Raw genomic sequence first — 143,081 nt, 5'->3', positions numbered from 1 at the left:
GAAGAAACTAAACAAAAAAATTAGACTTAAACCTGACCCTAGAACAAATGGACTTTGCAGACCTCTACAGAACATTTCACCCTAATAAAACTGAACATATATTCTTTTCATTAGCTCATGGGTCATCCTCCAAAATAGATCATAACCTAGGACACAAGTATAACCTCAGCAAATTGAAAAGTGTAGAAATTATTCCTTGTATCTTCTCGGACCACCATGGAATAAAAGTTGAACTCAGCAGCAACAGGAATCTTCATACTCAAGCAAAGTCATGGAAACTAAATAATCTTAGGCTGAATGATAGCTGGGTCAAAGATGAGATTAAGAAGGAAATCACCGGGTGGCGCCTGTGGCCCAAGGAGTAGGGCGCCAGTCCCACATGCTGGAGGTGGTGGGTTCAAACCCAGCCCCGGCAAAAAAAAAAGAAGGAAATCACCAAATTGTTGGAATAAAATGATAATGACCACACAAATTATCAAAACCTGTGGGATACTGCAAAGGCAAACTTATAGCATTTGGAGAAATTTATAGCATTGGAAGCCTTCATCAAGAAAACAGAAAGAGAGGAAGCCAACAACTTAATGGATCATCTCAACTGGAAAAGGAAGAACATTCCAACCCCAAACCCTGCATAAGAAAAGAAATAACCAAAATTAGGGCAGAATTAAATGAAATTGAAAACAAAAGAATCATTCAGAAGATCAATGAAACAAAAAGTTAGTTTTTCGAAAAGGTTTGACCAACCTAACCAGAAATAGAAAAGTAAAATTTCTAATATCATCTATCAGAAATGATAAAGGAGCCCGGCGCTGGGGCCAGGAAGTGGAGCCCGCGCCGCAGAGGCTGTGCGGACACCATGGCTAAGTACCTGGCCCAGATCATTGTGATGGGGGTGCAGGTGGTAGGCAGGGCCTTCGCCCGGGCCTTGTGGCAGGAATTTGCAGCAGGCCGGGCAGCAGCTGATGCCCAGGGACATGCTAGACACCAGTCTGCAGCTGCATCCAACCTCTCTGGCCTCAGCCTCCAGGAGGCACAGCAGATTCTCAACATCTCCAAGCTGAGCCCTGAGGAGATACAGAAGAACTATGAACACTTGTTTAAGGTGAATGACAAATCTGTGGGTGGCTCCTTCTCGGACCACCATGGAAGGAGCATGGTGGTCCGCGCAAAGGAGCGCCTGGATGAGGAGCTCAGAATCCAGGCCCAGGAAGATAGAGAGAAAGGGCAGACACCCAAAACGTGACTGCTCGGCTCCCCCCACCCCACCCTGCCACCTCTAATTTATAGCTTGGTAATAAACGTCTGTTCTGCAAAAAAAAAAAAAAGAAAGAAAAAAAAAAGAAATGATAAAGGAGAAATAACAACAGACACTTCAGAAATTCAAAAACTCCTCAATGATTACTATAAAAATCTCTATTCCCAGAAATATGAAAATCCAAAGGAAATGGACCAATACCTGGAAGCACACCACCTTCCTAGACTCAACCAGAAAGAATTAGAAATCTTGAACAGACCTATATCAATCATTGAAATAGCATCAATAATACGAAATCTCCCACAAAAGAAAAGTCTGGGACCAGATGGCTTCACATCTGAATTCTATCAAACCTTTTAAAAGGAAATAGTACCTATATTATGCAACCTTTTCCAAAGCATAGAAAAAGAAGTACTTCCCAACACATTCTATGAAGCAAATAACACCCTGAACCCCAAACCAGGAAAGGATCCAACAAAGAAGGAAAATAATAGACAAATATCATTAATGAATATTGATGCAAAAATATTCAATAAGACCTTAGCAAACAGAATTCAACAACACATCGAAAAAATTATATGCCATGATCAACTTGGTTTTACTCTGGGTTACAGGGTTGGTTCAACATACACAAATCTATAAATATAATATATCACATCAATAAAATAATAAACAAAGACCATATGATTCTCTCAATTAACACAGAAAAAGCCTTTGATAATATCCAGCATCCTTTCATGATCAGAACACTTAAGAAAACAGGCATAGAAGGGACATTTCTGAAACTGATAGAGGCCATCTGCAGCAAACCACAGCCAATATCATATTGAATGGAGTAAAATTGAAGACATTTCCACTCAGATCAGAATCAAGGCAAGGATACCCACTGTCTCCACTGCTATTCAACATAGTAATGGAAGTCTTAGCCATTGCAATCAGGCAAGAGAAGGCGATTAAGGGTATCCAAATAGGATCAGAGGAGATCAAACTCTCACTCTTCACTGATGATATGATCCTATACCTGGAAAATCACAGGGACTCAACTTCAAAACTCTTAGATGTGATCAAGGAATACAGCAGTGTCTCAAGATACAAAATCAATACTCACAAGTCAGTAGCTTTTATATATGCCAACAATAGTCAAGCTGAAAATATAGTCAAGGATGCTATTCCTTTTACAATAGTGCCTAAGAAGATGAAGTTACTGGGAATTTACCTAACAAAGGATGTGAAAGATCTCTGTAAAAAGAACTATGAAACTCTGAGAAAAGAAATAGTTGAAGATGTTAACAAATGGAAAAGCCTACCAGCTCATGGCTGGGAAGAATTAACATTGTTAAAAATGTCCATACTACCCAAAGCAATCTACAGATTTAATCCCTATTAAAGCACCATTGTCATACTTTAAAGAACTTGAAAAAATGGGCTCAGCGCCTGTAGCTCAAGTGGCTTAGGTGCCAACCACATACACCAGAGCTGGCAGGTTTGACTCCAGCCCAGGCCTGCCAAACAATGATGGCAACAACAACCAAAAAATAGCTGGGTGTTGTGGCGGGCACCTATAGTCCCAGCTACTTGGGAGGCTGAGACAAGAGAACTGCTTAAGTCGAGGAGTTGGAGGTTGCTGTGAGCTGTGATGCTATGGCACTCCACCCAAGGCGACAGCTTGAGGCTCTGTCTCTCAAAAAAAAAAAAAAACTTGAAAAAATAGTACTTTGTTTTATACGGAATCAGAAAAAAAACCTCGAATAGCAAATACATTACTGAGAAATAAGAACAAATCAGGTGTCACATTACCAGACTTCAGGCTATACTATAAATCTACAGTGATCAAAACAGCATGGTACTGGCACAAAAACAGAGTGGTAGATTTATCGAACAGAATAGAGAACTAAGAGATGAACCCAGCTACTTATTGTCATTTGATCTTCGGCAAGCCTATCAAAAATATTCAGTGGGGGAAAGACTCCCTAACAAATGGTGCTGGGTGAACTAGCTGGCCACCTGTAGAAGACTGAAATTGGACCCCCACCTTTCACCATTAACAAAAATTGACCCTCACTGGATAAAGGAGTTAAACGTAAGCCATGAAACTATAAAAATACTAGAAGAGAGTGCAGGGAAAACACTTGAAGAAATTGGCCCAGGAGAATATTTTATGAGGAGAACTCCCCCGGCAATTGAAGCAACACCAAAAATACATTACTGGGATCTGATCAAACTAAAAAGTTTTTGCACAGCCAAAGAGCACAGTAAGTAAAGCAAACAACCCTCAGAATGGGAGAAGATTTTTGCAGGTTATGCTTCCAACAAAGGTCTGATAACTAGAATCTATAGAGAACTCAACCTAATCACTAAGCCATGTGTAAATTTCTATGTGGGCAAGAGACTTGAACAGAAACTTCTCTGATAAAGACAGAGCATGGCCTACAAACACATGAAAAAATGCTCATCATCCTTAATCATCAGAGAAATGCAAATCAAAACCACTTTGAGATATCATCTAACTCCAGTAAGATTAGCCCACATCACAAAATCCCAAAACTACAGATGTTGGCGTGGATGTGGAGAGAAGGGAATGCTTCTACACTGCTGGTGGGAATGCAAGCTCATACAACCTTTTTGGAAAGAAGTTTGGAGAACACTCAAGGAACTAAAAGTAGAGCTACCATTCAATCCTGCAATTCCTCTACTAGGTATATACCCAGATGATCAAAAATGATTTTACAACAAAGACATTTGCACTAGAATGTTTATTGCAGCCCAATTCATAATAGCCAAGACATGGAAACAGCCCAAGTGCCCACCAACCCATGAATGGATTAACAAATTGTGGTATATGTACATTATGGAATACTATGCAGCCATAAAAAAGATGGAGACTTCACATCTTTTATGTTTACCTGGATGGAGCTGGAAGATATTCTTCTTAGTAAAGTATCTCAAGAATGAAAAAAAAAGTATCCAATGTACTCAATACTACTATGAAATCAATATATAATCACCTACACACTCATAGGAATAGCAAAACATAACTATAGTCCAGAAAGTAGAAGGGGAGGGTGGTGCCTGTGGCTCAGTGAGTAGGTTGCCGGCCCCATATATTGAGGGTGGTGGGTTCAAACCCAGCCCCGGCTAAACTGCAACAAAAAATAGCCGGGCGTTGTGGTGGGTGCCTGTAATCCCAGCTACTCGGGAGGCTGAGGCAAGAGAATCGCCTAAGCCGAAAAGCTGGAGGTTGTTGTGAGCTGTGACGCCACGGCACTCTACCGAGGGTGACAAAGTAAGACTCTGTCTCTAAAAAAAAAAAAAAAGTAGAAGGGGAGAGACAGGGGAGGGAGGGGGGCTATGGGAGGAGGGAGAGTATTTGGGGGGACCTCACCTAATGTGCATGATGCAATGGTACATTTCAAAACTATTAAGAAATGAGTATCATTGTGATGGATGTGTTACTTAGTTCAATGTAAGCATTTCGCATTGTATATTGAAGCAGTACCCTGAACCCTATAAATGCATCAATGTACAAAGTTATGATTTAATAAAAAATAATAATTAAAAATATATATAAACATTTGTGTTCCCTAGGACTCCATATTTTTTTCTGTTCTCTCTCTGCATGATCTTTCTGGGCACACATCTAATTGGTTTTAATCACCACCTGTATACTGATGGTTCCAATCTCTATCTTCAGTCCATATGCACCAGCCCTCAAATCCAGCTTGTATGAAACTGAACTCATCACCTTCCTCTTTCCCACAAATATGATTATTCTCTTGTGTTCATTTTTTCAGTGGCACCATTTTGTTGTTGTTGTTTTATTTTTGAGGAAGGTGATGACCCCTGTCTCTAAAAAGAGTTCTCATTCTGTTGCCCTGAGTAGAGTGCAATGGCATTATCACAGCTCATAGCAACTTCAGTCTCTTGGGCTCAAGAGATCCTCCTGCCTCAGCCTCCTGAGCAGCTAGGACTACAGGTGCCTGCCACCGTGCCCAGTTATCTTTTTTGTTTTTAGTAGAGATGGGGTCTTGCTCTTTCTCAGACTGGTCTCAAACATGCGAGCTCAAGCAATCCACCCACCTAAGTCTCCGAGATGCTAGGATTACAGGCATCAGCCATTGCACCTGGCCCATTTGGCAAACTCTCATTCATTTTTCATGAATCTAACCCCAAATTTACCACCACAGTCAAGTCTTTGCTAATTTCTCACAGCAAAAGTTGTTTCCCTTTTTAAGTTCCTCACAGTATTCTGTAATGTCATGTTCAACAGCAAGTATAATGAAGTAACACAGGTATGGATTCAAATTCCAGCTTTGTCATTTAGAAACTGTGTGCGGCTGGGTGTGGTGGCTCACACCTGTAATTCTAGCACTCTGGGAGGCTAAGGCAGGTGGATTGCCTGAGCTCGCAGGTTTGAGACCAGCCTGAGCCAGAGTGAGACCTCGTCTCTAAAAATAGCCAGGTGTTGTGGCTGGCGCCTGTGGTCTCAGCTACTCAGGAGGTCGAGGCAGGAGGATCTCTTGAACCCAAGAGTTTGAGGTTGCTGTGAGCTATGACACCATAGCACTCTACCAAAGGTGACAAAGTGAGACTCTGTCTCAAAAAATAAAAATAAAATAAAAGTAGAAACTGTGTGTTATTTCACCTCACCTCTTTGGAGCTGTCTCCTCATAATTAAATTGGGGATACTACTATCAACCTCAAAGGACTGTTGGTGAACGTAAAGATGTCAATATAAGGTGGCCGACACATGCTAGTCACCCAGATGGTGTTGATATCGCTGTCTCCTTCCCTACCCCATGCAAAATTACGATTTCTTTGAATAAGTAAATTCTTACTCTTCTGTGTTCCCAGCACCTAGACAGAGCTTGGCAGGTATCCAATTCAGAATAAATGTTTCATAACTGATAAATATGGAGAAAATATTGTGCTGATGGAAAAACAATTATCTCCTTTTTTTTTTTTTTGAGACAGGGTCTCACTGGTCCAACTCTTAAGCTGATCCTCCTGCCTCAGTCTCCCAAGTAGCTGGGTACCTTCTAGCAAAATTAGTTGTATGTAGGACTTTCTCCTCTGTTAAAAATCAATTCCCTGAGGAATTGTCCCTGCTGTGACTTAGCAAAAGGGCTGTGCTGCTGAGAATTTTTATTTATTTATTTATTTTTGCAGTTTTGGCCAAGGCCAGTCTTGAACCCACCACCTCTGGCGTATGGGGCCGACGCCCTACTCCTTTGAGCCACAGGTGCCACCCATGATGAGAATTTTTAAAAGGCTGAGACTGGATAACCCAGGTTGGAGAAATTTGGGCAGCTTCTCCTCTGGAGAAGTTAAGTCTTCTAAAGTATGTGGCACACTGCCCTCTGGAGACTGCAGGTTTTTCTCAAGACATTACTTAAATAGATCTTCCCATAAGACCTGTACCCAGACCCTGAAGAACCTTATGAAAGTTTTCATGTGTGAAATGTTGCTGAGAAGCTCTTCTAAAATTCCCAGATAGCAATTTCGTTTTTAAAAGTCTTATTTTAATTTAATTTTATTTTTTTGCAGTTTTTGGCCAGGGCTGGGTTTGAACCTGCCACCTCCTGCGTATGGGGCCGGTGCCCTACTCCTTTGAGCCACAGGCACCGCCCTTATTTTAATTTTAGTTGACACATGATAATATACCAAATAGCAGTTTTTTAAAATAGGGAAACCCAGGAGTTAAAAACACAAAGTTTTCCCACTGTTGTTTTTTGTCAAATTTCTCAAATTGAGGAAATTGTTTTTAAAAAGTAACCATGCATGTTGCCATTGCAGTGTACTCTATTTATTAGGCAATTGACAAGAAAAACAACTTTTGGCACAAGAATGCCAATTTATTCCATTTTTGGACACATGAACACAAAATATCCCTGCAGGCCAAAAAAAAAAAAAATTACAAAATTTAAACGACCATCATCTTACCTTAACATGGGGATATAACCCCTCCCTTAATAGTTTAGAAAGTACCTCGTATTGCTAGACATACATCCCATCCAAATTTAATAAAATACATTTTAAAATATTACAAGTCTAATAATATAGAAACAAAATCACACCATTAGTAGAATGAACAAATGCAAACATTTTCAGCCACTAGACATAGAAAGAGCATGAATATGTCAATAGCAAGGCATAAGAAAATGGTTAATCAATAACAAGACCTTTCCTTTAATTTTACAAGGAAAAATTCTTGGAGTTGAAGCAGTATTGATACAATGCCCTCAGCCTCCACTTTCTTAAAATGAAAGCAGAGCTACCACCTTGCTATTGAGCAAGACAATCTTAACAGCACATCCACAAAAGGTCGCTAGGACAGGGTGGAGAGGGTGAGCCGTGTTAAACAGTGGATTACATTTTCCCACATGAAGGGTGGGTGGCTGAGCCAGGTAGGTAAGCTCTGATATAGGCTGGGCACCAGATCCTAAAATACAGACCATATAGAACATGTCTGTTTAAAAATCATCACCTTTGGAAGCAGCAAATAGAATTTACAGTAAGAATGAGTATGTTCTGCCTGCCCAGAATGCTGGTTGCATTAAACCAGCTAGTTTACTTTATAAACCATTCAGAATTCAACAGCTAACAATAACAACAACAAAACATAATTGGTTCAACATTTGAGTCTCCACCACTCCCATAATGTCCCCTCTCCTTCTCCTCAAATTGTTACTCTTTAGCATTGCTACATTTAAATCTTCCACACCACATGACAGTGCCTAAAAAGGCTGTATTAAAATAAAACAAAACCAAAACACAAAACCAAACAAAAACCAGTCTAAAACTACTTCTAGAGAATGCACACCTCCCATTGATTGACACATGCATAACGATTCAGTCAGTCCCGAGGGGGTTACCTATTCAAATTGTCAAACCAAATTAAAGTAAAACTAAGCATTCAGACTTGCTTGCAATAGTATTGCTGCAACTCTGATTCTGCAATGATTCCCTCTTAAAGATTCACCCCTCAGCAAGTTTTTTGCCAATAATCCTAGTTCCCCCATATTTCTTTCATTTCTTTCATTCAAAATGACAGCATTGCACCTTTAACGGTACTGTTTTCCTATAAAAATAGGCCTCCCGGCTTTTCATCCACCACCATACTGATTTGCCCCAGTGTTCTGGGACCAACTGAGGTCTTACAAATGGTATAGTTCAAGGTCGAGCATAGAGCCCAACTGCAGGCAAGTGAATCAGGGCTTCCAGCACTCCGCCTTGCTCCTGCTTCGTACAGGCCAGGAGATGGTGAGAAGTGACGCTTCTTCTGTGCGTTAATAACAAGCAAGCCCGAGGCACTCAAATGCAGGTGTGGGGCCCGCTGGCCAGCCAGCCAGCCAGCCACCAAGAGTTCTTCATGTCTTGGACTCCAGCAAGTCCTCCTCCTAAAAAAGCTTCCATTTTTCCTCCTCTTGGGTCCAGAGTGGCCATGCTGAAGGGTATTAGAATTCTGTGCTCTCCCTGAACAAGTGTGAATAAAAGCAGCAAGCCAGCCCCTCACCAACATGTCCTGATTTGTATTATCCAAGTGAGGTATTTGAAAAAAAAAGGAAAATTTTAAGAAATTAACATCTGCCATCTCTTCACTCCTGCCTAGGTTGTGCTTCAGTCACAGAACTTGCTTTCATCCCACTATCTGCAGAGATTAAGGACATCTGCACTCATCTGGATGAGATATAGGACTCGACAGACATTACAAAACTTTCTCGGAGACCAGTCTCAGCAAACACTGGTGGCGCAAACACAGGTGGCGCCGCTGATCAACAGCACGTGGAAATGTAAACTTCAATTGTATTTACAAGTTTGTTTAAACGACTGAAGAAAAACAGTGCTTTATATTGCTGGGATTTTGAGAAGGCTAGTTTATGAGATTTGGACCGGCTAATGAGTTCAAGCAAACACCTTTCACCATCAGATCCAGTGTTTCCCCACTAACAGTTTCCAGACAGAGGCAGCAAAATTGTTTGTACGCATATTGTGCCTGTCTCTTTCCCCAGTACCTTCCTCAGCCACATGGAGCATGGCTCTAGGCCTTTTATCCCCTTTTCCATCTCTCTCATTCCTGAAGTGCAGGAAAGAGAATAGAGTCAGTGAAATTTGGGCTGGGAAACACTGGCTGGAACTATCAAGACTATATGTAACTGTTGTCCATTCACAAAGTATTATCTACACTACGTACAGAATACATTTTCTCCTACATTTTCACTGATGCTTGCTTTAGATCGACTCCTTTTGTTTGGAGAAGAAAGGAATCCCATCTCCCTGTGAGTGGAATCCAGAATCTACTAAGAAAAAATCAACCTTTCCAACAAGTTTCAGTTTAATAAAAGGAAGGAAAACCCACCAAGTACATTTTAGATTGAAAGAGAAGCGAAAATTTGCGCTGTAAGTAATTGTGTGAGTAACCTTGATTCCCAGGGAAAAAATATTTTGAATGCTGGTTAAGTTTTTGCAAGTTGCAGCATCACTCAATGAACCTTAAGGACTGGCAAAGCCTTTCCAATAAGGAAGCATCCAGGTTCTAGCTTATTTTAAAACAAAGTGACAGGACATCAATTGTGACTATAAAATAGGTAAAAACAATTCTTTAAAAAGGCATGGAAATATATGTCTTTTCTGACCAGTTTCAGAAATTGCCAGGTTATGATATATAAGAAATAGCTGATAAAATCATACCGAAATTTCATCTAGAAAACTACATTGTTGGGGAAGGAAGAGGAGGGACCTTAAAAAATGTTTATTGCCAAAGTTAACTTTCTATGAGAAAAGTTTAAAAATCATTTAGATCTAACAAACCACACAGCAGCATAAAATGGGCACTTTTTGAAAAGTTGGAAAAATACTAAAAGCTAATTTTTTTTTTCCAAATAGGGGAAAACATGAGTACTTTTGCCATGGCAGTGTTATCTGTCACTGTGACATGCATTACATTTGTTTATGTCACACATTCACAAAAGTCAACCAAATAAGAGAACTGCCTATTTGTATCTGCAGCCAAATATAGTGCAATTGCCTGGCAGCCTGTACTTGCACCAGCACCAGCACAAGTCTGCAGAGATCAATAAGATAAAGTAGTAAAACTAATAAAACTCTGTAAAACTTTAAAAAAATTAATGCTCGTTAAAGGCATTTACAGTGGCAAAGTCAGAAATCTTCATTAAAAAGTCTATGGACCCACACAATTAAATAGCTACACTGAACTGAAGTAGATTGTTTGGTTTTTCTCTCCCAGTTATGCATACACCCCACTCAATGAACACAGAAAAAAGGAATAACCCTCTCTTATAAGACTAGAGGGATGCGGTGAACACCACAGCTAGCAAAATATTCCGTAGAAACCTTTCTTGTAAAGTTTTTAGAAAGTTCAGGCTGATCAGCCTTTGCGCGTTGAGGTAAAAATTCAGTCCAGTGCATCAGAAAAGATAATTCATGAGTATCTATTACTTTAAAAAAATGGCTCAATTTTGTTGATGCATCAGACAGTGCTGCAAAGTATAGATTCAGTGCAACTATTCCGAGCTGCTGGTAGAAGACCACCTGAAGTCAACTTGGCTCTATCTAGAGGCGGTAGGCATTTGAAACATTTTGAGGCTGCATGGGGTACCAAAGTGGTTGAGTTCTTTTTCTGAGACTCTCAGGCAAAATACATCGTGTGCTGGGTATCATGGTGGATCTGCACAGCCTTAGCCAAGGCCTGAGGATCCCGGCCGTTGCTCTGTCCTGACACATGACTGCCTTCCGCACTGTAAAGAAAATAAAGGAAAAAAACAGGTATGTCACAAGATCACTTCAAACTTCATGTGTTTCAAATAGCACAAACAGTACTGGATTCAAGAAGATATTAGGCTCAAGCTTTAGCTCCTTATTTATCATGTCTTTAATCATCAGTTTGCTTAAATGAAAAATGTAATATGATTTATTTACCGGGCTGTTGCAAGAATTAAATAAAATAATGCCCACAGGCTCAGGGGTGCTAGCTAATACACCAGAGCTGGCAGGTTCAAATGCAGCCCAGGCCTGCCAAACAGCAATGACAACTATAACCAAAAAATAGCTGGGCATTGTGGCAGGTGCCTATAGTCCCAGCTACTTGGGAGGCTGAGGCAAGAGAATCGTTTAAGCCCAGGGAGTTTGATGTTGCTGTGAGCTGTGATGCCACAGCACTCTACTGAGGGCAACATAGTGAGACTCTGTCTCGAAATAAATAAATAAATAAATAAGTAAGTAAATAATGCCTGCAAAGACCCAAATCTGTAACAGCTATGGGTCTTCCACTGCCCATTACGTCTTGCTAATTTGTACTTTCTACTTTTCCATTAGACTTTAATCAAATATCATTTTTCCCATAGGCATCTTCCAAAGTTTAGGTCAGAGCCATGCTTTCATAGACGCCTATATTTTTCCTTCATAGTACTAAATACAACTGAAATTAAATTATTAACTGGGTAATTATTGATTTCTCCACTCGGATATAAACTCCACAGAAACAGCAATTTTGCCCATCTTACTTAGCACTGTATCCTTAGTGATTAGCACATAAAAGTCTCAATAATCATTTATTGAATAAAGGATCTATATCCCTGGCACGGTGTTGGAACATAGTAGATACCCAGAAAATGTTACTGTGCCACCGGTCTCTTCTCGCTTTCCCTCACTAACTACTTAACCTTTGACAAATAACAACTCCTCTGAACTTTAATCTTTTGGGAGTAACAACAACTTCTAAACACACCTCTTAAAGATACCATGTGATATAAAGAGTTTGGCAAATTATGAATCACCACCCCTCTACAGCTTCTCTCTTAGATGATTATTATTCTTGTAACCTAGACTCCATATCTTAGCCATCTTTTACTTCATTCTCTCCTCTGCCCTTTACACCCAATTAACTATTGAGTCCTGTCTATTCTACTGCAGGGATAGCTTTTTATATTTAACAAGGAGAATTTTGTTCTAACATACTTGTCCAGCCTCCTGCCTGCTGCTCCCCTTTAATATGCTCCAGCCAAAGAACACTTGCTATTGTACAAACATGCCACTTGCTTTCTTTTCTTTCTTCATTTTGGCCATTGTTTTCTCTGCCTAGAAAATTCTTTTCTCTTCTTTGTAGAGTGAAATTCTACCCATCCAACTATGAAATCTCGTCTAACAGCCTTTCCCCTGATGTCCCATTGCACTTTAATCCACACTGATGTGGGCTAGTTGTCAGTTGTGTATTTGCCTATATTGTCTCCTATACCAAAACATGAAAATCCCAATGGACAGGAAACAGGTCCTGCTTATCTTCTAGCACAGTCTTGGGCACACAGTCAATACCCAATAAATATGTTGAATGTACATTACAGAGTGGAATGTACAAAACCACAGCTGGGCACTTTCCATAATTGTGTATTTTCAACCCTTACAGAAATAGACTTGTAGTGGAATGTCTACTATTTAGCAGCTGAATTCAGACTTGGGCAAGAGCCCAGAAACTGTTACACTTCACAGATGGTCATTTGGAAAAGAAAATTAATGCAGAGAGCTTGTTTAGCTATTTAATAGTAGCTCACTAACAGGTCAAAATGTCTGATTCTCTGATCTAGAGATTCCTATTGGGGGTGAGAATGGTCTGCACCCCCCCCACACACACACACAAATCCAGGTTCACAGTGGTGTATTTTCCAGATTGTACTGAAAGCAAAGTGAACTAATCAGGACTTCCCCTTGCATGAAGTGGAATCCACAGGCTTGTGATTGCATTGACTGGAGCCAGGGAGCTGTACCGGCTACCTTCTGGGGCTGTTCGGGACCTGAGCAGAACTGAAATGCATTTGGCTCTATGGGAAAACCACACACAGCTCCAAATTAGACTCCTTTAGAGGCTCAACACAAGTATGAACAAGCCCAAGCACTTCTTGGACAAAAAGTCATATTATAAGCTCACAAAGGCACATGCAATTTTATTTGTGCCTTGCAATTTAAACCCTAAAATGAATTTCAAATCCTTACAAAAGTTTTCTCTAGTAGCTCTTTTTTTTTTTTTAACATGCTGATAAAACAGAGGGAGACTTCACCATGCTTGAGAAACTTGCCTGTCATGGTCTTTATCCACCAGATGATACCGTGCCCTAAATGCCACGAGCCGGGCATAATATGCAGGGGCTGGAATAGAGACAGAGCGTGTGCACCTCACATAGGTATGACACAGCTGGTAAGTCAGTAGCTGGAGTTCATCTGCAGTGAAGCAGTTGTCATCCCACAAGACCTGGTAATGTGAAGGACGGCTGGTTCCCTGCAGAGAAGGAGTTTTATGATTAATGCATTTCCAAAATAGACTGACTACCTGAGAGGAGAGAAGAATTGAAACCTCCTCCTTAAACACAGAAGTATTTCTGCCTAGCACACTTACAAGCAGGTACCTAGACCAAAAGATAATAATTCTAGGATACAAACATTAACAAAGTTGAGTATAGTGTTTAATAACAAGTCCACTCAAGCTAGTTGCTGAATTTGCAAATATCTTCCTATCAAATCAAAGATCTGGACCAGCTTCCAAATTACCTGAATTCCTGCATGACTACAGAGGTAAAAGTCAAACTCAGAGGGATGTGTGATGGTACTATCCACTGTAGTGCCTGCTGGTACATTGCCACTTTTCCCCACCTACCAAAAAAAAAATGTTATTAGTCATCAACATGCCAAACTGTGCTCAGGTTTTTTTTTCTTTTTTCCTTTGAGGGTTAATTGGTATCAAGTTGGTAAACAGCTCCTAAGTGAAGTCTTGAAAACCACTTTCATTCAGAATGTTGAATTCCCTGTAACTTTTCCTTAGCCCAACCACTTCAACCCAAAGTATTTTCTCAGCCAAAAATACTCCAGGGGTCTCTCCAGGGGAATCCAGACAAGAATTATTTCATGTGTGACTTTGTGCTGCAATATTATCCACTTACATATGACCCAATGGTATGTTTACAGAGGAGGAAAAATTAACATTTAAGTTTTACTCCTTACATGAAGTAAAAAAGAAATATCTACAACTGTCAGTAAAAGTTAAGAGAAAGGACTCTTTGAACTGGCTCACCAGGTTCAACATAACTAATACTTTATTAGTAAAAGAAGTTACTGCCAAGTGGTCATCAGGAAGAGGGCACTGAAGTGGGAATTAAGAAACCAGCTTCAGATCTAGGCCTGGGCTTGCAACTATATACCTTGAACAAAGCACAATACCTTTGCACTTCAATCTAATCATCTATACAATCAGGTGATGACCTCTTAACACTGTTAAAATTCTAAGCCAGAACTCTACAGCCAAACTTGTAGGAAAGCAGAAAGGGGGGACCTCAGAAATGCATTTATAAGGAAAGGAATTAAATTTTGCTATTGAGTTACCCTCTTCTGCTGTACAGCAAGGTTCAATAGGAACAACTTTATTTAGCGTATAGATACAAATTTGATGGAAGTTCATTTGACCCCGTTCTAACTATTACTACCTTCAGCTAAAGATCATACACCAATGCATACAATAACTCTAGGATTAAAGAAAAATCCCCTTTCCTCAAATTCATACACAAACTTGAGTTCCTAGCAGGACCTGAGGAAATGTAATTGAGTTACAATGGTTCTAGCATTTTTTCCCAAAGTATGTCCTTTAGGAATATTTGTTTTGCAGGATATATTTAGCCATCTTATTGTTGAACAAATTTGATAAACACTAGGTTAAACCCAGGGTAAAAAGTCTTTTCTACTATATGACTTCTCAGAACCTTTATTTAGTCATGTATAATTTTTTAGAGACAGAGTCACATTTTGTCGCCTTCTGTAGAGTGCTGTGGTATCATAGTTCATAGCAACCTCCAGCTCTTGGGCTTAGATGATTCTCTTGCCTCAGCCTCCTGAGTAGCTGGGACTACAGGCGCCTGCCACAACGCCTGGCAATTTGTTGCAGTGTGGCTGGGGCTGGGTTTGAACCCGCCACCCTCGGTATATGGGGCCGGTGCCCTACTCACTGAGCCACAGACACCACCATAGTCATGTATAATTTTTAAGAGATAGAGAATACAGCATTTCCCAAATTTATTTGACCCTTAAGAAAAAACAGCTCTCCAGTTCTAGAGATGAAAGCCTAAAACAATGATACCTTAGGGAAAAAGGAATTCAGGCATGCTCAATTCAACAATTATTACTTGAACACCCATGTATGTGCAGATGCTGAGGATGAGAGCCAGAGGCACAGAGAAAACTAACACATTTTTTTGCCTGCTTTCATGAAAACCGTATACAGTGAACTGTAATTTGATGTGATAAGGGCATATGGAAAGCATTGGGAAAAACTGGTGGGGAGGAAATAGTTGAGCCATGTCTTACAGGAGTTAGAAAGAGCAAATCAGTACACTGAACTCCATAAATGCATCAATGTACACAGTTATGCTTTAATAAAAACAACAACAACAACAAAAAGAGAAAGAGGAGGATAACAACTGGTAACACTCCAAATATCCCTAAACTCAGGAATGGATAAGCAAACTGTGGCTCATCCGTATCACGAAATACTACTCAGCAATACGAAGAAACAAATTACTGATACAGTAAATTGGATGAATCTCAAATGCATTATGCAAATTAATGTAAACCAGATTCAAAGCCTATATGATTCTATTTATATGATACTCTAGAAAAGGAAAAACTATAAGGACAGAATGCATATCAGCAAATTCCAGGGGCTAAGGGTGAGGGAAAGATTGACTATAAAAGCCCTTTTGTGAGAATTTCTTGGTGTGATAGAATCATTATACAGTCAGCCCTCAGGACCTGTGGGTTTCACATCCAGGGATTCAAAAAAATGCAGGTATTTGAAAAAGAGGGGATGATATAGTAATTACCCTGTTTTGGTCACTAGACATTATATTTTTCATCACTCACTATTATCCCATAAATACATACAATTATGTGTCAATTAAAAAATAATAATTTTTTAATTAGAAAAAAGATCTGACACAAATCTAGGAAATTGTTAACATGCTTAACTATTTAATTTTAACCTGGAAAAAAGAAAGAAAGTATCTAGAGAAAATTAAAAAAAAAAATACAAATTAAAAATATACCCTAGACAAAGAGCCCCAGAGACAGATTTCCGACTTGGGTCTTCCCCTTGGCCAGAGGCTCTGGTGCCTTTCTGACTGCTTCTGTATTCCTTTCTGTCTAATAAAAATCCTGTCTTACTATTGAAAAAATAAATAAAAATACAGTATATCAACTATTTACATAGCATTGACATTATATTAGGTGTTGTAAATAATCTAGAGATGCCTTCAAGTATATGGGAAGATAGGCATAAGTTACGTGCAAATACTACACTGTGTTATTTATTTTTTAAAGACAGAGTCTTGCTCTATAGCCCAGGCTGGAGGGCAATGACACAATCATAGCTTACTATAGCCTGGAACTGTTAGGCTCACTTGGGCCTTCCACCTCAGCCTCCCAACTAGCTGGGATTATAGGTGAAAACAACCACACCTGGCCTATGGCATTTAATATCAGGGCCCTCAGCACCTTGGAAGATGTATGAGGTCACAGTGAAAGATAAAACAAAAATGCTGTTTTGGTCACCTTGGGAAAACACTGATTACCACAGGAAAGCATTTGTAAGCAATGGGGAATACTTGAAGATTTTTGAGCAGTGGCGAGGCACAATAAGGCCCGTGTTTTCGCAGCAGGGTGGAGGATGTGCTTGTGAAGGAGGAATGGAGATAGGGAGACTGCTAGGAGCCTCCTGCAATGCAGCAGGGACACGCAGAGGGTGAACTGAGACGAGAGAGATTTCAGGGAAGAACACAGAGGACTATCTGACCAACTGGATATGGAGGGGAGAGGCAGGGAGGAAAAGAATTTAAAGAACTCTGTAGGCTCGGTGCCTGTGGCTCAACTGGCTAAGGCGCCAGCCACATACCTGAGCTGGCGGGTTCGAATCCAGCCCGGGCCCACCAAACAGCAATGACGGCTGCAACCAAAAAAAAAAAAAAAAAAAGTAGCCAGGCATTGTGGCGGGTGCCTGGGGTCCCAGCTACTTGGGAAGCAGAGACAGGAGACTTGCTTGAGCCCAGGAGTTGGAGGTTGCTGTGAGCTGTGATGCTATGGCTCTCTACCCAGGGTGACAGCTTAAGGCTCTGTCTCAAAAAAAAAAAAAAAAAAGAACTCTGAAGTTTCTAGCTTGACTAACTTAATATAGAGCGATGCCAAGTAATAAAGCAAAAGGAAAACTGGGGGAGGAATAGGTTTTGGACGGATATAAAACACTAATTAGAAGGTTTAGACATGTTTTGCTTGAAACGCCTGTGGTAGACTGTAACACAGGTGCCAAATATTCCCATGCCCCTCCCGAGGGAAAGATTATGTATCCCCACCCAATTATCCCAGGAGTGGCCACATGACTTGCTTTGGCTGATAAAACAAGGCCTGAAATGTGTTACTTCTGGGCAGAAGCTTTAAGAGCCAGCAGATAGCTTGTCTTGTATTTTTTCCCCTCTGCCACAGTAACTGGCAATGTTCCAGATAGATGCTTCTAGGGAGGATAGTAGGGTCACAGCTGTAGCAAAGCCACAATGAATGCATAATGTGAGCAAGAAATAAGTCTTTGTAAATCACTAAGATTTGGGGGGGGGTTTGTTTGTTTGTTATTATTGTTACCATAGCCTAGCCTATTTTGACTGATACAATACCTACACAGCATCAAAGTAAATTTGTATTTCTGGTGAATAATTGGAAGTTCAGATAAAGAGTTGCATAGAGTGCCCTGGGGCTGGAAATATGAATTTAGGAATCAATTAACAAATAAATGAGCCCAGAAAGTGCATGACGCTAAAAAGAGAGATGAAATTGAGATGAGAAGAGAGAGAAGTATGAAATGCCAGGAAACCTGGAAACCTGGAAAGTCATGTTACTCAGGTCAAAGAAGGCATTGATTGTCTTTATTTATTTATTTTTTATTTTTTTGAGACAGAGTCTCACTCTGTCACCCTGTGTAGAATGCTGTGGTGTCATAGCTCCCAGCAACCTCAATCTCTTAGGCTTGATCAATTCTCTTGCCTTAGCCTCCTAAGTAGCTGGACTATAGGTGTGCACCACAAGGCTGGCTAGTTTTTCTATTTTTAGTAGAGACAGGGGTCTTGCTCTTTTTTTTTTTTTTTTTTGTAGAGACAGAGTCTCACTTTATGGCCCTTGTTAAAGTGCCCTGGCATCACAGCTCACAGCAACCTCCAACTCCTGGGCTTAAGCGATTCTCTTGCCTCAGTCTCCCGAGTAGCTGGGACTACAGGCACCCACCACAATGCCCGGCCATTTTTTGGTTCTAGCCGTCATTGTTGTTTGGTGGGCCCAGGCTGGATTCGAAACCGCCAGCTCAGGTGTATGTGGCTGGCGCCTTAGCCACTTGAGCCACAGGCGCCGAGCCAGAGAAATTATTCTTTTTTTTTTTTTTTGTAGAGACAGAGTCTCACTTTATGGCCCTTGGTAGAGTGCCGTGGCCTCACACAACTCACAGCAACCTCCAACTCCTGGGCTTAAGCAATTCTCTTGCCTCAGCCTCTCGAGTAGCTGGGACTACAGGCACCTGCCACATGCCCGGCTATGTTTTGGTTGCAGTTTGGCCGGGGCCGGGTTTGAACCCGCCACCCTCGGTATATGGGGCTGGCGCCTTACCGACTGAGCCATAGGCGCAGCCCAAGAAATTATTCTTTATACCTTAGAACTGTGGCTCAGAGACTGGCAGCAAAAGGCAACAAACAGCAATCATGGGTGGCGCCTGTGGCTCAAGGAGTAGGGTGCCGGTCCCACATGCCAGAGGTGGCAGGTTCAAACCCAGCCCTGGCCAAAAACCACAAAAAAAAAAAAAAAAAAAAAACAGCAATCATGTTCAAATAGATGTGCCAAGCATGTTTCTAACCCCCCTCAAAAAAGAAAAAAAAAAATAACTCTAGAAACAAGCATTTTTTTTTTTTGAAACAAGCATTTTTGACACAAGAGAAATATTCAGTTGTGCAACTTGTATCATTGAGCATTGGTCATCTTAACTGCAGTTAGTGTATTTATTAAACTATTATGAGGGACATCTGCTTTTGGAAAAAAAGTTATATAAAAATTTTATGTTGGCAGCACCCATAGCTCAGTGGGTAGGGCGCTGGCCATGTACATCGAGCTGGTGGGTTCGAACCCAGCCTGAGCCAGCTACACAACAGTGACAACTGCAACAAAAAAATAGCTGGGCGTTGTGGGCGCCTGTAGTTCCAGCTACTTGGGAGGCTGAGGCAAGAGAATCGCTTAAGTCCAAGAGTTTAAGGTTGCTGTGAGCTATGACACCACGGCATTCTACCCAGGACAACAGTTTGACGCTCTTGTCTGCCGGGCGTTGTGGCAGGCGCCTGTAGTCCCAGCTGCTCGGGAGGCTGAGGCAGAAGAATCGCGAAAGCCCAAGAACTGGAGGTTGCTGTGAGTCCTGTGACATCATGGCACTCTACCGAGGGTGGTAAAGTGAGACTCTGTCTCTACAAAAAAAAAAATTTTTTTAAATAAAAAAAAAAAAAAAAAGAGGGCAGTGCCTGTGGCTCAAAGGAGTAGGGTGCTGGCCCCATATACTGGAGGTGGCGAGTTCAAACCCAACCCCAGCCAAGAAAAAAAAAAAATTATGTACATGTTTCTATATCACTTGCCACAGCCATAGGTAAGGAAGCTTATTCATTTTTTGAGGCTAAGTCTTGCTCTCTTATCTCAGCTAGAATGCAGTGGGATATCATAGCTCCCTGAAACTTCAAACTCCTGAGCTCAAGGAATCCCCCTGCCTCAGCCTCCCAAGTAGCTGGGACTACAGGCAGAGACAGAGTCTCCCTCTTGCTCAGGCTGGTCCTGAGCTGAAGTGATCCTCCCTCCTTGTCCCCCCAAAGTGCTAGGATTACAGGTGTGAGCCATTGTGCCTGGCCAACAAAGCTTATTCTATATTTTCTTACCCTTTCTGTTTTATCTGCACAGAAGAGTCTCGTGTGATGTCTTTTTTGCACCACAATGTATGTTATTCCTGGCCGGTAATCTTCCTCCAAGCTAATACATGCCTTTCGAATTGCTATTAGTTCTGGCCAAGCTACCTGGAGACAGAAATGGAATTGTGTTTAATTGAGAACTTGCTAGTATCTCTCCAATCTACCCAGAGTGGCAGATGGGAGGAATCTCTGTCAGATTCCTAGAAGCCCCAGAAGGCAACAATGGGATAATGAGAGTACCTGTTTCATTTGTCCCTCAGATACCCCTCCACGGTAATAGATGATCCGAGTGGGTTTGAAGCGGGTGGATTTGTAGAACTGGATCAGTAGTTCCCGAACCATGTTAGTAAGGTCCTGGATGACCTCCTGACTATACAGAAGCTCCTGGGAGATCTCCTGCCGGGAAGTCTGCACCCGAACTGTGGCACAATACCTGCTGGGGTGGCCATCCATACTGCCAACCACAGCAGCAATGGAGGGCTTCTTCCCATCCCCTGCTGGGGGGTGTGTGACATCCGCTCCCAGGAAGATGACAGGCTGCTGGAACACCGAGGGCCTGCTCAGATTTAAGGAGATGTTGCCACTCAGACATACAAGTGAAAATGTTTGGGTTTAGCAAGATTTTATCCCCAGAGATAATCACAGATATAAGAGAGAGCGCTAGGGCCCACTGAGTATTGGTGTCACCCAGTACAATGAATCTGAATTGACTAAAGTAGTAAATGTGCTTTGTCTACAATAGTAGGAAGAGAAGATTAAAATAAAGAGAACCTCACTCAAATTTAACAAAGCCTATATGTGTAAAGTAAAAACTTGCCCAGAACAGGCTCTCTTGGAATCCTGAAGTTTCTACAATGAATGTAGAATTGCAGAATGTACGTAGAACTGGGACCAAAACTCCAATTCTCTTTAAGATAAGACATGTAGAGATCAGAATCAAGTCTGTCTTCTTCCTAGTTTTGCTTTTCTCCATATAAAATACAGAGAAAAGATGCCACAGCACTCTACCGAGGGCGACATAATGAGACTCTATCTAAAAAAACAAACAACAACAAAAAAAAACAGAGAAAAATATTTTGCCTATTTATTTTATTTATTGTCTGCACTCAAACAAAATGTGAGCTCTACAAGGGCAAGAATTTTGTTTTGTTTTGTCTTGGTCACCACTATATCCCTAGTGCCTAAAACACTGCCCAGCCCACAGCTGGCACTCAATAAATATTTGTTTAAAAAAAGAATTAATTTATTAGGCACTAATTTCCCCACCTAAGGCATATACAAAGGCTCTGTTGTTTAGGAGGGAACTTGGACAGAAAAAAAAGAAAAGAATCAAGGAGAAAAATATCATGTGTATGTCTCTGGTAAAAGGTAGGCAAAAAGGACGGCGCCTGTGGCTCAAAGGAGTAGGGTGCCTGCCTCATACACTGGAGGTGTTCGGTTCAAACCTGGCCCTGGCCAAAAACTGCAAAAAAAAAAAAAAAAAAAGCTAGGCAAAAAGAAGAAAAAAGAGAGAGAGAGAGATAAAATATGATATGATATGAAGTTTAAATTGATAAAGGTAGAATTTGGGACTGTGAGTGTTAATCCTTAAAGTATAATTTAGGAGGCATCTCAAATTTGACAATTTCATGTAACAGGAATTAAAGATGAGGCTCAACGTGGGTTGTCACATTTCTCTCTATATCATCACAAAGCACGGGCCTGACCCAGAGCAGTTAACAACAGTGAAGACAGATACACATATATACACAGGGTATAACATAACAGCAGCTTACATATACTACGTACTAACCACTATGTTAAGCATTTCACATGTATTATTCTATGAGGGTGGTACAATTATTATTTCAATTTTCAAGATTTAAAAAATGAAACCAGACGCAGTGGCATATGCCTGTAATCCCTGCACCATGGGAGGTGGAGGAAAGATGATGGTTTGGGGCTAGGAGTTTGAGACAAGTCTGAGAAACACAGACTCTGTCTCTACAAAAAAATTTTTTTAAAGCTGGGCATGGTGGCATGTGCCTGTACTCCCAGCTACCCAGGAGGCTGAGGCAGAAGGATCACTTGAGCCCAGGAGTTTGAGTTTGCAGTGAGCTATGATCACACCACTGCACTCTAGCCAGGACAACAGAGTAAGACCCTGTTTCAAAAAATAAAATTAAAGTCTGGGAGCTCAAGCCTGTAATCCTAGCATTCTATGAGGCCGAGGAGAGAGGACTGTTTAAAACCAGGATTTTGAGACCAGCCTGAGCAAGAGCAAAAGACCTTGCTCATTAAAAATAAAAAAATTAGGCTTGGCGGTCATAGCACAGTGGTTATGGCGCCAGCCACATACACTGAGACTGGCAGGTTTGAACCCAGCCCAAGCCAGCTAAACAACAATGACAACTGCAACAACAAAAAATAGCTGGGTGTTGTGGCGGGCACCTGTAGTCCCAGCTACTTGGGAGGCTGGGGCAAGAGAATCGCTTAAGCCCAAGAGTTGGAGGCTGCTGTGAGCTATGTGATGCCACGGCACTCTACCCAGGGCGACATAGTAAGACTCTGTCTTACCAAAAAAAAAAAAGAAAGAAAGAAAGAAAAAGAAAAAAAAAATTAGCCTGGTGTTGTGGTGGGCACCTGTAGTTCCAGCTACTCAGGAGGCTAAGGCAGGAAGATCACTTGATCCCAGGAGTTTGAGGTTGCTGTGAGCTAGGCTGATGCCACGGCACTCTAGCTTGGGTGTTAGAGGGAGACCCTGTCTAAAGAAAGAAAAGAAAGCAAAAGAGGGAAGGAGAGAAGGAGGGCGGGAGAGAGAGAGAGAGAGAGGCATAGGAGAATAAAGAATGTGACTAAGATCACACAGCTAGTAAGTAGCAAGGGAAGCATGGCACCAAAGTATACACTCTAAGCCACTGTGCTATGTTGTCTCTGTATTTATTGGGGTAAAAATAAATGACTCCAGACTTTAGTTTAACTTTCCCTGTGGTCTGTACAACCAATGTTTCAGAGAGAATTTATTTACCTAGAAGTTTCATTCAAGGACAAAAATGAGAATTGTGATATAATTATACAAAAGCAAATCACTCTGTTTTTCCTTCTTTTTATGTATGGCAATGACTAAATACCACAACCATAAATTTAACTTTTTTTTTTCTTTTTGTTGTTGAGACAGAGTCTCACTTTGCCACCCTGGGTAGAGTGCTGTGGCATCACAGCTCACAACAATCTCAAAATTCTGGACTGAAGTGATTCTCTTGCCTCAGCCTCCCAAGCAGCTGGCACTACAGGTGCCCACCACAATGCCTGGCTATTTTTAGAGACAGGGGTCTCACTCTTGCTCAGGTCGGTCTCAAACTCGTGAGCTCAAGCAATCGACTCACCTCGGCCTCTCAGAATGTTAGGAAATTAACTTTTCGAATCGCTTTCATATATAAGGTATCAACATGAAAACATGTTAAAATCAACAAGGCAGATGTTATCTTGATACATGAGCAACTGAGACCTAGAGATATTAAAAATTTTATATAGGGACACAGTACTCAAATCTCTCCACTCCCAGCCAGCACTTTATCTATAATATCCCTGCCTTGCCTTGGTGTTTGTTTACTCTAGAGTCAATCCGACAGTTTCAAATTTAAACAAAAAGCCTATGGGGGTAAGTGGACAGAGTTTCTAAATGGGACATAAAAAAATTGATCAAATTTGGGCGGCGCCTGTGGCTCAGTTGGTAAGGCGCCGGCCCCATATACCAAGGGTGGCGGGTTCAAACGCGGCCCCAGCTGAACTGCAACCAAAAAATAGCCGGGCATTGTGGCGGGCGCCTGTAGTCCCAGCTACTCGGGAGGCTGAGGCAAGAGAATCGCTTAAGCCCAGGAGTTGGAGGTTGCTGTGAGCTGTGTGAGGCCACGGCACTCTACCAAGAGCCATAAAGTGAGACTGTCTCTACAAAAAAAAAAAACAAAACAAACAAAACAAAAAATTGATCAAATTCAATCCTATTAAGAACTTCTGTTCTTTTTGGGGGGAGAGGGACAGAGTCTCACTATGTCGCCCTTGGTAGAGTGCCATGGCATCACAGCTCACAGCAACCTCAAACTCTTGGGCTCAAGCAATTCTCTTGCCTCAGCCTCCCACGTAGCTGGGACTATAGGGGCCCGCAACAATGCCTGGCTATTTTTAGAGCCAAGGTCTCGCTTTGGCTCAGGCTGTTCTAAAACATGTGAGCTCAGGCAATCCACCTGCTTTGGCCTCCCAGTGTGCTAGAATTACAGGTGTGAGCCACCGCCCCGCCAAGAACTTCTGTTCACCAAAAACTACTATTTAAGAGAGTAAAAAAGCAAAAGACAGAGTGGGAAAAGACATTTGCAATACCTATATCCCATCAAGGATTTATATTAAGAAACCACAAAGAACTACTACAAAATAATAAAAAGACTCACAAAAAGTCTTTTTTTTTTTAATTCCTAAAATAGAAAATGAGCAAAGGACTGAATAGGCCAACCACAGAAAAATGTCCAAATGACTAATGAGTGTATGAAAATGTGCTTAACATAATTAGTTATTAGGGAATGCAAATTAAAACTATAATGAGATACTATCACCCCCAAACAAAATGGCTAGAGATCGGGTCTCATTCTTGCACAAGCTGGTCTTGAACTCCTGAGCTCAGGCTATCTACTCGCCCTGGCCTCTCCGAATGCTAGAATTATAGGCAGGAGCCACCCTGCCTGGCCCAAATGGCTAAAACTAATAGGACTGATACTACTAAGTGTTAGTAAGAATATAAGCAACTAGAAGTCTGTGGAAATGTAAACTGGAAAACTATTTGACTGTATCTATTAATGCTAAATATATAAATTCTCTATAACTCTATTCTTAAAACTCAGTAATTCCACTCCTAGAATTCCACAAGAATTCCACATTTTTATATTCGCCAAAAATGCAGAATTGTATGATGAATATATAAGAATATCTATCAGCGGTAGAATAGATTAAAATTGTATAATTTATTTATATAATGAAATGATACTAAAATACTATTAAATGCAACAACATAAATGAATCTCATAGACACAAAGTTGAACAGAAGAAGACAGACACAAAATAGTGAATACTGCATACTTTTTATAAAATTCAGAGACAGGCAAAACTAATGTATGGTGTTAAGAGGTCAGAATGGTGGTCGCCTTTGGGGGTCATCTACTTGGAGCAGCCACAGGAAGCTTGATAGGCTGCTAGAAATGCTTTATCAATATCTTAACCTGGGTGGTGGATACATGGGTATATACATATATGAGAAAAGGTAATTGAGAAACATATTTGAGGTGTCTGTGCTTTGTTACGAATTATATAAGTAATAAAAGTAGGAAAAAACAGAATTCAGAATCTTACCTTTGATGAGGTACGAGCACGTTGTTAATTCCTCCAAGCTTTGCGTTGATCTTTAGGCAAAGGTTGGAAAGGGTTTGAGGTGAGGTTTTCACTACATTTTTTACCTGGACACATTGTGTGGCCATACCTAAAAGGGTATCTCCAACACGTTTCACCTCCGCTACAAAAATAAGTTAATTAATTAATTTCAAAAGGTTTTTCTTTTTTCTTTTTTTTTTTTTTTTTAAATTCCAAAAGGTTTTAAAGGCAGGGCACAGTAGCTCATGCCTGTAATCCTAGCACTCTGGGAGGCTGAGGTGGGTGGACAGCTTGAGCTCAAGAATTCGAGAACAGCCTGAGTAAAAGCAAGATCCCCGTCTCTACTAAAATAGAAAAACTGAGGCAAGAGGATCCCATGAGCCCAAGAGTTGGAGGTTGCTGTGTGTTATGAAGCCATGGCACCCTACTCCAGGCAACAGCTTGAGACTGTCTCAAAAAAAAAAAAAAAAAGGTTGTAAATAGCCTTCTAATTACTAAGAGTAAAGGGGGAGAAATGCACATTAACTTTACAGAGTAGCTACTATACACTGTTCACTGCACTAGATGCTTCTCCCGTCCTTTTATCTGTTAAACCCTCAGGGCAGTTTTTTCTGCCAGTTTGGATAGGCCTGCCCCCTCCCGCTTTTTTCTCTTCCTGCAGGCCATGAAGCCAAGCTTGCTTCCTTTATTCTCTGGTGCTGCTGCCCCTGCTCACTCAGTCCCTTGCGGTTCCTCTCCCCACCCAACTGGCCAGGCAAAGGAATCAGTCTCCCTAGGTCCTCCCTCTCAGTACACACACCAGCCTTCTGAATTTTAACCCCCCCTCCCCACCCATACATATTTTTTTTTCTTTCTCTAAACACTGGGGTAACTGCATAGAGAGGGTTAATGACATTTTATAAAGTTTAAACAGCTGGTTTGTATCTCCTGTAGCCTTTACTCAGATGATAGCCAAAAGAACTTTGTATCATTCTTCTTATAATAGATACAAATGAAGCAAATCCTCTTGTGGAAGTGGCAGCCTCCCCTACTCTTCCCTTCTCTGACATTCCTAAAAGCTTTTTTTTTGTAGAGACAGAGTCTCACTTTATGGCCCTCGGTAGAGTGCCGTGGCCTCACACAGCTCACAGCAACCTCCAACTCCTGGGCTTAAGCGATTCTCTTGCCTCAGCCTCCCGCGTAGCTGGGACTACAGGCACCCACCACAATGCCCGGCTATTTCTGATTGCAGTTTGGCCGGGCCGGGTTTGAACCCGCCACCCTCGGTATATGGGGCCGGCGCCTTACCAACTGAGCCACAGGCGCCGCCCTCCTAAAAGCTTTTTACTACGAAACTTTCCAGTTCTCACAGTTTCCGGGACTATGGCAGGAGTATCCTGCACCTCCTGCTCCCATCTCCACCCTCCCTACACAGACTGGGAAAGGTCATATAGCTGGTTGTGGGCATGGAGTTGCAAAGAGAAAAGATATGGGGCCATCAACATTCTACATAGTGTCTGCTCTGCCAGGCTGTGTCCCCAAGAGTGGATGACATGATGACACAGAACAGAGGCTGCCGTCTCCCCTCAATGGACAGCACATAGCAGCAGCAAGAAATAAATCTCTGTTATTTTGAACCAAAGAGTTGGGTGGTGTTTGTGGCTGCAGCATAACCGAGCTTATCCTGACTCTTATATCTACTACGAAGTCAAGCGTCCATACCATATACAGGTGTCTTTCCAGGCAAGATAACCACTATTAGCTGTAGGCCCACATATGTCATTTTCAGATGCTTAAACATGGGCTCCACACTATCTGCACCTTGTGCATACTTGCAGAAACATGGCTGACCCTGGATGGGCATTCCTGCATCCTTAGAGATTTTACGTAGCTGGTCAGTGAAACTCCTGTTAAAATAGAAACAGTGGCACAATGTTTTTATTTCAGAGTACATTCTTAGCATTAATTTCTCTCTAATATACTTATTTCAGTTTTATAAATTCTTAGTCAAAATTAGAAACAAACAAATAAACAACAGAAACCCTTTAACTGGTTCCCCCCAGATAAACTGATAATTGTATCTCTGTAATTATAACAGAGAAAATCTGTATTATTAAACTATCAGATTGCTCTGAATTTCTAAGTAAGTCATTCTAAACAAGTTCCTGCATCCAAGAAACTAGGATAGCATGCCTCTTTAAAGAGTTTTTTTAAGCGTTAAAATCATTAATTCTAGACTGAAGAAAAAAAGCAGGGTCAAAATTTCAGGTAACATGCATTTGGGTAAATCTGGTATAGGAATAGTTGGATAAACTTGTGCTCAACTGAGAACACAGAAACACGCTGTCACAAAATCAGTATATTTAGGATGACAAACTTGCGACAGATTTGGTTTGATAACAACGTCAAAAGAAATCATCACTTCAAAAAGGAAAAATTCATTTTGAAGTTTTAAATTTTAGATTTAAGTTGTTATTTCAATCTATGTATAAAGCTTTCAGATTAATTCCTTTTGTGCACTTGCCAATATTTTGTAGGATTACTTTCTTTCATCCTAGTTCTCTTTTCTTGATTTTCCTCCACCTTTCTCACTAACTTCCATTATACAGACACAGCTGTAAAATGTAAAACCATACTCTCACCAGCGACCATGCAATAAAACAAGCTCACTCATCAATTATGACAAAAATAAGTTAGTTTCTATCTTAGCTGGAAAGATACACTTAATACCAAAGGAAGCTTCACTAAGAACTCAAGAATTCACCAATCAGCATTGCTACAGCCTTGTTAGTCAGAAATTTCTGCTCCAAATGTAAAGAAGCTGAGTCAGATTCTTAATGTAATTCCAAGTTTGCAATTTACTACACTGCAAGGTCTTTTCCATATAGCCAGATGGTGTCACTATAGGAGTCAAGGATTTAGTGCCAATGTACATGGTGCATTCACATAAAGATGGTTTTTTCATATCTGGAAGGGATATTACTAAGCTGAAAACATTAAGATACTTACTTTAGTAAATCTTCTCTACATTGTTTCTGAGGTGCAAAACAAGCAACTGCCCAAACTTTAATTTCAATGCCAGCATAAAACTGCTTTCCTCGCATGTCCCAGACACCCTGGTTGGGTGTGGCCACTGTTTTATTCTTAAAAAAAAAGAAGAAGAAGAAGAAATAAAAGAAAAGAGAAAAATATTACAATCTAAGGCCATTTTAATGTTGATGAAGGAATAAACAAAATTGTATCTGGTATGAGCCAAAAGACAAAAGGCAATAATGAGCAAAACTATGGGTAAATTTAGTGTGGTGCAGCAGAAAAGCCCTGTGTTATTCTCTTTTTGAGTGATGGTGGGAGAAGCTTGCTGAATAATACAAAACACTTACCCGGCCTCCATACTGCAGCATTGGTGCTGGAAGTACTCTGCCTGTGAGTTCCGTCATTTCATTGTGCACGACAATACCAAATTCTTTCAGGTATGGATCAGGTCCACCCACCATGCTGTTGCTCTTCACCTAAAGAACAGGAAAGCCTGCATATATAAAAACCAAAGGGTAACTGTGTCCCATCAGGAGTTTTCTTTCTTTCTTTTTTAATCTTAAAGCTAGCTAATCTTGAAGACCATGCTTTACTGACCAGTCTACTGATTTCTTCCTGTCTGTCAGGAGCAGATCTTGCTGTGGCTTTGATCATCGTGGAAGTCTGATTGTCTGTGAGCTTCTTTATACATCGCTGTCCTGCCACAATATTGCAGACCTGCCAAGAGGCAAAGAAAAATTAGGTTGTCTAATGGGCTTCTATACCTTAAGCCTTTGCCAAACTGTATGTTACATCCTCCATTTCCAGAAAAATAAAAATTCTGTTACAGTGAAATTAGCTGCCTAAAATATTTTAGGAATTAATACTAGAATCTACCACTAGTTAGAAGTCTACTCGCCTCCCACCCATCCCCATACACAAAACCATTAAAAAGACTGACAAAAGAAAATTTAGTTTAGCTCACCTCAAGTGGCAAGTAGGTATGCTTTTGTTCTTGTCCCACTTGGAGACATGGAAGATGGGGGTATTTCAACTGCAGACTATATTTTTGCTTAAAATATTGAGCAACTGTACATTCCATAGCTTGACCATTTTCTAGCTGCAAAGGAAAACTATAGCAGAAAATGGCTTTTTAGATATTTCTTCAAGTTCCCGCCTTTCCTAAATAAGTAAATAAAGCCTACTAACATTTTCTACCTTCATCAGTTTTTTTTTCTTTTTTTTTTTTTTTAGAGACAAAGTCTCACTTTATGGCCTTCGGTAGAGTACCAGGGCGTAACAGTTTACAGCAACCTCCAATTCCTGGGCTTAGGCAATTCTCCTGCCTCTGCCTCCCAAGTAGCTGGGACCATAGGCACCTGTCACAATGCCTGACTATTTTTTGTTGCAATTTGGCTGGGCCCGCCTAGGTTTGAACCGGCCACCCTCAGTATATGGGGCTGGCGCCCTACCCACTGAGCCACAGGCACCACCCCCTTCATCAGTTATTTTAAAAATAAATATCAATCTTTATTTGAGCATTTTCACATGATAGTATTTTACCAGAACAATGATTTCATTGAAATCTTCCATGTTTGTTAACTCTAGGATGAGAAAAAAATTTAATTACAAATTTAAAAGAATTTTTTAACCAGGCATGGTGGTGCACACCTGTAATCCTAGCACTCTGGGAGGCCGAAATGGGTGGAATGCTTGAGCTCAGGAGTTTGAGACCAGCCCAAGCAAAAGCCAGATTCCATCTCTAAAAATAATTGGGTATTATGGCAGGCACTTGTAATCTCAGCTACTTAGGAGGCTGAGGCAAGAGGATCGCTTGTGCCCAAGAGTTTGAAGTTGCTGTGAGCTATGACTCCACAATACTCTACCAAGGGTGAGAAAGTAAGACTCTGTCTCAAAAAGAAAAAAAATAATAGAAAAAATAGCTGGGTGTGGTAGTGCATGCCTGTAATCCCAGCTACTTGGGAGGCTGAGGCAAGAGGATTGCTCAAGCCCAAGAGTTTGAGGTTGCTGCGAGCTACGGTTGCTGTGATGCTGTGGCACTCTGTCTCCAAAAAAGAAGTGAATCTAAAACATAGTCAGACTAGAATATAAGCAGGGGAAAAAAAGTCTCTGAGTAACCAAAATGAAAAACGTTTATATTGTATATTTAACAACCCTTTACTTAGAAAAACCAATATGTTTATGTCAGACTTGAGTTTAGTGATTTTGATTACAAGAATAAAACTTACATGTATGGTAATTTTTAAAGCACTCTATATATTATCTGGTTTAGGGCTATTTCTCAGTGGAGTAGTAGCTGTGTGATTGGAAAAATGAGATTGGGGAAGTGGCAAGGAGTGCAAAGGAAAACTATAGCAGAAAATGGCTTTTTAGATATTTCTTCAAGTTCTCTCCTTTCCTAAATAAGTAAATAAATATGCTGCTGGAAGCCTGCCATACCACTGACAGCTGGAGAAGAAACACCAGCTACACAAAACCACAAAGTAAGATATATGTCTTCCCATGACAGCCTTATATGACCTCCAGGCCTTAACAGATCCTCTGGGCCATGTGTTTACAATTACAACAGTACATGATGTTTATAACGATGACTTTGCATCTTTAAATAAAATTTGATCTATGTTTAGGATACTGTGTTTAAGAAGTGAATTGAGGGTGGCACCTGTGGCTCAGTGAGTAAGACGCCGGCCCCATATACCGAGGGTGGCGGGTTCAAACCCGGCCCCGGCCGAACTGCAACAAAAAAATAGCCGGGCGTTATGGTGGGCGCCTGTAGTCCCAGCTGCTCGGGAGGCTCAGGCAAGAGAATCACTTAAACCCAAGAGTTGGAGGTTGCTGTGAGCTGTGTGATGCCATGGCACTCTACGTAGGGCCATAAAGTGAAACTCTGTCTCTGCCAAAAAAGAAGTGAATTGAATTAAAGGTAGGAAGAATATGTTTTATAAATACCTCTGTCAAAAATATTTAAAACAGATTTGGCACCCATAGCACACAGGTTATGGCACCAGCCACATGGGTTCAAGACCGGCCCAGACCAGCTAAGCAACAATGACAACTACAACAACAAAAAAAAATAGCCAGGTGCTGTGGCAGGCACCTGTAATCCCAGCTACTTGGGAGGCTGAGGCAAGAGAATCACTTAAGCCCAAGAGTTAGAGGTTGCTGTGAGCTGTGATGCCAAGCACTCTACCAAGGGTGACATAGTGAGACTCTGTCTCAAAAAAAAAACAATAATAATAATAATATATACATACATATTTAAAACATAGTATAAATATAGTGTAAAGATTTGCTGTTAAAAGTGAAAATTCTGAGGATTTTGAAAATTGTAGTATGAGATGCCAATTTCTCTGATGGTTACAGCAGCATCCTCTGTGACTACAAATGTAATCTCGTTATTTTATATGTGGTTAACATACGTTTGATGACTGGCTGGTCGTCTAGTCACATTACAAACTCGGTATTTTCGTTTCATCTGTCCACAGTGGGTCACCTCAACTTTCAGAGCTGAAGTTAAAATAAAAATAGACAAAACATGAGTATTAATTAAAACCATAGTGACAAAAACAGATTCAAAAGTTGTCTTCAATGAGGTATGCTACCAGAACAATGAAACCCAAATATAATCTAGTAGGGGGGAAGGGAGAAGTGAAGGGAGGAAAAGGGGTGGGAGTGGGGGGGAGAATGATTGGCAGAAGGAGGCAGGGCATGTGGCAGGATCTCACCTAAGGTGCACAAGGTGAGGGTGTATAACATGCCCCCTGCGGGAGCGGCTCTTTTACAACTGGAACTTTACCCTGGAAATGAAAACTATGTAATCTGAAAATTCGTACCCTCATATTAATTTGAAATTAAAAAAAATTTTTTAAACAAAAATAAGTCCTCTATAAAAAAGAAAAAAGGGCATGATACAAGTATGAGAGACAGTGAGACCCCGGCTTAGCACAGTGGCTCGTGCCTACAATCCTAACACTGTGGAAGGCTGAGGTGGATGGATCGCCTGAGCTGAGGAATTTGACACCAGCCTGAGCAAGAGCAATACTTGGTCTCTACCAAAAAAAAAAAAAAAGATGCTGGGAGTGGTGGCTCATGCCTGTAATCCTAGCACTCTGGGAGGCCGAAATGGGTGGATCGCCTGAAGTCATGAGTTCAAGACCAGCCTGAGCAACAGCGAGACCCGAGACCCTGTCTCTAAAAATAGCTAGGTGTTGTGGCAGGTGCCTGTCGTCCCAGCTACTTGGGAGGCTGAGGCAAGATTATCACTTGAGCTCAAGAGTTTGAGGTTGCTGTGAGCTATGACACTGCCATGGCACTCTACTGAAGGCAACAAAGTGAGACTTGTCACAAAAAAAAAAAAAGAAAGGCTCGGTGCTTGTAGCTCAAGCAGCCAAGGTGCCAACCACATACACCAGAGACGGTGGGTTCAAATCCAGCCCAGGCCTGTCAAACAATGACAACTACAACCAAAAACTAGCTAGCTGTTGTGGTGGGCACAGGTAGTCCCAGCTAATTGGGAGGTTGAGGCAAGAGAATTAAGCCCAGGAGTTGGAGTTTGTTGTGAGTTGTGACACCACGGTACTCTACCCAAGATGACAGCTTGAGGCTCTGTCTCCAAAAAAAAAAAAAAATGAGCCAGGAGTTAAGGCAAGTGCCTGTAGTCCCAACAACTCCAGAGGTCAAGGTAAAAGGATTGCTCAAGCCCAAGAGTTTGACATTGCTATGAGCTCAGATGATGCCACAGCACTCTACCAAGGGCAAGAGAGTGAGATTCCACCTCAGAAAAACCCAAACAAACAAAAAGGCATGATGTTGTACAGAATAAAAGTTGCAATAGTATGGGCATGATTTCATCATGTATAAGCAAGAAGCCTAAACTATGCAGAATAAACTAGAACACAGATGATGTAAGATGCTCAATCTACTTTGTTAATTATACATTCTAGTGGGAGAAGATTGTTAATAACAAGTAAAGAAGAAAAGAAACTCCAAAAGTATAATAAATGAACTTGATTATTTTATTAAAATGAAAGTTCTTAAGTGGGTAAGGGTAGCTTTTAATGAGTGGCTGATATGCGGCAGGTACTATGCTAGAAAGCTTTATAATCCCAGCTGAGTTTAATCCTTGCAACCACTCTACAAGATATATATTCTTATCTTTACCTTAGAAATGAATAAACTAAGGCTCGCAATAGTTAAGGAACTTGCCCAAGGTCCCACTGATAGAACTGGCTTGGCTGAGACAAAAGCCCAGGTTGGTACGACACCAAACACCAGGTTCTTTGTAGCATACTGAGTTGCCTCTCCAAGGCTAATTAAAGTAACTACCTACCTCTGATTTCTTTGGTAAACTTGACACGTTGGGAGTCTGTTAGAGGTTTGGTCTGCTCATTGATGTTCTGAATGTCTAAAACCTCACACATGAACTCAATGATAGGCTGAGCCCGGTAGAAAGCAGTTGCAGATACTAACAAACAGAGAAGAAGGATATTTACCTTCAAGGAAAAAAGAAGAGCCAGAAACAGAACAAAACAAACAAAATACACACAGCCATAAGACTTAATGGATAAAGACAGTTCCGTCCTACCATCAATATTGAGCATCATATTCCACATAGCAGGTCTCACAGACTGATGAAAGCCAAACCAAACCTCCCTGCCCCCTCCCAGAGGGTGGTAGTAACCTTCGGGGGGTGAGAAAAAGGAACGGCCCACTGGGGTGTACCTGCAGAAATAAGAATTTGCATGTTTTATAATTAAAACTTGAAGGGTCTTTCACTTCATTTTCAACTCTGAACTGAAATCAAATGTGAACTATATAACTAATGCAGAAAACCTTTCAATGGCTCCAATGCAACTTACAAAAAAAGTCAGACATTTGTGAGAAAGAACCCAAACCAAGGTACTAACCTCATAGAGGGAAGGTGTCTTGTAATAACATCAAGTGCTTGCACTGAGTCATCTGGGACTTCATTCAAGTGCCCAGCCAAAGCTTCTAAAAGTAACTGAAGGCTTACAACCGACACCCACTGAACAGACACTTTAAAGGTTTGGTCTTTACCCTCACCTGGAAGGGTCACCTCCATATCAACCTAAGGAAAAAATGGATAAATACAAATATATATGTTTATAAAGGCTGTGGAGAGGATCCCAAGAATATTCAATATGGTATATTCATAAGGATATTCATTTTAACTTGTTTTGTAATTGTGTAACATTGGAAACAACTTAAGGGTCTATCAACAAGGGAATAAATTAATACAGAATATACTGATAGAATATCGTACAACGGTTAAAAAATAAGATAGGTCCACAACACGGAAAACACGATGCTAAGTAAAATAAGCCAGACACAAGAGGACAAATGCTGTATGATTCTACCTGAATGAGGTACCTAGAATAGTCAAATTCATTCATTCTGTTTGAGATGTTCAATTCAGTAGCCTAAGTACACTCACATTGTTGTACAATCATCACATCCATTCATCTTCAGAACTTTCTCATCATTTCAGTCAGAAACCATGTCCCATTAATCAATAACTCCCTACACCCTATAGCCCCCAGTCTCTGGTAACCACGATTCTACTTTCTGTCTCTATGAATTTCACTCCTCATCAGAAGACACCTTTACCTATTTCTTATTTATGTATATATGTATATTTATGTATTTTGGGCATATCATTCTCTGATTGGCTTTTTCATTGAATAATATGTCTGGGAGATATTTCCATTTGTGCACATTTAGATCTACCTTATTGGTTTTTATTCAAATTCAATTTTTTTATCGTGACAAAATATATACAACATAAAATTTACTATTTTAATCATGTTTAAATGTATGGTTCAGGAACTAAGTGTGGTGGCTCACATTTGCAACCCCAATGCTTTGGAAGGCTGTGATGATAGGATCACTTAAGGGCAGAAATTTGAGACCAGTTGGGGCAACACAGCAAGACCCTGTCTCTACAAAATAATTTTTTCAATTAGCTAGGCATAGTGGCACATGCCGGTAGTCCCAGCTGCTCAGGAGGCTGAGGCAAGCGTATTACTTGAGCCCCAGAGTTGGAAGCTGCAGTGAGCTCAGATTGTGTCACTGCACTCAAGCCTGGGTGACAGAGCAAGTCCTTGTTTAAAAAAGAAAAAATTGTGGCTCGGTGCCAGTAGCTCAAGCGGCTAAGGTGCCAGCCACATATACCAGAGCTGGCAGGTTCAAATCCAGCCTGGGCCTGCCAAACAATGACAACTACAGTCAAAAACTAGTTGTGGCAGGCACCTGTAGTCCCAGCTACTTGGGAGGCTGAGGCAAGAGAATCACTTAAGCCCAGGAGTTGGAGGTTGCTGTGAGCTTTGATGCCACAGCACTCTACCCAGGGCAATAGCTTGAGGTTCTGTCTCCAAAAAGAAAAAAAAAGAAAAAATTGTATAGTTCAATGGCTTTAAGTACATTCACACTGTTGTGCATTCATCCTCACTATCCATCTCCAAAATTTTATATTTTTCTGAAATGCCATACACAAACCCATAAGTATATGTAACTAATGCTAACACACAAAAAGTATTTCACAAGATACATGCCAAACTATTATAGTAGTTTCTCTTGAAAAGGAAAATGGAATTGAGGGGTGCAAATAGGTGGGGGAGGCAAGAAATTACAGTATTTCTACATTTTCTGAATAAGTTAATAATGAGCATATATTACTTTCCTAATTTTTAAAAATAAATGTTTAAAAAAGTATTGTGGTGGCCAGGTGCAGTGGCTCACGTCTGTAATCCTAGCTCTCTGGGAGGCTGAGACAAGTAGATTGCTTGAGCTCAGAGTTTGAGACCAGCCTGAGCAAAAGTGAGACCCTGTTTCCACTAAAAATAGAAAAACAAGAGGATTGCTTGAGCCCAACAGTTGGAGGTTGCTATGAGCTATGACAACACATCACTCTACTGAGGGCAACAAAATAAGACTTTGCCTCAAAAAATAAATAAACAAACAAACTCTATTGTTCACATTTAGGTAGTTCTTTGTTAAAGTACATTGTTAACATGAGAAATTTGAAATATATATACAGATACAACCAGATATCTGAAATATATGTAAAGATATAATTTACCTAAATTCTTTTTTTCTTTTTTAATTTACCTAAATTCTAATGCTCATCTTCAATTATCAATTAACTAAAAGACAAGAGAATACTATCATCACTATAAAAACAACTCTAAGAATTGAAGCGTTATTAAAAAAAAGGAAACATTGGGCGGCGCCTGTGGCTCAAGGAGTAGGGCGCCGGTCCCATATGCGGGAGGTGGCAGGTTCAAACCCAGCCCTGGCCAAAAAAAAAAAAAAAAGGAAACATTTTTAGAATTTTTTCTTGATATATCATTGTTACATGTGTTCTGGGGATACATGTGATATTTCAATATCTGCATACAATGTGTAATCATTAAATTAGGGGAACGGAAATATCCACCACCTCAGACATTTATGTTTTCCTTGTGTTGGGACTAAAGGGAAACATTTTTATCATATATAATTTTTACCAAGTAACCTAAATATTTTTGCTGTTAACACTTACCCTGTCCCGTCCAATTGGCAGTGGGTGTGCTGTGTACATGTTTCTTTTGCCATCATAGCCGGGCTGCCGGTCACCAAATATCTGCATCTTGAAGTGCCGCACCATTGTGTCCACTACCTCCCTTCACAGTAATGGAGATAATGGCAGTTAGCTTTCAGAAATGGGGGGCAATAAGGAAAGCATCACCGTATCTTAATCATTTAAATTGGGTCCCACTGGAAAAAGTAGGGGTTAAGGTTACAACTGGTTCAAGAAATTAAAAAATAGTTGACTACAGAAAGGTAGCAACAAGCGTACAAAAGCAGGTAAAAGACGATAACAAGGGCGGCACCCGTGGCTCAAAGGGGTAGGGCGCCAGCCCCATATGCCGGAGGTGGTGGGTTCAAACCCGTCCCCAGCCAAAAACTGCAAAAAAAAAAAAAAAAAAAAAAGATGATAACAAGAGGAAAGAGTATAATGCATCACGAATGTATTTGGGGCATCTTCTCATACTACTCTTTCCAAAATCATCTCCTGCAGCTGGGCACGGTGGCTCATGCCTGTAATCCTAGCACTCTTGGAGGATAGCTTGAGTTCACAAGTTCAAGACCAGCCTGAGACGGCTGGGCGCCTGTAGCTCAGTGGTTAGGGTGCCGGCCACATGCTCTGGGGCTAGTGGGTTGGAACCTGGCCCAGGACTGCTAAACAACAACAACAACAACAAAAGTCCAGCATTATGGCGGGTGCCTATAGTCCCAGCTACTGGGGAGGCTGAGCAAGTGAATCACTTGAGCCCAGGAGTTTGAGCTTGCTATGAGCTATGACACAACGGCACTTTACTGGGGATTACAAAGTAACCCTTTGTCTCAAAAAATAAATAAACAACATTTTCATACTAGAAAAGGTTATTCTCTCATCTTACATTCTTTTTTTTTTTTTTTTAAAGACAGAGTCACATTGTTGCCCTCAGTAGAGTGCTGTGGCATCATAACACACAGCAACCTCCAGCTCTTGGGCTTAGGCAATTCTCTTGCCTCAGCCTTCCAAGTAGCTGGGACTACAGGCACTCGCCACAATGCCCGGCTATTTTTTTTTGTTGATTTGTTTGCAGTTTGGCAGGGGCCGGGTTCAAACCTGCCACCCTTGGTATATGGGGCTGGCACCCAACTCACTGAGCCACAGGTGCTGCCCTCATTTTACATTCTTAAATAAATTTTATAGTGAAGAGGTATTTTCATGTCTATTCTCATTTAATCTTCAAAACAACCTTGTGAGACAAGTAGGGCAATGATGATGGTCCTTATATTAAAGAAAAGGGAAAAAAAAAGAAAAATTCAGAATGGGTAAGTGACCTGTCCCTGGTCACACAATGATTAAGTGGCAGACGTCCATGACCTTGGATAAGTCACTTAATCTTTCACAGTCTATTGCTTCATTTGTAAAGTTATGACAATAATGGTGCATCCTTCAAAAGGTGGTTATTGGGTTCTGTGCCTGTAGCTCAGTGAGTAGGGTGCCGGCCACATACACCAAAGCTGGCAGGTTCAAGACTGGCCCAGGCCTGCTAAACAACAATGACAACTGCAACCAAAAAATAGCCAGGTGGGCAGTGCCTGTGGCTCAGTGTGTAGGGTGCGGGCCCCATATACCGAGGGTGGTGGGTTCGAACCCAGCCCCAGCCAAACTGCAACAAAAAATAGCCGGGTGTTGTGGTGGGCACCTGTAGTCCCAGCTATTCGGGAGGTTGAGGCAGGAGGATCGCCTAAGCCCAGAGGTTGCTGTGAGCTGTGACACCTCGACACTCTACTGAAGGGGACAAAGTGAGACTCTGTCTAAAAAAAAAAAAAAGTAGCTGGGTGTTGTGGTGGGCGCCGGTAGTCCCAGCTACTTGGGAGGCTGAGGCAAGAGAATCACTTAAACCCAAGTGTTTGAGGTTGCTGTGAGCTGTAATGCCATGGCACTCTAACGAGGGTGACATAGACTGTCTCAAGGGGGAAAAAAGGTGGTATTGTAAGCAAATAAACGTATAAAGTATTCATGTGCATTTATTGTCCCACAATAAGCCTTCTTACTCTGATCTGCTCACAGATATCATTCCTAGAATTTTCCTCTATCTTGAATCATCAATTTTTTTCCTCTTTACTGTATTTTTCCCTCAGCATACAAATATGGTATAATTTCTCTGACTTTTTTTTTTTGAGACAGAGTCTCACTTCGTCGCCCACAGTAGAGTGCTGTGGCATCATAGCTCACAACAACCTCAAACTCTTGGGCTCAAGCGATTCTCCTGCCTCAGCCTCCTGAGCAGCTGGGACTACAGGTACCTGCCACAATGCCCAGTTATTTTTATTATTTATTTTTTTAAAATATTTTTTATTTACATTTATTTATTTAGACACAGAGCCTCAAGCTGTTGCCCTGGGTAGAGTGTTGTGGCATCACAGCTCACAGCAACCTCCAACTCCTGGGCTCAAGCGAGTCTCCTGCCTCAGCCTCCCAAGTAGCTGGGACTACAGGCACCCGCACCACAACGCCTGACTATTTTTTGGTTGCAGCCATCATTGTTGTTTGGTGGGCCCAGGCTGGATTCAAAACCTCCAGCTCAGGTGTACATGGCTGGCGCCTTAGCCACTTGAGCCACAGGCGCTGAGCCTTGTTCATTATTATTATTATCATTATTATTATTATTATTATTTTTTGGCCGGGGATAGGTTTGAACCCGCCCCCTCCAGCATATGGGACCGGCGCCCTACTCCTTAAGCCACAGGTGCCGCCCTGTTCATTATTTTTTATTATTAATTTTTTTTTGAGACAGAGTCTTAAGCTATTGCCCTGGATAGAGTGCTGTTGCATCATAGCTCACAGCAACATTCAACTCTTGGGCTCAAGCGATTCTATTGCCTCAATTTTCCTTTTAGTAGAGACAGGTCTCGCTTTTGCTCAGGCTGGTCTTGAACTCAGGAGTTTAAGTAATCCACCTGCCTCGGCCTCCCAGAGTGCTAGGATTACAGGTGTGAGCCACGACGCCCAGCCTTGCCCAGCTATTTTTAGAGACAGGGTCTTGCTCTTGCTCAGGCTGGTCTCAAAACTGTGAGCTAAGGCAATCCACCGACCTTGGCGTCCCAGAGTGCTAGGATTACCAGCGTGAGCCAGCCACCAGGCAATTTCTCCAATCTTAAAGAAAATTAAACTTTCTTGACTTTACTTTCTCCTTGTCTGAACATCCTGTTTCTTTCTGCTCCGTTTTGTAACAAAATCCCTTGAAGGAATTTTCTGTAATTGTTTTCTCCTTTCTCTCTTGAACCTTTTCTTTTCTTTTTTTTTTAGACAGTCTCAAGCTGTCACCCTGAGTAGAGTGCTATTGTGTCACAGCACACAGCAACCTCAAACTCTTAGGCTTAAGCCATTCTCTTGCCTCAGCCTCCCAAGTAGCTGGGACTATATGTGCCTGCCACAATGCCTGGCTATTTTTGTTGTTCTTGTTGCAGCTGTGGTTGTTTTAGCTGGCTCACGCCGGGTTTGAACCCATCAGCCTAGGTGTATGTGGCTGGCACTCTAACCGCTGAGCTATGAGCGCCACCTCTTGAACCGTTTCAAGTAAGGCTTTTCCTCCACCAAAACTACTCTCATCAAGGTCCCCAATAAGCTCCACATTGCTAAATTCAATGCTCCTTGAACATTAGATGATACATTCTTCTAATGTAAAACATCTATGGCCAGGCACAGTGGCTCATGCCTATAATTCTTACACTTTGGGAGGCGAGGCAGGAGGAATGCTTGAGGCCAGAAGCTCAAGACCAGCCTGGGCAACAGTAAGACCCTGGCTCTATAAAACTAAAAGAACAAAATAGCCAGGAGTTATGGCAGGTGACTATAGTCCCAGCTACTTGGGAGGCTGAGGCAACAGAATTGCTTAAACCCGAGAGTTTGAGGTTGCTGTGAGCTGTAATGCCACAGCACTCTACTGAGGGCAACACAGTGAGACTCTGTTTCAAAAATAAACAAAGAAAAAAAACTAAAAGAACAGTCCAGTATGATGATGTGTGCCTATAGTCCCAGCTACTTGGCAGGCTAAGGCAGGAGGATCACTTGAGCCCAGGAGTTAGAGGTTGCTGTGATGAGGCCATGGCACTCTTACCCAGGCCACAGAGTAAGATCCTATCTCAAAACAAAAACAAAAACAACCCTTGCCTCTCAGACACCATTCTCCCTCTGGTTTTCTGCTATCCAAGTGGCCTCTCCATGCCAGTTTCCCTGCTGGCAGTCTTACTTTTTCTAATCACATGCACTGCTAGCATAATCTCATCCAATCCCATGGCTTTACCATCAATATGCTTATGATTCTCAAACCTGGATCACTCCTCTGAATCCAACCTCATATACTGTATTCACTAGCAATTCTTTTTCTTTTTTGAGACAGGGTCTCATTTTGTCACCATTGGTAGAGTGCCATAGTCGTTCTATTCTATTCTATTCTATTTAAGACAGAGCCTTAAGCTATTGCCCTGGATAGAGTGTTACGGAGTCACAGCTCACAGCAACCTCTAGTTCCTGGGCTTAAGTGATTCTCTTGCTTCAGCCTCCCAAATAGCTGGGACTACAGGTGCCTGCCACAATGCCCGGCTATTTTTTGGTTGTAGTTGTCATTGTTGTTTGGCAGGCCCAGGCTGGATTCGAACCCACCAGCTCTGGTGTATGTGGCTGGCTCCTTAGCTGCTTAAGCTACAGGTGCCACCAGCAGGCCATTTTTTAGAGACAGAGTCTAGCTCTTGCTTAGGCTGGTCTGGAACTCCTGAATTCAAGCAATCCACCTGCCTCAGCCTCCCAGAGTGCTAGGATTATAGGTGTGAGCCACTGCGCCCCACTTTCACTAGCATTCTAATAGACACATCCAAAATTCCTGGGTCTCCCCACCTGCCAGCCCCTGCTTCTGCTTCTCTCATAGTTTTCCGTATCTGATAAATGGCCAACTTTTTTTCCCCACTTGCTGAACACAAAAGCCTTGGAATTAATTGTGACTCATTTCTTTCTTTTATAACTCACGTTCCATCCATCGGCAAATCTTATTGACACTACCATCAAATTGTTGAATATGACCACTTCTCAAGTTTATCACTTATGCTACTCAAGTTTAAAGCATCATCACTTTTCACCTGAATCATTACAAGCGCCTCCTAATTGACTTCTCTGCTTTTTACTCTTACCCACTATGGTCCATTTTCAACACAACAGCCAGAGAGCCAGAGCGAGCCATTAAAAATCTAAGTTAGTCATATCACAAGTCCATTCACAACTTACCTAGCCAGAGTAAATGCTAAAGTGCTATTATAGCCTACAAGCGTGCAGGAGACGCACCTTCTGAGGTTTCTCCAACCTCATCTCCTATCACTCTCCCCCGACTCACTTGCAGTAGCAGTACAGAACTCTCCACTGTTCCTGGAATACACCAAGCTACTGTCTCTGCCTGGGATACTCTTCATCCAGATATCCCTTACCTCCTCTAGGTCAAATGTCACATTTCAGCATCGGCGAGATCTTTCCATATATCAGTACCCCATCCCCATTCCCTGTCTTCCATCTCTATTTTTGTTGGCTTTTTGAGACACAGTCTCAAGCTGTCACCCTGGGTAGACTGCCATGGCCTCACAGCTCACAGCAACCTCAAACTCTTGGGCTCAAGCGATCCTCTTGCCTCAGTTTTTCATTTTTAGTAGAGACGGGGTCACACTCTTCTCAGGCTGGTCTTGAACTTGTGAGATCAAGAAATCCACCCACCTCAGCCTCCCAGAGTGCTAGGATTACAGGCATGAGTCATCGTGTCCAGCCTGTCTCTACTTTTATTTTTCCTCATCACACTTACTTTTAGTCTTCACCATTATAATATAAGCTCCTCAAAGGTATAAACTCCTGCCTTTTCTTTGTTTACATTAAATTCCCACAGCAGAGAACAATACCTGGCACATAGTAAACACTCAATAAAATATTTGTTGAATGGATCAATTTTAGCCATTACTACTATTGATCTCACTTCTACAATAACCAAACAAGTATGTGTTTTATATGAGATTAAACTATACAAGAAAGCCAAATTACTGATCTATAATGAGAAAAAAAAAATCAAACAGCACAAAATATTTCACTTGATAGAAAGAACATTCTTAGAAAAGCAAGAATCTTAATATCAAAGACTGTCTGGGTATCACTTCGTGGAAACAGAGGAATGGAAAGTGGATGTATATTCAGCACACTGTAAAAATATTTGCTATGGGGCTCAGCGCCCATAACTCAGTGGTTAGGGCGCCAGCCATATGCACCAGGGCTGATGGGTTCAAACCCAGCCAGCGCCTGCTAAACAACAATAACAACAACAACAAAATATCCAGGCATTGTGGTGGGCACCTGTAGTCCAGCTACTGGGAGGTTAAGACACGAGAATCACTTAAATCCAAGAGTTTGAGGTTGCTGTGAGCTGTGATGCCACAGCACTCTACTGAGGGTGACATAGTAAGACTCTGCCTCAAAAAATTGCTACAGGGATGTTTTCATATCAGGTAAATTCACTTTATACAGACCAAAATATTTCTATCATCTCATCAAGACCCCTCTTGAGTAATGCTGGAAACAACCAGAGTTTTTCTGTGTGCTTGCTTTTTTCAATACGCTAAGATGACTCTTCTGTCTTTAGACCTGATATATTTTTCAACTTCCAAACCAACACTCAATAATAAAATTTAATTCATGACCAGTCTGAGCATCTCAAATAAATAAAAATAAAACGTGACTAGACAGTTCCATCTTCCACAGAAATAAAACTTATAAATTTATAAAGAATTTAGAAATTTCTGTTGTACTTGATAAATGAGAGTGACCTTTCTTTTTCATTAAATAATTATTTACTGATTAACCAATGATGTATCCAGCACTCTGCTAGAACCTACAGAGGATAACCAATAAGAGACAGTAAATTTACTGTTATGAAACCCACCATCTTAGAGAAAAACAAAGCCTATATGTTGTATGAATTTAGAGAACAATATGACACATTACAAGTAAATTTTACGCACTTAAATATACAGAAACCTACTCTTTCTAATCCTTACCTGTTAACTCTCCGGGGCCGTTTTTCTGGTTTAATATCCACATCATAGTGATACACATCTATTTTAGGAATCTGAACCTGAAAATGATTGGCTAACAGTCGAATCGGTTTTCCAACAGTGCCAAGGCCGGGACGACGAGGTGGCTGAAACAGGCTGGTTGGAGGTCCTAAAGAGATTGAAAGACGTTTGCTCTGCTGTTTGCTCATGATATTGACACTAAGTGCAATTATTAAGATCTTAACGTCACTGAATGCACTCTCATATAGAGGTTGAGTAACTTTTGACTTAAGTTTCTCTAGATTTCTAAATATTTTGCCATGTTGCTGAGATTTTGAATATAGGGACACCAAAATTAGCATGATCAATTCCTCTCAGACATAGGTTACTATATAGAATGAGCATATAGCTAGATCTGCAAAATTATATGCATTAAAAAGAAAATCTCTAGCTAAGCATGGTGGCTCGGGCCTGAAATCCTAGCACTCTCTGGGAGGCTGAGGTGGGTGGACTGCTTGATCTCAGGCGTTCAAGACCAGCCTGAGCAAAAGCGACACCCCGTCTCCAAAAATAGCAGCGCATTGTGGCAGGAGCCTATAGTCTCAGCTACTCAGGAGGCTGAGGCAAGGGGATCACTTGAGACCAAGAGTTTGAGGTTGCTATGAGCTATCATGCCACAGCACTCTACCCAGGAAGACAGAGTGAAATTCCATCTCAAAAATGAATAAATAAATTAATAACGAATTTTAAAAAAATCTCTAAGCTCAGGGGCCATCATCCCCAGAGTTGGAGATGATCCTTAATCTCCCACAAATTAGCCTGCATTATTATAGGTTGGGCAGACAGAGGATTAAACACAGCTCTACTTACCAATTTATTTGGTAATTCTGATAGCGAAACAATACCAATAGTGCTGGACCTTCTTGTCTATAATGTGATATTTTTAGAATCTGAACAATCTGAAATCTCCTGATCATAAGGTCTAGTTTATTCAACAGACATTTACTCATTTATTTAACTATTACATGGCTAATCTATGTTATGGAATCAGGGAAAAGTCAGAGCCTGTACTCTGAAGGAACCTACCATCTAGTCCAGTGGTTCTCAACCTCGGAGAGATTTTGTTCCCTAGGAAATATTTGACAAATGTCTGGAGACATTTTTGGTTGTCACGACTTGAGGAGTGCTACTGGCATCCAGTGGGTAGGAGCCAGGGACAGCTAAGCATTCTACAATGCACAGGATCCACCCCCACAACACTCTCAGAAGCGGAAAGGCTGAGAAACCCTGGTCTAGACAGAGTAGTCTTTCTAAACTATTTCATTGATGGCTCACAAGACATTCCCCAAAAGAAAGAATTCTATAAATTAAGGAAACCTTGCATATTCTCTACCCTCTTAATATTTAAGTGTATATTATCGTTTTAAATTCTTAAAAAGTAATGTAATAAATAAACCTGATTAACTGTAACTCATCAGCTTATTTTTCCACAGAATTTCTTCTCTCTCTCTCTCAACTGAACATCTATTAAATAGAAAAGGGTTTTGTGGAAAACAGTCCGAGAGATAACATGTCTACAATAAAATCTTACTCCTGCTAGGCACACTGGCTCACACCTCTAATCCCAGTACTCTGGGAGGCCGAGGCAGGTGGACTGCCTGAGCTCAGGAGTTTGAGCCCAGCCTGAGCCAGAGACAGAGCCAGACCAGTCTCTAAAAATAGCCAGGCATTGTGGTGGGTGCCTGTAGTTCCACCTACTTGGGAGGCTAAGGCAAGAGAATCACTTGAGCCCATGAGTTTGAGGTCGCTGTAAGCTATGACACCATGGCATCCTACCAAAGGCAACAAAGTGAGACTCTGTCTCAAAAAACAAACAACATAAAATAAAATAAAATCTTACTCCCTTTTGATGTTGATTTCAAGTGGACACTGGCCTAAAAAATGAGGACTTTTTCTGCTATGAATAGGTGTTGAGGGCTTGGTGCCCTTAGCTCAGTGGATAGAGTGCCCACCACATGCACTGGGGCTGGTAGTTTTGAACCCAGCCTGGGCCTGCTAAACAATAACAACAACAACAACAAAAATAACTGGGCATTGTGTTGGGCACCTGTAGTCCCAGCTACTTGGAAGGCTGAGGCAAAAAATCCCTTGAGCCCAAGAGTTTGAGGTTGAGCTGTGATGTCACAGTACTCTACCGAGGATAGAGACTCTGTCTCAATAAATAAATAAATAAATAAATAAAATAAGTAGGTGTGGAGCAAAATGGGCTGTGGTTACAATGGAAAGTTACAAGAAGTTGTCTTACTGCAATGGCATTTCGTTGAGAAAAAACACTTCAATAAGAAGAGAAAACTTTGAAGCTGTTCTAGTCCAACATCACTTAGGGAAATAAAAAAAAATACTTTAATAAAACCTGTGTTGTCAGATCACCACGTACTTATTCACACTTAAAAGTATTGAAAAATAAGGTGTGACCTCCTTGGAAAGGCTTTCCTGATTATTTTAGCCTGGAGAATCCAACCTCTGTGTTCCCAAGACTCTCAGTATAGAAGAGCACTTAGCACAAACATGAAAAACTTCTCAACTTACTCTATCTCTTCCACTAAACTGTAAACCTTAGAAGAAATGGATCTCCACTGAATGATCTTCTCAATACTTAAGTCAAAAACCATGTTGTAAGAATTCAATATATGTTGAACTCAACAGTATCAACAATCCCAGATAGAAACTAAAGAGAAAGCTACTTGTCCCTAATACACAAAAGTTGACAATTATTTTTCAATAAAGTAAAAGCACATCATTTATAATAAAAATATTAGTACTGCTTAGAGTTGAGTTCTATTTTGACTATAGAAGGGGAGCCATTCTGTGTGTGATAAGACAAGGTAAGAAGTAAATAGTAAATAATGTCGGAGGTGACAGGCATACTGAATTAACCCAATTAAAATCATATGTAGAGGGGCGGCGCCTGTGGCTCAGTCCGTAAGGCGCCGACCCCATATACTGAGGGTGGCAGGTTCAAACCCGGCCCTGGGGCCAAACTGCAACCAAAAAATAGCCGGGCATTGTGGCGGGCGCCTGTTGTCCCAGCTACTCAGGAGGCTGAGGCAAGAGAATCGCTTAAACCCAGGAGTTGGAGGTTGCTGTGAGCTGTGTGAGACCATGGCACTCTACCAAGGGCCATAAAGTGAGACTCTGTCTCTACAAAAAAAAAAAATCATATGTAGATAAGTAAGCCCTGCATATTCCTTTTTTTTTTTTTTTGCAGTTTTTGGCGGGGGCGAAGTTTGAACCCACCACCTCCAGCATATGGGACCAGCGCCCTATCCCTTTGAGCCACAGGCACCACCCAGCCTTGCATATTCCAAGGTACACTTAAACAATCGCTATATCATACAGTTGGAAGAAATGTTAACCAGTTTGATGAAAATATTTCAAATTGTATACAAAACCAGCACATTGTACTGCCATGATTGCATTAATGTACACAGCTATGATTTAATAAAAAGAAAAAAGAAAAAAGGAAATACAGCTCTATGATAGAAATTTGGAAAGAGAAACTTGGATCAAATGACTTGCCTAGGAACATGTGACTTTGAGTTTAAATAGTAACTAGAATCCAAGTCTCCTATCACCCAATCCAGTGATATTTTCTTCCCCAATATACTTCATAATCCTGCAGTATCTATACTTCTCTGAAATACTTGATGCCCAAGGAGCAGAGGCAGAGGTATTGAAAGAAAAGGGATTGGCAGCACCTGTGGCTCAGTGGGTAGGGTGCCAGCCCCATATACCGAGGATAGCGGGTTTGAACCTGACCAAACTGCAACAACAACAAAAATAGCCGGGCGTTGTGGCTGGCGCCTGTAGTCCCAGCTACTTGGGAAGCTGAGGCAAGAGAATCGCCTAAGCCCAAGAGCTGGAAATTGCTGTGAGCTGTGACATCACTGCACTCTACTAAGGGTGACAAAGTGAGATTCTGTCTTAAAAAAAAAAAAATGAATTAAAAAAAAAGAAAAGAAAAGGGATGAAGAAGTGGCAAACAGTAAATATGGTGTGTACCTCCTTCCCTCAACAAGAAAGAAGTTAGAAAGTGCTCATTTCTTTTAATAAGCTTATTGGATTTATTTAAAAACTATGTCCTAAAATTTTTCATTCCAAAAGCAGGCTTCTTTTTCCCTTTTTTCTTTTGTCTATTTCTTTCTTTTTCTTAAACAATAGACATTTGTTTCTTACAGTTTTGGAGGCCAAGGGGAAAAGCCAAAAAAAAAACTTTGAATTTATGAGCGGCGCCTGTGGCTCAGTGAGTAGGGTGCTGGCCCCATATGCCTAGGGTGGCAGGTTCAAACCCAGCCCCGGCTGAACTGCAACAACAACAAAAAAATAGCCGGCTGTTGTGGCTGGCGCCTGTAGTCTCAGCTGCTTGGGAGGCTGAGGCAAGAGAATCGTGTAAGCCCAAGAGTTAGAGGTTGCTGTGAGCAGTGTGATGTCATGGCACTCTACTGGAGGGCAGTACAGTGAGACTCTGTCTCTACAAAAAAAAAAAAGAAAAACTTTGAATTTAGCAAACTGTCTACTTAATGAAGCAATAAATCATAGTGGCTAAGGCTCTGGAACCAAATTATTGGGTTTCAATTCTGACTCTACCTTGCCCTAATTGGATGACATTGGGCTAGTTTCTTGGCCTGTCTCAGTTTCCTTAACTATAAAACAGGGAAAATAATAGCAGCATCTATCTCATAAGGACTCCATGAGATGGTATACACAGAAGGTTTTAGTTTAATATAGTGCCTTGCAATAATAAATGCACAATAAATCAATACATGTGAGCTATTATGATAATATTATAGCAAGTGCTCAAAGATCCCTGGTTTTGTTGTTTATTTTGCTTTGTTTTTCTTTATTTTATTTTTTTTAGAGACAGAGTCTCACTGTACTGCCCTCGGGTAGAATGCCATGAGGTCACACAGCTCACAGCAACCTCTAACTCTTGGGCTTAGGCGATTCTCCTGCCTCAGCCTCCGGAGCAGCTGGGACTATAGGCGCCCACCACAACGCCTGGCTATTTTTTTTTTTTGGTTGCAGTTTGGCCGGGGCTGGGTTTGAACCCGCCACCCTCGGCATATGGGGCCGGCGCCCTACTCACTGAGCCACAGGCGCCGCCCTGTTTTTCTTTCTTTTTTTTTTTAAACCAGAGTAGTCTAGATGACTTCACTGACGGTTCACAAGATATTCCACAAAAAGAAGGATTACGGCTCGGCGCCCGTGGCTCAAGCGGCTAAGGTGCCAGCCACATACAACTGAGCTGGCGGGTTCGAATCCAGCCCAGGCCTGCCAAACAACAATGACGGCTGCAACCAAAAAATAGCCAGGAGTTGTGGCTGGCGTCTGTAATCCCAGCTACTTGGGAGGCGGAGACAGGAGTTTCCGCTTGAGCCCAGGAGTTTGAGGTTGCTGTGAGCTATGATGCTACAGCACTCTACCCAGGGCAACAGCTTGAGGCTCTGTCTCAAAAAAAAAAAAAAAAAAGAAAGAAAGGATTCCATAAGTTAAGGCAACCTCGGATATTCTCTGCCTTCTTAAAATTTCAGTGAATATTATCACTTTAAATTCTCTAAAAAGTAATATAATAAAGAAACCTGTTTAACATTAACTCATCATTTCCTCTGGGTATGTCACCCTGGGTAGAGCGCAGTGGCATCATCATAGCTCACAGCAACCTCAAACTCCTAGGCTCAGAGATCTTCTTGCCGCAGCATCTCAAGTAGCTGGGACTATAGGTACATGCTATAATGTCTGGTAAATTTTTCTATTTTTAGTAGAGGGAAGGTCTCACTCTTGCTCAGGCTGATCTCAAACTCCTGAGCTCAAGCAATTCTCCTACCTTGACCTCCCATGAGTGCTGGGATTACAGGCATGAGCCACTGTACCAAGCCAGTCCCTGGGTTTTTTATTAGGGGCATCCCTCAAATTTGGTGACAAAGTCTGAAAATTACATTCTCTGAAAGGGGAACAAATATGACTTAACACATAATGGATGAGGTTACTCTTAAATGAAAATGAGGGCATTAGATTAGGAATCAAACTTTGGTCTTTATTTCACCATTCAGTCTTGAGACCTTCATGAAGTTGCTTAGGCTCTCTGAACCTCACTTTTCTCATTTTTCAAAATCCCAGAGGATCAAATGAACTAATAATTACAAAAGCACTTCCTATACTATAAAGTACTACAAAAATAAAAGTTATAATCAATATAACCAAAATAGGTGGTAACCAGATTAATTCTGAATACTGTCAGAAGCAAGATTAGAAGGCATCAGTGATTGCTCAAGTGAGGGAGGCAGAAAAAGCACTTAGATGGAGGTGTGCTCTAACAGAGAAGCAGGAATGATTCTCCAGGTTCTAAAACAGCCTGGATGAAATATCCCACAAGACTGCCAACTCCCTTTGCTCTCACTCTATGCTTAGCAAGAACTTTTTGTTATTAATTGGGTTTCCAAGGTACTGTGACACCAGGAATGAAGTTTGCTAGAGAGCAAACAGGAAAATATTCCACTCAATAGAAAAGATGTATGTGACATTTCTGCTTATTCATTAGTCTTACAACTGTGGTTAGTAAGAATTACTTTTCTGCAATCTAAGTAACCCTGGGTGAACTGATAAATCCTCAAACCTGCAAAAGCTGAAATCAAGCCAAAAAAAAAAAAAAAAAAGAAAAAAGAGTCTTAACATTACCCAGTAGAACCAATCCATGAAACTCAACTTGTGCACACAGTTACATAAACGCAACAGTTGCTTCAATTTTGAGTACTCACCAGAGGAGGGAAGAAACATTTGTTGAGCCTCTATAATGTACTAGTTTCAACAACAAGATTTCTCACATACATTGTCTCATTCCTTCTCACAACAATTTCACAGCACATAATCATAATTACCCTCAATTTATAGATGAGAAAAGGAAAGTTCAAAGGAATTAAGTAATTTGCCCAGGGTCGTACAACTGTTGAATTACTGGATTGGATTTGAACAAAAGTCTGCTACATTCCTGAAGACCTGACCATGCCGTTAGCCAGGGGACGTAATTCAAGTAAACTAACACAATACACTGTGTTAGATTAAATAATACTAACGTGACAAACCAATTTATTTTTAAAAGGCATATAAAATTTGACAATGAGGGCATTTAAAAATACTTTAAACAGCAAATTAAGGTGGGGTTTAATTACCCAGCCATGTAAACAAGTTCTGAGGGAACAAACTGCAGTTTCCAAACTCAACTGGTAAACCTAATTTTCTATGAGCTAAAAGCATGAAATAATCTACAACTAAGTCCACTATGTAGATCAGGTAATAAGGTTTGAATATTAAAGTTAATTCCACCACAGCCCCTAAACCTGCCCTACTTAGCCAAGGCATTAGAAACCTGTTGGGGTTCGAGGTGGGAGCCCCAGGCTCCAATACTCAGGGCTTTTATTACTGCCTGGCACGCTTGCTGGTTTGGATAGACGAGGTAGATAACCAAAGGCCATCCGTATCTACAGCAAATTACAGTTTCCAGAGCACTTTCTCCTTCATTCGACCCTCACAACCTCTTGTAACCCAGTTAGAAGCGAACTCGGGGCAGTAAAGCCTGCGCCGGAGCGGACTGACTGGTAATTCTCCTGTCCGTCGAAGGCTGGCCCAGACCACTCTGGGACCACACACAGACTGACAGACAGAGGGCCGTGTTCTTCAAGACTTCGGGGCCTTCTACAAGGGTGGGCATTTTGTCCCTGGGCCTTCAGGGGTCATGAGAGGTGGTTTTGAAGAAGTTCTTCCTTATCTGAGGTCTCTCCACCTCGTGCCAGTGCAAAGAAAAACAGGGGTGCGGCCCCAAACCCAGACTAGCGCTGGTGGAGGTTCGGGGGACCCTCCCGGGCCAGGCCGGGCCTCCCCCCACACTGGGCACCGATCGACCCCCTTCGGAGGCCCCAACTACCCTCGCCGCGACCCCAGACCGCGGGTCCCCTCCCCGAGGTTGGGTCACCTTCCCGGGCCTCCCTCCCTCCCTCCGTCCGTCCTCCAGGTTCGGCCCCTGGCTCCAGGCCGGGCGCGGCCACCGCCCCCCAGGGCCCGGGTGGGCGCCCTCCGCCGGGCGCAGCGGGGCTCGGTCCCCTCAGTCGAGGCCCGGCGGCCCGAGCCCGGGGACGCGCGGGCCGGCGGCGGCGACGGGGCAGCCACAGTCCGGCCCGCCCGCCCGCCCGCCGGCCGAGGGCCCCGGGTCCGGCTCGGCCCGAGCGCGCTCCTCACCGGGTCCCAGCGCCTCCATGGCCGCGGCGGGGGCCGCCTCGCCCCGGTCCCCGGCGCCGCCCGCTCCGGGCCCCGCCGCCGCCGCCGCCGCCGCCGCGTAACGCTTGATCTCCGGAATATTGGCGCTGGGGGGGCGCCGCGGAGACGCGGGCGCTGGGCTGGGGGCGGCGGCGGCGCCCGGCCCGGGGACAGGGACCCGGCTCCCGCGGCTCTTCCGGCCTCAGCGACAACAAAAACAATCCCCGCCGCCGCCGCCGCCGCCGCCGCCAGCGGGAGCGGGAGGCAGCGCGCGCGCCCGCCGGGCGGGAGGGGGCGCGGGGGCGCGCGGCCGGGGGTCCCGGCGGGCGGAGGGGCGTGCGCGGCCCCGGCGCGGTCCACCGAGCCCGGCGGGGAGGGGGCGGGGGGCGGCGGACACGGGCACGCGCCCGAGGGGCAGTGACCAGAGGACGTGACGGGCACGCGCCCGCCGGCCCGCTGCGCTCCGTCTGCCCGAGGCCGCCATCCAGGGGCAAATGGCTCTGGGGGCTGCATGCGATCCCCCCAGGGCGTCCAGATAGCAGTTACCCGCAAAAGGGCTGTGTTCCGGTCCCAGCTGATGCACAGACTCAGTTCTCGACTTCTATCCGCAGAGAGTGTCCTGAGATTCACACCAGGTACCTCTCCTCCCTCCTCCTACTCCAGATCGCTTCTTTCATCTTGTCTTTTCCTGGGACAGAGAACACCAGGGTCACCTTATTCACAAACAGCCCTCCTTCATCCAACACTACACACCCAATTGCCCTTCCTTCCCTGTACAGCCGGAAAGCACCACGGGAATGGACCCTGATGAATGATGCATTCTCTCTCTGGTCCCATGACAAGCGCTTCTGGTCAGCAAATCACTAGTCGCTTCTGAAAAGCAAAGTCTTGTTTTCTTGGATACCTTCACCTTAGCAGCCAAGAGCCAAGGCCACAGCACTGGCTCCAAGTGGTCAGCTCAGCAGGGCCAGCATCCTTATCCTTTCAGTTAGGACTTTTGAGTTGGAGTACACAGGACAACAGGCCAAGAAGCAGTTTCGAGTTGGCAGAATGAGGGAGACCTCTGTCCACCTGTTAAAAAGGTACAATGTGGTGTTCAAGGGTCAACTGTACTTTATTCTTTTGGCCGAACGTTTACAGGTGAGGTGTTACATTACCTCCACATATATCCCCTAAGAATCAGGACATTGTCCTATGTAACTCTTTTCACATCTAAGAAAATTAACATATTAAACACACATTTCTTTAAATGCTGTTTACTTCTTTTTTTTTACAGAGTGTCACTACGTCACACTTGGTAGAGTGCCATTGGCATCACAGCTCATAGCAACCTCCAACTGTTGGGCTTAAGCCATTCTCTTGCCTAAGCCTCCCAAATAGCTGGGACTACAGGTGTCTGCCACAATGCCCAGCTATTTTTCTGTTGCAGTTGTCCTTGTTGCTTAGTTGGCTGGGGCTTGGTTTGAACCCGCCAACCTCAGTGTACGTGGCTGGTGCCGTGACCACTGTGCTAGGGGTGCCAAGCCAATGCTGTTTACTTTTTAACTGCTGGTCTGGATTACTCTTCTTGGTTCTTTGTCGAAACCCTGGGTGCCTGCACAGATCTATGATGAGCTGAAACAGGTATTTCCTGCAAGTGTTGAACACTCCAAAACTTGCCCTAGGAGCAGAGGGACCTTCCCTGGATATGGAGTGATCAGGGCTTGCTCTTTGATAAATGAAAGATGTCAACTTTCTCCCTAATACTTTGAAATGATTACCTTTGAGAAATTTAAAAAAAAACCAAAACAACCAAAAAACCCTTCATTTTGTGGGTATTGTATTAGTTTGCTAGGGCCATCATAGCAAAGTACCATAGACTGGGTGGCTTAAGCGACAGACATTTATTTTTTGGTGTTCTGGAGGCTAGAAGTCAGAGATCAAAGTGTTGGCAGGACTGGCTCCTTCACTTGTTGATGGCTGTCTTCTCTCAGTTGATGGCACATGTCTTCATGTGCTCTTCCCTTTATACATGTCCATGTCCAAATTTCTCTTCTTATAAAGAAACCAGTCACATTGGGTTAGGACTCACCCTAATTTCATTTTAACATAATTACCTCTTTTTTTTTTTTTTTCCGGCTGGGGCTAGGTTTGAACCTGCAACCTCCTGCATACGGGGCCAGTGCCTACTCCTTTGAGCAGCAGGCACTGCCTATGGAGAAAGATCTCTTAAAAGTAATTATGTTAAGAGGCACCCTACTGCTTTGAGCTACAGGCACCACCTATGGAGAAAGGGTCTCTTAAGAGTAATTATGTTAAAAGACCCTTTTCCCATGGTCAATGCCTGTGGCTAAAAGGAGTAGGGCACCAGCTCCATATGCTGGAAGTGGCAGGTTCAAACCCAGCCTAGGCCAAAAACTGCAAAACAAAACAAAACAAAACAAAACAAAACAAAACAAACAAAAAACCCTTTCTCTAAATACAATCACATTCTGAGGTACTGGAGTTAGGACTTCAACATAGAACTGAATTGGGGACACAATTTAGCCCTTAGTATGTGTAGTGTAATATTCATTTAAGCATTTGCCATGTGCAAACACACAGCTGGGTAATTATTGTATATAATGATTAAAAATGTTAAAGTCAGCTAGGTGTGGTGGCTCATGCCTATAATCCTAGCACTCTGGGAGGCCAAGGCAGGTGGTTGAGCTCACGAGTTTGAGACCATCCTGAGCAAGAGTGAAACCCTGTCTCTACCAAAAATAGAAAAACTGAGGCAAGGGGCAGCACCTGTGGCTCAGTGGGTAGGGTGCCAACCCCATATACAGAGGGTGGCAGGTTTGAACCTGACCCCAGCCAAAATGCAACAAAAAATAGCCAGTTGTTGTGGCCGGCGCCTATAGTCCCAGCTACTCGGGAGGCTGAGTCAAGACAATCGCCTAAGCCCAGGAGTTGGAGGTTGCTGCGAGCTGTGACGCCACCCAGCACTTTACCAAGGGTGACAAAGTAAGACTCTGTCTCTAAAAAAAAAAAAAAAAAAAAAAAGACAAGACAAGAAAAACTGAGGCAAGAGGATTGCTTGAGCCCAGACTTGGAGGTTGCTGTGAGCTATGATGATACCATGGCACTCTACTCAGGATGACAGCTTGAGACTCTGTCTCAAAAAAAAAAAAAAAAGTTAGGATCCGACTCTGACCAGGCACTGTTTTATGGGTTTCATGTGTCATTTAATTTTCACAACCATCTGTAAGGTAGATATTATTAAGAAAGGGCCAGGCATGGTGGCTCACCTTAGCACTTTTGGAGGACAAGACAGTGGGATTGTTTGAGGCCAGTGAGTTCTAGGTAATAATATACCCAGACCCCATCTTCAAAAACTAAACCGAAAACTTAGCTGGGTGTGGTGGTGCACACCTATAGCCCCAGATACTCAGGAGGCTGAGGAAGGAGGATCACTTGAGCTGGGGAGTTAGAGGGTGCAGTGAGCTATGATTGTGCCATTGCACTTTAGCCTGGGCCACAGAGCAAGACCCTGTCTATAAATAAATACATAAATAAATAAAGTGTTTGTACTGTTGAAGAAACTGAAGCTTGGGGTGAGCTTAATTATCCTCTGCATAAATGATGCTGCAGTGAAGCATGGAAAAATTGGAGAGCTAAATTCTACATTTAGGCCAAGTGCAATGGCTCATGCCTCTAATCCTAGCATTCTGAGAGGCTGAGGCTGGTGGATTGATTGAACTCAAGAGTTGAAGATCAGCCTGAGCAAAAGCAAGATCCCATCTCTAAAAATAGCTGGGCATTCTGCTGCACAGCTGTAATCCCAGCTACTCAGGAGACTAAGGCAAGAGGATTGCTCGAGTCCAAGAGTTTGAGTTGCTGTGAGCTATGACACCACAGTACTCTACCAGGGGTGACAAAGTAAGACTGTCTCAAAAAAGAAGAAAAATTCTACATTTAAGTTCTAGCTGATTCCATTCTTGAGTGACTATGGAATAAGGACTTTCACTCTACCAACTAGATTCTAATGTACTGATACCATATTCCATATTCTTTCCATATCACCATGCTGCCTCTCTGTTAAACCAGATATTAACTCAGAAGCAATAATGGCGGACAGAAAGATCAAAGGTGAGAAAGAATTCATTAAGTGAACAGACTGGTATACAGCTAAGAAAAAAAAAAAAAAAAACTAGAGGTTAAGTATGGAATTAAACCTAGTAGCCACCTCTTTTTCCACTCCAGGTTAAGTTCCTCCCACAATTTAAACAATACCAGCGGCTCAAATGGCCTGGTCTGTGTCTGATTTTCCCAACTTCACTTCCTAACAAATTTTCTCTGTATTCCTTTGGTACTCTGAGCAAAGACCACAGCTTGTTCCCTGGGCTGAAAATAGTGTTACCACTAGCCTCAGAAACCAGAATACGAAATGTGTTCACCCCACAGTTCCTCTTGGGGCTTCAGTATCTCGCTCCCTCAAAAGTCTCTCAGCCCTGTCATTCTTGATTACTCTGTCATCTGCATTCTCATTCCAAAACTCACTCCTACTCAGGCACCGATTGCAGCTTTCCCCAAAAACCCTTCCTACTGAGTCCTCCAGGACAAAGTTCTATAGTCAATAAACTCCCCCAGGCCTGTTCAGTAACCCCTCCCTCCACTTCCTTCTGTGGCTAAGAAGGAGCCATGCCTTAGAATACCACTTCCCTTTCAGCCCTCTCTGGTGGTGACTGCTCATCCTCTCACACCCCACACCCTTCCAGGACAGGATAGAGGATGGGAAGAAAAGTGGTGATATATTTGTCTTCAGTGCCCCAAACCTTGACTCCATTTTTTTTTTTTTTTTTTGAGACAGAGTCTCACGTGCTGCCCTCGATAGAGTACTGTAGCATCACAGCTCACAGTAACCTCAAACTCTTGCCTTTGCCTCCTAAGTAGCTGGGACTATAAACAGTCATCATAACGCCCAGTTATTTTTAGAGACAAGGTCTCACTTTTGCTCAGGGTGGTTTCGAACCGGTGAGCTCAGGCAGTCCACCCGCCTTGACCTCCCAGAGTGCTAGGATTACAGGCGTGAGCCACCATGCCTGGCCCAAGCCTGACTTGTTTGTTTGTTTATTTAGACAGAGTCTCTCTGTGTTGCCCTCAGTAGAGTGCTATGGCATACCAGCTCACAGCAACCTCAACCTCTTGGCTCAGCCTCCCTAGTAGCTGGGACTACAAACACTCATCACAACTCCTGGCTATTTTTAGCGATAGGGGTCTCACTCTGGCTCAGGCAATTCACCTGCTCGGGCCTTCAAGAGTGCTAGGACTATGGGATGTTAGCCACTCCACCTGGCCAGACTCCTATTAAAACCACTTGCCATCTGACCAAACCAGCACTGCGCCTCCCTTGATGTTGTAATTAACTTAACTCCTAATTTTATGTCTCAGTCCAGGCCTGGCTCCCCTGATACTGTCAGTCCAAACAGGACCACAATGCATGAGCTGTAAGTACTTTAGGCATGTCCCTTCACCTACTACTCAGGGATTTTTTTTTTTTGTGACAGTCTCACTATGTCACCCTCAGTAGAGTGCTGTGGCATCACAGCTCACAGCAACCTCAAACTCTTGGGCTTAAGTCCAAACAGGACCACAATGCATGAGCTGTAAGTACTTCATGCATGTCCCTTCACCTACTACTCAGGGATTTTTTTTTTGTGACAGTCTCACTATGTCACCCTCAGTAGAGTACTGTGGCATCACAGCTCACAGCAACCTCAAACTCTTGGGCTTAAGTCCAACCACTGTGCTACAGGTTCAGAGCCTGCATTCCTCCCTTGAACTGAGCTGAGATTATGAGGTCACTCATAATGTCCCCCATCAAGGGACAGCAAGACATGGGCAGGAGAGCAGAGAAACACCACACTGTGGCTTTTACCTTGAGGAACAGTGGGGAGGAAGAACTAGTAACTATTGGGCACTTACCAGACACAGAGCATGCACATATGTCACTTAACTTCCTCTTCAAGATATTCCTAAGTAGGCAGCACCCATAGCTTAGTGAGTAGGGCGCCGGCCACATACACCCAGGCTGGCAGGTTTGAACCCAACCCCCGCCAGCTAAACAACAATGAGAACTGCAACAAAAAATAGCCAGGCGTTGTGGCGGGCACCTGTGGTCCCAGCTACTCAGGAGGCTGAAGCAAGAGTATCGCTTAAGCCCTAGAGTTTGAGGTTGCTGTGAGCTGTGACGTCACAGTTTAGGCAATCCACCCTCTTCAGCCTCCCAGAGTGCTAGGATTACAGGCTTGAGCCACTGCACCCAGCCTAGGCAATTTTTGTAGGTGGCAACTCTACATTTAACTTTTGAAGAACTGCCAAACTGCTTTCCTCAGTGGCTACACTGTTTTTTAAAATTTCAATTAATGTAAGGCCAGGTGTGGTGGCTCATGCCTGTAATCGTAGCACTCTGGGAGGCTGAGGTGGGTGAGTTGCTTGTGCTCTAGAATTTGAGAGCAGCCTAAGCAGGAGTGAAAACCTGTCTCTAAAAATAGCTGGGAATTGTATCCTGTGCCTGTAGTCCCAGCTCCTTGGGAGGCTGAGGCAAAAGGATGGTTTAAGCCTAAGAGTTTGAAATTGCTATGAGCTATGATGCCATAGCACTCTACCGAGGGCAACAAAGTGAAACTCTATCTTAAAACAAAAACAAAAATTCAGATTAATGTGAGGGTACAAACAATTAGGCTGTACCATTTTACATTTCCACCAGCAATGTATGAGGGTTCTAATTTCTCCATATTCTTGCCAACACTTATTTTTAGATTTTTTAAAAATATAGTCATTCTCCTGAGTATTAAGTGGTATCTCATTATTTTTGTTTGCATATTCCTAAAGACTAATAATGCTGAACATCTACTTATGAGTATTTTCTGTTGTTGCTGTTTTGAAACAGAGTCTCACTGTGTTGCCCCAGGCTAGTTCTGTGGCATCATAGCTCACAGCATCCTCAAACTCCTGGGCTCAAGCAATCCTTCTTGCCTCAGCCTCCCTAGCACCTGTGACTACAGGCACTCCTCACAGTAACTGGCTATTTTTCCTATTTTTTTTTTTTTTTTTGAAACAGAGCCTCAAGCTGTTACCCTGGATAGAGTACTGTGGCATCACAGTTCACAGCAACCTTCAACTCCTGGGCTCAAGTGATTCTCCTGCCTCCGCCTCCCAAGTAGCTGGGACTACAGGCGCCCGCCACAATGCCCGGCTATTTTTTGTTGTAGTTGTCGTTGTTTGGGGGGCCCGGGCTGGATTTGAACTCGCCAGCTTAGGTGTATGTGGCTGGCACCTTAGCCACTTGAGCCACAGGCGCCAACCCTATTTTTCCTATTTTTAGTAGAGATGGGGTCTTCCTCTTGTTCAAGCTAGTCCAGAGCTCAAGAAATCCACTGGCCTCGGCCTTCCAGTGTGCGAAGATAAAAGCCTTAGCCATTGTGTCTGGCCATATTTATGAGGCTATGTTTATTGGCCATTTGTATATCTTCTTTGGAGAAATATCTATTCAAATGTCCTTTTAAAAATTAGGTTGTTTTGACTTGGCACCCATAGCTCAGTGAGTAGGGCGCTGGCCACATACACCGAGGCTAGCAGGTTTGAGCCTGGCCCGGGCCTACTAAACAACAATGACAGCTACAACCACAAACTAGCTGGGTGTTGTGGCAGGCGCCTGTAGTCCTAGCTGCTTGGGAGGCTGAGGCAAGAGAATCACTTAAGCCCAAGAGTTTGAGGTTGCTGTGAGCTGTGACGCCATAGTACTCTACCAAGGATGATATAGTGAGACTCTGTCTCAAAAAAAAAAAAAATTAGGTTGTTTATCCTTTTTTACTGAGTTGTAGGAGTCCTTTATACATTCTTTTTTTTTCTTTGAGACAGAGCCTCAAGCTGTTGCCCTGGGTAGAATGCTGTGGCATCATAGCTCACAGCAACCTCAAACTCCTGGGCTCAAGCGAGTCTCCTGTCTCCACCTCCCAAGTAGCTGGGACTACAGGCGCCCGCCACAACACCCAGCTATTTTTTGGTTGCAGCCATCATTGTTCGGCGGGCCTGGGCTGGATTCGAACCTGCCAGCTCAGGTGTACGTGGCTGGTGCCTTAGCCGCTTGAGCCACAGGTGCCACACCTCCTTTATACATTCTATAGAAGTCCCTTATCAGATATATGATTTGCAAAACTTCTTTCTATTCTATGTGATGTTTAACTTTCTTTATGGTGTTTTTTGAAGCACAGAAGTTTCTAATTTAGATGAAGTACAGTTTATTTCTTCTTTGGTTGCCTGTGGGCTTTGTTGTTGTTATTATCTAAGAAATCTAATTTGAAGTCATGAAGATTAATTTTCAATTAACTTTTGTGTATGGTATGAGATAAGTGATAGGGCCAATCAATGCAGGGACCTGCTCAAATAGAACCTGTAGGTACTCACCCAAATAGAACCGTTCTGCCCAGGAAAGGACATCTCGTAGATGAAGGAATGTATGCATCAACATCCCACCCAGGAAGGCATGAATGTGCCAGTCTCTACCCTTCCCAACTCTTATATTCCCATCCTCCTTAACCCACCTGCTGACTTCTTTTTCTGACTCAATTTGCTGGCTGACTCAACGTAGATAAAGGCCACGTTGCCCACACAGAAGCTGGACTCTGATTCCTTTCGTTCATGTCTCGAAATAATCTCTCATTTTTGGTCTTTAACCTCTCAGTAAGGGTTCAAATTCATTCCTTTGCATGTGAATACCCAGTTGTCCAAGCACCATTTGTTGAAAAGACTATTTTGGGGGCAGGGGTTTGGCCAGGACCGGGTTTGAACCCACCACCTCCGGTATATGGGGCCAGCACCCCACTCCTTGAGCCACAGTGCCATCCCAAAAGACTATTCTTTTCCCTAATGAATGGTCTGGCACCCTGGTCTGTGTTTTTTATTTCTTTTTTTTGGAGACAGAGTCTCAAGCTATCACCCTGGGTAGAGCACCGTAGCATCACAGCTCACAGCAACCTCAAACTCTTGGGCTTAAGCAATTCTCTTGCCTCAGCCTCCCAAGTGGCTGGGACTATAGGCATCTGCCATAACGCCTGGCTATTTTTTTTGTTGCAGTTATCTTTGTTGTTTTTTAGCTGGCCTGGGCTGGGTTCGAACCCATCAGCCTCGGTGTATGTGGCCGGTGTCCTACCCACTGAGCTATGGGCACTGCCTTTTTTTTTTTTTTTTTTTTAAGTGACAGAATCTCACTACATTGCCCAGACTGGAGTGCAGTGGCTATTCACAAGCATAATCATAGCACCCACAGCCTTGAACTTCTGGCCTCAAGTAATCCAGAGTAGCTGGGATTATAAACTCACGCTGGCCTCCAGAGTAGCTGGGATTACAAGCTCACACTGGCCCAACTCTGGCACCCTTGTCAAAATTCAATTGACTATTCTTGTAAGGATTTATTTCTGGGTTCTCAATTCTATTCTGTCAATCTTACGTCTGTCCATATGTCATTATCACACTGCCTTGATTACTGTAGCTTTGTAGTAAATTTTGAAATCAGGAAGTGCATGTCATCCAACTTTGTTCTCTTTTTTCAAGATTGTCTTGGCTATTCTAGGTCCCTTTGCATTTTCATAGGAATTTTCGGAACTGCTTGTCCATTTCTGATGGACAAGGAAAGGAATCAGATCAAAAAAACAAACAAAAAAAAAGGTAGTTGGAATTTTGATAGGGATTACATTGAATCTGTAGATGAATTTGGGGAGTATTGCCATTTTACCAATATTAAGTATTCCAATTCATAAACACAGGATAGCTTTTCTTTTATTTAGATATTTTTTAATTCCTTTTAACAATGCTTTATAGTTTTTAGTGTACCAAAAAAAAAAAAAAAACAAACAAACCACTTTTTGGTTACAGTTTTTCAGAAGTATTTATTTCTTTTTGGTGCTATTGTAAATGGAATCGTTTTCTTATTTTTTTTTTTTTTTGAGACAGTCTCACTATGCCACCCTCAGTAGAATGCTGTAGCGTCACAGCTCACAGCAACATCAAACTCTTGGGCTTAAGCGATTCTTTTGCCTCAATCTCCCAAGTAGCTGGGGCTTCAGGCACCCACCACAATGCCCAGTTATTTTTTTGTTGCAGTTGTCATTGTTATTTAGCAGACCCAGTCAGGGTTTGAACCCATCAGCCCCGGTGTATGTGGCTGGCGCCCTAACCAATGAGCTATGGGCGCTGAGCTGGAATTGTTTTCTTAATTTCATATTCAGATTGTTTATTATTGTTTATTAGTGTTTAGAAATGCAACTGATTTTTTATATTAAACTCAGACTTGCGGCAACCTTACTGAACTCATTTATTACCTCTAACGTGTATGTGTGTGTGTCTTTAGGATTTTTTTACATGTCACTGCAAACAGAGACAGTTTTGCTTCTTCCTTTTAAAATGGATACTTTTCCATTTATTTGCTTGTTTAATTACCCTAACCCTTTCTTTCATAAATTACTGTAGTACAAACGTTGAATAGAAATGGCCCTCTTAAAAAAAAAAAAAGAAATGGCCCTCTTGGGTGGTGCCTGTGGCTCAAAGGAGTAGGGCGCCGGCCCCATATACCGGAGGTGGCAGGTTCAAACCCAGCTCCAGCCAAAAACTGCAAAAAAAAAAAAAAAGAAAGAAAGAAAGAAATGGCCTTCTTTTGTATTTTGTGGGCATTTTCTACATATTCATAGTCTAGGGGCCAGGCATAGAGAGACCTGGCAGCTGTATTTGATCTAACCATCTCTGCTAATGAGATGGCATGTCTAACAAGGGCAGCAGTGCTTTGGGCAGGGACAAACAAAATTGACTAATGTGTTTTCTTTTACTTTCAGCTTTTGTTTCTACTACACTTTTTAACCAGGACAATTGATTTCTATTTCTTTTCCTCAAAATGAAGTAAAGGTAGTGAACTGTGGAATGAGATAAACCTAGTTTCCAATTCCAATTTTTTTTTTTTTTTTGAGGTAAAGTCTCTCTTTGTCACCCTGGGTAGAGTGCTGTGGTGTCACAGCTCACAGCAACCTCAAACTCTTGGGCTCAATTGATTCTCTTGCCTCAGCCTCCCAAGTAGTTGGGACTATAGGCACAATGTCTGGCTATTTTTTAGAGACGGGGTCTCATTCTTGCTCAGTCTGGTCTCGAATCTGTGAGCTCAGGTAATCCACCTACTTCAGGCTCCCTGAGTGCTACGATTACTGATTACAGGTGTGAGCCACCTGACCTCCAATTTTTATTATAAATTTTCAATTTTAATTCTATAGGCCACGTGACTTTGATTGTGTCACCTCACCTCTCTGAACCTCAGTGTCTTCAATTGTAAAATGGAGACAACACCAACTGCTTCTTAGGGTTACTGAAAGGATTAATGAATGAAAAGCATCTAAACAGAGTGCCTGGCACTTAGAAAGGGTTTAAAAATACCCAAAGTAATATCCATTTTACTTCCTTCTCATCCTTGAACATGCTTCTTTTATCTGCAGGGTGGTGAGTCATAACTCATTGCAGCCTTGAACTCTTAGGCTCAAGCAATCATCCTATCTCAGCCTCTTGTGTTGCCAGATATACAAGTGTGAGCTACCATGCCTGGCTTTAATCTGTTTTTTAAGGTGAAATTTGGCAAGTTGACCAAAAAAATGTGAGAATGGCCAAAAAATATTAGCCAAACAGGAAGAGGGACTTATGCTATAAAGCTATAATCACTCGAATAAAACTTTTTGGCCCAAGAATATATGAACATTTTAGAAACAACAGAATAGAGGGTCTAAAACCAGATCAGCTATCTACCTATCTATATACCTATCAGGATTTAGTACATATAAAGATGGCATTTCAAATTAGAAGGGAAAATTATTTATAATGTAAATATTGTTGGGACATCTGGCTATTCATTTGGGAAAAATAATGTGTTTCAACTATTCTTTACATTATACACAAAAATGAATTCCAGTTTGCTTAAAATAGAAAAACTCCAAAACCAAAATAACCGTTAAAAAAAAGAATATTTCCAAATAGAGGAAGGAAAAGCATTTTTTTTTTTTTTTTTTTTTTATGAGACAGAGGCTTACTTTGTCACCCTTGGTAGAGTTATCTGGCCTCACAGCTCTCACAGCAACCTCAAACTCTTTGGCTCAAGGGATTCTCTTGCCTCAGCCTTCCAAATTGCTGGGACTACAGGCACCTGCCACAGTGCCTGGCTATCTTTAGAGACGGGGTCTTGCTACCAGGTCTTGTTCTCACTGAGGCTGGTCTTGAACTGGTGAGATCAGGCAATCCACCCTCCTTGGCCTCCCAGAGGTCTAGGATTACAGGCCAGAGCCACTGCGCTGGGCCTCAGGAAAAGCATTCTTAAAGAAGACCTAAAATTCAGAAACCATAAAGAAGCTGGGAGCAGGGGCTCACGCCTGTAATCCTGCCAGTATGGGAGACCACAGCGGGTGGATTGCTTGAGCTCAGGAGTTTAAGATGAGTCTGAGCAAGAGGGAGACCTCCATCTCTACTAAAAATAGAAAAACTGAGACAAAATGATTATTTGAGCCCAAGAGCTTGAGATTGCTGTAAGCTATAACGCCACAGCATTCTACTCAATGTGCCAGAATGAGACTCTGTCTCAAAAAAAATAAATAAATAAATAAATAAAAGAAAAAGAGTGGTAGATTCACTTTCATGAACAGTTTAAACTTATTATAAAAGCCACCATAAAGTTGTCTGTAAAGAGCTTCTACAAACCCACAGTAAAAGATTAACAATCTAGTAGAAAAATAGGCAATTCAATAGGAAAAATACAAATGCTAACAAACATGAAAAAATGTGCACTCATTAGTAATCAGAAATGTAAAGAACAAAAATGAGATTTAAAAACATCTATAGCATCAAACTCCAGAGAAACCTTGGGCATCCTGAGCGAACGTATTGTTTAAGAGTAGCAAAGGCAACTCTGCGGGAGGAAGTAAGCTCCACTGGGGTGTGGTTGCATCTGTCACTTAGGGTCAAGGCTGGGAACTTACCCCTCAGACTGACCCTTCGGATGACTGGCCCCCAGAGCAACTATGAACTTGGAGTGGGTGTCCAATGAGGAGAAGTTGAACCTGTTTTGGAAACACTACCTGGGTGGGTTTGCTTTCCTGCCTTTTGTCTGGTTGGTTAACATCTTCTGGTTCTTCCGAGAGGCCTTCCTTATCCCAGCCTACACACCAAATCAAAGGCTGTGTCTGGCGGTTAGCTGTGGGCTTCCTCTTCTGGGTGATGTGCTCACCACATGAATCACCATTTTCCAGATCTGCAGGCCTTGCTGGGGTGCCTGAGGGGACTACCTCTCCTTCCTCATATCCCTGGGCACCCCCTAACAACTTCTGCACTGGCTGGGAACTATATATTCTTCCAGAATAGGCTCTTTTGCCCTAAGATTTGTTTCCAGGTCCTGTGTTTTTCTGCTGACATCCTCCCATAAGGGATCTTTTGAGATTAAAGCATAAAATGATTTAACATTAAAAAAATGTATTGAGTGCTTAAAAATAAAAACATTTATAGCTTGAAAAATATTTTAGTGGGACTCAAGTATAATAAGAGGGACTTTATCTAACAAATGCATGAAGTGTAACCTAATTCTTTGTACCCTCAATGAATCCCAAACAATAAAAGAAAAATAATAATAGTGTACCAGGCACAGTGGCTAATGCCTATAATCCTGGCCCTCTGAGAAACCAAGGCGGGTGGATTGCCTGAGCTCACAGGTTCAAGAGCAGCCTGAGCACGAGCGAGAACTTGTCTCTAAAAATAGCCAGGAGTTGTGGTGAGAGCCTGTAGTCCCAGCTACTCAGGAGGCTGAAACAAGAAAATCACTTGAGCCCAAGGGTTTGAGGTTGCTGTGAGCAAAGATGCCATAGCACTCAACCCTAGGGCAACTGAGTGAGACTCTATCTCCAAAAAAATAAATTAATTAAGTATTTTTAAAAATTAAAATGTTATTGGGGGGAAACAGAAAGAGGGAAGGAGAGAGGGGGGTGGGGCCTTGGTGTGTGTCACACTTTATGGGGGCAAGACATGATTGCAAGAGGGACTTTACCTAACAATTGCAATCAGTGTAACCTGGCTTATTGTACCCTCAATGAATCCCCAACAATAAAAAAAAAAAAAAAATTAAAATATGGTTTATATCCAGGTTTATTTGGTATGTACAGAAGTGTTATCACTAGACTGCAATAATGTGGATTAATGGTAATAAGCAGAAAATTGTGCAATAGGAATTAAAGCAAAACTAAAGTCCACTGGTTCAAATACATAGATTCTTATTTGAAACATTTATGTTTTCATATTAAATATCATCAGTTTTGGCCCAGCATGATGGTCATGCCTGTGATTCTAGCACTCTGGAAAACTGAAGCAGGAGCATCACATCAGAAGAGGCCAAGAGTTTGAGAACAGCTTGAGTAAGAATGAGAACCCATCTCTACAAAAAATAGAAAAATTAGCTGAGCGTTGGTGGCACACATCTGTAGTCTCAGGTACTCCAGAGTCCAAGGCAGGAGGATTACTTGAGCCCAGGAGTTTGAGGTTTCAGTGAGTTACGATGATGCCACTGCATTGAGCATGGGCAACAGACAGAGGAAGACTCTGTCTAAAAAAAAAAAAAAATCCATTTTGTCTCAGGGCCTGTAGCTCAGAGGCTAGGGCGCCAGCCACATACACTGGAGCTGGCGGGTTCGAATCCAGCCCAGACCTGCCAAACAACAATGATAACTACAGGGTGGCGCCTGTGGCTCAGTGAGTAGGGTGCCGGCCCCATATACCAAGGGTGGCGGGTTCAAAATAAGCCCTGGCCGAACTGCAACAAAAAAATAGCCGGGCATTGTGGCGGGAGCCTATAGTCCCAGCTGCTTGGGAGGCTGAGGCAGGAGAATCGCGCAAGCTCAAGAGCTGGAAGTTGCTGTGAGTCCTGTGACATCATGGCCCTCTACTGAAGGCAGTAAAGTGAGACTCTGTCTCTACAAAAAAAAAAAAAAAAAACACAATGATAACTACAACTAAAAAATAGCTGGGCATTGTGGTGGGCGCCTGTAGTCCTAGCTACTTGGGAGGCTGAGGCAAGAGAATCACTTAAGCCCAAGAGTTTGAGTTTCCTGTGAGCTGTGACGCCACGCACTCTACCCAGGGTGACATAGTGAGACTCTGTCTCAAAAAAAGAATCCATTTTAATGTTATAGCAAAATGCAAAATGTTCCATTAAATTGATTATCCAGATCCTCTACCACAAACTTTCATTCTCAAGTATGTTGATAACTCATCCCTTGGTATTTTGTCATGGTTTTTGTATTTGAATAAGTCATGCAACATCTGGCCAAGGGTAAAGATGTACAGTTATTGTACCAAAAAAGTGTCTCAGTACAATTTCATGCCTATAATTCTAGCACTCTGGGAGGCCGAGGCAGGTGGATTGCCTGAGCTTACAGGTTCGAGACCAAACTGAGCCAGAGCAAGACCTTGTCTTAAAAATAGCCAGGTGTTGTGGTGGGCACCTGTAGTCCCAGCTACTTGGGAGGCTGAGGCAAGAGTTGAACTCAGGAAGTTGGTATAAGCTATGATGCCATGGAACTCTATTGAGGGTAAAAAAGTGAGACTCTGTTTAAAAAAAAAAAAGTACAGTTTCATAGTATCTGCTTGTATTAATGGAAATAAACATCCTGCTTCTCGGAGGCTGAGGCAAGAGATTGAGCTCAGGAAGTTAGTATAAGCTATGATGCCATGGAACTCTATTGAGGGTAAAAAAGTGAGACTCTGTTTAAAAAAAAAAAAAGTACAGTTTCATAGTATCTGCTTGTATTAATGGAAATAAACATCCTGCTTCTCCAAAAAATGTTATTATATTCAACTGGTAAGGGTGAAGGAAATTAATACTCTCAAACAGTGCTGGTGAGATTGTAAATTGGGACTTTTCTGGGGGAAGATATTTTGTCAATGTCTATGAAAAAAATTTTTTTTTTTTTGTAGAGACAGAGTCTCACTTTATGGCCCTCGGTAGAGTGCCGTGGCGTCACACAGCTCACAGCAACCTCCAACTCCTGGGCTTAAGCGATTCTCTTGCCTCAGCCTCCCGAGTAGCTGGGACTGCAGGCGCCCGCCACAACGCCCGGCTATTTTTTGGTTGCAGTTTGGCCGGGGCCGGGTTTGAACCCGCCACCCTCGGTATATGGGGCTGGCGCCTTACCGACTGAGCCACAGGCGCCGCCCTCTATGAAAAATTTTAATTATGCTTTACCTTGAACATTTCCTTCTGTTCTGGGTCTCTGTTCTAGAGAAATTTGAATTTTTGTTACATGAACAACATATGCAGAAGTCTGTTCATTATAGCGTCAGTTGCAATGGCAAAAAATAAAAACCTTAACATTCATCAAAGAGAATGGTTAAAAAGTTGTGTTACTCCTTTAGTATGGAATAATAGGTAACTGTCAGAATAGATGAGATGCATCTATGTGTACTAATAGGGAAGGATCTTTGCTAATGTGAAAAAGTCCATTTGCAAAATATTGTATATAACATGATCTCAATAATATAAAATATAATATGTGCATAACTACAAATGTATATAAAAATGTCAGAGACTATACACATAAAATATATATATTTTTTGAACTTTTTTTTTGTTTGTTTTTTTTGGCCAGGGCTGGGTTTAAACCCGCCACCTCTGGCATATGGGACCAGCGCCCTACTCCTTGAGCCACAGGCGCTGCCCAATATATATATTTTTTGAGGCAGAGTCTCACTTTGTCACCCTTCGTAGAGTGCCATGGCTTCACAGCTCACAGCAACCTCAAACTCTTGGGCTCAGTGATTCTCTTGTCTCAGCCTCCCAAGTAGCTGGAACTATAGGTGCCTGCCACAATGCCCAGCTATTTTTTGTTGCAGTTGTCATTGTTTAGCTGGCCTAGGCTGGGTTCAAACCTACCAGCCTCCATGTATGTGGCTGGCACCATAACCACTGTGGTACAGGCACCAAGCCAATATACATAAAATATTAATAGTGGTTACCTCTAATGAGAGAAATGGGAAGCAGTTAAAGGAAACTACTTTTAGCCTACTTGTATATACTTCTGTTTTCATAGACTGTTTAAAATAAAGATAATGGACTCCGGGCCCATAGCTCAGTGGTTACGGCACCAGCCACATACACTGGGGCTGGCAGGTTCGAACCTGGCCCAGGCCTGCTAAACAATAATGACAACTACAACAAAAAAATAGTTGGGTGTGGGCCGCGCCTGTGGCTCAAGGAGTAGGGCGCCGGTCCCATATGCCGGAGGTGGTGTGTTCAGACCCAGCCCTGGCCAAAAACCACACAAAAAAAAAAAAATAGTTGGGTGTTGTGGCAGGTGCCACAGGCCAGCTACTTGGGAGGTTGAGGCAAGAGAATCACTTAAGCCCAAGAGTTTGAGGTTGCTGTGAGCTGTGCACCATAGCACTCTACTGAGGGCGACATAATGATGCATTACATAGCATTTGCATAAGATTAAAATAAAGTGTAATAAGAAGTCAAAGAATTAATTATAGAAAATTTGGAAAATAAAGTGAAACATAGATCACAATTTCTCATTTAAAATCAGAACAGCAGGGCCAGGTGAGGTGGCTCATGCCTATAATCCTAGCATTCTGGGAGGTTAAGATGGGTGAATTGCTTGGGCTCATGAATTCGAGACCAGCCTGAGCAAGAGCGAGACCCTTGTCTCTACTAAAATAAAAAACTAGTGTTTGTGGCAGGTGCCTGCAGTCCCAGCTCCTTGGGAGGCTGAGGCAAGAGGATCTCTTGAGCCTAAGAGTTTGAGGCTGTTGTGAGCTGTGACACCAGGGAACTCTACTCAGAGTGACAGAGTGAGACTCTCTCCAAAAACAAAAACAAAAACAAAAAAAAAAAAAAAAAAAAAGGAAGAAAGAAGTTTACACTTCCCATCAAATAAATGGTCAATTCAATTTTTTTTTCTAGGAGAGAGTCTTGAGCCCAAGACTTTGAGGGTGCTGTGAACTATGACATCATAGCACTTTCCTTAGAGGTCTCTATCTTCCTACCCCAACCTGGATTTGCTGCCTAGGCAAACCACATAGTGGTTGTTCTGGAAATCTCCTTTGCCCCTTCCTACATTAGATCTGTATTTATTAAAATCCCACATTCCCTCTCTCTAGGATTATTCCCTTATTTATGTAGAGCACATCTTTCAGGAGATACCTTTAAAAAGGTACAAGGAAGGTAATTTTTTCCTACCTTGCATTCTAGAATGATTTTGTTCCATTCTCACACTCAATTGATAGATGACGCGATATAGAATTCTGAGTTAGACGTAATCTTCCTTAAGAAGATTGCTCCATTGTTCCCCAATGTTGCTGATGTCATTCTGATTCATGATCTTTTTTATGGGATCTATTTTCCTCTCTGGAACTTTTTATAGAATCATCTCTTTATATCTGGTGTTCTAGAATTTCAACATAATATACCTATATGTGGATTTTTTTTTTAAGTCACCATGCATCTAATGAATACTTTTATTCTAAAGATTTTGTTTTTTTAAGTTCTGAGATTTTTCTTGTATTATTTCTTTGATAATTTTTCTTCCCCTGTTCTCTATTTCCCTTTTCTGGCTTTCCCATAACTCAATTATTACACTTGCTAGCTGAATATTCTTCATTTTCTTATCTTTCCTGTATCTTTTTGTTCTGTTAAATTTCTTCACATGTATGTTTCCACACTTCTATTGAATTTTTAAAATTTTAGCCATTATATATTTAGAGACAGACCAGGTTGGCATGAAGTGGCATAACCACAGAATCATAATTCACTGCAGCCTCAAACTCTCAGCCTCAAGTGTTCCTCTGACTGGCTCAGTAGCTAGGACTACAGGTACAAGCCACTACATCCAGCTAATTTTTTTTTTTTTTTTGAGACAAAGTCTCAAGCTGTTGCCCTGGGAAGAGTGTCATGGTGTCATAACTCACAGCAACTGCCAACTCTTGGGTTCAAGCAATCCTCTTGCCTCAGTGTATATATATATATATATATATATATATATATTTTTTTTTTTTTTAGTAGAAATGAGGTCTTACGTTTGCTTAGGCTGCTCTCGAATTCATGAGCTCAGCAATCAACCCACCTCAGCCTCCCAGAGTGCTAGGATTACAGGTTTGAGCCAGATCCAGCTAATTTGTTTCAGATGGGGTCTTGCTGTGTTGCCCAGGCTGGTCTCCAAGTCCAGGCCTCAAGTGTTTCTCCTATATTAGCCTCCCAAAGTACTGGGATTATAGGTGTGAGCCACTGCACCTGGCTGCCATCATATCCTTTAACATCCCAGAGCTCTTTTATAGTTTCAAGTACTTATTTTATGTATATAATATCTTCTTTTACTTTTGAGGTTCTCAACTAAAGTCACTGCTCCTTGATTACCCAAATTTCAGAGCAAGGTATTAAAAGGTTGACTGGAGGCCAGGTGTGGTGGCTCACGCCTGTAATCCTAGAACTTTGAGAGGCTGAGGCAGATGGATTGCTTGAGCTCAGGAGTTCAAGACCAGCCTGAGCAAGAGCGAGACCCCCATCTTTAAAAATAGCCGGACATTGTGATGGGCGCCTGTAGTCCCAGCTACTTGGGAGGCTGAGGCAAGAGAATCACTTAAGCCCAAGAGTTGGAGGTTGCTGTGAACTATGATGTCACAGCACTCTACCAAGGGTGTCAAAAGACTGCCTCAAAAAAAAAAAAAAGAAAAAGTTGATTGGAACTTTTATGTATAGAGGCATGGCTTATTTTCTGGTGGGTTTTAACTCATAAAATGGTCTATTTGATTCTTTTCATTGGAGGACCCTCAGCAATCTGAGTTTGTAGGCTTTTCTCTTGGCCTAGTCACTTTCACTAGGGAAGATCCTCCAATTTCCAAACTGGGAGATCAAAACTTGGCTGGTACGATTCTCCAAACTGAATGAGGGAAGGAGGCTGAGAGTATCACTATTCAAAATACAGACTTAACACTCTGTTGGAGCATGGTTCACCATAGGATTAAAAGGAACCATGAGGAGGATAATGGACAGAAATGATTGATCAGAGAGGTGGTAAACCAAATCTAATTAAGCTGCAACAAAACTCAGGTCCAGCTCAACTCTAGGTCACAGTGACTAATTTTCCCCAGAATAGTGACCTGACAAAAAGGACCCTGCCTTTTTCTATTTTCATTGTTTCTGCGGTTCTTTTACATGAATGTCTGTCATATTATAAACACATGAGACATATGAAGAACAAAAAAATAAAAAGCCCATGTCAAGGAGAGGAAACAGTGCTTGAAGCAGATGAAGTGATAGCTCAGATTTTAAATTATCAGACAAGGACTTTGAAATAGTGCTGATAAATATGTAAAGGTTCTAGTGAAAAAGGTGGATAAAATGCATGAACAGATGGGGGATTTCAACAAAGAGGTAGAAACTATAAAAAAGAGCCGAATGGAAGTGCTAGAAATGAAAATAAGAAATGAAGAATGTTTTTTCAATGGGCTTAGCAGAGTGAACACAGCATAGGGCCAACCAATATGCTTGAAGACAGGTCAGTATAAATTATCCAAACGAAAGTACAAAGAGAAAAAAAGATTGAATATAAGGAACATAGTGTCCAAGAACTGCAACAATATTAAACATTCTAACATATGTGTAATTGGAGTCCCAGATGGAGAGGGGAGAGAAAAATCAGCAAAAGAAGTATTTAAGGAGATAATGGCTGAGATTTTTCTAAAATAGATGAAAGAATACACAGATTTGAGAATCTTAAGCAAATCCTAAGAAGTATAAATACATACAAAACCACACCTAGACATACAGTCAAACTACTTGAAACCAAAGATAAAAATAACATGTTAAAAGTAGCTAGAGAAGAAAAGACGTATTACCTACAGCAGAGCAATAAGACAAAGAATGGATGACATATCAGAAATGGAGACCAGGAGACAATGAACAATACCTTGAAAGTGCTAAAAGAAAAAAAAACAAAACTCCTAAATAACTTTCAAACATGAAGATGAAATAAAAACATTTGCAGGGAGACAGAAGCTGAGAGATTTGTTTCAAGCAGAGCTGCGTTATATGAAATGTTATAAGAAGTTCTAGAAATTGATGGTAAATCTCAGATGAAAGTCCAAATCTGGGATGGATGTGGTGGTTCATGCCTGTAATCCTGACACTTTGGGAGGTGAAGGTGGGAGGAGGCCAGGACTTCAAGACCAGCTCAAGCAACATATTGAGAACACTACAAAATTTTTTTTAAAATTAGCTCAGCGTGAGAGGCCAGCTGCAGTGACTCACATCTGTAGTCCTAGCACTTTGGGAGGCTGAGATAGGAGGATCACTTGAGGCTAAGAGTTCAAGACCAGCCTGAGCAACATAATGAGACCCTGTTTTATATTTTATAAAAATATAAAAATTACCCAGGCTGGCTCGGTGCCTATAGCTCAGTGGCTAGGGCATCAGCCACATGCACTGGAGCTGGAGGGTTCAAGTACAGCCCAGGCCTACCGAACAACAATGACAACTATAACCAAAAAATAGCTAGGTGTTGTGGCGGGCACCCTATAGTCCCAGCTATTTGGAAGGCTGATGCAAGAGAATCGCTTAAGCCCAAGAGTTGGAGGTTGTTGTGAGCTGTGACACTGTGGCACTCTACCAAGGGCGTCATAGTGAGACTATGTCTCCAAAAAAAAAAAAAAAAAAATTACCCAGGCATAGTGGCACAGGCCTATAAGGGCCTATTAAGTCCAAACCACTCAGAAGACTGAGGCAGATGGATTATTAAGCCCAGGAATTCAAGGTTACAGTGAGCTATGATCACACTACCACACTCCAGCCTGGGTAACAGAGTGAAACCCTTCTCTAAAAGAATAAAAATAAAAAATGAAATCTGACCATCATTCCTGTCTCCATGCCTCTACCCATTCCATTTCCCTGCCTAAAATACTCTGCCTTTTCCTATTTCTTTTTTTGTCTTTTTGTTTTTTTTGAGACAAAGCCTCAAGCTGTCACCCTGGGTAGAGTGCTGTGGCATCACGGCTCACAGCAACCTCAAACTCCTGGGCTCAAGCTATTCTCCTGCCTCCACCTCCCAAGTAGCTGGGACCACAGGTGCCCACAACAACGCTTAGCTATTTTTTGGTTGCAGCTGTCATTGTTGTTTGGCAGGCCCGTGCTGGATTCGACTAGCCAGCTCAGGTGTATGTGGCTGGCGCCTTAGCCTCTTGAGCCAACAGGCGCAGAGCCACTCTTTTCCTATTTCAGTGTTTCTTATTTAGCAACCTTAACTTCACCTACAAATTTCCAATAGAGTCAGGCTCATGACCATGATAAATCCCTGATTGAAATAACACTGGTAAAATCATCCTAATACTTTGGGAGGTAAAGTGCAATATATATTAGAAAGTGTTCTTTTTCCTCCTCCAACTATAGTGTGCTTGAAGGAGTTACTATATTCCTGCTCTTCTAGGTACAGCTGAATTACCTGGCATGTCTGAAGGGGGTCAAGCATTAGCCAACCCACAAGCAGATGCTGAAATTTAATAGGAAGTAGAAATAGACCAGACTCCCCTTGTCCTTCTGTGGTAAAATTCCTTTTCCTGGCCAGATGCAGTGGTAGCTTATGCCTATAATCATCTGGAAGGCCAAGGTGGGTGGATTGCTTGAGCTCAGGAGTTTGAGACCAGCCTGAGCAAGAGTGAGACCCTGTCTCTACTAAAAATAGAAAAATTAGGAGGGCAGCCTGTAGTTCCAGCTGCTTCTGAGGCTGATGTGAGAAGATTGCTTGAGCCCAAGAGTTTGAAGTTGCTGTGAGCTGTGATGCCATGGCACTCTACTCAGTGTGACAGTGAGACTCTGTTTCAAAAAACAAAAAAGAATTTGTTTTCCCCATATATACATAGTCTCACTAGATTGGTTGAAGCATAATTACTCAAATCCTGGGGATGCTAATATTTAAATACTACTTACACCACCAAGCCATTAAGTTTCTTTAGGGGAGGGTTGGGTCATGAAAACACTTGATTTTTTTGCAAAAACTGAAGCCAAAAGTCTGAGGAACAAAAATGAATACAGCAGGGCAGAAGAATTTCTCTTATACATTATAGGTAGCTAGATAGGAAAAGGGAATTGAAGGAAAAAATACAGAATACAAAAATCTGCTGAGTTAAGATTTTGGCTGCTGTGAAGATTTTGGAAATAGAATGGAGAAACAGGTCTGGGAACCACCACTTTAGTCACCAGAAATGCCAAGAGAAAGAGTTACAATTTAGACAATGGGTGGACAGGGGTGAGCTAAGAAGGTGAAATCTTTTATTCCACACATTAACTGGTACCAAACTAAAGTGACTCTGTATTTGGAATTAGACCTATATCCTCAATTTCAGTGAATGTAATCACAATCCATCACTCACCAGTCCAGAGATGCAGGAGTCACTGGAGTCACGCCAACTCCACTGTCTTTTGCACCTCAGTTTTATCATTTAACAAGCTTCTCTCTTTGCCTCTTTTTTCCAATCTATTGTCCTCTCCATTGTTAGTATCATTGACCTAGTTCAGGTTCCCATAATCTCCCACTTAAACAACTGGTCTTCTTGCCTCCAGTCTAATCCCTTTCCAATCCATGCTTCATATGCTGCTAGAATAATCTTTGTCAAGCATGTATGTATCTGACCACATCACTCTCCTTCTTAAGAAATATTCCTATTCCCTAGATGCCTAGTTTGTACTGTTTAAAAGCTAAACTCTAAGCTGTTTAGAGTTGAGACCTTTTCTTCCCTATTTAACCCCCATTACCTAACTTGTTCTTAACTTGTTTAGCTTTCATTCTGGCCCCTCCCTGCCTCCCCTAGTCATACTGACCTACTTTCAGTTCCACAAACACAACATGCTTTATCAAGCCCCTGCACATACCTGAAATGCCTTCTCCCTGTGCCAGCCTGGAGAAGTTCAATTCATTTTTGCAACACAGTTCAGGAGTCATCTCCCTGTGATTTAGGCAAAGTCAGTCGTCCCTTCCTCAGGTGCCCTGCAACTGCTTGTACTCGCTTCCACATTGCACATATCGCTTTGCCTGCCTGTTTCTAACCGGTGGTGGAAAGCTCTCTGAGAACAAGACTGTATTTTATGTCTCCATTATTTGCTGTAGTCTAGTATAGGGTTAAAGTAGGCGCTCTAGGTTTGTTGAATGAGTAGATGGATATTTTTCAGGTATTTCAGGGTCACCCAAAGTCATGGTAAAGGTGCTTCTGCACGCAGAATAGCTGATGGTGGCTTGGTGAGTAGCTCAGCAGCTAGGGTGCTGGCCACATACACGGGGCTGGTAGGTTCGAACCTGGCCCGGGGCCTGCCAAACAACAATAACAACTACAAAAAACAAATACAACAACAACAACAAAATAGCCGGGCGTTGTGGAGAGTGCCTGTAGTCCCAGCTACTCGGGAGGCTGAGGCAAGAGAATCGCTTAAGCCCAAGAGTTGGAGGTTGCTGTGAGCTGTGATGCCATGGCATTCTGAGGGCAACATAGTGAGACTATCTCAAAAAAAAAGTGGATGCTGTTATATCTTGGGGAAAGGCCCTGATATTTTTATTTTAATTTTGATTTTTAGCTCATAGTATTTTAACCACTCATTTGACAATTATTTATTAAGCACCCACTGTGTTTCTGATCTGTGACATTTTTATTTATTTATATTTTTAGAGACAGAGTCTCACTTTGTTGCCTTCCGTAGAGTGATGATGTTACAGCTCACAGCAACCATCAACTCCTGGGCTTGGGCGATTCTCTTGCCTCAGCTTCCCGAGTAGCTGGGACTATAGATGCCCTCCACAACCCTCGCCTATTTTTTTTGTTGTTGTTGTTGCAGTTTGGCCAGGGTTGGATTTGAACCCACCACACTTAGTATATGGGGCCAATGTCTTACTCACTGAGCCACAGCCACCACCCTAGATCTGTGACATTTTTAAAGGTTGGGGGGTTTTACATTAAGCAAAAAAAATGGCTGAGGCCTTCAAGCAAGGCACTCTCTAAGAGAAGCTTTAGAACTGCAGGGATTACAGTATGAAACCATTCTTGAAACTAGATGCTTGGAGATTTCACCCCACCAAAGGAGTGTTTAAATAACCCTTGAACAATCTTTTTTTTTTTTTTTTGAGACAGAGTCTCACTATGTCACCCTCAGTTGAGTGATATGGCATCACAGCTCATAGCAACTTCAAACTCTTGGGCTTAAGTGATTCTTTTGCCTCAGCCTCCCAAGTAGCTGGGATTACAGGCACCCACCACAATGCCAGGCTATTTTTTTTGTTGTAGTTGTCATTGTTGGTTAGTTGGCCCGGGCTGGGCTTGAACCCACCAGCCTTGGTGAATGTGGCTGGAGCCCTACCCACTCTTGAACAATCTTAAAATGTTCCCCCACCCCTGAATGGTTTTAGATAGAGTGGCTACAGGCAATAGGTGGAACGACATGACCAAGACCTGCCACATGGTGGCACTGCTTCTCCAAGGATGAAGATACTTAACAGCACAACACTTGAGAAAACCAAGTAGTTCTCAAACTTTACTCCAAAGGAATAGTAGTAGTACTCAAAGTGTGACTTTGTCAATTTGCAGGAAAAGAAGTAAAAGACACAATTTTAGTCCATTATCTCCCTTCCAAATTTCCTAAGACTTTGTTATCTGCTTTTGGTTGTCTGCCAAGAAGCATTAAATAAACACTTTGAAGTTAGCTGAGCTTGTTAAAATCCATGGTGTATTTTTTTTCACGGATTTGTAATCTCAGAATTGCTTTTTTTTTTGTAGAGACAGAGTCTCACTTTATTGCCCTCGGTAGAGTGCCGTGGCCTCACACAGCTCACAGCAACCACCAACTCCTGGGCTTAAGCGATTCTCTTGCCTCAGCCTCCCGAGTAGCTGGGACTACAGGCGCCCGCCACAGCGCCCGGCTATTTTTTGGTTGCAGTTTGGCCGGGGCGGGTTTGAACCCACCACCCTCGGTATATGGGGCCGGCGCCTTACCAACTGAGCCACAGGCGCCGCCCTCAGAATTGCTTTTTAAATGTTGACTTCTTGTGATATAATTATAGATCCTATTAGTGAAAATATTTCCTGATTTACATGACCAGAGTAAGAACGTCAGCACTGCAAAGTGTTTTGTGGAGTAATATACTTCCAGGTACCCTGCCAATTACACCTGTTTGAGAATTATGATCTGACCCAATGTTTATAGTTAGAAACAAGGGACACAGGGCTCTGAGAAACTACATGCCTGATTTCAATGCACAAATTCATCTATGAGACAGGTGCAGGCTAATCCCTAGAAAGTGAATATTCCAAACATTTCCCTTGTCAGCTATCACTTTCACATACAGGGCTTGTTGGATGACTAAACTTGAGGACCAAGAAGCAGAGGAGTCAAGGTGACTCTTAGGTTTCTGGGTTGGTTGGTGAGTGATGGATTATGGTGCTGTTCACCAAAATTCCAGAATACAGTTTGCTAATTCCAAAAAGAGACTTACTTTAGCTTGGCACAAATCAATATATAAAATAAAAGATTTCCTGGGGATAGGAGAAACGAAATGTTGTTTAGTGGGTGTAGAGTTTCAGTTTTGCAAGATGAAAAGGGTTGTGAAGATTGGTTGCATAATACTGGGAACATACTAAGCATTTTTGTATTGTATACTTTTACATGGTTAAGATGATACATTTTATGTTATGTTATTTTACCACAATAAAATAATGAATAAAAGATTTCTTTTTCCACCAGGAGCAGTGGCTCATGCCTGTAATCCTAGCATTTTGAGATGCTGAGGTGGGAGAATCATTTGACATCAGGAAGTCAGGAGTTCAACACCAAACTAAACAAGAGTACCCAGTTGACATAAAAAATAAAAAAATTAGCTGGACTTAGTGGTGTGCACCTATAGTCCCACCTACTCACGAGGCTGAGGCAGGAGGATCGCGTGAGCCCAGGAGTTTGAGGTTGCTGTGAGCTATGATACCCAGCACTCTATCCAGGGTGACACAGTGAGACTCTGTCTCAAAAAAAAAAAAAAGGGTGGGGGCAGCACCTGTGGCTCAATGGAGTAGGGCGCCAGCCCCATATGCCAGAGGTGACAGGTTCAAACCCAGCCCCGGCCAAAAACTGCAAAAAAAAAAAAAAAGGCCCTTACCTTACAAGCTTATTCTGAAGATTAATAAGATAGTCAATGCTGGGTGGTGCCTGTGGCTCAGTGAGTAGGACCCCTGCCCCATATACCGAGGGTGGCAGGTTCAAACCCAGCCCCGGCCGAACTGCAACAAAAAAATAGCCGGGCGTTGTGGCATGCATCTGTAGTCTCAGCCGCTTGGGAGGCTGAGGCAGGAGAATCGCGGAAGCCCAAGAGCTGGAGGTTGCTGTGAGTCCTGTGACATCATGGCACTCTAACGAGGGCAGTAAAGTGAGACTCTGTCTCTACAAAAAAAAAAAAATAATAATGATAATCAATGCTTGTAAAATTCTTGCAAGTCTTTCTGTTACAGAGTAAACTCTCAATAAATGTTAACCCTCCAAATACGAGGCAGGGAGCACTACTGATACATATTTGGAAATCATCGATGTAGAAATTAATAGTAAAGTATGAAAAGTGGATAAACTGAGATGGGAAAGGAGAAGAGGGTGGGTGATGGGATATCATTGGTGGGGAGAGAAGTGCATTGAGAGATTGTGAGGAGGTGAAGAAAGGAAGATGAGGAGAGAGAGATCTTATCTGAACCTGCTAAAGTTGGAAATTTGGATGGGGAGGCCAGTGGATTGGGTGATCAACTAACCATCCTGGTATGCCTGTGACTAAGGAAATTCCCAAGATGTGGGACTTTTGTGCTAAAACTAGTTCTGGGCAAACTGGGCTAAGCTGGTCATCCTACCAGTGGATATGACCATGGGGGTTAAGTGGGTAGTAGATACTCTGAGCTTTCTTTTTTTTTTTTTTTTTGTAGAGACAGAGTCTCATTTTACAGCCCTGGGTAGAGTGCTATGACGTCACAGGACTCAACAGCAACCTCCAGCTCTTGGGCTTCCGCTATTCTCCTGCCTCAGCCTCCCGAGCAGCTGGGACTAGAGGCGCCCGGCACAATGCCCGGCTATTTTTTTGTTGCAGTTTGGCCGGGACTGGGTTTGAACCCGCCACTCTCGATATATGGGGCTGGTGCCCTACTCACTGAGCCACAGGCGCCACCAACTCTGAGCTTTCTTTCCTGGCGCCCTCTGATCTTCCTAGATTCAGTTTATAAAGTGCCTTACAGTGGCCTGACTCAACCAGAAGCCAGAGGGCAAGGAAGCTGGGGTAATATAGTTCAGAGCAGTCAGCCTTGCCTGGACACAGTCCAATGCAAAGAAAGGACAAAAAGATAATAACCAGCACAATGACAAAACTGGGATTATAATTGTCTGGGTCAAGTCTGACTCCAGAGCTTTAATTCTTTTTCCAGCTTTGTCCAAAGATAGAAGCCCTCTAGAAATAGGATTGGTGCTTTTTGCATCCTCAAACTAACTCTTAATAAAATTATAAAGATTACCCGAAGATATTCTTTGGTATCCAAGCAGCCTGAAAAACTTTCCTTTTCTTTTTTATATTCAATGGTGAGTGTCATGTACAAGGAGAGGAAGATAGAATCTATCTGCTCCAGAAATGGAGTTAGGGAGAAAATCCTTCCAATCTCTATTCCCTCTGAAAAGATTCAGGTACAGGCCAGGAGCAGTGGCTCACACCTGTAATCCCAACACTTAGGGAGGCAGAGGCCGGAGGGATTCTTGAGGCCAAGAGTTGGAGACCAGCCTGGGCAACATAGCAAGACCCCATCTTTTTTTTTTCTTTTAAAGAACAAGGCAGGCTCCATGGCAAGCCTGGAGTCTCAGCTACTCGGGAGGTTGAGGCAGGAGGAGCGCTTGAGCCCGTAAATTCAGGCTGCAGTGAGCTATGACAGGGCCACTGCACTTCAGCTTGGGCGACAAAGCAAGACCCTGTCTCAAGGAAACAAAAAGATTCAGGTCATTCTCAGGTGCCCACGAACCTTCTCCCAGCTCACTTCTCCCGTGGAGGACTCACTCCCCAAGTTGCACTTGAAACGAGCCTTTGATCTATGGCAAAGGTAAAAGATCACCACTGGCTCGGTAGCTGCAACCAGGGCACCTCCAGCCTCGCTCCAGGCTCAGCTGACAACAGCCACCGCGACCCGCCAGCTCAATCCAGATTACGGTCATAGGCGGTCACAGGCGGCCGGAGGCTCTTAGCAATTGGTGGGCCGGGTGGGGGCGCGGCCTCGGTGGAAAGCCTCCTCTGGATTGGTGCAAGCCCGCGATGTGGGGCCGCCACTCCGACTGGGCGCGAAAGCTCGAACTGTGCTGCCCGGCTGCAGGCGGCGGGAACAGCGGCTCCCGGGCGGAGCGAGCCGGTGGCTGCCTCGTCCCGAGCGGAGCGCTGGGGAGGCCGGAGTCATGACGGACGAGGTGGGTTCCGAGGTGAGTTGATGCACACGCGTCCCACCCGCGCTGCGGCGCCGGGCGCTGAGGGGCGAGGCGGGCTTGGAGCAGAGCGGCACAGAGCCGAGCGGCGGAGCTTGGCGGGCGGTGCTCCCAGCGTTCACCGCGCGGGCCCCGCGGCCTCGCGACGCCGCCGGGTTGGGCTCCGACTTCGCGTCCGGCTTCCCGCGCTTCGGGCCGGGTGGTCTCTGCAGCGCGCGCCGCCGGCCGCCTGGCCCCCGGGGCCTGCCCTGCGGGCCGCCCTCCCCTTTCGCGCGTTTCTTGCTGCGGAAGCTCCTCCTCTTAGGGCGCCCCGAAAGAGAGAAGGCCCTGGCCGAACCCGAAGTGAGCTGGAGTGCCGGGCGGGATTCTCCGCAAATAGAGGACGGGGCTGTTAGGGAGTTCGAAACTGGTCCTGGAAGGAGCTTGCGTTTCCTGACCCGGCCCCGAGTGGGGAAGCTGCAGTCGGGACTCCAGCTGGTGGCTGGCAGCTCGCTGGCACGTCTATTTCCAGGCCTGTGCAAGACACTCTCACCTTGGGAGCAAAATTTAAGCGCCCCCCCCCCCAATCCAAGTGATCAAATGGAAATCATATTTTAATGCAATGTTTAAAACACCCAAATTGACGCAAATTATATGCTTTGATGTTGAACAAAATAAACTTTTAAGTAAAGACAAAATCTGTTCCTGCACTTGTAGGATCCTCCCTCCCTCACTTCACTCTAATCCTATAAAACTTTATTTACAAAAGGAAGGGGGTGACCTCATGAACTATAGTTTGTTGATTTGATTTTTTAAAACATATATGGCATTGAGATATTATCTTGATTACTGAGTTTTTTTTTTGTTTTTTTGGTCTTTGGCCTGGGCTGGGTTTGAACCCGCCACCTCCGGCATATGGGACCGGCGCCCTACCCCTTGAGCCACAGGAGCCGCCCGAGTTGTTTTTTTTTTTAATTTGAGACAGTCTCACTATGTCGCCCTCAGTAGAGTGCTATGGCGTCACAGCTCACCGAAACCTCCAGCTCTTGGGCTTAAGTGATTCTCTTGCCTCAGCCTCCGGAGTAGCTGGGACTACAGGCGTCCGCCATAACGCCGGGCTATTTTTCTGTTGCAGTTGTCATTGTTGTTTACAGGCCCAGGCCAGGTTCGAAGCAGCCAGCCTCAGTGTATGTGGCCGGCACGGTAACCATTGAGCTACTGGTGCTGCCTCAATGTACATTTCTAAAAGACAAGGGCTTTCCAAAAAAGATAACCATAATATTATCACCACACCTGAAAAGTATCTACTCAGTGAGGTTTCTTGGACTCATACATATAGTTTAAAATTTTATTTATAGGGCGGCGCCTGTGGCTCAGTGGGTAGGTAGGGCACCAGCACCATATACCAAGGGTGGCGGGTTTGAACCCAGCCCCAGCCAAACTGCAACAACAAGAACAAAAAAAAATAGCCAGGCATTGTGGTGGACGCCTGTAGTCCCAGCTGTCCCAGCTATTCAGGAGGCTGAGGCAAGAGAATCACCTAAGCCCAGGAGATGGAGGTTGCTGTGAGCTCTAATGCCACGGCACCCACAGCACTCTACAGAGGGCGATAAAGTGAGACTCTGTCTCTTAAAAAATAAAATAAAATATTATTATGTACTTTTACATGCCACTTTTGGTTTTGGTTTATTTATTTATTTATTTGAGATAGCCTCATGCTACATGGCATCACAACTCACAGCAACCTCAAACTCCTGGGCTTAAGCGATTCTCTTGCCTCAGCCTCCTGGGTAGCTGGGACTACAGGCGCCCACCACAAGGCCCGGCTATTTTTTGGTTGTAGTTGTCATTGTTGTTTGGCAGGCCTGGGCTGAATTCCAACCTGCCAGCTCTGGTGTATGTGGCTGGCGCCTTAGCCGCTTACGCTACAGGTGCCACCTCGGTTTTGGTTTAATCCAGCATCCAAACTCTTCATATTGAAATGTTTGAGACATACATACATATATGTGTGTGTGTGTGTGTGTGTGTATTTTTTTTTCTTTTGAGACAGAGTCTCTGTTGCCCAGGTTAGAGTGCTGTGGTGTCAGCCTAATTCACAGCATCCTCAAACAACTGGGTTCATGTGATTCTCTTGCCTCAGCCTCCTAAGTAGCTGGGACTACAGACACACTCCAAAACACCCAGATAATTTTTCCTAGGTATCACTCAGGCTTGTCTGGTACTCCCGAGTTAAGAGATCCTTCCACCTCAGCCTCCCAGTGTGCTAGGATTAGAGGTATGAGGCACTGCACCAACCCTATGTATTTTTGTACATCTCCTCTATATTAACTTTTCCTATTCCTGTTTTATTTTTGAAGTTTATTAAAGAAACCAACCAATTTGATTTGTGGAGTTTTCCACATTCAGTTTGCCTCTCCGTGGTGTTGTTCATCTTCTGTTCCCTCTAGTCCCTGTAAACAGGTATTTAGATCTAGACTAGAGGTTTGATCAGATTCAGATTAGATTGTTCTAGCAAGAATACTTTATAGGTGGTGTTGAGTACTTTTATTTTTATTTTATTTTATTTATTTTTTTTGAGACAGAGTCTCACTATGTCGTCCTCGTTAGAATGCTGTAGCATCACAGCTCACAGCAACTTCAAACTCTTGGACTTAAGCGATTCTCTTGCCTCAGTCTCCTAGTAGCTGGGACTACAGGCGCCTGTCACAATGCCTGGCTATTTTTTGTCGTCGTCGTCATTGTTGTTGTTGTTGCAGTTGTTTAACTGACTGGGGCTGGGGTTGAACCTGGTGTATGTAGCTGGCACTCTTACCACTGTGCTACAGGGGTCGCTGTTGGGTACTTTTATTAGGCTGAACATAGTATCTGGCTATTTCTTTTTTTTTTTTTTTGAGACAGAGTCTCATATTGCCCTTGGTAGAGTGCCGTGCCGTAACAGCTCACGGCAACCTCCAACTCTTGGGCTTAAGTGATTTTCTTGCCTCAGCCTCCCAAGTAGCTGGAACTACAGGCCCCCACCACAACGCCTGGCTATTTTTTGGTTGTAGTTGTCATTGTTGTTTAGCAGGCCCAGGCTGGGTTTGAAGCAGCCAGCTCCGATGTATGTGACTAGCCCCCTAGCTGCTGAGCTATAGGTGCCAAGCCTTTTCTCTTTTGGTGATGTTAGCAGTCATTGTCATTGCCTAGGTCTGTTATTAATTGAGGGTTACTAAAATTGTGATAATCTCATTATAACAGTTCTTCATTGATTAACTAGAATATTTCCTAAGGAAAAACTTACCTTCATTCATTCGGATGTGTTGAGAAACAGTTCACACAGCAACAGCATAATTTCATGGTTCTTTTCTTTCTTTTCCCTTTCCCTTTTTCTTTTTTTAACCATTACTCAAAGAGTTGGTTTTATTAGCATCCTTTAAAGATGAACAAATGAGTTTTTGACTCTTGTCCAGTAATTCTAAATGTTATCCCTTTAAAGGATCGTTGTATTGGTTCTTAGTTTAGGTTGATAATTCCATGATGGTTTGTGTGTCATTTATGTATCTGGAGTTTTCTATCACTTCCTGGTTAATGCACAGTATATTTTTGTTTTCTAGGTTCATCTAGAAATCCATGTTCCAGCAGTCAGTTCACAAGAAGAAGCAGACAGTCCTTTAGATAGTGGACAGGGCAGCTCTGAAACAACTGGGCCTTTGAGTGAAGAAGGTCTGTATAATTCAGTACTTTATTTTTTGGAATAGGATGTGGGAGCCTAGATTGTAAATGGGTTGGATTAATTTTAATATTCTCTTTTTTTTATTACGTTATTAGCGCTCAAGCTTATTGTTTATAAAAACAAAATAAAAATGCTTGTACCTTTTTGAACCTATCCAAATGTCTAATAGCTACCACATTGCCTGGCTAGATCCATTCATCCTGTAGTAAAAGGATTTTTTTTTTTTTTTAAAGAGTTCACTGCTATTTATTTATTTGTGCAGTTTTTTTTTTTTTTTTTTGGCCAGGGCTGGGTTTGAACCTGCCACCTCCAGCATATGGGACTGGCGCTCTACTCCTTTGAGCTACAGGCGCCACCCAGTAAAAGGATTTTTTTTTTTTTTTTTTTTTGTAGAGACAGAGTCTCACTGTACCGCCCTCCCGTAGAGTGCCGTGGCGTCACACAGCTCACAGCAACCTCTAACTCTCGGGCTTACGCGATTCTCTTGCCTCAGCCTCCCGAGCAGCTGGGACTACAGGCGCCCGCCACAACGCCCGGCTATTTTTTTTGTTGCAGTTTGGCCGGGGCCGGGTTTGAACCCGTCACCCTCGGCATATGGGGCCGGCGCCCTGCTCACTGAGCCACAGGCGCCGCCCCAGTAAAAGGATTTTTAACACCTGCTAGAAGGATTAGATTAGAACAACTTAATACATTGTAAATATATATGATATACTTCCCAGTAAGAGACATTTTTCCAGGGAAAATGTTTTTGAAATGTATTTTTAGATTTGCTTTGCTACAATTAGTTATAATAGTAGTTACATAATTTCACAAGGCAGTATTTGCCCTATCACTTGAACACTGAATATAGTATTTTTGAGTAGTGGGATTAGGGGGAAGATCAAATGATTATATACTTTCTATAAAAGAAAATTATGTTTTTTCCAGATTCAGATGAAGAGATATTTGTAAGTAAGAAATTGAAAACCAGGAAGGCACTACAAGACAGTGATTTTGAAACGGATGACATACATGCCTCTCCAGAGAAAACTACCTATGACAGTGCTGAGGAGGAAAATAAAGAGAACTTATATGCTGGGAAAAAAGCAAAGATTAAAAGGATTTACAAAACTCCGGCAGACAGTGATGAAAGTGACATAGAGAAGTCTCGGTGTCAGGAAAATTTTGAAACTCACACAACACCTCGCTTAGAGCTGAGTCTCCAGCCTGGAAACTCTCTGGACTTTACCCCTAACAGAAAGAGTTCCAAAAAACCCATCCATGATAAAGAAGGAACTGGAGGAAAAGCAAAAGTGAAATCAAAGAGAAGACTTGAGAAGGAGGAGAGAAAAATGGAAAAAATTAGGCAGCTAAAGAAGAAGGAAACAAAAAAGGAGGTACATTTTTAAAGAATAATTTTCTATTGCTCAGGTAGATTAACATTTTATAAAAAGTTGCTTTAAGTACTCCAGCTTCTTTCTGCAGTCAGAATATCACTTTGAATTGACTATTTTGCATAAAGAGTAATGGGGTATGTGATTTAAAATTTACTGGTCTTGCCTATAGTCCCAGCTACTCCGGAGGCTGAGGTAAGAGAATGACTTGAGCCCAAGAGTTTGAGGTTACTGTGAGCTATGATGCCAGGACACTCTACCAAGGGCACCAAAGTGAGACTCTGTCTCAAAAATAAAACAAAACAAAACTTACTGGTCTTATTCTCTATTTTCGATATTCAGAGGACATGTCCAAATAAATGGGTTTCTGATTTTTTTGTGAGCACATAGAGTAATTTTTTATTGTTTCAGATGTAATGAAAGTTAACTTTGAAAGGATTTTTTATGTGTCCATCAGTCAGAAATCTTACTTGTGAACTAGAAAAACCATCCTCAGATTTTATAAACTAGTTAGTTGCTTCATAAGTATTTACTTGACTTTTCAGAGAAAAACATTACTGTTAGGTTAATTTCGGACAGTTGCGTAACATCACAGCTTGGACTGCAAAGGATAACTGGGAGTTTGGAACCAGGGAGAATGTTCTAGATGCTATATACTTGTCTGTTAATGATGCATGGGCTTTTTCTGGCCTGATTCAGATTGTCATATGATGTTGTGAAATGTTGGATTTTAAAATGATTAGACTGTGCTTTTTATTTGTGCATTATGCAGGAAGAGATTGTGGAGCAGCCATTTAACGACAGTGGCTGTCTTCTTGTGGATAAAGACCTTTTTGAAACTGGGTTGGAGGAGGAGACTAACTCTTCATTGGAAGATGAAGAGTCATTAGAATCAATAAGGGCAGCTGTGAAAAACAAAGTTAAAAAGCACAAGGCAAGTAAAGCATGATTGCAATAAGAACTAACCAACTGCTTCTGACCTTTGTTTTGTTTTTTGATTTACTATTGCAACTTAAATTTTTTTTTTCCACTGAAGAAAAATGTGTCAATTGATTTAAGTTTTTCAGCTGTTAATTTTGGAAACTTGCCTTACAAGTGATAGACATGCTAACTTCTTTGGAAACTTATAGTTTGTTATTGCCCTTTTAGGAATGTTGAGAAAAAAAAGTAAGGTACTTTATGGTGTGGTAAGAAGGGATAAATAATGAAACAGTATTGTAAATGATAGATGAATTCTATAGGCTTTTGGGAAAGGTATCAAAGAAAGGCATCCGTCAAAACGTGTTCAGAAGCATGATTATTCTTCGTAAGATTTCCTTTAGCTCCCTAGGAGTCGTCGTCTCTCTTTAGAAAGAATGTAAGCAGAGGTGTAAGAAATGAGGGTCCAAGCTCCATTTGAAATACCTGATTTCTTTTCTAAGCATAGTAGGGTGCTGTGTGTTTGACATTTTCTATTTGATAATTATTGATTTATTATGAATATAGCATGATGTACTATTGAAGTACAAAAGTAGTCTTCAACTAAGAAACATCTCTAATTTCAATTTAATTTTTGTTCTAATAATCAATTTGTAATCTCTTTTAGAAAAAGGAACTATCTTTGGAGAGTGGGATATATTCATTTGAAGAAGAAAGTGAGTTATCAAAAGCCACTGTTAAGAAGGTGAGGTGGAATCCTGTATGTTAGTCACACTGAACTCTTTCCACAGGAGATCATGGGTTTCTCAGAAATAAATATTTTACCTAGTCTATCATATTTTCCTGGTACCAAACACATTGCTTTGTACATAGTAGGACCACAAATGTAGATTGGATTGAATTCATTCTCTGAGACTTAGATATAAATAAGTGCCTTGAGTTTACACTGTATTGAGTCTATTAGTACTTATTATTCCCTCTCCTTTTTTCTTGGAGGGAACTCTTGAGGGATGAGTGTCTATCTTTCTGGATATTACCATTAAAGTAGTCACACTTTTTGTTTTCTTTAAGGAAAGAAAGGCAGCCAAGTTAAGCAAGGAAGAGCTAAAAAAACTGCATAGTGAGACTCAGCGCCTTATCCGAGGTAATGCAAACCAGTACAGTAAATTTTATGGCAAATCACAAGGTTTCTTCGTTAAGCTCAACTTGGATGTTGAGGAATGTGGTTTTTTTAACACTCCTCCGATTATATCAAGTTTAGCGTTGATCTTGGTGAATGGCCATTGTTCTAAAGCCTTGGAACATTAGTATAAATCAAGGAAATTTTCAGAACCGTAGGGAGGTAAAGAGGAAGTTTTTAATGGTCGTCTGTGGACTGATTACATCCGGATTCCTTGGGAGGTGTTCCGATACAGTAGTCTTCGTCTCTGCTTATCTGTGGTTTCAGTTACCCATGTTCAACCATAGTGAAAGAATATTAAATGGAAAATTCCAGAAAATAAACAATTTGTAAGTTTTAAATTACATGCCATTCTGAGTATCGGGATGAACTCTCAAGCCATCCTGCCTAGGACGTGTATCCTCCCTTTCTCCAATGAATCATGCTACATGTGCTAACCTGCCTGTTAGCTAATAGCCCTCAGTTATCAGATAAAAAAACATAGTACACTTAGGGTTCAGTATTATCTGTGGTTTCAGGTATCCATTGCAGGTCTCGGAATGTGTCCTGTGGATAAAGAGGGAATGACATATACAAATTTTTAGGCCCCACAGAGATTCTGATTCATTAGGTTGTTTTGTTTTTGTTTATAAGAGAAAAGGTCTTGCTGTCACCCAGGCTGGAGTGCAGTGGCATGATCATAACTCACTGCAATCAATAGGTTTAAAATGGGATCCAAGAATCTGTATTTCTAAAAAACTTCCTGAATAATTTTGATTTCACAAGTACATTTAAAAACCACTGGTCTTTGGGGATCTCTTTTGTACTTTATTCCTGCCTTTTTTTAAAGCAGGACTGTTTTTTTATTTCTAGTAATGGCTTTGACTATGCTTAACTGAACATGCAGGGACATTATAGCATATACAGTGTACATATTTGCTTGTTTTGTTCCATTTTATAGAGTCTGCACTTAATCTTCCATATCATATGCCTGAGAATAAAACCATTCATGATTTCTTCAAACGTAAGCCCCGGCCCACTTGTCAGGGAAATGCCATGGCACTACTAAAGTAAGAACCCTTTTTTCTGATAACTATAATTTTCATGAACATATCTAGCTTCTGGAGTAAAAGGTTCAGATTTCTCCCTTAAAACTGATTTATTGTGTGCTAACGGAGGAGAATGTTTTGCACTTAGGGTAATTTTCAAATCTAGCTCATTTTCTCTTCTGTAGGTCATCTAAATATCAGTCAAGCCATCACAAAGAAATCATAGACACTGCAAGTACAACTGAAGTGAACAGTGACCATAGCAAAGGTTCTGAACAGACAATAGGTACAGAAAATGAAGCGGAAATTAATGCACTACCTGGGGATTCAAAGGAACCCCAGATCAGTACTGGATCAGATGAGTCTTGTGGTAAGGATTTGGTGAGAAATGAAGAACTAGAACTTCAGGAGAAACAGAAACAGAGTGATGCTAGACCTTCACCTGGTGACAGCTCAGTATTGCTGCAGGAATCGAGCTTCAGGAACAAGCACAGTGAGGAGTGTCAGGCTGGAGGACTTGTGGCATCTGAACCTCATGCCCTGGAGGGTGAAGAAGGCCTGGAGAAAAAAGAAGAAAGGAATGAGACAGTGGAGGAGCCCAGGCAGCAAAGTAAATCATTAGCAGCTGTGCCACCTGAGAAAGGGAGAAGGTTTACTCTGGATAGACTGAAGCAACTGGGAGTAGATGTTTCCATAAAACCTCGGCTGGGTGCTGATGAAGATTCCTTTGTGATACTTGACGAACCTGAAACAAACAAAGGTAATCCTTTAACTTGTGGGAAGCCTCCCTGGAGTAACTTATCCAGGGCTCCCAAATCACCCTGGCAGCCTGTGATTATTAGCCACTGTGGAGGACAGGGAACACAGAAGAAACCAAAAGGCAGATGTTCTGCAGATGTGCCAGATCAGAGCAGATTCCCACTTAGATAAATTTGACAGGCTATCAGAATGATCTAAGCTTTGTTTAAAATGGAAGCCTGTTAATAATATATGAAAGAGGTACACTGGTATTATGTTATGGTATTCAGGAATTTATTTCTGCCTTCCCAACCTGAAATTCTAAGTTTTTCTATGATCCTATGTCAAAAAAAAATTTTTTTTTTTTTAATAGAGACAGTTTTGTTCTGTCTTGAGGCTGGAGTGCTGTGGTTATAGCTCGCTATAACCTCAAACTCCTGAATTCCAGCTAGCCTTCTGGCTCAACCTCCTAAGTATCTGGGACTACAGGTTCACCCTGCTGTGCCTAGTTGATTTTTTTTTTCCCTTGTAGAATGGATCTCACCATATTAAGGCTGGTCTCCAACTCCTGTCCTCAAGAGATCCTCCCACTCGGCCTCCCAAATTTTTGGGATTATAGGCAGGAGCCAGTTTTTCTCAGCTAAAGGGAAATATTTTGTCTTGCTTACATTGTCTGCAAAACTGAATTTCTTTCTTTTTTTCACTCATTCAACTTGAAGTATCTACTGCATGTAAGATACTGTGGGACATAGCAAGATAAATCTCACTTGCTATGCTTAAGATGCTCATACTTTAGTAGGGAATACAAGGGAGAAGGTTGTAAGCAACATCTTTGATGATGAACATATCATTGATGATTGAAAAAAATAACATGAAGTAAAGGGGAAAGTATTTTCTGAAAGAAACATTTAAAATAAAGTGCTATGGGAGTTTGGAAGAGGGAGAAATTTATTCCAATGGCAGGTTTTTTGTTTTGTTTTGTTTTTTTGAGACAGAGTCTCACTATGTCGCCCTCAGTAGAGTGCTGTGGTGTCACAGCTCACAGCAAACTCAAACTCTTGGGCTTAGGCAATTCTCTTCCCTTAGCTTCCTAAGTAGCTGGGACTACAGGCGCCCGTCACAATGCCCGGCTATTTTTTTCTTTTGCCTTGTCATTGTTGCTTAGCTGGCCCAGGCTGAGTTCAAACCTGCCAGCCTCGGTGTATGTGGCTGTCATTGTAACCACTGTGCTAAGGGCACCCCAATGGCAGGTTAAAGGAAGGCTTGAAGAGTAGATGTAATTACCAGTTCACTACTTCCTTTTTATACTATGAGTTGTGATCTCCTGTATTGCTTCCTACTCTATTGCTAAAGTACATTTTAGAAATTTGTATTTATTGAGTAAATGAGTGATCCTTCAACATTAAATTCAGGTATTATTATATTGAGTAAACTTCCTGATTTTTTTTTTTGTTTGAGACAGAGCCTCAAGCTGTTAACCTGGGTAGAGTGCCATGGCATCACAGCTCACAGCAACCTGCAACTCCTGGGCTTAAGCAATTCTCTTGCCTCAGCCTCCCAAGTAGCTGGGACTACAGGCGCCTGGCTATTTTTTGGTTGTAGTTGTCATTGTTGTTTGGCAGGCCTGGGCTGGATTCGAACCTGCCAGCCCTGGTGTATGTGGCTTGAGCTACAGGCACCTAGCCAAACTTCCTGATTCTTACATAGACTTAGGTGCTCCCTTCTTTGCCTTGGGATAGTATGGTATGACGGTTAAGAGCTTAGACTGTAGCAAGACCAGATTTGATCTATTCCCACAGCTATTAAGGTAGAAAGAAGGGAAAACCAAACAAACCAGGATTTGAATCTGGGCTGTACAACTAATCTTTTAAACTTGGATCTGCTTATTTGATTTCTCCAACCCTTATAAAAAAAGAAAAAGAAAAAAAGCTCTGTGCTGTAGTGCACACCTATAGTCCTAGCTACTTGGGAGGTCGAGGTGGGAGGCTCATTTGAGGCCAGTCTGTGTAACACAGTGAAACTCTGTCTTTAAAAAAAAAAAAAAGGAAAGAAAAGAAATAAGCACCACATGGCTCATGGGCTATAGTGAAGATTTGTTAAAGTAGTGTATACAAATGGATAGCATAAAGGAACGCTCAAATAGTGGTCACAGCTTCTACTGTTATTAGTGAAATTGTTCACATCAAGCCTTCTCTTCATGAGCAGCTTATTGTGGGCAGGTGCTATGTTAGCTGCTATATCTGGTATCTAAAATATGTTTAGTGGATGCATTTAGTGAATGGACTGACTTTGTGGGGGAGAGAGGGACATTCTTGGAAGAGAAAAGAGAAAGAGCCCTGCATGGAGTAGTTTGGGAGGGTGTGAATGTTATTTTGACCAGCACTGAAAGGGAGGGTGGCGGGGTGTATAATAGAACTAATACAGCTCCATTAGCAAAGAAGCACAAGAATGATATATTGCCCAGAACACTGATAGAAAGTTTTGTTATGTAGGACTAGAAGTTATCTAAATACTCCTGGATTAAGAGGAAAGAGAGGAAACACTTTCAGTACTTACTGTATATATTAGACACTAATAGATTCTGTATTGGTTATCTTTTTTTTTAATTTTTTTTTTTTAGTTTTTATTTATTTATTTATTTTTTTTGTAGAGACAGAGTCTCACTTTATGGCCCTCGGTAGAGTGCTGTGGCCTCACACAGCTCACAGCAACCTCCAACTCCTGGGCTTAAGCGATTCTCTTGCCTCAGCCTCCCGAGTAGCTGGGACTACAGGCGCCCACCACAACACCCGGCTATTTTTTGGTTGCAGTTTGGCCGGGGCCGGGTTTGAACCCGCCACCCTCCGTATATGGGGCCGGCGCCTTACCGACTGAGCCGCAGGTGCTGCCCTGTATTGGTTATCTTTTTTAATTCTCATAGCCCCAGGTATTAATTTGCAAAATGAAGGGATTGAGGTTAAAAGAGGAGTCATTTTTCCAACATTATATTTAACTTATAAGGGGAGTTAGCACTTATTTTTAACTTGGAGCATATTTTCCCTTAGAAATAATTGACAAGGCCAGGTATAGTGGCTCATGCTTATTATAAATCTAGCACTTTGAGAGGCTGAGGTGGGAGGATTGCTTGAGGCCAGAGGTTTGGCATATATTTAAAAACTTAAGTATAAGAAACTCTGGGAAAAGAAAAAATATCCAGATGTCACAAAACTACTTAAATATGATATATGTGCAAACTTGAAGTATCTTAGATATTTTACCATGGGCTCGGCCCCTGTAGCTCAAGCAGCTAAAGTGCCAGCCACATACACTGGACCTGGTGGATTTGAATCCAGCCTGGCCCTGCCAAACAGCAACAGCTACAACCAAAAAATAGCTGGGCGTTGTGGCGGGCACCTGTAGTCCCAGCTACTTGGGAGGCTGAGGCAAGAGAATCACTTAAGCCCAGGAGTTGGAGGTTGCTGTGAGCTGTGATGCCACAGCATTCTACCCAGGTCGACAGCTTGAGGCTGTCTCAAAAAAAAAGATATTCTACCTTGGAAGAGGAAGCTGTATGAAAATGTGTCCCTTAAATCCAAAGGAATTTCTCTCCTTTTTTTTTCCTTACTCTTTCTCTTTCTAATTGCCAACTCTGTCCTCACAGTTCCCACTATGGTGTAAAATGTTAAGCAGATGAATAGGAGATAATGCCAGGTAGTAGCTGGCTGACGGAGAAAGGAGAAGGAAATTCTAAGCTATAGCAAAAGAGGGGAAAGGCTATTGCCATTGGACTGCCGAACTTACTGCTCCTAGTAGTTGGCTATTTTTTTTTTTTTTTTTTTTGAGACAGAGTCCCACAATGTTGCCCAGGGTAGAGTGCGGTGGCATCACAGCTCACAGCAAGCTCAAACTCTTGGACTTAAGCAATTCTCCTGCCTCACTCAGCCTCCCAAGTCGCTGGGACTATAAGCACCAGCCACAATGCCTGGCTACTCTTTTTTGTTGTTGTCATTGTTTGGCAGGCTCAGGCCAGGCCAGGTTCAAACCTGCCAGCCCTGGTGTATGTGGCTGGCACCAAGCCTAGTTGGCTATTTTAAACTGCACACAAGGCTCAGCACCCGTAGCTGAGTGGTTAGGGCACTGGCCACATACACCAGGGCAGGCAGGTTCCAACCCAGCCAGGGCCTGCTAAACAATGACAACTACAACAAAAAAATAGCCGGGCATTGTGGTGGATGCCTGTACTCCCAGCTGCCTGGGAGGCTGAAGCCAGAGAATTGCTTAAGCCCAAGAGTTGGAGGTTGCTGTGAGCTGTGACATCACGGCACTCTAATGAAGAGAACATAGTAAGAGTCTGTCTCAAAAGAAAAAGAAAAACAAACTGCACACGAACTTCATGGCCACCCTCTATTATTAATATTCCCATTTGTATACAAATTGGGTGTGTGCTACTCTGTAAGTGGGCTTTCCTTTCTCATTCTACCAATAGTACCAACATAACAGTTTCACCACAAGACTTTTTCCAGTTCCGTTTATCATTTACATCACTAACTGGTATGTCACTTTCTTTTTTACTGTTTAAAAAAATTGACCTTGCCCATATTTAGTAAGATTGCCAATAGTGAAATGTTCAAAATAGGGGATTAAAAAAAAAGACACCGAAACCCATGAAAAATTAAGCCCTTGAATAGTTGAGAATTACAGTATTACAGACTTACAGCTTCCTACCAGTTAAATACTTTTTAAAAAGAATGGCATATATTTAAAAACTTAAGTATAAATTTCTGTTTTAAAAATCTGCTTTTTTTTTTTTTTTGTAGAGACAGAGTTTCACTGTACCGCCCTCGGGTAGAGTGCCGTGGCGTCACACGGCTCACAGCAACCTCTAACTCTTGGGCTTATGCGATTCTCTTGCCTCAGCCTCCCGAGCAGCTGGGACTACAGGCGCCCGCCACAACGCCTGGCTATTTTTTTGTTGCAGTTTGGCCGGGGCTAGGTTTGAACCCTCCACCCTCGGCATATGGGGCTGGCGCCCTGCTCACTGAGCCGCAGGCACTGCCCAAAAATCTGCTTTTTGAAATATTGACAAAGAACAGCTGCAGCAGTCCGTTAGTTTGGGTTAAGTGATATTAGTATGATGTAGGACTCAGTAGCAAAGGGGATTTGAATTCTCTGTGGAGTTTTTTTTCCCCTCAACATAGTTGAGCTAACAGAGTTAACTTATAATTCTCAAAGGAAAGAGTTTGAGCATGGCAAACTGACATAGTGGTTGGTGTTTGGATTTAGAACTGGAAGCCTTGAAGCAGCGTTTCTGGAAGCATGCTAATCCAGCAGCCAAACCCAGGGCTGGTCAGACCCTAAATGTGAACGTCATAGTGAAAAACGTGGGCACCGATGGAAAGGAAGAGCTAAAGGCAGATGTGGTACCTGTGACTTTGGCAGCTGAGAAGCTAGATGGAGCAAGCCACACAAAACCAGGTATTTTTGTTTTTTTTACTTTTGCTTTTACTTTGTACTCCACTAGATCTTTTTTTTTTTAGAGACAGAGTCTCACTTTGTCACCATTGGTAGAGTGCTGTGGCATCACAGCTTATAGCAACCTCCAGCTCTTGGGCTTAGGCGATTCTCAGATCTTTATGGCTATTGAAGACCCTGAAAAGCTGTGAAAAGCTGTAGAGACATTTTCCTTGGAGACTTTGAGGACTGGACAACAGTATCTGTCTCTGGCATGATTCACATGTAGCATAGCTATACGTGTGGGATGGGCAAACTGGCTTTATGAGGATGGTATGAACTGTGACCCCATGGCACTCTACTGAGGGTGACAAAGTGAAACTGTATCTCCAAAAAAGCAAACAACAAAAAACGCCCCCAGTCAATAGCCATCATAGAAAAACATAGAAAGAATAAATAAAAAACTTAATCTTCAATCAGAGACAAGTTCTATAACCATATTGTGTATCTATTCTTTTAAAACTGTGTGTATATTTTAAAACCAATAATGTGGGCGCCACAGGCCATGTAGCTCAATGGTTATGTCGCCAGCCACATACATTGAAGGTGGTGGGTTCAAACCAGACCAGCTAAACAACTGTAACAAAAAAATAGCTGGGCATTGTGGCGGGCACCTGTACTCCCAGCTACTTGGGAGGCTGAGGCAAGAGAATCACTTAAGCCCAAGAGTTAGAGGTTGCTGTGAGCTGTGACACCACAGCACTCTACTTAGGGTGACAGAGTAAGACTCTGTCTCAAAAAAAAAAAACAAACAATAATGTGATCATCCTATGCATTCTGCTTTATAATCTGCTTTTTAAACAGTGTATTAGACACAAGAATGGAGAAGCATGAATCCTATGTACTCAATTTTGATATGAGGACAATTAATGACAATTATGGTTATGGGGGGGGAAACAGAAAGAGGGAAGGAGGGAGGTGGGTGGGGCCTTGGTGTGTGTCACACTTTATGGGGGCAAGACATGATTGCAAGAGGGACTTTACCTAACAATTGCAATCAGTGTAACCTGGCTTATTGTACCCTCAATGAATCCCCAACAATAAAAAAAAAAAAAAACTTGGGAGAAAAAAAAAAAAAATAGCTGGGCGTTGTGGCGGGCGCCTGTAGTCCCAGCTGCTCGGGAGGCTGAGGCTGGAGAATCTCTGAAGCCCAAGAGCTAGACGTTGCTGTAAGTCCTGTGACATCAGGGCACTCTACTGAAGGCGGTAAAGTGAGACTCTGTCTCTACAAAAAAAAAAAAAAAAAGTTAAAAAAAAGTGTCATATCTTGTGACAGGTATGAGATGGTTAATGTCAGCAGTTTGGGAATGAGCAAAAGGGGTCACCACCTAGATGACAGAGTCAAATGGAGGGACCCGCCCAAATAGAACCAAACTGCCGGGGAGGAAATGAATGCCCAGGAAATGATATTCCTGGGTAGAATATCCCACCCAGGAAGGAGGGAATGTGCCAATACCCACCCTTCCGACCCTTTAAATCCTCATCCACCTTAACCCACATGCTGACTTCCTTCTCACACTCAGCTCACCCACACCCGGGTGGGAATAAAGGCCACTGTTTCCCACACAGAAAAAAAAAACCAAAAAAAAAAAAAACCAGTGTATTAGAGACAAGTCTATTGTTCCCACCCCCTCCTTGAAGTAATAAATCACATGGAAAAAATTTAAGACACTGAAAAAAAAAGTACCCAATGAAAAATTAGTTTTTACAAAGGTAACTGTTAAACATTGCTTATGTATCCTGGCTCAGTACCCATAGCATAGTGGTTACGGCACCAGCCACATACACCAAGGCTGGCAGGTTTGAACCCAGCTCAGGCCAGCTAAACAACAATGACAACTGCAACAAAAAATAGCCAGGCGTTGTGGCGGCTGCCTGTAGTCCCCACTACTTGGGAGGCTGATGCAAGAGAATCACTTAAGCCCAAGAGTTTGAGGTTGCTGTGAGCTGTGTGACGTCATGGCACTCTACCTGAGGGCCGTACAGTGAGACTCTGTCTCTAAAAAAACAAACAAACAAACAAACAAAAAAAAGTTGTGAAAATTCTCACATCCAAGAAAAAAAAAAGAATTCTTTACTCTTTTTTTTTTTTTTTTCCTGGAGACAGAGTCTTACTTTATTGCCCTTGGTAGAGTGCCATGGCATCACAGCTGACAGCAACCTCAAACTCTTGGGTTTATGCAATTCTCTTGCCTCAGCCTCCCAAGTAGCTGGGACTACAGGCGCCCGCCACAAGGCCAGGCTATTTTTTTGTTGTACTTATCATTGTTGTTTGGTAATCCCAGACTGGGTTCGAACCAGCTAGCCCCTGTGTATGTGGCTGGTGCCTTAGCTGCCGAGCCTCCTGTTTACTCTTGTTAATAATGGGTATTATCAAACCTAATTTTTGCGAAACTAATGTGTCAAAATGATATCATCATTTTAATTTGTATCTTTAATTAAAATTAAAGTTAAACATTTAAAAAATTTTGCTTATTAACAATATATGTTTATTTTTCTGTGAACCACCAGTTCATATTGTTTGCCCATCTTACTCTTGAGTTGTTTTTCTTTAATATAGGTAAATTTGTCAACGTTTCCCTTCAGAGACTTTTGAAGCCCCCTTATGAACAGTTATTTTATAATTCCTGGACAGTATATTATTCCAGGGTGCAGAAAGTCTCTTTTATTCGTCTGTCAATGCATAATAATCCTCATATGTTAAAATAACAAACGTAGCCTACTAAGACATCTGATTTGGAGTTGTCTAAAATACATAATTATTATTATTTTTTTTTTTTTGAGACAGAGTCTCACCATGTCACCCTTGGTAGAGTACAGTGGCATCACAGTTCACAGCAACTTCAAATTCTTGGACTTAAGCAATTCTCTTGCCTTAGCCTCCCAAGTAGCTGGCACTACAGGTGCCCGCCACAATGTCCAGGTATCTTTTGGTTGTAGTTGTAATTGTTGTTTGGCAGGCCTGGGCTGAATTTGAACGCACCAGCTCCGGTGTATGTGGCTCCCACCCCAGCCATTGAACTACAGGTGCCGAGCCATTAATCATTATTTTTTACACCACTCTTATCTCAATTTGGAGGGGATATGAATTTAAGGGATACTCATGGTACATAATTAGGTAGTTAATTATGTCTAAAGCATTTTTACATATTTCTGTTCAGGTGAAAAGCTTCAGGTGCTGAAAGCTAAACTGCAAGAAGCAATGAAACTCCGAAGGTTTGAGGAACGCCAGAAGCGCCAAGCTCTATTTAAATTAGACAATGAAGATGGGTTTGAGGAAGAAGATGAAGAAGAGGATGAAATGACTGATGAATCTGAGGAAGATGGAGAAGAGGAGCGAGAGAAAGAGGAGGTGGAAGAAGAACTTGAAGAGGAGGAAGAAGATGAGGGCAACCAGGAGGTTTCTGGCAATTATATAATTTTGTTCCTTGGTCATGATAAATAAGAGAAAAAGAAAATCAGATTTGAATATGAGTAATAATAAACACGTTCAATTATGTGAAAGATTTTAGGGGTATGGATGAAGGTAGCTACCTCATCTATGCCTAAACCTTAGAGCATTCAGTTCTGACAGTACCATTCAACTCCTGTAGTTAACAAAGCCCAGAGCCTTGGCTTTGCCTGTTTGTTTATATATCTTAACATAATGCTAATATTGAAAATGGCTTGGTACTAATAGGGAATTTTGTCTTTGTTGTTTATTTAGGTTAAAAAGCAATCTTAACTTGCTTACTCTCCTGGTGGTCTGAAAAAAAAAAAAAAAAAAGCAACCTAATCTTAGCCAGATTGAGGTCTGGAGTAAACTCTCAGGGAGGCAGAGACCTTCCTCAGTTAATTACATTCTTTCTAAAAAAAGGGTGTATGTTGAAGAGCCTATGGCCCTTTTTCCACATAGTATTGTTTCCTTCTTGAGAAGACAGGTGATATGATTGTTAGGTATGGAAAAGTTTTCCTTTTTGTTGCTAGGGTCATTTGAAAGAATTGGTTAATATTTAACCTTTGGTAAAGGAGGTAGAAAGCAATGGCTACACTTGCTACAACCAAAAAATAGCCGGGCGTTGTGGTGGGTGCCTGTAGTCCCAGCTACGAGGGAGGCTGAGGCAAGAGAATCGCTTAAGCCCAGGAGTTGGAGGTTGCTGTGAGCTGTGACACCCTACAGAGGGCAACAGCTTGAGGTTCTGTCTCAAAAAAAAAAAGTATGAAAGAGCTTAGAGGTATCAGGGAAATTGTGTTGATGTAAATCATACAGAGCTTTCTTCAAGTTTTACCATATCAGACTTCAACTGTGCTTGTCATATTTCAGGCTAATGATGTATTTGCTTTTAAATTTCTTGACTTGTACTATTTTGTTTTCTGGTGGTGTAATTGATAAAGGTTGCAGAATTTCTTCTTAGTAGTGAAGAAATAGAAATCAAAGATGAAAAGGAAATGGATAAAGAAAATAATGATGGCAGTAGTGAAACTGGCAAGTCAGTTGGCTTTCTCTCTGTTCCCAAGACTCTCTCATCAGATTCCACCCTACTTCTGTTTAAGGACAGTTCTTCCAAGATGGGGTAAGTAATTTTCTCTAACAAAATATTAAGTTCCTTGGATTTGCCCCTCTAGTAAAAGTAGGAAGAGATACTGAAACAATTTACCTTCTTATTTTGTAGTTACTTTCCTACTGAAGAAAAACCAGACACAGATGAAAACTCAGGCAAACAGCCTAGCAAACTGGGTAAGTAGTGACTCCTGTATAGAACTTGACATGTCTTGGTCCTCCAACTTTAATATTTTAGGACTTCAATTCCATAAGATTCTGTTTTGTAAATCTGGCGGCTTTTCCTAGTCTTACGTGTGGCAGTAGAAGGAGTTCATGAATTAGAATGTTTTTCTTGGTCCTTTTTATGAAAACTTCCTTGCAGTTTCTTTATAGTAGGCCATGGTCATATACTATAATAGTATATGTGTGTTAGTAAGCATGTGTAATTGAAGAAACCATGAAATATTTCTATCTGTAGATTAAGGGAGGCTGTATTGGATAATGAAGAAAATGATCATAGGCATTAGGCAGGGTGAGAGAAAGAAAAGAACTTTCAAGTGTCACTTAGCTCAGAGTAACACGCCCTGATTAGATGATGCTATCTTAGTCCTGTGATTTACCTTGAACTTAACATTTTGGAGCATATAACTTAAGGGGTTTGCCTGTGGATTTTATCTGACAGTTTCATCCTCAACTCTTTTTTTCCTAAACAAATCTACCTTATTTCTGTAATCATACACTTAAAAGGTGTTTCTCTCTCTTTAGATGAAGATGATTTATGTTCATTGCTAACAAAGGAGAGCAGCCACAATAGCAGCTTTGAGCTGATTGGCTCCACGATCCCGTCCTACCAGCCTTGCAACAGACAAACAGGCCGTGGGACCAGTTTTTTCCCTACAGCAGGAGGATTCAGATCTCCTTCCCCAGGGCTATTTCGAGCCAGTTTGATCAGCTCAGCTTCTAAGGTAAGATGGTAATGGTTTTTCTAATCTCCTCCTCTCTTTGCTTCCCACATTGCTAAATAAAGTGTGTCCCAGTCAACTGACTCCCACCACATTGGTACTGAGCTTATATGTGTTCAGTTTTTAAAATCCACCCCCTTTGTGTATTAAAAACAAGCTTTATCTAGTGTTCTTCTTTCTTGGAGGTTATTTTCTTTATGCTTCTCTTGGCTGTGCATTGTCCAAGCGTAGATTAAATGTTGCAGATAGCAACTTCTGTTGTTGTCATGACAGTGAATGACATTTGTAAAATGTTTTGTTATTGTTTGTTTTTGTTTTGGTGCCAGAGTTCAGGGAAACTGTCTGAGCCTTCACTTCCCATAGAGGATTCCCAGGATCTTTATAACACCTCCCCAGAGCCTAAGACACTTTTCCTAGGAGCAGGAGACTTCCAGTTCTGTTTAGAAGATGACACTCATAGCCAACTGTTGGATGCAGATGGGTAGGTAGTTTTGTGTTTCTGTGGGTGGGAATGGTGCTGGGTACTGCTTAATTTTGTTTAAAAATAAAGTGAGCTTCTGTCACTCCATCTGTGCTTTCTCTTCTGAGAAAGAGAAGGTGTACATGGGCGGCGCCTGTGGCTCAAAGGGATAGGGCGTCAGTCCCATATGCTGGAGGTGGTGGGTTCAAACCCAGCCTCGGCCAAAAACCACAAAAAAAAAAAAAAAAAAAAGAAAGAAAGAAAGAGAAGGTGTACAGACCATTAGTATTACATTCTACAAGTTTGAACAAAGTCCATCCAGAAAATAAAACAAATAACTCTTGCTGATGTTGTGATCCTTTAATATCTGTCTTATTTAAATGCATAGATCTTGTACTATGTTATCATCAAATTTCTCTCTGTCCAATAGGGTGCAGGCTCACTCCTGTAATCTTTTGGGAGGCTAAGGTAGGAGGATCTCTTGAGGCCAAGGGTTTAAGATCAGCCTGGGCAACATAGTGAGACCCTGTTTCTAAACAAAAGAGCAAAAATTAGCTGGACATGGTAGCCTAACTTCTCAGGAGGCTGAACTGGGAGGATCACTTGAACCCAGGAATTCAGGCTGCAGTGAGCTATGGTGTGCCACTGCATTCTAGCTTGGGCGACAGAACAAGACCCTATCTCAAGAGTATATGTCAAATCTACTAAGCATGGAATATAAATGTCTTAACACAATAATTAAGAAAGTACAGTGAAGGCTATGTTAACCAGTTTATTGTAAGTATTTCAAATTGAATATAAAACCAGCACATTGTAACCCATAAATGCATTAATGTACACAGCTATGATTTAATAATAATAATAATAATAATAAAGACCCTATTTCAAAAGAAAAAAAAAGGCTGGGCAACCATACCACAGTGGTTACGGCGCCAGCCACATACACTGAGGCTGGTAGGTTCAAACCCAGCCCAGGCCAGCTGGACAACAATGACAACTGCAACAAAAAAAAAATAGCTGGGAGTTGTGGCAGGTGCCTGTAGTCCTAGCTGCTTGGGAGGCTGAGGCAAGAGAATCACTTAAGCACAAGAGTTTGAGGTTGCTGTGAGCTGTGACGCTACGGCACTCTACCTAGGGCAACATAGTGAGACTGTCTCAAAAAGAAGAAAAAGGAAAAAAAGAAAACAACAAATTATGCTATATTTTGGTTTGAGAATTCATAAACCAGCAGTATATTATAGGACATAATGCCAAGCCCTATTCTAGCATCATCTGAAGCTGAAAATTATCCATTTCACTTTATCTTTTTTTTTTTTTTTTGTAGAGACAGAGTCTCACTTTATGGCCCTCGGTAGAGTGCCGTGGCCTCACACAGCTCACAGCAACCTCCAACTCCTGGGCTTAAGCGATTCTCTTGCCTCAGCCTCCCGAGTGGCTGGGACTACAGGCGCCTGCCACAACGCCCAGCTATCACTTTATCTTTTGAATAGCATTTTATTCCTTCACAAAACTTCCCTTTTTAGATGATCATGAGCCTAAAATTTGAATCTTTTGCTTTCTGGTTTGAGAGTCAGCTTTTAACTGGGTTGGAAATGAGTTCAGTTTTTCACCCACCACTTTGCTACCTCTGGAGAATTTCTTACACTGTTCTTTGTACTCTTAGGTTCTTAAATGTTGGAAACCACAGGGATCAGTACCAAGCTTTGAAGCCTCGATTGCCACTGGCCAGCATGGACGAGAATGCCATGGATGCCAACATGGATGAGCTGTTGGATCTGTGCACTGGAAAGTTTACATCTCAGGCTGAAAAATGTCCACCCGGGAAGAGTGACAAGAAAGAGAACATGGAGGAACTTCTGAATCTTTGTTCGGGAAAATTCACTTCTCAGGGTAAATATCCAGCAGAGGGCATTAGGCTTACCCTGCTCAAATATCAGTGTCCTTGAAAAGAAGCCCCTTTTCACCTGAAGGTGAAGAGTTGCCAGCAAACAGGGCTGTGGTGGAATTTTGCATATCAATTGAATTTACTGTGTAGTTCTTACTAAGAGCTCTTACTTTCTTAGAGTGTTAAAATGTCAACTTAAGACTGCTTTCACTTTGGCCATGTGATTAATCTATGTACAAAGCTTAGAACAGTGTCTGATATATAGTTAATTTCACAGAATTGGTTAACTTATTTCTCTTTCCCTCCACCCCCACCTTGACACACACACCTGCTAGAATGTAAGTTCTGTGAGAGGTGGAGTCTGTATGTTGTCCACCACTGTATCCCTGGTACTCGGCACATAGTAAACACTATGTAAGGGATTTCTTGGGTAAATGGATGGTGAGCTCTTTTTGACAAGCTTACCTTCGAACTGTATTGAGCTGTCAGGTCTTTACAAGGCTGTGGAAAGCTGTCATTCCTTGGTGACAGATCTTTTCCTTGTTGTGATATAGATGCCTCCACCCTGGCTCCATCAGAGCTAAGCAAGCAGGAGAAGGAGAGCAGCATAAGTGATCCAATGGAAGAAGCACTTGCTCTTTGCTCAGGTTCTTTTCCAACAGACCGGTGAGTCTCGGAGACTGGAAATACAGGAAGGCTTGCCCTTTAATAAAATCCTGGAATTGGCTTGGCACCCCTAGCTCAGTGAGTAGGGTGTTGGCCACATACACCAAAGATGGGGGTTCGAGCCCGATCCGGGCCTGCTAAACAACAATGACAACTGCAACCAAAAAATACCCGGGCACTATGGCATGTGCCTATAGTCCCAGCTACTCGGGAGGCTGAGGCAAGAGAATCACTTAAGCCTGAGAGTTTGAGGTTGCTGTGAGCTGTGATGCCACGTCACTCTACCAAGGGTAACATAATGAGACTCTGTCTCAATAAATAAATAAATAAACAAATAAATAAAAATAAAATCCTGGAATTATGTTCTCTGTGCTTAGCAATAACTGATCATCCTAGGGGCTTCATATCTGAGATTCTTGCAGTGGGTTTGAGTCTTATATTTGCATAGCAATACTTTTGTGGAGAACGGGGTAAGAAAAGGCGAGAATGGGTGGCGCCTGTGGCTCAGTGAATAGGGCGCTGGCCCCATATACTGAGGGTGGCGGGTTCAAACCCAGCCCCGGCCAAACTGCAACAAAAAAATAGCCGTGCATGTGGCAGGCACCTGTAGTCCCAGCTACTCGGGAAGCTGAGGCAAGAGAATCGCCTAAACCCAGGAGTTGGAGGTTGCTATGAGCTGTGATGCCACGGCACTCTACCAAGAGTGATAAAGTGAGACTGTGTCTCTAAAAAAAAAAAAAAGAAAGAAAGAAAAGGCAAGAATAAGCACATGCAAGATGCTTAACATGAGTAACAATTAGGGAAATGCAAATCAAAACAATAGTGAGATATTGCCTGACCCATTAGGATGACTACTATTGGAAAAACAAAATAAACCAGGTGTGGTGCAGCATGCCTGTAATCCTAGTACTTTGGGAGGCTGAGGTGGGAGGATCCCTTGAGCTCAGGAGTTCAAGACCAGCCTGAGCAAGAGTGAGATCCCATCTCTACTGAAACTACAAAAACTAGCTGGGCGTTGTGACGGTACCTGTAGTCCCAGCTAGTTGGGAGGCTGAGGCAAGAGGACTGCTTGAGCCTAGGAGTCTGAGGTTGCTGTACGCTATGATACCAGAGCACTTTAGCAAGGGCCACAGAGTAAGACTCTGTCTGAAAAAATAAATAAATAAATAATAAGTATTAGAATGTGGGGAAATTGGAAACCTTGTGTACTGTTGGTAAGAATGTAAAATGATGGTGCCAGTAGGGAAGAGCCTATGATGATTTCTCAAAAATTAGAAATATAATTACCATATGATCCAACAATTCCACGTATTTTATATACCCCAAAGAAGTAAAAGCATGGGTCTGAACAGATATTTGTACACCCATGTTCAAAGCAGCATTATTCACAATAGTCAAAATGTGAAAAGGCTGGGCATAGTGGCTCACACCTGTAACCCCAGCACTCTGGGAGGCCGAGGCAGGTGAATTCCTTGAGTTCAGGTATTCAAGACCAGCCTGAGCAAGAGCCAGACTCTGTCTCTAAAAATAGCCAGGTGTTGACTCAGGAGGCTGAGGCAAGAGGATCCTTTGAGCCCAAGAGTTTGAGGTTGTTGTGAGTTATGCCATGGCACTCACCCCAGGGCGACTGAAAAAAAAAAATGTGAAAGCAACCTTAGTGTCCATTGACAGAGAAATAGACAAACAAAATGTGGTATGTAGTTATTTTACCACAATTGAAAAAAATTTTTAAAAGGCAAGATATCTTGTTTTCTGTTTCTTGAAGAGATTATTGGTGCTAATAAAATATTTTAAGTTTTTGCTGGGCATAGTGGCTCACCCCTGTAATCCTAGCACTTTGGGAGGCTGAAGCAGAAGGATCATTTGAGGCGGGGAGTTCAAACCAACCTGAGCAAGAAATGGAAAAATTAGTTGGGTGTGGTAGTGCCAATTACTCAGGAGGCTGAAGCAGGAGCTTCACTTGAGTTTGAGGTTGCTGTAAGCTATGAAGACACCACAGCATCCTAGTTGGGGTGACAGAGAAAGACTCAGTTTCCCAAAAAATTTCTGTTTTTTTTTGAGACGGAGTCTCATTATGTTGCCCTCGGTAAAGTGCTATGGCGTCACAGCTCACAGCAACCTCCAACTCTTAGGCTCAAGCGATTCTCTTGCCTCAGCCTCCTAGGTAGCAGGACTACGGCGCCCACCACAACGCCTGGCTATTTTTTTGTTGTTGTTGTTGTAGTTGTCGTTGTTTGGCAGGCCTGGGCTGGGTTCGAACCCACCAGCTCTGGTGTATGTGGCTTGCACCCCAGCCACTGAGCTACAGGCGCCAAGCCAAAAAAAAAATTATTAACCTGGCTGGCTAACTACTACTTGTAGATTCCTTTCAACAACTTATACTTGTGTATATGTGTGTGTGTTATATATTACTACTGTGTATTATATATATGTGCGTGTATAATATATATATATTTTTTTTTGAGACCGTCTCACTCTTTTGCTCTAGGCTTCAGTGCTGTGGTGTCATCATAGCTCACAGCAAACTCAAACTCTTTTTTTTTTTTTGTAGAGACAGAGTCTCACTTTACTGCCCTTGGTAGAGTGCCGTGGTGTCACACGGCTCACAGCAACCTCCAACTCCTGGGCTTAAGCGATTCTCTTGCCTCAGCCTCCCAAGTAGCTGGGACTACAGGCACCCGCCACAACGCCCGGCTATTTTTGTTGTTGTTGTTGTAGTTTGGCCGGGGCTGGGTTTGAACCCACCACCCTAGGTATATGGGGCCGGAGGCCTACTCACTGAGCCACAGGAGCTGCCCCACAAACTCTTGAGCTTAAGCAATTCTCTTGCCTCAGCCCCCCACGTAGCTGGGACTACAGCCCTGCTATTTTTTGGTTGTAGTTGTGGTTTGGCAGGCCCAGGCTGGATTCGAACCTGCCAGCTCCCGTGGATGTGGCTGGCGCCCTAGCCACTGAGCTACAGGCACTGAGCCAGCCACAACTTATTTCTTGATTCACTGATTTGCATTTTAGGGAAGAAGAAGGTGAAGAAGAGGAACTTGGAGACTTTCGGCTGGTTCCGAATGATAATGAGTTTGATAATGGTGAGGTGAGTATGAGGAGAACAAAGTACTCATGACTGAACTCTATGTACATGTATTGCTGCCTTTGGGTTGTTTGTTTTTTTTTCCTCTCCCTTCCCCTGAGTTTTTCTTTGAGAATTCTAAGTTTGACATCTTATCAGAAGCAAATTTCCAGAATGAGGTGTTTAGGAGAAGTTTATAAATCCTGTTTTATTTGCATAACTTTTTCTATGATGCTGTGATTTTGCAGGATGAACACAGTGACTCTGGTAATGAAGATCTGGAACTGGAAGGCCAGGAGGAGGAGGATGAAGAAGAACTCCTGAGGCAATCTGAGAAGTTGAGAAGGCAAATGTAAGTGTTACGTCCATTCTTTCACCTGCTGGAAAGTTCCCCTAACACATGAGTTGTAGTTTGCCACCTTTATATCCTAAATTTGCTGTTCCTATTTCTGCTTTTTGTGGTTAACAAAGAACAAAATCTTCCTTCCACATGATATCTCTTGAGTATTCAGAGATGGTCGTGTCTTCCTTAAGTGACTTCTATGCTAAACATACCTAGTTCCCTCCAGAACTAGTGACATTTCTAGAGATGTTTTTAGGTCTCCTCAGGTCCTAGACACTCTGTCCTCAGATAGGGCCTGACTAGGACCAGATACATACTACTTACAATGTAACCAAAGATTATGAGAGCTGAGTCACGTTCTAGATCCTGATAGGTAACTAAGATTCCGAGGGTCTTTTTTCCAGTAAATTGCTGTCATTCCAGGTTTTCATCATCTGAGTTTGGGCAAATGACCCACTTTATCTTTTATTTATTTTAGGCAGAGTCTCACTTTATCACCCTTGGTAGAGTGCTGTGGTGTCACAGCTCACAGCAACCTCCAACTCCTGGGCTTAGGCAATTCTCTTGCCTCAGCCTCCTGAGTAGCTGGGACTACAGGTGCCCGTCACAACTCCCGGCTATTTTTTTTGTTGCAGTTTGGCCGGGGCCGGATTCAAACCCACCACCCTGGGTATATGGGGCTGGCGCCCTCCTCACTGATCCACAGGTGTTGCCCCCCACTTTATGTTTTTAATGTCTTGTTTTTGTCATCATGAAAATAAAACATTTAGGCTCAGTGGCTAGGGCGCCAGCCACATATACCAAGGATTCTGTGTCAAAAGAAAAGAAGAAAACATTTATTTTAGAATATTTAAAAGAATACAGCACAGTATAAATAAAGGTTATCCATGTCTGCCATCCAGGGTGTATGTGAAAGTGTTGATGTGGTTATTTCCTCTTAACCTTTTCTATTCATATATTTTTTTTTTATTTTTTAGTTTATTTATTTATTTATTTTTTGAGACAGAGTCTCACTATGTTGCCCTTGGTAGAGTATCACGGCGTCACAGCTCACGGCAACCTCCAACTCTTAGGCTTAAGTGATTCTCTTGCCTGTCTCCCAAGTAGCTGGAACTATAGGTACCCACCACAATGCCTGGCTGTTTTTTTGCTGTAGTTGTCATTGTTGTTTTAGCTAGCCTGGGCTGTGTTCAAACCCACCAGCCTCAGTGTATGTGGCTGGCACCATAACCACTGTGCTACGGGCACCGAGCCCATATATTTTTATATAGTTGAGATTTGAACCATTTCTTTCATATGTATTATTTTGTATCTTGCTTTTTCACTATTTAGAATATCCATGAGTATTCTCCTGTAATGTTAAAAAGGTTTCATGAAGACAATTCCAATAGGTATTCAGTAATATATTGTATGTGAATGATTTGGAATTCACATATAGACATCATATTGATCCCTATTAGATTTATATTGTTGAATTTATCCCATTATTCCATTCTATTAAGATCTGTTTTCGGTTCTAATTTGTCACCTGTCACATTAACTCTCGTACAGCTTTAGGTTGTTCATAGATTTTTCTAAGGGAGTGGTTCTTAAACCTTATTTAGCTGCAGATCTCTTTGTTCAAATGAAATCTTATAAAGAATGACAGCTAAATGTTGAACTGTCCAAAAAGGATGAGTGGGAAACTATTGATTAGTAGCCCCTGAAGGAATTTTCTAGGAACCCCAGGATTTAGAGGAACTTAGCTTTAGAAAAAGAATACAACATAAGTCTTTGCTGATAAAATATTAGCCTTGAGAAAGCCACCAGACTTTTGCCATTTTGACCAGAGATGAAAGGACTTTGAGCCCAAGGTGACAGCAGATCTGTTTTTAGGAGGAGGTGAAATCAGGAAAAGGAATTAGTAGTGGTTTTGACTACTAGGAATCAAGTATGTCGAGGTTATTAAGAGTTTTCAGGCTTTAGTGTCACCCAACCTTGATTGAGTCCAGGCTCTTGTACCTTCTAGCTGTGTGATCTTGTGTAAGCTGTTTAATCTTTCTGAGCCTCAGTTCCCTCTACTATCAAATGAAGGGAATAATAGCCTCCACTTCTGAGATAATTTGGTAATGCCTGTAAAGAATTATTGGCACACAGTATGTATTAAATGATCAACTTTTGGATAAAGATGCTTCTCATCTTAAAACAGGACCACATCCCAGTAAATAAAGCCATCATAAGTTGAAAATCCCTTAAATTGAAAATGTACATACGAAAGCCAGACACTACACGTTTGTAATCCTAGCACTCTGGGAGCCTGAGGGGGGGTGGATTGCCCTGAGCTCACAGGTTGGAGACCAACATGAACAAGAGCAAGACTCCGTCTCTAAAAATAGCCAGGTGTTGTAGCGGGCACCTGTAGTCCCAGCTACTTGGGAGGCTGAGGCAAGAGAATCGCTTGAGCCCAAGAGTTTGGGGTTTCTGTGAGGTATGACGCCACGGCACTCTATCGAGTGTGACAAAGTGAAACTGTCTCAAAAAAAAAGAAAACGCACATTCAACTTACCCAGATATAACCCCATCATGAATTGAGGAGCATACTGAATGCATATTGCTTTCACACCCATTGTGAAGTTGAAGAACCATGAAGTCCAATCATTATAAGCAGGGGACTCCTCTCTATTACAAAAATCTTACTTTAAATTTTATCAAAATATATCATAAATGTAAGCATATTATTAGACGTGGCTCTATGTTCTGCTTTTCTCATTGCTTCCGTATTCTCTGTTCATTGTTGCATTTTCTAATCTTCAAAATTGCTTTCTAGGAGGTTGAAGAAATACTTGGAGGATGAGGCAGAGGTGTCAGGAAGTGATGTGGGGAGTGAAGATGAATACGATGGGGAAGAGCTTGATGAATATGAAGAGGACGTAATTGACGAAGTACTTCCTTCTGATGAGGAACTGCAGAGTCAAATCAAGAAAATACATATGTCAGTATCCCAACAGGCCCTTCTAAGTAACAGGGTACATCTTAAGGCAGGCCCTATAACCAGTGAGAATTGTCCTGGTTTTGAACACTTTATTTATCCTGTTGTAGGAAAACCATGTTGGATGATGATAAACGACAGCTACGTTTATACCAAGAAAGGTATCTTGCTGACGGGGATCTGCACAGTGATGGTCCTGGGCGAATGAGGAAATTCCGATGGAAAAACATAGGTATCTTGGTTGATGCCTTTAGAAGCAAATAGTGTACATGTTTGTTTAGTTTAAGATGGCAAATGTAATTCATACCTGTAGCAGGCTACATGGAGGACCTAGCTATACTCATTGTTTTCTTTTAGTGGATGGGGAAAGTTTATATCAATATAAATGTAATGAAAAGTGTTTATTCTCTGTCTGTCCAAGCACCCTTTCCCCTGAGGACTGCAGAATGCTGATAGCCTTAACTCTTTGCTTTAGATGATGCTTCCCAGATGGATTTGTTCCACAGAGACTCTGATGATGATCAGATCGAAGAACAGCTTGAGGAGACAGAAGCCAGGTGGAGGAAGGAGCGAATTGAACGGGAGCAGTGGCTTCGGGACCAGGTAGGAAATCTGCAAGAAAAGAGGAAGAGAGGACCCAGTCACTCGGCTCATCACGATAGTTTCAAAATCTTAGGCAATACATCACTCTCCCTTTTAATCCTTGAGTTTTCTTTTGTGCTTTGAGAAGATTGCCATGGTTTATATTTGTCCAAAATCATTATTGGGGTACTGTCTAAAGCAGGAAAGTTTGCGAAAAGGAAAAGGGCTGATATCCCAGGTACCCTAGTTTCACAACTCAGGCTATGCTGACTCTTTAGGAAGACTGTAGACTCTTCTGTTAATGCTGTATGATTTTTATTTTCAGGCACAGCAGGGGAAAATTACAACTGAAGAAGAAGAAGAAATTGGGGAAGACAGTCAGTTCATGATGATAGCCAAAAAAGTTACAGCCAAAGCACTGCAGAAGAATGGTGAGCTCTTTTTTCACATCAGGATCTAGCCCTGTGGATTGTCAGTGCTGGAGGCTTGAAGGTGACTCTAAACTTCCAGGACTATTGTAGCTTAGTCAGAAGCTTATGTCTAATATTGTCTTAAAGAGGCCACACAGAGATAGGGAGAGACAGTTTGCTTAGATGTTATACTACTGGGCAGTAGAGGTTGTACTTGTGAATGTAGATAGCTCATGTTTTTTTTGTTGTTGTTGTTTTGTTTTGTTTTGTTTTTTTGTAGAGACAGAGTTTCACTTTATTGCCCTTGGTAGAGTGCCGTAGCGTCCCACAGCTCACAGCAACCTCCAACTCCTGGGCTTAGGCGATTGTCCTGCCTCAGCCTCCCGAGCAGCTAGGACTACAGGCGCCCGCCACAATACCTAGCTATTTTTTTTTTTTTTTGTAGAGACAGAGTCTCACTTTACTGCCTTCAGTAGAGTGCCGTGGCGTCACACGGTCACAGCAAACTCCAGCTCTTGGGCTTATGTGATTCTCTTGCCTCAGCCTCCCAAGCAGCTGGGACTACAGGCGCCTGCCACAACGCTGGGCTATTTTTTTGTTGTTGCAGTTTGGCCAGGGCTGGGTTTGAACCCACCACCCTCGGCATATGGGGCCTGCGCCCTGCTCACTGAGCCATAGGTGCCCCCCAGCTCATGTTGTTTTATGTTCTAAGGCTCAGAGTAGTGAATTCTGGCTTCTCTGTTTAGTTACCCAGGATTATATACCTAAGTTTTAGAGCTGTGATTTAAACCTAGGAATATTTAAGTCCAGAAATGAAGATCTTAAACACTAGTCCATGCATTTACCATTTTTGTTTTTTCTTAAATTATTACTGTTAATGGTTAATCGGTAAGTTCAACTTAGTTGTCTTGTCTTCTCAGAGCCATTTACTATAGTTCCAATGTTGCCACTATAAAATAATCAGAGTTCCTAGCCGGGCGTTGTGGTGGGCGCCTGTAGTCCCAGCTGCTCGGGAGGCTGAGGCAAGAGAATTGCGGAAGCCCAAGAGTTAGAGGTTGCTGTGAGCCGTGTGACGCCACGGCACTCTACCCGAGGGCGGTACAGTGAGACTCTGTCTCTACAAAAAAAAAAAATAAATAATCAGAGTTCCTATGGCTTTAGCTTATTGGTTTAGTTACAAGGTTTCCTTAGCTTTGCCCAGAACAAGCCTTTCTGTCTTTTCTTTCCAGCCAGTCGCCCTGTGGTTATTCAGGAATCAAAGTCTTTACTCGGAAACCCTTTTGAGGCCATCAGACAAGGAGGTACTCATCAGGTTAGTTGGGGACCTAGATATTGTGATGTATGGTCTGTAGGTTATAAAGGGCCAGGTCAGATTAAGGGAATAGTTTCTGTCATTAGAGGAGGAGGGAGGTGGCTACAGGAAATGGAAATAAGGAGACTGCTATTTCCTTTCTGCTTGAGGAGGATAGTAATATGGCCCCTCAATACCTGGGGGGAAGTAGGGAGGGAAGGAATTTTCATTCTTTCCTTAGCACATGGGATTTGATAACAGATGACTCTTTTTTCCTCAGCTGAAAACAGGTTCATTGCTAAACCAGCCCAAAGCTGTGCTTCAGAAACTGGCTACCCTCTCTGACCTCAATCCTAGTGCTCCCCGAAATTCAAGAAATTTTGTCTTTCATACACTTTCTCCTGTCAAGGCTGAGGTGGCAAAGGAATCGTCTAAGCCTCAGGTTGGGAACTTAATTAATTTGGTGGCTCCCTGAACCAGAAGTTATTTATTTATTTAATTTTAAAGCAAAAATTCTTACTCCTAGTACTCCGGGAGGCAGAGGTGGGAGGATTGCTTCAGGTCAAGAGTTTAAGAGCAGCCTAGCAAAGCAAGATTGAGAAAAATTAGGCATTGTGGGGCATGCATATAGTCCCAGCTACTCGGGAAGCTGAGCAGGAGTTTGAGGCTGCTGTGAGCTAGGCTGAGGCCATGGCACTCTAGTCCAAGTGACAGAATGAAATTATGTCTAAAAAAAAAAAAAAAATCCTAGTAAGGAGTTGCTGGGTGGGGGAGGGGAGAAATACAAACAAAAATTCTGACTTAACAGTTTTGCAACAGAGTTGAAATCCTATACTCCCAATAAGATAAAAGGGAATTTCTTTTTTTTTTTTTTTTTTTTTTGTAGAGACAGAGTGTCACTGTACCACCCTCAGGTAGAGTGCCGTGGCGTCACACAGCTCACAGCAACCTCTAACACTTGGGCTTACGCGATTCTCTTGCCTCAGCCTCCCAAGCAGCTGGGACTACAGGCACCCGCCACAACGCCCGGCTATTGATAAAAGGGAATTTCTATACTTGGTAATTAGCTTTTAAACTTGCCTGGAAAGTTGATTTTTTTTTTTTTTTCTGTTATTAATCATCTGTGATTTAACAATGAGTTGCTTAAGGGTTAATTGGGCTGGTAGTGGCTCATGCCTATAATCCCAGCCCTATGGGAGTTTGAGACCAGCCTGCGCAATATAGTGAGACCCTGTCTGTACAAAATAATTTGAAAATTCCCAGGCACGGTGGTGCATGTATCCTAGCACTTGGGTGACTGAGGTAGGAAGATCACTTAAGCCAGCTGGGCGCCGTGGCTCACACCTGTAATCCTAGCACTTTGGGAGGCCGAGGCAAGTGGACTGCCTGAGCTCAGGAGTTTAAGACCAGCCTGAGCAAGAGTGAGACCCCATCTCTTTAAAAAAAGAAAAAAAAAAACGAGCACTGTTACAGGCGCCTGTCGTCCCAGCTACTTGGGAGGCTGAGTCAAGAGAATTACTTAAGCCCAAGAGTTTGAGGTTGCTGTGAGCTATGATGCCATGGCACTCTACCGAGGGCAACAAAGTTAAGACTCTAGCTCAAAAAAAAAAAAAAGATCACTTAAACCTGGGAGTTTAAGGTTGCTGTGAGCTGTGATTGGGCCGCTATACTCTAACCTGGGCGATAGAGGAGACTGTCTTTTTGAAAATAAAAATGTGCTAATTGAAGGTAGGTACTTATATGAAGGTCTTGAGCTGGCCCTGATTCCCTCTCTGCTCTCTAGGTAAGAAGAAGGGGTCCATCTTTAATGACATCTCCTTCACCTAAGCGCCTCAAAACAGATGAAAGCACTTCAGGATTGAAACAAAGCATCTTCCAGTACTTGGAAAGCTAACACCACCAAGGGGGCCAGCATCTAAGCTGAGACTGCTTTGAGAAGTTTCTGGCACTGAAAGTTGGAATTGATGTGCACACTGATCTCTCTCCTTTCATAGTCAATGCATTAAGATTGTGCACAGAGATTCCAGTTCTTTCTGTCACAGTGCTTTGGACGTCTCTTTCTTTGCTAGTATTATTTCCTGGGTTGGCCACTAATTGTAATTCTGCAGTGTTTACAACATCAGCTCACGGAATACTCGGGTGAAGTCTCCCTTCCTCCATTAAACATTTGACATTTTATGTGAGCGTCTTCCTGGATTGATACCTCCTTATGATAGAGTTGGCCAGAGGAAGAGGATGGAAAAGTGTGACGTTATAGAAGATTACAGAGAACAGTGAAAGTCAGGACAATAATGACTTCTTCACATCCATAAGATCTGTACCATAGTGACCAGGACTCAGTGAAGGGGAGACTTCTTAAATGGAGGACCTAGGAACCAACAAATGGACTGCTAACATTAGTCTTGCCTTTTCTATTTTCCTGTATACTTTCTCCTGAGGCAGCCTCAAATTCCTAATTAAATTTTGCTGCTTAATAAGGAGTTAAACTTGTACCCAAGTTAGAAAGACCTTAACCCTGATTTTGTGGAGCATGGAAATGAAGAGAAAGGGTTACACTCAGTGTCCACTTAGTCTGTTGAGCCAGAGAGGCCTTTCCTGGGACTAACCTCTCAATCTGAAGCACTGTTGGTAAAGAACCTCCCTTCTCAGTCTGGCAAGAAGAAATATAACCATTATTTATTGCATTCTCCTGGCTTAGGTACATTGCCTCGACTAAAAGGACAGTTTAGTACTTTATTATTAATTTTGAAAGAAAACCACTGCAGATTTATTGTTGAAGAGAATAGCTGTTATTCCCCATTTTTCCTGAACTACACAAAACAAAGTTGTCAGAATTTTGGACGAGTTTTTTTGGTCCCTACCCATCCTGTCCCTAATCTGAGCATCAAGGCTGCTTTGGGAAAACATTGCATGTGTATCTTGTGGAGCTGGACTTGGGAAGCTGGATGAGATTGTGCTTATTACTGGAAATGGGGAACACCAATTTAATTGGTGAAATCAGGTAGTAGGTTTTCTATCGTTTTTTTCTAGTACTCAAGATGCTAACTCTGACAGAACTCATGTTTGTATATTTGTAATCTTATAATGGGGAAAATGTGTATAAAGGTGTTTTTTTTTGTGGATTTTGGCCGGGGCTGGGTTTGAACCCGCCACCTCCGGCATATGGGACCAGCGCCCCACTCCTTGAGCCACAGGCACTGCCCATAAAGGTGTTTTAATATGTATGTAGTTTTCCAATAAATCTTGATGCCTTGACAGGAGTATTTGTGTCCAGCTTAAATACTCATTCTTGGCTCGGCGCCTGTGGCTCAAGCGGCTAAGGCGCCAGCCACATACACCTGAGCTGGCAGGTTAGAATCTAGCCCAGGCCTACCAAACAACAATGATGGCTGCAACCCGAAAATAGCCTGGTGCTGTGGCAGGCGCCTATAGTCCCAGCTACTTGGGAGGCAGAAATAGGAGACGCGCTTGAGTTGGAGGTTGCTGTGAGCTGTGATGCCACAGCACTCTACCCAGGGTGACAGCTTGAGGCTCTGTCTCAAAAAAAAAATAAAAAAAAAATACTCATTCTTAGGTCAGTGCCTATTTAAGTTAAAGAGTTTCATTTTCAGGGTATCTCCCTCACAGGAAAACCCTCTGGGTCTAGAGGGAGGCTGCTGCAATTATCCCCTCACTGGCATCTCAGTCCCATCTGACTCCCAAAAGTTGAGTTACTGATCAAAATAACTTACTGGCTGGGAGCAGTGGCTCATGCCTGTAATCCCAGCACTGGGAGGCCGAAGTGGGTAGATTGCTTGAACTCAGGAGTTTGAGACCAGCCTGAGCGAGAGCAAGACCTTATCTCTACTAAAAATAGAAAAAACTAGCTGGGCATTGTGCAGGTGACTGTCGTCCCAGCTACTTGGGAAGGTGAGGCAGGAGGATCACTTGAGTTGAAGAGTTTGAGGTTGCTGTGAGCTATGAGGATACCACAGCACTCCACCCAGGGCAACAGAGTGAGACCCTGTCTCAAAAAAACAAAACAAAACTTACCAAATGCTTTGGGTTCAAGGCAGGTGAGGAGGAAGGTTTACATAAATGGCGCCTATTGTTACAGCTCCTTGACTGGCACAGCTATCTGCCTTTGCATAGATTTCATCATAGCTGTGGATCCAAGGTGAGGGTTATTGTCTCTTTGTGCTTGCTTTCTTTTTTTTTTTTTTTTTTTGTAGAGACAGTCTCACTTTATGGCCCTCGGTAGAGTGCCGTGGCCTCACACAGCTCACAGCAACCTCCAACTCCTGGGCTTAAGCGATTCTCTTGCCTCAGCCTCCCTAGTAGCTGGGACTACAGGCACCCGCCACAGCACCCAGCCCGGCTATTTTTTGGTTGCAGTCTGGCCAGGGCCAGGTTTGAACCCGCCACCCTCGGTATATGGGGCCGGCGCCTTACCGACTGAGCCACAGGCGCCGCCTCTTTGTGCTTTCTAAACAGTGCCCAAGGGTAGGCAGTTCTTGGTGGGCAAAAAGGACTGGAAAGGAGGGCTAAATATTTCTCCCTTTCTTGCTTCCCCCCCCATTTCCTTGCTTCCCCTCCCCCCGTGGCTTTTTTGGGGAGAAATGGAGAAGAGTATTAAAACTGACCACTGAGGGCAAGAAAATTAGCACCTGAGAAACGGGAAGAACTGGTTTCTGTGTGAGGCTCCAGGGAGGAAGCAGTCTTTAGAGAAAGAAAAGTTGAGTCTTATACTCTGGGTCACTTTTCCTTATGCCAGTACAGCTGCCATAAAGCAAGCTAAGCCTTGACCTTGGTCAAAGGATTGAACTGGAGAGTTTTGACCTGTGAGCATTTTGCCCAAAGCATAGAGCCATCAGATTCAGCTATGTTTTTTTGTTTGTTTGTTTGTTTGTTTTCGAGACAGTCTCACTATGTCGCCCTCGGTATAGAGTACTATGGCGTCACAGCTCACAGAAACCTCCAACTCTTGGGCTCAAGCCATTCTCTTGCCTCAGCCTCCAGAGTAGCTGGGACTACAGGTGCCCACCACAACACAGGGCTATTTTTTTTGTTGCAGTTGTTGCTTTAGTAGGGCCGGGCTGGGTTCAAACATGCCAGCTTTGGTGTATGAGGCCCGTGCACTACCCACTGAGCTCCAGGCCCTGCCTAGCTTCCTCACGCCTATGATCACGCACTCTCCAAGTACTGTTTTTTCTTTTTTTAATTTAAAGATTATTCTTTCCGAACAAGTATTGTTATTCATACTTTCAAATTGCATCTCAAGGCTTGGCGCCTATAGCTCAAGCAGCTAGGGCACCAGCCACATACACCAGAGCTGGCGGGCTTGAATCCAGCCTGGGCCCACCAAACAACAATGACAACTACAACCAAAAAATGGCTGGGCATTGTGGCAGGAGCCTGTAGTCCCAGCTACTTGGAAGGCTGAGGCAAGAGAATCACTTAAGCCCAGGCGTTGAAGGTTGCTGCGAGCTATGATGCCATGGCACTCTACCCAGGGTGACAGCTTGAGGCTCTGTCTCAAAAAAAAAAAAAAAAATTGCATCTCAAATCAGCTCACTTCTTGCAGCTCTGTAGTCAATTGCCCTAGTCCAGGATTCCAGTTTCTTTCCGGGGTGTTTACTAGCTTCTTGATCTCCCCACTTTCGTTTCTGCTTCTCTTCCATCCAATCTGCACAGCAGCCAGAGGCGACTTTTGTATAATTTGGAGGATATCCCGCTCCTACTCAAAACTCTATTTTTCGTTTTTCTATCAATTGCATCATATATTTTTATTTTTTATGTCACATTAACATGAAGGTACAAATGATTAGGTTACAGGCACCCAACACAACGCCCACCTAATTTTTCTTATTTTAGTAGAGACAGGGTCTCACTCTTGCTCAGGCTGGTCTCACCACGCCCACCCACCCCCTCTTTTTACACAAAGAGTTGATCATATGAAAGAATGAAAGGAGGGCGGCACCTGTGGCTCAGTGGGTAGGGCACGGGCCCCATACACCGAGGGTGGTGGGTTCAAACCCGGCCCTGGCCAAACTGCAACAAAAAAATAGCCGGACCTTGTGGCGGGCACCTGTAATCCCAGCAACTTGGGAGGCTGAGGCAAGAGAATTGCCTAAGCCCAAGAGCTGGAGGTTGCCGTGAGCTGTGACGCCACAGCACTCTACCCAGGGCGACAAAGTGAGATTCTGTCTCAAAAAAAAAAAAAAGTAAAGAAGGAAGTTATACAAAGTGAAACTATGTTCCAGAGTGAGAGGCCAGATTTTTACCTTTTGAGATCAAGATGCCAGAACTCTCTGTCCCCAGTGGTTGTATCGTCTTGGTCTGTACCATCCGCATCCTTTCCTCCTCCTCTGTCCCCTCTTCTCTCACCTTAAAGGTTTTTCATTTTCGGCGTATTGATTTAGTTCTTCCCTGTGGTGGGATGCGTGATGGGAAAGAGGGGTTTGAAGTGATACAGCCTGAGGGTGAAGGGAGGAAGCTGTGGGGCTGGACACCTGGATTCTTTCCTACATCTGAGAGAGAATCACAGCCTGTGGTATTCTTGATGGCTGGTGGGTGAGACGTGGGGGTGGAAAGGCAGCTCCCAGCTCCACAGTAGAGAATCACTGGGCCTAGTCGAAGGGGTAACAGTGCTGGGGCAAGGTTGCGATCGAGTCATGGTTTGGGTTTTTCAGCCCCCCTCTCTTTCTCAGAGACTGAGGGAAAGAAAAAAAGTGGACTGCCCACCCTCTCTCTTTGTTTGTCTTGTCTAATTTAACTTATGTTATTTATCAAAAAGACAGGTTATTTGGAAAACCAGATGTACCCAGGCAAAAATCATCTGGGTTTTCCAAACGTGAAAAATTAGGTTCTGGGGGCCCAGAGGGAAGGCGTTTTGTGGTGGGGGGAGTCGTGAGGGGGTGTGGAGTACTGACTGAATGTTTCGGTTGTCAGACCTAGAAATTGTTCCATGATATCCAAACATCCCCCTCCGTCTTCTTCCCTCAAGTTCCTTATGATTAGAATCTAAATGAGAAAACAGAAATCTTCATGTTGATGGGTGGGTTTGCCGAAAGTCTTAATTGATCACGGATGATTTTTTTTTTTATGTCTCAATACACAGATTTTAAGAAAGAAATATAGGTTGTAACATTATAGTGGGGAGAATACAAAGGGATGGTCGCCTGCCACGCACTCCCCTCAGTATTCCTCCCCTTCCTCAGCCTTGGCTTCCACGGAATCCACGCCCACCTCTCAGTGATCTCTCACCAGGGCTGCCACGGAATCCACGCCCACCTCTCAGTGATCCCTCACCAGGGCTGCCAGGTCCTCTCGGGCCTCCGAGAACTCCCCCTCCTCCATTCCTTCTCCTACATACCAGTACGTGAGATCCAGCCAGGCCCAGGCCTCGGCGATGGTGGTGGTGTTGCTCAGCATGCACATAGCCCACTGCACCTTGGCCAGGTCACCCCCCCGAGACCACAGCGGAGGGCTGGTAGTTAATGCTCATCTTAAATCCAGTTAGACACCAGTCCACAAACTGGATGGTGCACTTGGTCAAGGTGGTGGCAATGGCCACGTTGACATCTTTTGAGACAACATCTCCCCTATACAACATGCAGCAGGCCATGTACTTGCCAGGGCGAGGTCACACTTGACCATCTGATGGTCTGGCTCAAAGCAGGCATTGGTGATCTCGGCCACGGACAGCACCTCCTGATAGGCCTTCTTAGCTGAGATGACTGGGGCATAGGTGGCCAGGGGGACGTGGATGCGGGGTCACGGCACCAGGTTAGTCTGGAATTCTGTCAAGTCCTCATTCAGGGCCCATTTGAACCACATCAGGGCTATAGAAAAACAGCATGCAGCTGACAGCTTTCTCTCTCTTTCCTCTTTCCTCAGCCCTCACTTTCTTCCCTGTGAGAGGTACAAGGTATTGACAGTTTCTAGAGTCTCCTGTGGCTCAAAGGAGTAGGGCGCTGGCCCCATATACTGGAGATGGCAGGTTCAAACCAGCCCCGGCCAAAAACTGCAAAAAAAGAAAAAAAAAGAGAGAGTTTCTAGAGTGGAAACCTCTACCTCTTGTCCCTTCAAAATTATTGTCCCAAAATGATCGCAGCAGATGTAGAAAGTATACATTAAGAACTTACCCTCTTAACTTTGTAATGATCTGATGGCTAAAGAACATTGGGGAGGCCGGGTGCAATGGCTCATGCCCATAATCCTAGCCCTTTGGGAGGCCAAAGCAGGAGGATTTCCTGAGGTCAAGAGTTCAAGACCAGCCTGTGAAAGAATGAAACCCCTGTCTCTACTGAAAATAGAGAAATTATGGGGCCAGGGGCCGTAGGTCACACCAGTAATCCCAGCAATCTGGGAAGCCAAGGCGGGTAGATTGCTTGAGCTCAGGAGTTCAAGACCAGCCTGAACAAGAGTGAGACCTTGTCCCTAAAGGATCTGGGTGTTGTGGCAGGTGCCTGTAGTCCCAGCTACTTGGGAGGCTGAGGCAAGAGAATCACTTAAGCCCAAGAGTTTGAAGGTGCTGTGAGTTATGATGCCATGGCAATCAATCCCAGGGTGACTGAGTGAGACTCTGTCTCAAAAAAAAAAAAAGAAAGAAAGCAAAGAAAAACTAACTGAACATCGTGGCATACACCTGTAGTCCCAACTATTTGGGAGGCTGGGACAGGAAGATCACTAAAGCTCAGAAGTTTGAGGTTGCTGTGAGCTGGGAGGATACCACTGCACTCTACTCCAGGTGAGAGAGCCAGACCCTATCTCAAAAAAAAAAAAAAAGAAAAGAAAGAAAATAAGAAAAAAAGAACACTGGGATTAAGCATTGTCTTTCCATTGAATATTCAAGGAAGGAGCTAGCCCGGTTCCCTTCTGGGTAACAGTACCTTGCTGGGTAGCTATAGTCAGGAATTTTTAAAGCCTTAATTTTGTTACCTATGAGCAGAAATATTACTAAGGGAGGAATTAAAGTAGGATACTGTGAGGCACAACTTTTGTCTGTGAGAGAGAGAATGTTCTGACTGAAAGCAGAGAGCAAGCCATCCCATTCATACGAACACAACCACACAGAACAGAGACAAAACCCTTTCTGGCCTGAAAAATCTTTGGCAGCAGCAATAGCACTTGTCCCATTGTGATTGTTGTTTTTTCAAAGTGTCATTGGACTGTGAAAGCTACTTAATAACTTGATCTCATCTGAATAATCTGAGTTAATACTAGCTTCACAGTTGTGAGGATTAAATAAGAAAACATTTGTAAAGTGTCTGCCTTAAGGTCTGGCACATGGTAAATCTCAATGAATGCTTGTTGAATGAATGAATCCGTGAATGTGAGCATTAAGGCTCTCTAGACTGTTCCCAAGGATCAGTGTATAACAGTCCCAGGAAATGATACTGGTGAACTTTTCCAGCTGAACCTGTAGCCTGAGACATCATCTAAACCTGCTGTTCATTTAACACACATTTGAGTATGTTGTGTGGGGTGGACCCTTTGATAAAGGCCTTGTTTGCCCAGCTGTTGGAAGCACTGTCTAAGAATCACTGGCTACCTTCCATTTGGGAATTGTCTTAGTTACACATAGCACCTTACCCAAAGTCATGCCTCTTTCCACCACAGCCCAAATCCACATCCAGCTCCTCCCCTTGACACATGTTCCAACTTCTCCATTGAGGCTGCTGGAGCAGAGCTGTTTATATACCCAGCTCCCTAAATCCTATTGAGGCTTCCCCCTCCTCATGAGCTACTGGCTCCAAGCCCATTCAGCCTGGCCCTTGTGCTGGGGGTTAAGTGATTACATATGGGGGGTGCCCAGAAAAGAACTGTCATATAAAGGCCATCTCAGCTCATTTCAGGACAACTCTGCCAGGCCGTTCTACCTTCAGAGCGCCCAGTGGAGTTGACTGAGGCTGTCAACATCCTGTATCACAGCTCAGCTTCTTCTGCCCATTCCTGCGCTTTCTCATTCTCCCACAGATGTTGATACCAAGGAAACTTTTTAATAAACATCCAGCACACTAAGTCGTCTCAGAGCCAGCTTCCTAGGGAATTTAACGTATCAGTGTGCTAGTCCTGGTAGCCAAGGCTTTTAGGACAGACAGGGACAGACTCCTTTACAATTAGTTCCCGTGTTGGAGGTGTGGATGTCATCTCTTTGTGCCCACCAGAGGGCAGCAGCATCCTGCCCTCTGGAGGCTCACAGGTTGGGGTTGAGGCCTTTTCCCTGGTCTCCCTCTCACTCCCACCAGCAGTATTAGGCAGGATCACCTCCCTTACTGTGTCCATCCTCCTAAGGGAAACTTTCTGAACCTGTATAGGCCTTAGTTTTGTCAGTTTCTAATTTCTCAGCAGCCAGCACGGAAGGCCAATCAGTCTTCTTACTGGACTCCTTGTCCCCCCTCCTCTGCTGGGCAGCCTTCCGCCTGGGATCTGACACTTAGCACCAACAACAGATTTGTTTTCTGTGTGACAAGGTAATTACAAGCTTGGGGCCAAGAGACCCAGAGGCCAGTCTGAGGATGGTCACTTCATTCTGGCTCTCCCTGTTCTGCTAACATTATTGATTTTTAGTTTTATTTATGAGGATTTTTGTGCGTGTGATCTGGTCCCGGGGGATGAAGCCTGGAGTGCAGAGGGCAAGAACAAATTTATTCTCGTCATAATTTAGCTTCTTGAAATCCCCCACTCACCCTGCATTGTTTATCTGCAGTTTTTAGCATCTTTGCTTACTTGTCTTCATTCTGTCCTCTAAGCCCCAAACTTTCCCCAAACATTTTTCTGGAAACTAGAGCCAGAAGTGCCTACAGGAAGGGGGCTAAGGGTAGGTGTGAGGATAGCAAGTATGGTTCCTTTTCTTAGCAGCCAGCAGCCTTTTCTTTTAACTCACCCAGCAAACCTTTACAGCATTCCCCTTACCTGCCAGCTATTTCTAGACTACCCTCCCCAGTGCCCTGCTGCTTCTCGGGCCTGCCCTCTGGGGCAGTCAGGTGACAGGCTATGCCCCCTTTTTGTCTCCTGCTGGGAAATGGGTATAAGGAAACATCTGAGCAAAAAGCTTTCAAGGAGAGTAAGACTGAGTTTGGGTGCAAGCTTTTCTTTTCTTTTTTTTTTTTGTAGAGACAGAGTTTCACTTTATTGCCCTCGGTAGAGTGCTGTGGCGTCACACAGCTCACAGCAACCTCCAGCTCCTGGGCTTAGGCGATTCTCCTGCCTCAGCCTCCCGAGCAGCTGGGACTACAGGCGCCTGCCACAATGCCCGGCTATTTTTTTGTTGCAGTTTGGCCAGGGCTGGGTTTGAACCCGCCACCCTCGGTATATGGGGCCAGCACCCTGCTCACTGAGCCACAGGCGCCGCCCTTTTTTTTTTTTTTAAGAGACAGAGTTTCACTTTATTGCCCTCGGTAGAGTGCCATCACACAGCACTGGCATCATACAACTCACAGCAACCTCCAGCTCCTGGGCTTAGGCGATTCTCCTGCCTCAGCCTCCCGAGCAGCTGGGACTACAGGCGCCTGCCACAATGCCCGGCTATTTTTTTGTTGCAGTTTGGCCAGGGCTGGGTTTGAACCCGCCACCCTCGGTATATGGGGCCAGCACCCTGCTCACTGAGCCACAGGCGCCGCCCTTTTTTTTTTTTTTTAAGAGACAGAGTTTCACTTTATTGCCCTCGGTAGAGTGCCATCACACAGGACTGACATCACACAACTCACAGCAACCTCCAACTCCTGGGCATAGGCGATTCTCCTGCCTCAGCCTCCCGAGCAGCTGGGACTACAGGCACCCGCTATTTTTGTTGTTGTTGTTGTTGTTGTTGTTGTTGCAGTTTGGCCGGGGCTGGGTTTGAACCCGCCACCCTCAGTATATGGGGCCGGCACCCTGCTCACTGAGCCACAGGTGCCGCCCGGGTGCAAGCTTTTCAAAGAACAATGCCTGCTTGAACTTCAGGCTGCTAAAACCCTCTGTAAGGCACTTTATTTCCTTACAGGGAAGAGCAAGGGCAAGATTCAGGCAATAAATTACTGTGGTGGGGGGACTTTCAAGTGCAGTGATTGCCGTGGGAATCAGCTGAGGCTCAGGGCGATTTGTGGGGCCATGTCCCCCTAGCCTGTTTTCTCTCCGTATCCCAGGAGAATGAATAAATCATTGTTCAGGGGTGGGGTGCAGCTGCCCAGCTCCTCCCCTCGGCACATGCCCCAACTCCAGCTTCTCCTTTGAGGGTTGCTGGAGCAGAGCCGTTTATACACCCAGCTCCTCAAATCCTATTGAGGCCTCCCCCTCCGCACGAGCCACCGGCTCCAGGCCCATTCAGCCTGGCCTTTTGTGCTGGGGGTTAAGTGGTTACATGTGGGGGGCACCCAGAAAGGAACTGTCAGGCCCTGAAAGGCTATGCTGATTTCGTGCCCTCCTACTGATGAATGGGGCCAGGCGGAGGAGAGGTGGGCAGCCGGAGGGTGGGATTGGGAGAGGGCGTGGGGATTATACAGCCCACAGAGGCAGCTGCTAGGAAGGGGGTGGAACAGGCACTCCCTCCTCTCATTCCTCCTTCACTTCAGCTTCTCCATCTACTTACTGCTGTGGGCACTGTATGTTCAACAGCCTTGGGACCTTGGATTTGGCTTTTTGGTCTCCTGGTGGAAGAGGGTTTGGAGAGGCATTGACCACTTGGGTGTATTGGAGAGAGTCTACACAACCTTTCATTCTTCCAGCAACTCCCAAACACCCTTTGTCTCCTTTTTCCTTGAGGTCGGGGGTACAAGGATGGAGGTGGGAAATTCATTTCCTAGGTTCATCTGGTACAGTATATTTGAAACTGTGCCCCACTGAGCTTTAAAAGCTTTCTAGCAGCCCACTCAGGAGCCAGTTATGATGGAGGGTTCATGGGAAGAGAGAAGATTTTGTTGAAGGAAAAAAAAGTTATTCCAGGGCTTAAAAAGAATTTTTTTTTAAACTTCTGATTGGATGTATCTATCCCCTTTTATTCATTTTACAGCTGAGCAAAAACCCAAAATAGAGGGTGTGAAATGGTCGTGTTTTTTTTGAGACAGAGTTTTACTTTATGGCCCTCGGTAGAGTGCCATGGCATCACACAGCTCACAGCAACCTCCAACTCCTGGGCTTAAGCGATTCTTTTGCCTCAGCTTCCCGAGTAGCTGGGACTACAGGTGCCCGCCACAACACCCGGCTATTTTTTTGTTGTAGTTCGGCCGGGGCCAGGTTTGAACCTGCCACCCTCGGTATATGGGGCCAGCGCCTTACCGACTGAGCCAAAGGTGCTGCCTGGAATGGCCGTGTTTTACTTAAGGACACCACACGGTAATTTGTTGACAGAGCTGTGGCTCACTCCTGCAATCCCAGCACTCTGGGAGGCCAATGCAGGTGGGTTACTTGAGCTCAGGAGTTTGAGACCAGCCTGAGCAAGAGTGGAACCCTGTCTCTCCTAAAAACTAGCTAGAGATTGTGGCTGGCATCTGTAGTCCCAGCTACTTGGGAGGCTGAAGCAGAAGGATCACCCGAGCCCAGGAGTTTGAGGTTGCTGTGAGCTACAATGCCATGGCACTCTAGCAAGGGCAACAGAGTGAGACTGTCTGAAAATTTTTTAAAAAAGAAAGAAAGAAAGAAAGGAAAAAGACATTTTACCTTTAAGAGGCAATGGAAAAATGGATGAACAAAACAACTAGGTCACCAGCTTCCTAGGCCTTCCTTTCCCAAGATGAACCAATTCTGGGGAATAATTTTCCTTCTAATCTGCCTGAAGGGCTCCCTGGTATGTCAGAGGTCTTCTGGGGCTATGCCTGGTCTTGGGAGCTCAAATAACAATGTTCACTACTGTAATGTTAGTGAACAATTTTCAAGGCATATTATCTTTATTTATTTAGCCCAAAAGGGTTAAAATTATTTGATTTGCCTAAGTTTCCACAGCCATGTGGGGAAGTCAACAGATGATGTGAGCTCTGGAAAACAAAAGCAAGTTAGCAAGGCAGTTTGTAAGCCAGGACTGCACTTTGTTCTGATGTAGAACCCTTGAGGCTCCCTCAGTTATTTCCCTGCTGTGAACTATGAAACCCAAGCTCCTTGGAAGGGTGGTCAAGACCTTTCACAGTTGGGCTGACTTTACCTCCTGCCTCATCTTACCTCCATTTCCGCCCAAGCTCCAGCTACACTGGCCTACTCTGTGTTTCCTGAACTCACTACGAACATGCACTCTGCTATGCCTTCCCCTGCCTTCTCTTGGTGAGCTTCCATTCACCTCTCAAGGCCTGGCTCAACTAGCACCTCTGTGAAGCCTTTCCTCATCCTCTTTTGTGCTCACTACTTTTGCCTCCTGGCTCTTTTGCAGGGCTCATCCCATTGTATAGCTCACTCTGTCCTGTTTCCCTTTCAAAGCAAGGCGCTCCCCAAGACCACAAGCAGTTCTGCTTTTCTTCTAAATTCCCATCACGGTACCTGGCACAAAGTAAGCACTCTGTTTACAACTGTGTGCATGAATGGATAGGAAGGGGCAAAGTATTTGAGGTTGAAACACCTTCATCCTACCCACCCCTTTCTTTCTGTTAATATTGACACTGAGAAATTATCTGCCTATGAAGAAGCCTTATGCCTGTCCTATTTCCTAGAGTAGAAATTCCTCTCATCTCCTTGCCTGACATCCCACACCCTGGGGCCTGGTTCAGGTCACTCACTGCTAGCCTCTCTTGGCTTTGACATCTGTCTTCTTGCCAAGATTCTTACACATTGCCCACTGATGGATCTTCGTGATGGCAGGGCTTGCACAGAGCCTGCTTCTTGCTGTCTCTGATGACTTCTGCGCTCCTGAGGATTAAGTCCCTGGCATATATATGTGTGGGTGGATATAGCCACAGATACCTTTTCACTTGGGGTAATTGATTCCCTGCAAAAGCTTCTGGTGAATGAATAACAGACATCTTGGATAACATGATGGCTCATGCCTATAATCCTAGCACTCTGGGAGGCTGAGTCGGGTGGATTGCCTGAGCTCAGGAGTTGAAGACCACCCTGAGCAAGAGTGACATCCTGTCTCTAAAAATAGCCAGGCGTTGTGGAGGGCACCTGTAGTTCCAGCTCCTAGGGAAGCTGTGGCAAGAGGATCACTAGAGCCCAAGAGTTTGAGGTTGCTGTGAGTTGGGACACCATGGCACTGTACTGAAGATGACAAAGTGAAATTGTTTCAAAAGAAAAAAAAAACAATAACAGATATCTCTGCTGTTTTTCTGTCTATGCAGACATGGACACCTCACCTTCTTGGTGCTTTTCATTCTCCAGGCTCCCAGCTCTCTGAAAATTACAGAGTGGTCAGGACCACTGTCCGAGCACTGACTTTATTTATTTATTTTTATTTTTTTTGTGGTTTTTTGGCCAGGGCTGGGTTTGAACCCGCCACCTCCAGCATATGGGACCTGCGCCCTACTCCTTGAGCCACAGGCGCCACCCTATTTATTTATTTTTGAGACAGAGCCTCAAGCTGTCGCCCTGGGTAGAGTGCCATGGTTTCACAGCTCACAGCAACCTCCAATTCTTGGGCTCAAGCGATTCTCCTGCCTCTGCCTCCCAAATAGCTGGGAGTACAGGCGCCCGCCACAACGCCCAGCTATTTTTTGGTTGCAGTCATCATTGTTGTTTGGCGGGCCCGGGCTGAATTCGAACCCACCAGCTCAGGTGTATGTGGCTGGCGCATTAGGCGCTTGAGCCACAGGCGCCAAGCCTGACTTTATTAATTATACAGTACTAGAGTACTTCACACAACACTGCGCTTAGCTAAGAAAAGAGGCTACAAGGGCAGGGCATGGTGGCTCATGCCTGTAATTCTAGTACTCTGGGAGGCTGAGGCCAGTGGATTGCCTGAGCTCACGGGTTCGAGACCAGCATAAGCAAGAGTGACACCTTGTCTCTAAAAAATAGCCGGGCGTTGTGGCGGAAGCATGTAGTCCCAGCTACTTGGGAGGCGGAGGCAAGAGAATCACTTGAGCCTCACATTTTGAGGTTGCTGTGAGCTGATGCCAGGCACTCTACCAAGGGTGACAAAGTGAGACTCTGTCTCAAAAAGATAAATAAAAAGAAAGAAAGAAAAAGGTTACAGTCTGATGCTCTTGAAATTCGCCTATCTCATCTGGTATTATGTTATTTAGAAGCAGCTAATTTTTAGAGCAATAGAACTGATCACTCAGCTGTGCAGGGCTCCGGTGCTGCCCTGCAGAATATAATACAGGCTTTAAATCAACGTATGTCATTCTTTGTCTTTTGTAGCCAGAATACTAGGAAGAGGTATAGCAGTGGTTCTCAACCATCCTAATGCCGCAGCCCTTTAAGCCAGTTCCTGTGGGTTGCGACCCACAGGTTGAGAACCGCTGAGGTAAGGTAGGTGTGATACTATATGTGATTGCACATGAGGACTAAGAGTTTTCTTCCCCTCTCTGAGATTCTAGGGTCTGCAGGTTGGGAGGTTTTAGTGTCTTGGGAGGAATGTTTATAACCAGAAAACACAAAGATGATTCCAGGGGCATTTCAGGCCCCTCAAAGTGAAAAAGGATGGAAGAAAAGAAGGGTGACAATGTACGCTGGACAAGAGGAAATGGAGTCAATACTACTCAGTGGGGGCTGAGAAGTACATGAGTAGAACCCAGGGAAGGCCTGGGTCATTACTTTGTGCTATTATATTAATTAGGATTCTTTTGATTATTAGTGAAATAAATTCTTCTCAAGTTAGGCTTGGCAAAATAAGGGCTTCACTGGAAGACATACAAAACTATAAATGTTATCAGAACTTTTTTTTTTTTGAGACAGAGTCTCACTTTGTCACCCTTTGTAGAGTGGTATCACAGCTCACAGTAACCTCAAACTCTTGGGCTTGAGTGATCCTCTTGCCTCAGCCTCCCAAGAAGCACCTGCCACAACACCCAGCTTTTTTTTTTTTCTATTTTTAGTAGAGACATGGTTCTTGCTGTTGCCCAGGCTGGTCTCCAACTCTGGAGTTCAGGCAATCCATGCACCTCGGCCTCCCAGAGGGCTAGGATTACAGGTTGTGAGCACTGTGCCCGGCCCATTATCAGGACGTCTGTCTTTCATCTCAGCTTCTGTGTGTTGGCATCGCTTTCTCTTGCTATAGACTGACTTCTTTTACTTGGCGGAGAATATAATTGTTGCAGCCCTAGGTTCATGTTTTCTCTGCTTTGTCTTCCTTTAATTGCATTCCAGAAAGTCCCAGAGAAGGACTCTGACCGGCTCTCCTGGCATGGGGTTTCTATCCCTGGACTCACCAGGCTCTCATTTGACCCATGTGGTTAGAGCTGAGAGAGAACCCAGACGAGAGGCAGGGAAGGGCTGTTCTGGGAAGACCAAACACGTAGATGCCTTATGGTGAGAACGGCATCACCCTACATCACCAAAGCTCAGAGCCTTTAGGAGTGAGGATTTCTTCCTCATGAGGAGGAAGACCCTGGCTGAAGTCAAGGGGAGCCTCCCAGGAAGGGGCAAGATTAGTTAGCCCACAGAACCGAACGTTGGCTGAGCTCTCCACCCATGTTTTCTTAACGGGATGAGCGTGCAAATTTGGAGTTACTTCTACCTTCTTTTTGTCTCCTTTTCCCTCTTAAAATAGTTGTCATCATCGTAAAATTTTCTTTTCTTTTCTATTTCCCTTGTCCTTGTATATAGGATTTGTAGTTTTATTTGCCTTTTAGTCTCTAAATTGCACAATGGTGAGCTGGAATCAGGTTGGAATTGGAAGAGGACGCCTCAGATCACTAGAGGAAGCAATGACTTTATTCTCTTTTCTTTAATTGCAAACTGGGTCCTCAACCTCTACACATTTCCCCGGAAGAGGCAGGGAGTGAGGGGATCATGCTTCGGTAAAATAGATCTATGAGAAGAATCCACTAGAGTTTGGAAGGCAGGCGCATCTCTTACCAGGTTCCTCCTCAACCCTGCAAAGGCACAAGCCCCATTGCACAAGCAGGGTGCGTTTCCTAGTCCCGCAGGGAGACAAAAACACCTGTCCTGGGTGCTGGATGTTAGCCCCCAGCCTGTGCAAACCAGATTTTCTTTCTTGTCTTAAAAACATAGTTTGCATTAAGTGACTTTAAGTAAACACAAAGATAAATACATACAGTAGAATCATGTTGCCCACCTCCTTCTAAGTGGACCTAATTTTCACAGGCGGGACGTGCACCACGCGTTCTAAGGCCTGGCTCCTTTTGTCCACCACTTCTGTGTGTCGTTACAGTCCCTTGGATGGTCAGCGTATTCTAAATTGTGATAAATGTTATGAAGGAAAGGGAAAAAGCCCGAACCCTGAATAAAAAAGGGAAACTAATGTGGTCTAGGGAGTGAGAGGATTCTCTGAGATCTGAAACAAGAGTTTGTGGAGAGGAGGAAGAGAATTTTAGGCGGAGGGAAAGGTGTGTGCAAAAGCTGCCTGGGAGGAGGGGCGTGGGGCCCGACTGCAGGCGGGGAGGCCGGAGGGCAGGACCGGAGACCTGCGGCTGCGGCCTTAAGGGCTGTCCCTGTAACGGGAAAGACGCAGAGCCAGAAGGTGGTGCCTGATGAGCGTTCCACCTTGAAAGTGTCCCTGTCTGCAGTGAGGTGAACGGCTGAACCGAGCCGAGGGGCCCCGCGAATGCCGGAGAGGACACCGGACTGGAAGGCCCGGGTCCAGCCGGCGGCGGCAGGGACGGCGGGGGAGGCGGTTCCGGCGCCGCTGCCCAGAGGAAACCGAACCGGCCCACGTGGGCCGCCCCGCCCCGCCGCGCAGACGCCGCCCGACTCCGCGGTCTGAGCCTGGGGCTGGGCGCGCAGCCGGCGAGCCGCGCGCGTTCGGGACCGCGGGGACCCCCAGGGACCGCCCCCCCGCCCCGCATCCTAGCCTCCAGCGACGAGGTCCCGAGCCGGGCCGGGGAACCAGAGCCTGCCGCGCCGGAGCGGGCGCCTCTAGGCCGTGAGTCGGGGCCCCAGGGGGGAGGGTTTGGGAGCCCCCAGCCTAGCTGCCTCCTTAGCAGAGATTAGGGAAGGACGGTCTCTGTCCTCTGACTCCAGGGTAGTCTCCCTGTCCTGCAAAGGCAGGAAAGGAGGTCGCCTCCCAACATCTTACACAGCTACCCTCCCCCCATCCTGGGGTGTCTGGTTCCCATTTTAAAAGCTCTGAACCCATGATCCTAGCGCCACCCTCACCGTCACCCCCTTCCAGCTTCCTTAGGGGCCCCGCCCAAGTTTAGGAAAAACAAAAAATTGGGGCAAGAGGTGATCTCCAAGCACCTTCCCACAAGCCTTGCTGGGAGAGAAGCGGGCACGCAGGTTACAAAGCCATTACTACCCATACCTTCCAGGACCTCTGCCCACTACTGAGTGTGGGATGCCAGGTCCTCCTGCTCTGCTTACAGCTTCCTCACCTCAAATCTTCTAATCATACTGGTAATGTGTGGTCAGGAGAAAAACCTGTGGTCGATTCAAACCCTACTTTTTGTGGTGCAATGTGCTCTCCCTCCAAGGCCTCCAGAGATGGAGCAAGCTGGGTACAGGGACACATAGTAGACACATTCCAGAGGCCCCTGGAGGGAAGGTGCAAGCTGAGGGGTGACACTTACCACTCACATTCCAGGGGCTCCCTAGGGGCGGGGAAGGGGGGTGAGGGGGGAGGAGGGAGACTGAACCCAGCTCTTGCAGCACTGGGCAGTGGCAGTAGCCACCTACTGCTGTTAGCTCTGCCTTCCTGAGCATGGAAGTCCCCAGTCACGTCCAGTCACTCAGCAGGTGCTGACACCTGCTAGTGCCAGGCTCTGTGCCGGCTCCTGGGAATACCAGGGAGGAAATATGGGGGAGTTCCAAGTCTGTAATCAGGGAGCCAGATTATAACCTGCTGCCACAATACTGTTAAACAAGAAATGCCAGTTGAGGAGACTATCGGCTATGTATGCCAGGGACAGGACACAAACTTGGATAAAACAGTGTGTGCCAAGGGCTGTGGGGACCCAGAAGAAGGCAGGATTAAGTGTATTTGTGAGGAGAATACCAGGGAGGCTTCAGAGAGGGATATTAGAGCTGAGTTTTGAAGTACAAAAAGGAATTTGCTGGGTGAAGAAGGGTGGTACTTAGAGGGGAGGGGAGAGGAGAGAAAGAATATTATAGGCCAAAGAAATAGTGTGAGGATGAAACACAGTGGTGTGTTTTGAGATCTCTGAGCAGGTTGGTGTGATTGGGTGGGTGGGTGGGGGGAGCAGAGCGGCAAGAGGCAAGTATGGAGACGTGAGCAGGGGCCGGATGAAGCAGGGCCTGGTAGGTTGTGTAGAGGCTTAGCAGGAGTTTAGGGACCGCACTTGGAGTTGTGACCAGGGAAATTTACACCTTTAACTGGAGGCGGAGCAATCAGTGAAAAGGCTGGGGCAATAACGGAGGTCAGAAATGTCTTCACCTAAGTGTAAGTGAAGAGAAAGAATTGTCAGAATTTGGTGACCTACTAGATGACGGAAGAGAGGAGAGAGTGAGCAGTCTGGGATGCTCCCAGGCTCTGGCAAAAGTGACCTGATGGAGGGCGGAGCCATTTTGCTGAAGGAGAGCCAGCCAGTTTGGACATGCAGAATTCTAGGAGTCTATGGTTGGTTTCGGGATTGGGTAGCAGCTGGATCTGGGCTGGAGACAGCTCTGAGAGTCACCAACATATGATGGTTCCTGAAGCAACAGCAGAGAACGAGGTCATTTGGGGAGAAATGCACCGAATGAGAAGACAATCAGCTTCTGCGGGCCTAGGAAAACCCCTCTGCAGGGGACAACAGGCAGAGAGAGAGGAGGAGAGCCACCAAGGGAGTATTACCAGAGTCGAGGGGAAGGGACTGATGGGGAGCGGCCAGGCTCTTGCTTGCTGCTTCGTCCCTGCAGCTAGGTGGCCATGACTTCAGGCACCCTACTCTGTCCTGCTATGACCCCTTCTTTTGCTTCACCTTTGCAGACCAGATGTTCGCCATCCAGCCAGGCCTGGCTGAGGGGGGCCAGTTCGCATCAGGCCCTCCTAGAGTATGCCAACCCGAGCTCCAGCCAGACAGCAACTCCAACTTCATGGCAAGTGCCAAGGATGCCAATGAGAATTGGCATGGGATACCAGGCAAAGTGGAACCTATCCTGATGAGGAGCTCCTCTGAGTCCCCCTCTGACAACCAGGACTTCCAAGCCCCCGGACTTCCAGAGGGAGGGGTCCACAGTCCCCCAGAGGGGGCAGAGATTCCTGGGGCTGAGCCTGAGAAGATGGATGGTGCTGGCACTGTGTGCTCCCCTCTGGAGGACAACGGCTATGCCAGCAGCTCCCTGAGCATCAACAGCCTTAGCAGCAGTCCTGAGCCTGCCTGTGGGACCCCTCGAGGCCCTGGCCCTCCCAATACCCTTCTGCCCTCGGTGGCTCAGGCTGTGCAGCAGCTGCAGGCTCAGGAGCGCTACAAAGAGCGGGAGAAGGAGAAGCACCACGTGCATTTGGTGATGTACCGTCGCCTGGCACTGCTCCAGTGGATCCGGGGCCTGCAGCACCAGTTGGTTGATCAGCAGGCTCGGCTGCAAGAGAGCTTCGACACTATCCTAGACAACAGAAAGGAGCTTATCCGCAGCCTCCAGCAGAGGGCAGCAGCATCCAGGCCCCAGGACCAGGGCTAAGCGTGCGCCTCCACAAGTGTGCAAGGGAATATGTGCATATTTGCAGGCATGTGTGTGATTGTATATGATTGTTTGCTGGCATGAGTGAAGTAAGCATAAGAGTGTGTGGGTGCTCACATGTAGACAGATAATGTGTAGACACGTGGAAATGAGCTTAAGTTTGCTGTGTGTGCACATGTGGACACACAAGCTAACTTGTATGAAGACCTATGTGTGAGTGTGTAAGAGTGATCATATGTGTGTACAGCATGTTTGTAAGAGTGAGTAAATTTGTATATACATATGTGAATAGGTACCCAGCTGTGTGTCTATAGGCACGTGAGTGAGGATGTATATGCCAAAGATGTGTGTACATATGAGTGAATCTGTATGAGATTGCATTGAGTGTATGTGAGTGAGCCCTTGCTTGTGCGGGCCTTTGTCTAGGGGTGCATGTTTGTAGGTGCAAGCATGGGAAGAGTATGATAGGAGCATGTGTATTTGCAGGCAGACCATTGAGCAGGTGTATGCTAATATATATCCAAGTGCACCTCTGGGGCATCTTCCCATACCCTGTGTTACCCATGGCCTACCCCCCAGCCTTTTTTCTCCATTGAGTCTCACTGCTTCCTGGACATAGGGAGCTAGCCTGCTGTCATTTATGTGAGGGTTGTAGCTGATCCATTCTCCTGGGATTTTCCAAGCTATTGATAGCTCTCCTCTTCCTTCCCACCCTAACCCAGATTTTGCTCTGTTAAGTCTATTGTCCTTGATATTGACTTTGCTGTAAGAGGTTAAGTGGATGCTCTGGTCTGCTATGGCATTTTTGCATGACTATAATTTTGTCAGGGCAGTTGGTGGAGAACTGGTATCAGGAAGGGGACCTGAGGGGTAGTGATAGAGATGATGGCAGGGGTGAGGGTAGAGACAGAGAAGGAGATAGGGGACTTTGCCTCTTGAATTCTGCTAATGAGTACATAGGAGATGAGTGTGGGGGAGATGACAGTGGTAGAACCCTATAAAGAATAAGAGAAAGGGAATTCTTAAATGACAGTTTCCAAACAAAACACACCTCTCCACTGGGTTGAAAACCATATTGACTTACGTTTCTGGTGAAAAAGAACACGTGGGCTCTGCGCCTGTGGCTCAAGTGGATAAGGTGCCAGCCACATACACCTGAGCTGGCGGGTTTGAATCCAGTCTGGGCCCGCCAAACAACAATGACAGCTGCAACCAAAAAATAGCCGGGCGTTGTGGTGGGCACCTGTAGTCTCAGCTACTTGCGAGGCGGAGGCAGGAGAATTGCTTGAGCCCACGAGTTGGAGGTTGCTATGAGCTGCGATGCCACAGCACTCTACCCAGGGTGACAGCTTGAGGCTCTGTCTCAAAAAAAAAAAAAAAAGAAAAGAAAAAGAACATGTAATAGATAAGGTGTTCCAAGACTGTTGGAGAAAATCTCATTTCTCTCTCTGGGCCTGTACCTTGCAGTGCCTGTCTGGCTTTAACGACACTGGATGTCGACTTGATTTGGTCCACTTCTCTAAAATCAGACTAGGTGAGCCAGAGCTCAGCTTTCCAGGTTGAGAAGGGGACGGTGTTGTCAGCTGAGCCTCTGGAAGTTCTTAGGGTAGTGGACCATACCCCTTTTTTCCTTGCATGGGCCTTGAAGCAGTATTGACAGGCTCTAGCACAAGGCTGAGTTGGAAAGTGGGCGAGTCTCAGGTTGAACCAACAACTAAGATAGCCATACTGTCTGCTTTGCTCCCAGGAGCCAAGAGAATGCAAGGTCCTGGTGGTTGAACTATGGTATGGAAGTCATTAATGCTGCCTCTGGCCCTCAGTGTTTCTGCCTGCAAAATGGGGCTCTTCCTGTCTGTCACTAAAGAGTTTCATCTTTGACGGGTGGGTGGGTGAAAAGTAAAACAGGTGAGGGTAAAGCATTGGCCCTGGGAACTTTATATCTGTATTTCTTGCATGTTGAGTGTGAACCTGGCTTCTGGAATAATCCAGGATGAATAAACTGGGGCGGAGAACTAAATTTCTTGAGTATGTGTTTCTATTCTATCTGTCATCTGGTAGTATCTTTTCCATACCATCTGAGTTCCCTGTTTGAGCAGTGTCCTGTACTGGGATCTGGGGGTAGTTATAGGAATACCCCAGGCAGGAGGACTTCAGACTCACATGCCTGGCAGTCTGATAAAGTAGAAAAGTCTCTGGGGGCGGGGGGGGTCTCCCAATCTGAAGGGGAAGACTTGGCCTCTGCCCTGAGATCCCCATGTGGGACTGTCCTTGTCCTAAGTCACCTTTGGTTCTGAATAAATTGTGAGATACATACCATACACACATACTGTTTCAATTACTCAACCATGCCCTGGAGTCCCACTTCCCTGAGGAGGGCACCCTGACCTTGAAAAGCTGAGTTGGGGTCCTTAAATGGTTTTGACACAGATGTAGTTATAATATTCAGTCATCTCTCAGTATCTGAGAGGATTGCTTCCAGGCTCTCCCCATGGATACAAAAATCTGCAGATTGAAAATACTATAGGCAGTGCCTGTGGCTCAGTGAGTAGAGTGCCAGCTCCATATACCGAGGGTGGTGGGTTCAAACCTGGCCCCAGCCAAACTGCAACAAAAAAAATAGCCGGGCAGGGCGGCACCTGTGGCTCAGTCAGTAGGGTGCCGGCCCCATATACCGAGGGTGGCAAGTTCAAACTCAGCCCTGGCCGAACTGCAAAAACAAAAACAAAAAAAAAATAGCCAGGTGTTGTGGCGGGCACCTGTAGTCCCAGCTACTTGGGAGGCTGAGGCAAGAGAATCGCTCAAGCCCAAGAGGTGGAAGTTGCTGTGAGCTATGTGATGCCATGGCACTCTATCTAGGGCCATAAAGTAAAACTGTCTCTACAAAAAAAAAAAAATAGCCGGGTGTTGTGGTGGGTGCCTGTAGTCCCAGCTATTTGGGAGGCTGAGGCAAGAGAATTGCCTAAGCCCAAGAGCTGGAGGTTGCTGTTAGCTGTGATGCCACGGTGCTCTTCCAAGGGTGAGAAAATGAGACTGTCTCTTAGTAAAAAAAAAAAAGAAAGAAGGGGCGGCGCCTGTGGCTCAGTCGGTAAGGCGCCGGCCCCATATACGGAGGGTGGCGGGTTCAAACTCTGCCTCGGCTGAACTGCAACCAAAAAATACCTGGGCGTTGTGGCGGGCGCCTGTAGTCCCAGCTACCCGGAGGCTGAGGCAAGAGAATCGCTTCAGCCCAGGAGTTGGAGGTTGCTGTGAGCTGTGTGAGGCCACGGCACTCTACCGAGGGCCATAAAGTGAGACTCTGTCTCTACAAAAAAAGAAGAAGAAAACACTATTCTCTCTCTCTCTCTGTTTTTTTTTTTTTGACACAGGGTCTTAACTCTGTTGCCCAAGCTAGGGCGCTGTGGGTCCAAATGATTCTCCTGCTTCAGCCTCCCAAGTAGCTGGGACTACAGGTGCCTGCCACAATGCCCAACTAATTTTTCTATTTTTAGTAGAGACAGTGGTCTCTTGTTTAGGCTGGTCTTGAACTCCTGAGCTCCAGAGATCATACCCCTCCATCCCCCAGAGTGCTAGGATTACAGGCATGAGCCACAGCACCAAACCCAGTTCTGTGTTTCTGATTCATGCTTAAATTTGAGAATGTGGAACCTGCAGATACAGAGGGCCAATTGTATGTGTATGACTTAAGATATCTGCTGATGCCAATTTGGGCTCTATCTTTTTTTTTTTTTGTAGAGACAGAGTCTCACTGTACCACCCTCGGGTAGGGTGCCGTGGCGTCACACGGCTCACAGCAACCTCTAACTCTTGGGCTTACGCGATTCTCTTGCCTCAGCCTCCCGAGCAGCTGGGACTACAGGCGTGCGCCACAACACCCGGCTATTTTTCTGTTGCAGTTTGGCCGGGGCTGGGTCCGAACCCGCCACCCTCGGCATATGGGGCCGGCGCCCTACTCACTGAGCCACAGGCGCCGCCCTGGACTCTATCTTCTATTTTATAGTACTTTGTATGATTTGCTAATTTCTCAAAAATTCATTTCTTTTTATTTTGCTTTCCATACTAAGCGAGATCCTCAGTTTCCAAGTCTGAGATCTCTCAGTTCCAGGGTTCTGCTGGCCTTGCCCCTTGCTTGAGCCCCTACCCTTCCTATGTCTAGTCTTCACTATAGCTGTCCTGGCCTCTCCTCCCCCAAATTCATTATTTCTATAAAGAAGGTATAAGAGTTAGCTACTCCTGCATAACAAATTACCCTAAAATGTGATGATTTAAAACAATGCACGTTTATTATCTCACCATTTCTGTAGGTCAGGAATCTGAGCATAGCTTAGCTGAGTCTTCTGCATCTGTCTCTCAAGCAAGACATCAATTCTGATTGTGTGGTCAGTTCCTCTCAGGATGTTGGCTGGAGGCCCTTGGCAGTGGGCCCTTTCAACATGGCAGCTTGCTTCTTCAAAGCAGGCAAACCAAGAAAGTAATAAGAGTATTAGCAAGACAGAAGTCACAATATTCTGTAATCTTATTAGAGAATGTTGCCATATTCTATGGTTAGAGGCAAATTCCCAGAGGGGAGAATGTGATACAGGTTATAAACGCTAGAGGTAGCATCATCTAGGGCCATTTTATAGGTTGACTACCACAGATGGTATAGTTCAATTGGTTTAAATAAAGGCATGTTTTATAGATTATTTAAATAATAATTCCACTTATGATTGAAATGTTTCAGAGAACTCTCATGTCCCTTTGCCCCTTCCAATAAGGCATACATGTTTTAAGCCTCACAAAGCATACTTCTTCGCAGGCCTGGTGGCTGGTTCCTGTAGTCCCAGATACTCATGAGACTGTAGCAGAAGGATCGCTTCTTGAAGCCAGGAATTCAGACTGTTGTACACTATGATCACGCCTGTGGAAAGCCACTATACTCCAGACTGGGCAACATAATGAGAAGCCCATCTCTAAAAAACAAATTAAAAACCTCATTAAAACAGGCAGTGAATGGGCGGCGCCTGTGGCTCAAAGGAGTAGGGCGCTAGCCCCATATGCCGGAGGTGGTGGGTTCAAACCCGGCCCCAGCCAAACTGCAACAATAACAACAAAAATAGCTGGGCGTTGTGGCGGGCGCCTGTAGTCCCAGCTACTGGGGAGGCTGAGGCAAGAGAATCACCTAAGCCCAGGAGTTGGACGTTGCTGTGAGCTGTGATAACGCGGCACTCTACTGAGGGTGAGAAAAGGAGACTCTGTCTCAAAAAAAAGAAAAAAACAAAAAACAGGCAGTGACCAAGGACATTTATAATTCTTATCATGTCTACACTTGATACTTAAACAGAAATAATATTGAACCAGTTTTAATAAATTCCACTTACTAACAGCTGTTTTGGCAAAGGGTTATAGCTACATTTGAATGAAGATTTCTTACAATGAGACAGCGTCAAGCCCTCAGAGCACAAGAGGGTGACTTTTCAGAAGGAGTCCCTTTTCTTAATGTGTGAAGGCTCTTCTGAACACAACTACTATTTAAGGTCACAGACTCTGAAGCCAGATACCCTGGATTTGGATCTTGGCCCCCTCATTTTCTGTTTGTGTGACCTGGGGAAAGTTACTTAACTTCTCTGAGCTTCAGTTTCTTCAGCTCAGAGAAGAAATGGGAGACAATAGTAATATTTAAAAATTACCTCAGTTGTAAGGATGAAGCAAATATATGATATATAAAAGCCTTAGAACTGTACCTGACACACAGTAAATGACATGAGTTGTAATTATTATTATAAATGTGCTTTTGTGATATATACTTAACTTTTTCTTTTTTTTTTTTTTTTAATTTGGCCGGGGCTGGGTTTGAACCCGCCACCTCCGGCATATGGGACCGGCGCCCTACCCGCTGAGCCACAGGCACTGCCCTATACTTAACTTTTTCATAGAAACAGACATTTTTCTTTGAGGGATTTGTGTGTGTGTGGGTGTGTGTGAGAGACAGGGTCTTGCTCTGTTGCCCAAACTAGAGTGCAGTGGTGTCATCATATCTTGCTGCAACCTCAAACTCCTAGGTGTAAGAGGTCCGCCTGCCTCAGCCTCTGAAGTAGCTAGGACTACAGGTGTGCACCCAGCTAATTTTTAACTTGTTTTGGAGAGATGTGGGGGTGGAGGGTCTCGATATTGCCTAAGCTGGTCTTGAACACGTGGGCTCAAGCAATGCTCCTGCCTTGCCTTTCTTTTCTTTTTTTTTGAGACAGAGCCTCAAGCTGTCGCCCTGGGTAGAGTGTCATGGCATCACAGCTCACAGCAACCTCCAACTCCTGGGCTCAAGCGATTCTCTTGCCTCAGCCTCCCAAGTAGCTGGGACTACAGGTACCAGCCACAACGCCTGGCTATTTTTTGGTTGCAGCCGTCATTGTTGTTTGGCGGGCTATGGGGCGCCCTAGCTGCTTGAGCCATAGGTGCCGAGCCCCTGCCTTGCCTTTCAAAGTGCTAGGATTACAGGAGCGAGCCATCATGCCTGGCCCCTTTAGGAATTTGAATCTAAAATCTGAAAGGCATCTTTTTGGACCGGGCGTGGTGGCTCATGCCTGTAATCCTAGCACTCCAGGAGGCTGAGGCGGGTGGATTGCTTGAGACCAGCCTGAGCAAAAGTGAGACCCCGTCTCTACTTAAAAAAAAAAATAGAAAAACTGAGGCAAGAGGATTGCTTGAACCCGAGTTGGAGGTTGCTGTGAATTATGATGCCACAACACTCTACACAGGACAACAGCTTGAGACTCTGTCTCAGAAAAACAAACAACAAAAAAAGTAAAATCTGAAAGGCATCTTTTTAAAATAAGGCTTTTTTTTTTTTTTTTTTTTTTGAGACAGAGTCTCACTCTGTTGCCCTGGGTAGAGTGCTGTACTGTCATAGGTCACAGTAACCTCAAACTCTTGGGCTTAAGTGATCCTCTTGCCTCAGCCTACCATGTAGCTGGGATTACAGGCGCCTGCTATGATGCTCAGGCTAGTCTTGAACCCCTGAGCTCAAACAATCCACCTGCCTCGGCCTTCGCTAGTGATAGGATTATAGGCATGAGCCACCATGCCCGGCCTAAAATAAAGCTTGTAAAAATAAAGTAGTCTAATACTCCTTTCCATAAGAAAGGTCTCGGCGCTGAGAAAAAGATGAAGGTCAGACCAAGCAAACAGTGAGATGTACTGAGTGTTCAGAGGACAACTGCTAGTCACTGTGGGTCCAGGAACAGGCCTAGACTCTGGAGCAGTGGCAGCCAGAGACCAGCTGGGACAGGGCACACAACAGAGGTCTGAGCAGGCTGCAGGTTCAGGACTCAAGTATGGAAGAGAGAGGCGGGAGGGCAGTGTGAGAGGCTGGGCTACTGAGAACGTTCTCTCCAGGGACCCCAACTAGGTCACCCCATCAAGTATGGTCTGGGGGATGGGGTTAAAGCCTGGGTGCAGGAAATGAACCAGGAACTGAGGGAAAATGTAAAGAGCAGGGGGGATAAGGCTTCAGGATATGACTCCCCATCCAGGAGTATGACATTTCAAAGCTCTAAGGAGATCAAATGCCCTCTGGTGGCAGCCTGTGACCATCTACCTGCCTCTGTTTCCTTCAAGCCTAGTCCCAAACCCAATGTCAGGGCCTCCTTCAGGCAGTATCAACAGGTGACAGGAATAGGAGGGGCCATGACAGGTGAGGCCCTGGTCAAGGAGGCTTCCTGGAAAACCAGTAGAAGTTGAGGCAACATCTCTAGCGC

The 143,081-nt window shown here is 43.5% G+C and overlaps 4 protein-coding genes and 2 pseudogenes across 8 annotated transcripts; 4 read left to right on the top strand and 2 right to left on the bottom strand.

The window, feature by feature from the left end:
- Window positions 1–808: 808 nt before the first annotated feature.
- LOC128575311 (mitochondrial import inner membrane translocase subunit TIM16-like) lies at window positions 809–1,312 on the top strand. The gene has a single exon (XM_053576894.1). It carries the CDS (start codon window positions 857–859, stop codon window positions 1,241–1,243), a length of 387 nt encoding a protein of 128 aa, XP_053432869.1. The 5' UTR covers window positions 809–856; the 3' UTR covers window positions 1,244–1,312.
- A 5,570-nt stretch (window positions 1,313–6,882) lies between these two features.
- Window positions 6,883–53,312, bottom strand: AGO4 (argonaute RISC component 4). 4 transcript variants are annotated; one of them, XM_053576441.1, is made up of 18 exons: window positions 53,170–53,312; window positions 44,320–44,485; window positions 37,241–37,361; window positions 34,587–34,768; window positions 34,265–34,401; window positions 34,010–34,144; window positions 32,100–32,187; window positions 29,645–29,792; window positions 29,278–29,397; window positions 29,028–29,156; window positions 28,657–28,790; window positions 27,370–27,554; window positions 25,651–25,810; window positions 20,515–20,830; window positions 20,245–20,379; window positions 13,811–13,912; window positions 13,342–13,541; window positions 6,883–11,010 (listed from the first exon to the last, which is right to left on the bottom strand). In XM_053576441.1, exons 3-18 carry the CDS (start codon window positions 37,343–37,345, stop codon window positions 10,902–10,904), a joined length of 2,385 nt encoding a protein of 794 aa, XP_053432416.1. In that variant the 5' UTR covers window positions 37,346–37,361; window positions 44,320–44,485; window positions 53,170–53,312; the 3' UTR covers window positions 6,883–10,901. The 4 variants fall into 4 exon arrangements, with proteins under 4 accessions (XP_053432416.1, XP_053432415.1, XP_053432418.1 ...); XM_053576440.1 differs by lacking the exon at window positions 53,170–53,312 and adding an exon at window positions 52,606–52,857; XM_053576442.1 differs by lacking the exons at window positions 6,883–11,010; window positions 13,342–13,541; window positions 13,811–13,912; window positions 53,170–53,312 and adding exons at window positions 18,494–19,785; window positions 52,606–52,858.
- A 12,375-nt stretch (window positions 53,313–65,687) lies between these two features.
- Window positions 65,688–65,984, top strand: LOC128575612 (gamma-secretase subunit PEN-2-like; annotated as a pseudogene).
- A 16,039-nt stretch (window positions 65,985–82,023) lies between these two features.
- Window positions 82,024–116,435, top strand: CLSPN (claspin). 2 transcript variants are annotated; one of them, XM_053576804.1, is made up of 25 exons: window positions 82,024–82,150; window positions 85,726–85,834; window positions 86,772–87,220; window positions 87,990–88,151; window positions 88,803–88,880; window positions 89,207–89,279; window positions 90,256–90,364; window positions 90,529–91,103; window positions 96,344–96,535; window positions 99,733–99,971; window positions 100,946–101,124; window positions 101,224–101,288; window positions 101,859–102,058; window positions 102,382–102,536; window positions 104,179–104,405; window positions 104,955–105,066; window positions 108,079–108,154; window positions 108,379–108,482; window positions 111,280–111,444; window positions 111,552–111,673; window positions 111,917–112,044; window positions 112,349–112,454; window positions 113,663–113,745; window positions 114,005–114,166; window positions 115,508–116,435. In XM_053576804.1, exons 1-25 carry the CDS (start codon window positions 82,127–82,129, stop codon window positions 115,616–115,618), a joined length of 4,005 nt encoding a protein of 1,334 aa, XP_053432779.1. In that variant the 5' UTR covers window positions 82,024–82,126; the 3' UTR covers window positions 115,619–116,435. The 2 variants fall into 2 exon arrangements, with proteins under 2 accessions (XP_053432779.1, XP_053432780.1); XM_053576805.1 differs by having other exon boundaries at window positions 82,044–82,150; window positions 111,283–111,444.
- Window positions 116,436–120,900: 4,465 nt separating this feature from the next.
- Window positions 120,901–132,578, bottom strand: LOC128574681 (tubulin alpha chain-like; annotated as a pseudogene).
- Window positions 132,374–136,746, top strand: C22H1orf216 (chromosome 22 C1orf216 homolog). Its single transcript, XM_053576803.1, has 2 exons — window positions 132,374–132,655; window positions 134,660–136,746. The coding sequence occupies exon 2, from the start codon at window positions 134,665–134,667 to the stop codon at window positions 135,349–135,351; it is 687 nt and encodes a 228-aa protein (XP_053432778.1). The 5' UTR covers window positions 132,374–132,655; window positions 134,660–134,664; the 3' UTR covers window positions 135,352–136,746.
- Window positions 136,747–143,081: the final 6,335 nt, after the last annotated feature.

Source organism: Nycticebus coucang, chromosome 22 (assembly GCF_027406575.1).
Source record: "Nycticebus coucang isolate mNycCou1 chromosome 22, mNycCou1.pri, whole genome shotgun sequence".
Classification (NCBI taxonomy): Eukaryota; Metazoa; Chordata; class Mammalia; order Primates; family Lorisidae; genus Nycticebus; species Nycticebus coucang.
Note: the sequence above shows the minus strand (reverse complement) of the source record. Positions and strands in the feature narration are given on the sequence as shown.

Excerpts from the sequence above, each read along its gene's own strand:
- CLSPN (XM_053576804.1), top strand. The coding sequence starts at position 82,127 with ATGACGGACGAGGTGGGTTCCGAG. Across the intron at positions 88,152-88,802 it reads ACAAAGTTAAAAAGCACAAG|AAAAAGGAACTATCTTTGGA; the intron begins GCAAGTAAAGCA and ends AATCTCTTTTAG. Across the intron at positions 89,280-90,255 it reads GACTCAGCGCCTTATCCGAG|AGTCTGCACTTAATCTTCCA; the intron begins GTAATGCAAACC and ends TCCATTTTATAG.
- LOC128575311 (XM_053576894.1), top strand. The coding sequence starts at position 857 with ATGGCTAAGTACCTGGCCCAGATCATTGTGATGGGGGTGCAGGTGGTA.
- C22H1orf216 (XM_053576803.1), top strand. The coding sequence starts at position 134,665 with ATGTTCGCCATCCAGCCAGGCCTGGCTGAGGGGGGCCAGTTCGCATCA.
- AGO4 (XM_053576440.1), bottom strand. Across the intron at positions 29,793-32,099 it reads CGACCAGCCAGTCATCAAAC|TTTTCCTTTGCAGCTAGAAA; the intron begins GTATGTTAACCA and ends TTTCTGCTATAG. Across the intron at positions 13,913-20,244 it reads GTGCAGATAAAACAGAAAGG|GTGGGGAAAAGTGGCAATGT; the intron begins GTAAGAAAATAT and ends TTTTTTTGGTAG.